At 37.2% G+C, this 144,179-nt stretch overlaps 4 protein-coding genes and 2 pseudogenes across 14 annotated transcripts; 1 reads left to right on the plus strand and 5 right to left on the minus strand.

The window, feature by feature from the left end:
* Positions 1 to 11,761: 11,761 nt before the first annotated feature.
* Positions 11,762 to 15,411, minus strand: LOC137003233 (dual specificity protein phosphatase 14). 2 transcript variants are annotated; one of them, XM_067363308.1, is made up of 3 exons: positions 14,791 to 14,821; positions 14,617 to 14,683; positions 11,762 to 13,543 (listed from the first exon to the last, which is right to left on the minus strand). In XM_067363308.1, the coding sequence occupies exon 3, from the start codon at positions 13,539 to 13,541 to the stop codon at positions 13,023 to 13,025; it is 519 nt and encodes a 172-aa protein (XP_067219409.1). In that variant the 5' UTR covers positions 13,542 to 13,543; positions 14,617 to 14,683; positions 14,791 to 14,821; the 3' UTR covers positions 11,762 to 13,022. The 2 variants fall into 2 exon arrangements, with proteins under 2 accessions (XP_067219409.1, XP_067219408.1); XM_067363307.1 differs by having other exon boundaries at positions 14,617 to 15,411.
* A 385-nt stretch (positions 15,412 to 15,796) lies between these two features.
* On the minus strand, positions 15,797 to 43,713 carry kif5ba (kinesin family member 5B, a). 2 transcript variants are annotated; one of them, XM_067362463.1, is made up of 26 exons: positions 43,384 to 43,713; positions 31,842 to 31,929; positions 31,678 to 31,751; positions 30,781 to 30,885; positions 30,616 to 30,664; positions 29,830 to 29,885; positions 29,280 to 29,367; positions 28,961 to 29,085; positions 28,777 to 28,881; positions 27,018 to 27,163; positions 26,724 to 26,872; positions 26,218 to 26,426; positions 24,662 to 24,730; positions 24,354 to 24,560; positions 24,125 to 24,268; positions 22,089 to 22,274; positions 21,833 to 21,950; positions 21,667 to 21,722; positions 21,475 to 21,584; positions 20,789 to 20,890; positions 20,486 to 20,546; positions 20,307 to 20,378; positions 20,026 to 20,130; positions 19,601 to 19,817; positions 19,322 to 19,454; positions 15,797 to 17,380 (listed from the first exon to the last, which is right to left on the minus strand). In XM_067362463.1, exons 1-26 carry the CDS (start codon positions 43,507 to 43,509, stop codon positions 17,377 to 17,379), a joined length of 2,904 nt encoding a protein of 967 aa, XP_067218564.1. In that variant the 5' UTR covers positions 43,510 to 43,713; the 3' UTR covers positions 15,797 to 17,376. The 2 variants fall into 2 exon arrangements, with proteins under 2 accessions (XP_067218564.1, XP_067218563.1); XM_067362462.1 differs by having other exon boundaries at positions 22,089 to 22,277; positions 43,384 to 43,712.
* Positions 43,714 to 47,093: 3,380 nt separating this feature from the next.
* LOC137003112 (uncharacterized) lies at positions 47,094 to 66,115 on the minus strand (annotated as a pseudogene).
* Positions 66,116 to 67,152: 1,037 nt separating this feature from the next.
* Positions 67,153 to 77,587, minus strand: LOC137003893 (E3 ubiquitin/ISG15 ligase TRIM25-like; annotated as a pseudogene).
* Positions 77,588 to 79,801: 2,214 nt separating this feature from the next.
* On the plus strand, positions 79,802 to 110,314 carry arhgap12a (Rho GTPase activating protein 12a). 5 transcript variants are annotated; one of them, XM_067362253.1, is made up of 19 exons: positions 79,802 to 79,944; positions 84,557 to 85,176; positions 97,638 to 97,895; positions 98,409 to 98,540; positions 101,115 to 101,213; positions 101,458 to 101,580; positions 101,912 to 101,995; positions 102,997 to 103,062; positions 103,706 to 103,767; positions 103,881 to 103,962; positions 104,058 to 104,156; positions 104,976 to 105,074; positions 105,170 to 105,272; positions 106,394 to 106,510; positions 106,607 to 106,705; positions 108,077 to 108,154; positions 108,259 to 108,393; positions 108,484 to 108,589; positions 108,778 to 110,314. In XM_067362253.1, the coding sequence occupies exons 2-19, from the start codon at positions 84,631 to 84,633 to the stop codon at positions 108,950 to 108,952; spliced, it is 2,463 nt and encodes an 820-aa protein (XP_067218354.1). In that variant the 5' UTR covers positions 79,802 to 79,944; positions 84,557 to 84,630; the 3' UTR covers positions 108,953 to 110,314. The 5 variants fall into 5 exon arrangements, with proteins under 5 accessions (XP_067218354.1, XP_067218355.1, XP_067218356.1 ...); XM_067362254.1 differs by lacking the exon at positions 101,912 to 101,995; XM_067362255.1 differs by lacking the exons at positions 101,912 to 101,995; positions 102,997 to 103,062.
* Positions 110,315 to 111,441: 1,127 nt separating this feature from the next.
* Positions 111,442 to 138,160, minus strand: zeb1a (zinc finger E-box binding homeobox 1a). Of its 5 annotated transcripts, none has more exons than XM_067362235.1 (10): positions 138,083 to 138,160; positions 130,457 to 130,618; positions 128,809 to 128,856; positions 126,771 to 126,911; positions 126,482 to 126,684; positions 126,245 to 126,350; positions 122,787 to 124,414; positions 120,430 to 120,987; positions 120,179 to 120,350; positions 111,442 to 114,988 (listed from the first exon to the last, which is right to left on the minus strand). In XM_067362235.1, the coding sequence occupies exons 1-10, from the start codon at positions 138,138 to 138,140 to the stop codon at positions 114,396 to 114,398; spliced, it is 3,669 nt and encodes a 1,222-aa protein (XP_067218336.1). In that variant the 5' UTR covers positions 138,141 to 138,160; the 3' UTR covers positions 111,442 to 114,395. The 5 variants fall into 5 exon arrangements, with proteins under 5 accessions (XP_067218336.1, XP_067218335.1, XP_067218337.1 ...); XM_067362234.1 differs by having other exon boundaries at positions 120,179 to 120,353; XM_067362236.1 differs by lacking the exon at positions 138,083 to 138,160 and adding an exon at positions 136,748 to 137,026 and having other exon boundaries at positions 120,179 to 120,353.
* Positions 138,161 to 144,179: the final 6,019 nt, after the last annotated feature.

A 144,179-nucleotide genomic window follows, 5' to 3' on the forward strand; every position in this document is an offset into this window, starting at 1 on the left:
AAGCTCACAGAAACGTGAAAATGGTCTAATTTGAAAGACAATATCCTAAGCTAAAAGGTGATATAGTGTGACTGAAGCAGCCCTTATCAAAAGTGCGGGGGTCGACTTCTATCTTTTCAAAACTGCGGGGGTCCTGACCCCCCTGTCCCCCGTGCCAACGGCGCCCCTGCCCAAAAGCATCGTAGTAGAGTAGAACCACTGCCACTCACGATGCTTTTAGGAAACGCTGCTCACAATATAATTCTTATTACTATTTATGTAGCTAATAGACATGAAATACAGTACAGTCCAAAAGTTTGGAACCACTAAGATTTTTAATGTTTTTAAAAGAAGTTTCGTCTGCTCACCAAGGCTACATTTATTTAATTAAAAATACAGTAAAAAACAGTAATATTGTGAAATATTATTACAACTTAAAATAACTGTGTACTATTTAAATATATTTGACAAAGTAATTTATTCCTGTGATGCAAAGCTGAATTTTCAGCATCGTTACTCCAGTCTTCCGTGTCACATGATCCTTCAGATATCATTCTAATATGCTGATTTGCTGCTTTTTTCAGGATTCCTTGATGAATAGAAAGTTCAAAAGAACAGCATTTCATGTTTTGTTTTTAGTCTTCGTACTGAGAAATCATATACATACGTTCTAATATGACTCTTCTAAAAGACACCGACAGTCAAGTCCCTAAAATAAAGTTTTCATTCCTTCCCACAGTCACCTTTGGCTTGCACACTAGGGGACTGAAGATATTTTGTATCATGCCTTTCGTTAAACTATGATCGAAATCTTAACCCTGTTGTTATGTGTCATTTAAGAGTGGCAGTGATGAACATCATCAAATAGTAAATAGGCTTGTCAGTACACCAAACTATTAAAAAATTGTACAAAACCTTACAGATTCATAATTCTCCACGTCGATGCATAAATTAAAATGCCAACTACTATATACAATATATATTCCATAAAGCAAATCTCAAATGCTTGAGAGTTTATATTGTCTTTACATATAAACTTTACTATCATTCAGCTCTAAGCTGTTAAATCATAAATCTTTATAAAGCTGTTTTGAAACAATATGTGAAACACAATAATAAACTGACACATGACTATTAATATTGCATCGCACCTAAATGATTTTAGATATACTTGGTTGATGTCTTTATTCGCATCAATTGCTCTCAGTAAGGATGCTGCTTGTGTAGTTTTCTCCTAGTTATCAAACTGTACCATTAGTTCCAAAACAAGGGCCTAAGAAATGGAGATACAAGAGATAAAACACATTAAAACATGTAGATATATGCCACAGTATACACTATGATCATATGCTTTTGCACTGAAAGCTTGTACATATAATATTCAATATTCAAAAGGAATTGTATAAATGATACAATAAAATCTTTTCACCAGTTGGTGTCATATTACAGTTCTCATTGTTACTGATGCATTCTTAGTTAATCTTAACTTACTTTCGCAAAGTCTCCATTGAAAAGCCCTGGGAATTCAGATGAATCTTCACCTCCTGGTTGCATCTGAGTTGACGGTCATCATAACGTGTGCATTTTTTGAGACTGTTTATTGCATATTAACCTTTATCAGAAAGCACAAAGTACAGCATCACTACAGAGTCTTTAACAAACTTGACATTTGCTTTCAATAAAGTATAATTACAGTTATAACAATGATTTGTGTGAGAAACAGACCAAAATTGATGTTGTTAATGATTGCTAATTAAGTAGATTAGCAGGCAATTCTCACACTTTTTTCCACCTCATATAAAGGTATTATGTGTCTTTAGAGGATATGGAATATGCTGCACAATTTTAAGGTGTTTTGTGCCCTTTTTAAAGACTGAAAGCTTTATGTATGAAGATAAACCAGTAATACTTTACAATAAAGTCTCATTTGTTAATGTATTACCGATCACCAACGTGCTCATATTCCTAAATGACAATGATTTGCCAGTGTCTATTAAAACTTTGACAAAATCACTGAAAGTTCTGGAACATTTAAATCTGCGTTTGCGCTGCCACTAACCCAGAGAGAGATCAGTTGTCATGTTTAGGTATGAAACAGCTTCACAAACAGTCCTTTCAACCACACACACACGATATCGTTATGTCTTACAATAATTCAAATTATCACAGAAGTACTGGGAAAAAAGTTTATAGTTATAAACACTGATGTCTATAGCAGCGATCAAAATAGAGCAAATCACCTTTTGAAAGTAACATGGTGCTTCAAATAACGATTGATTACATTACTGTTACAGCATAGGTGGCGACAAGTGTTAAAAATGTATTTGTCACTGAACCATTAAATCAAGAGATTCTTTCAAAAATGCTAATTCATTCAGTAATGATGTAACTAATGTCATGTTAGTTCACACTGCATTAACTGTTAACAAATAAAATTTTTGATTTTAATAATATATTAGTAAATGTTGAAATTAACATTAATAAAGATTAATAAATACTGTACAAGTATTGTTCAGTCTTGTTAACTAAAGTATTTAGTTAACAAGACTGAACACTTATTGTAAAGTACCAATAAACCAATACAAACCCATGAAAAATCATAATGCAGGCTGGTCTTGTGTGTGACCTCTGCAAGATCTTGATTCCATCCTCCAGCAAAAAGTCAGCATCCACCCTAGATACACATTATACAGATAAAATGATTTAGATTTTAGGGCCTGCTTATGCCATACTTTATACTTATGCTTTTCACACATTCATTTGATCAATTGCATAACTATTTAAATGGATAAGGGTAAGGGATACTAGATAGTTGTTAGTTGAGGTTATCTACTAGCAAGAGCATTGCAAAATAAAATTACAATAGTTCTTTTGATCTAGATGCGTATCTAAGTTTTTCATTACCTCAGGAGGGAGAATTTGTGATCATTGTGTAATCTCGCATTAAATCTCACTGAATGAAATGGGGTAATGTTTTAAAATGATAGTTCACTCAAATAAATGTTATGTCATTGCCATGTCATTCCAAACCTGTATGACTGACTTTCATTTGCACAACACAAAAGATCATTTGAATAAGGTCGGTAAGAAAATAGTTTTGTTCCCATTGAATTATGTTGTATTTTTTGTTCATACAATGAAAGTGAAAACTGTTTTGAAACTGTTTTGGGACACCACCATTCTTTAAAATAACTTCTTTTGTGTTCCTCAGAAGAAAGAAAGTCATACAGGTTTGGTGAGTAAAATAAATTACTTCTTTTTTGGGTGGACTATCCCTTTAAATATAGGCTAAACAGTTCCTAACAACAGACAAATTCATATAGGAAGAAGACAGAAAGTGATGTCAGATCTTTTTCTTACTCGAGTTTTGTCAGACTGGAGCAGTTCTGGATGATTTGGAGGGCCCAAACAGACCACATCTTACTTAGACAGTCCACTTTCATCTTCATCTTTTTCAGTTTAGAGATAGAATAGAGAAAATGCAATAATGCTTCTGAATCCTTTTGGTGAATTAGCTGAAAAAGTTTGGTCCAATCGATGTTGATTAGCGTTGCGTGTGGAAAGGTGAGACGGAGTGATCGCAAAGATGCGGCTGGGGCGTGACAACATGGAGTTCCAATGCAGATACTATTATAAAAGAGAGAGAGAGATTTGGCATCAGTGTTGTTGTTGTATCTATAAACCAACAAGTTTTTTCTTAGAAGATCTGCTATTTTTGTTTTTATTATTATGATTAATTCGTGGTTTGTTGGGTACCATTCATTATTTGCATCATCAGCAGTAATCAAAGAAGCTGAAAGTGTGATACTTTATTTTGATCTGCTTTAAGTCACCAATTTAGCTGCATTATTACTACCACAATTATAATTTGAAGCTATTAGATTGTGGAGAACAAACAAGCCAGATAAATGTGAGATGTTTGCCAGGCATACATTTGTATGGGTAAGGGTAATTATGTTGTAAAGGTTATTACGCTATTAAGGCTTTTGAACAAGGTGATGATATAACTGGTTATCCAAAGTATTATCATCATTATATTATATATTATGATAGTAGTATTATCATGAGAAACAGCTATTTGATGAAAAGAAAAAAAGGAGTTCACTTTTTCTTCACCTGGATAGCGATACCATGAATCGACAGAAGAATTCTCAAAATTTGTTCTTCTGGGGTTGACATCAACACTGCAAACCAGAGAGAAATATATCTATGAACTAAAAGTAAAACGAAAGCACACTCAAATAATAGCTCATGTGTGCATAAAAACATTAAATGTTTAAAAGGTATTTTGAGACATTACCAGGGGCGTAGGAACCACTTTGACATTGGGGGGGACATTTTGGCCATTATGAATCAACGTCCATCTCGCCACCATAATAGTAACATACAGTATGGTGACGTCACGTGGTACGACATATATGAAATAACAGCAAAATAAATAAACAAAATCATCTGTTTATCATCTGTTCATCTGTTTAATTTATCTATTTATTATTACACAAATATTGAAGTTGGGAAACATAAAAGTGTACAAGCCCCCCTGCAATTGCGGGCAGAAAGGAAAGGGGCACTTTACAAGGCAAATATTTGATGAAATGAAGGTTATGATGTCGCCCTGTCCTTGTGTAAAATGTGTTGTATTATAACTATTTACACTAACCTTACTCTTTGTAAAAAACTTCAGCAACGTTATTTCCTTTGGTTTTATTTTTTTCTGTGGTGGCATTATGCTGAAAAGAGATGACAGAACGTTTTACTTTTGCTAAGGTATGGAAGTCAATTAATGCCAAATGTTTTTGAAATAAAAAGCTTGTTGAATTGCTCTAACTGAAAAAAAAATATGCATTACATTAGCCGTACTTGCATTTAGATGCACTGTATTTTTAAGGCTTGCATTTTTATGGGATGAAATTCAACACAGTCGTATATTTAAGCTGTGAATATTTCAATTAAAAATATTTCACACACATTTTCATTATTAAAAATTCAATAATTCATATTCACATTTCAAATTTCACTTCCAAGATATTTATTCTGTTTAAAAATACAACCTATAAAATTCGACTAGCAATTTTCAGTCCATTTTATTTCACTTTACAAATTCGCTTCCACAAATTCAGTGGCTCAAATTCGGCAGAAAATTCAACATTTCACATCCGGGAACTGCAGGAAGAGCAGTAGAGTGCCGATGCATCATCTCTATCTGCTGTTAGTCTTCTTCACCAGCAGGTGCCGCTAGCGGCTGTTTAGGAAGACCAAAGCAACGCTAGTAAGTCATTCATTCATAAAAACGGATTTACAGAATTAGAGCAAGCGGTAAGTGAATGTGTGATGATTATCAGGGCCAGTATAAATGCAGAAAAGCTGATAAAGACACAAAAGCTGCATTTATGTTTAATTCAGTGTATTTACGCTTACTTTCCCTGTGTAGCTACAGCTTTCTCTACAGTGAACAAGATAACGTTATTGCCCGATGCTGGTGTATAGATCAAACGTTAAATCTGAGATAGACATATATTTCTCTCTGTTGTTTAGTTTCCTTAACTTTGTATCGCAGCGCTGTGTTGTAATACTAGGGCTTCCCTCATCCGTCATAGCTGCCATCAGGACATATAAACTCTTAACACAGCTTAATGGACTCGTACAGTGATATAAAAGACCAAACTCGCACCTCATTTGTGATGTAGGTTAGACTATATAGGCTCCAAGAAAGCAGATACTGGCATAAAGTTGATTTGACGCTGAACGTTTGATTATGATATTCGCAAATTTAGGGACCGTCTCTAAAGTTACGACATTCTGTATTCACGTTTCTACCTTCTACCAAACTCTTGTAGACACACATGCACATATACATATTCAAACACACCCCACTCAAAGTACATGCATATATACTATTTCTTTTTTTTTTTCTTTTTTACACGTTCATCACACAATTTTTTTTTTACTTTGTTCATTTTTTATTTTACCTGATCATAGATTATCCTGCTTATACAAATTTTAAATTAAATTTAGAAATAAAATTAACTAAGTAGAACTAATTGTGTGATGAATGTGTAAAAAAAGAAAAAGTATATGTGCATGTACTTTGAGTTGAGTGTGTTTGAATATGTGTGTGTGTGTGTGTGTGTGTGTGTGTGTGTGTGTGTGTGTGTGTGTGTGTGTGTGTGTGTGTGTGAGAGAGAGAGAGAGAGAGAAGGGTGCATCACTCTTCGACCTGGCACCTATAGATGAACACTTCACAGGTAGTTTTGGTGATTGTAAATCATTCTCATCAAATGCTATTGAGCTTTAAATTATGGCATTTTTTTGTATGATCCAATACAGTAGTGAAATACATAGCAATCTTTACATATTACTTGACAGATTATTTGGAAACACTTTACAGTAAGGTTCATAATGTATTAACTAATGTGAACTATCCATGAGCAACACATTTGTTGTTGTATTTGTTAATCTTTGTTAACGTTAATAAAAATACAGCAGTTCATTGTTCATGTTACTTCACTGTGTATTAACTAAAGTTGACAAATACAACTCTTGATTTTAATAATGTATTAGTAAATGCTGGAATTAACATTAACAAAGATTAGTAAGTGCTGTAGAAGTGCAGTTCATTGTTCGTTCATATCAACTATTTAATATAAAGTGTTACCTTTTATTTTAATAAACATCAAAAATCTAAAAGGTTTGCATTATACCTGACACCTAGATGAACAATTTACAGTTGGTTTTGTGACTAAGTCATTCTCTTTAAATGCTATTGAAGGTAGAAACGTGAATATATAATGTTGTAACTTTAGAGACAGTCCCTAAATTTGCGAATATCATAATCAAACGTTCAGCGTCAAATCAACTTAATGCCAGTATCTGCTTTCTTGGAGCCTATATAGTCTAACCTACATCACAAATGAGGTGCGAGTTTGGTCTTTTATATCACTGTACGAGTCCATTAAGCTGTGTTAAGAGTTTATATGTCCTGATGGCAGCTATGACGGATGAGGGAAGCCCTAGTATTACAACACAGCGCTGCGATACAAAGTTAAGGAAACTAAACAACAGAGAGAAATATATGTCTATCTCAGATTTAACGTTTGATCTGTACACCAGCATCGGGCAATAACGTTATCTTGTTCACTGGAGAGAAAGCTGTAGCTACACTGGGAAAGTAAGCGTAAATACACTGAATTAAACATAAATGCAGCTTTTGTGTCTTTATCAGCTTTTCTGCATTTATACTGGCCCTGATAATCATCACACATTCACTTACCGCTTGCTCCATTTCTGTAAATCTGTTTTTATGAATGAATGATGACTTACTAGCCGTGATCTCGTCTTAAACAGCCGCTAGCGGCACCTGCTGGTGAAGAAGACCAACAGCAGATAGAGATGATGCATCGGCACTCTACTGCTCTTCCTGCAGTTCCCGGATGTGAAATGTTGAATTTTCTGCCGAATTTGAGCCACTGAATTTGTGGAAGCGAATTTGTAAAGCGAAATAAAATGGACTGAAAATTGCTAGTTGAATTTTATAGGTTGTATTTTTAAACAGAATGAATATTTTGGAAGTGAAATCTAAAATGTGAATATGAATTATTGAATTTTTAATAATGAAAATGTGTGTGAAATATTTTTAATTGAAATATTCACAGCCTAAATATACGACCATGTTGAATTTCAGCCCATAAAAATGCAAGCCTTAAAAATACAGTGCATCTAAATGCAAGTACAGCTAATGTAATGCATATTTTTTTCAAATAGTGCAATTCAACAAGCTTTTTATTTCAAAAACATTTGGCATTATTTTACTTCCATACTAAGGTTAACACAGAGAAATCGATTGCCCGCTATATGGCTATCTACCTAACGTAACGTTAACCTCCTCTCGCAAAGCATAACATACGTGCCATACAAAATTCCACTGTTGATTTAATGTCATGCCTCGTATCCATAATTCAGTTTTAAAAAGCTTGTTAATTTAAACCGCTTGACTGAGACTAATTTACCTCATACAAAGTCGAGTCGTTCAAAGCTGGTGCGCACCAATACCGTATTTGAATGTTCGTAGTGTAATGTTGACTTCTCTCTACCAATCAGATGCTCCGAGTCCGACTATAGGTGAAAAGTGAAGAATATGAAGCTGGTGATTGGCGAATGGTGATTATTCAAACATGAATGAAATCACTCTGGGTTTGACTGACAAAACCGAATATCTTCTTCGTCGCGTATTCAAAATAAAAGTTCAAAATGTACAGTTTTTGTTCCTGCGGTGTATAGGCTAATTTTTGGGTGGGACACATGCAGCATTTTCCAATATTGAGGGGGACACGGCTGTGTGCTGAGGGTCTGTCCTCTTGTGAGAGCACACATCAGTTCAACAAGATCAGAGTCAGATGGATCTTCTGGAGTTAACCTTCAAAGTCAAATCCAGAACTTTAGTCACACTTTACATTAAGTATTTTGAATTATGTACTTACAAAAATAATTGTTAGGTATAATGTACTTGGGTTCATGTTCATGTTGCATTTCAAATCACTTTTGCTGCTACTGAGGTGGGATATGGGTAAGGTTTGGTGGTTATGTTTAAGACTGGGTTAAGGGGTAATGGAAGTGTCAACAGTGTATTTTTGTGGGACCAACAAAAATAATCAAGTTAAACTTCCAATAACAAACCACAAAAACAATGACATTTAAAAACATGTATAAAATATGTATTAGTAAAGAAATATTTAAATATAAGATTTGAGTGAAAAATGTACCTTCAGAGATGTTATGCAAAAAAACAAATAAGTTTAAATGTTTATTTTAATATTATTCTGTTATTAGATTGAAAGTTGTAAGACTTGCGTATTAGGGATTACATTAGGAATCCTTCGGCAAGTTAACTAACCAGTCTAGTGGTGGTGGTGTAAACGGACAGCACCTTACCATAATTTCTTAGACTTGTGGAGTGCAGGTAGAATCATAAACAACTTTTCAGATGTTAATTTGCAATCAACGAGAAGCAGTTCTTTGATGCACTGACAGCACTTAGAGCAGTACAGCAGGGCCCAGCAGTCTGCTCTTCTTAGCACTGCACCATATGCATTAATCGACTTCCAGGCTTTCATAGCTTCTCTCACAAAGTCATCGTCATGAAGTTCATAGTGACAATGTAGATAAAAGGTCACTCTATTCGAACTTGGAAAAACATGTCGAATCTCTTTCAAAATCCAGTTTTTCAGATAGGCCTGTGTGTTTGGATGAACAATCAGACCATGTTTCTTCCTAAGAGTGCGCCTCACGTACTTATTCAACAGACCAAAAGCAAACTGCACCACAGCTGCAAAACGTGGAGGACTATAAGCAAAATCTGCATGAATGGAAAATAACTGTCTAAATTTCCTCTTAGGCTGTGCTTCATCCAGAAGGACATAGTACAGAGCAGTGAAGAACTCCTGAAAACTGAGATGTATGAAACTGAACATCGTCTCCTGGTGGATTCTTCTCTTAAAAAGGAACTTGCACAGGAATGGACTGCAAGCAGGATCTGAAACCATTCCATAAAGAGTTTTCTCATCCAACAAAACTTGCTGTTCCAGAATCCCTCTCTCTGCCAGCTGACCCAGACTCCTCAGCAGTTTCGGGACAGACTGACTCAAACCCTGGCAGTGATGCTCCAGTAGAGTGAACACAATTTTGGGTTCTATACTCTTTGACCAGACTATAAAAAAATATGGACGTAGTGTCCGTGACGTCACCCGTAGATTTCTGAAGAGCATTTTTGAAGCGAAAATGAGGCCGCGTCAACGCACGTGACTCCCGGATAACTGAAATGGGCAAAGAGACGGGACGTTAGCAGGCAAAGGAGCCATCTATCTAACTTAGATACTAAAATAGTAATATTCTAATGATTTAACTTATCTTTATTGGTTAGTTAATAAAGATATTTGTTCTTTTCTTTTCATTTATATCTCTTCTTCTTTTCCTTTTTGATATTGTTTCTTGACATGCTGTAGCCTATATCAGCATTTTTTGTTCAGTTCAGTTGTTGGATGCTGCTGAAACAGCACAGAGACAGCAAAGACAAGTGTGAAAGTGTGAAATATTTCCCTATTTGATGCAAAAATTTCCTTACAAATTATATTATCAGCATAACAATTTGAGTAAATGTAGCTGCGTAAAAGGTAGGGGATGATGCCTCAGTTTTCTAGAACAATGCACATTAAGTTTAAATTGTAACATGGAATGAAATGGAATTAGTGTAATTAGTGTTAGCTCACTATCTTATCCTTTTTCAGTACATTAGGTGAGGTAAACTGTTTGATAATATTCTCATTTTATTCATTCTCATTCACAAAACACTAAAACTTGCACTGTTTTAGAAATAAATTGCCTTTTTAATCTCTCTATTTACCTCATCTCATGGTGTGTGATGCTGAACTCTGATATGAATTTTTGTATTCTTTTGCATGTTTTTTTTTTCAACAATAGTATGCTCACACTCAGTGACCTTACACCTGATTTTACATATTTTCATATTTTTCATATTTCAATGGGGATGAGTGTACTGAGAACTCTTTCATCTTTTCATCTCTGTACTAGTCTTTCCGTGTTGTTTTCATGCATTTTAAAAAGATGGATAGATATTCTTCATTCTTTATGACAAACAACAAAAGAAAATGTGAATTATAGTATGTACAATGTTTTCTAAATGTTAAAATTGCAATGTACAGGGTTTAGAATCCACAGCTCAGTACTCATTACTCATGAGTACTTTTAAATAAGCTACTTTTTTACTCTTACTCATGTAGTTTTTTGGACAAGTACTTTTTTACTATACTCATACTACATTTTTTTGTAATGTAATGGTACTTTTACTTAAGTATATTTTTTGAGTACTCTTTCCACCACTGTAAGCATATTGTTGTCATGTAAACATACCCTAGATCAAACAATGACAACATGACCCATTCACAAGGGGAGTACATGACAAACAGGAAGCAGGTGTTCCAGGAAAAACTTACAGTATTTACAAAATAAAAGACATGAAAACATACATGAAACAAAACCATGACACATGGAAAATGTCTTGAATTAAGTGCTTTAAAACAACCTTTATTGGACATTAATTGCATTAGTAATGTGTTCCTTAAAATGTTTACAAATACATTAAAGGTTTAGTTCACCCAAAAATGAAAATAATATCATTTATTACTTACCCTCATGCCGTTCCACAGTTGTAAGACCTTCATTCATCTTCAGAACACAAATTAAGATATTTTAGTTGAAATCCGATGGCTCAGCGAGGCCTGCATTCACAGCAATGACATTTCCTCTCTCAGGATCCATAAAGGAACTAAAAACATATTTAAAATGGTTAACGCGAGTTCAGTGGTTCTAATATTATAAAGCAACGAGAATACTTTTTGTGTGCCAAAAAAACAAAATAACGACTTTTCAACAATATGATGGGCCGATTTCAAAACACTGCTTCAGAGCTTTGCGAACGAATTCAGTGATTTGGAGCCATTTGATAGAAGATCACTGATTCGATTTGTAAAGCTCTGAAGCAGTGTTTTGAAATCAGCCATCACTATATTGTTGAAAAGTTGTATTTTGTTTTTTTGGCGCACAAAAGTATTCTCGTCGCTTTATAATATTAAGGTAGAACTACTGAACTCGCATGAACCCTTTTAAATATGTTTTTAGTACTTTTATGGATCTCGAGAGAGGAAATGTCATTGCTTTGAATGCAGGTCTCACTGAGCCATCGGATTTAATCAAAAATATCTTAATTTGTGTTCCGAAGATGAACGAAGGTCTTACGGGTGTAGAACGACATGAGGGTGAGTAATAAATGACATATTTTCATTTTAGGGTGAACTAACCCTTTAAGCATATCCCAGCATAACCACTGTCATAATGTTCAATATGTCAATTTCATGTATATGCAAATGTAAGTAGGTGTGAAAAAAAAAAAAACATTATAAATACTCATCACATTGTTAAAATACATGAGTTAGGGTTAGGGGAAATATTTCCTCCTAAAAACAATTATTTTACTACTGGCTTAAAAAATATTGTACATCACATAGGTCTAAGGTTAATAAGATGTTTACAAAGCATAAAAACATCTATTTTTATGAGCTAATTAAACAATAATAATTTTGTTATTTACAGTGACATTGAATGAAGAACTCACTATTTTTATGTAGTCTATTAATATAATAACAATGTAGAGACTTTTCAACGCAAATGTAAATTTATATGTGTAGTGAGGTTCGGGACTTGTCCGAAACGTCATCATCATTAAATGCATTATTCCAATTGGCTCACGTTAATATTAAACATTCGCCCAGGAACACTCAGGTACATGAGGTAAAATTAGAACAGCCTTCTGTCTGTACTGTGTTGACTTGTTTCATTCACTAATCTTAACAGCCAATCAGAGTTCTCTCTCTCGCCCGACGCCGATTCTGCACAAGTACAGGTCTCTGCAGGACAATAATGATCAGTGGGTGAGGCCATAATGTTACCTGATTTGTGGGTAGGATTTAGGGGTACGGTCAGGTGAAGGGGATCATTTTCATTGCATGATATATAAACACCCACCAGATTGTAAACACCTATAAATATGGAAATGCCCACTTTTGTTCCACAGAGACCTCATACTCATTCTACATGCTGAATGACGGTGTCCGACTAGAGCCAATGGTGCAGATCACAGCGGGAAAACTCAAGTCAGCCGATGCTTAAATACGGTCCGTCGGCTTGGTGTGTCCCCGGGCTTTAAGCCTAGTCCCAGATGTTTGAGCTGTTTTAACTGAAAGCAACTTGCACTGACATCACACAATATGTCAGTGCCATTGTTTTGTCACAAGATGCACACCAGCAATGTTTTTTCAAAGGCACGCTTATAAAAGCTACTTAAATGTCCTAATTAAACTAAGGCCTTATCCTGGTTTAATCTGATCCCTGTCTGTGAAACCAGGCCCAAACACACACACACACACACACACACACACCATATAAATATATCCAGTTCAAAACATCCTCGTGAATTATAAATTAAGGCAGTATGATGACGAGTCCTGTGTGAGCTGGACGGCCTCAGGTAGGACGCCCTGTGAGGTGGCCACCATCCTGATGCTGTTGCAGTGGGTCAGTTTCCTCTCGTACTGAAGCAGTTGCCTCCAGAAGCCTGCGTTTGGCCGGATGAAGGGCCGTGCAGCCAGAACCCGCTGATGAGCCTGAAGCAGTGAGACTCCCTCAAACCTCATGAGATACGCCATGATAAGAGACGGAGACCTGCTTCTACCGGCCGAGCAGAACACCAGCGAGCTTCCAGTGTGGTTCTGCTGGATCCGCTCAGCCACGCTGTCAAAGTGCTGGTCAAGAGGGGCGTGAGGACGGTCCTCCACTGGCACGCAAATGCATTTCACCCCCTCATACTCAGGGCAGGGATATTCAGCGCAGGCGTTCACCAGCAAAGTAACGCCTCTGTGGTCCAGCGCCGACTGATTCAGGGCCTCCACTCCACTCAGGTACAGAGTGGGAGTGATCTGAGAGATCATTGCCATGACTGCAATAAGGGATAAATAATGAGGGATATGAAATATTATATATTAAATACTATATTTGAATGCCCCTCATGAGATATTATAAATATTATGTATTATATAATTTCTAGAACTAATCTGAAATACATATAAGAATATTTCTCATACAAACTACTGTGATTATTCATATGATATACACAGAAAATGTTATCATGTACTCTTCCTAAAAAGAAAGCATTTGACATACAACAAATTTTTTTAACAACTAACTTTTGGGTTAAATTAATTAGGAATGCATTGATATTAAAATTTTGATTATCATAGACCAATAACTATTTTCTATGATAGTTGATAAATCCTATAATACTTTAATTTAATTTAATTAAAAATAAAACATAAAAAACTACAAACTAATAGTTTGACTGTAGATGTTGTAACTGTTTTTTCACAAATTTTAACTAATCTTCTAATCTATTTTTTTGCAATTATATAAACATTTTTCATTAAATATTCCATATCTCTAAATAAATATAAGCTTATACAAAAGCATGTCATTTAAAAAATTAGAAAAGTGAAGCATGTCCCAGGACTCATTCACATTAACCAATCTTTATCCTAAAATCATAATCATAAAAGAAAACATATGTTTAAAGCCTTGTTAAAATAAATGCTTGCGTTAATCAGAAAGTGTTAATCAGATATGCTGTTAATTTATTAAAAAGTAATGTCTCCACATAATATTTGATACATTTGCTTTAGTTACAACAACAATATAAAACCAATTATTTAATTTTGGAAACAAGTTTATAAATATTAACACTATAAATGGGTTTTTATCAAATATTTAGTTGCCTTTATATTTTAGGAAGGTGGTCCCTCACAAGGGGGTCATGTTTTGGAGCTCCTTAGCATTTAAAAAAAAAAAACAAAAGTACACAGGCCTACTATAGCATGTCACATTGACGGACACTGCTGTCTGTCAGTACTGTAAAATCATATCCAACAGACTGCTACTGTAGCGAGCAACAAGAGCCAGCATTTATTGACGTGCATAAGTGACAGCTGATAACTTTAACCATGGAAAAACGTAGTTTACCTCAGAGCTTCGAGGACTATGATTGCACTTCCACTCTGTCTTTCACTTGGCTTTGGAGTATGTTTGTCTATGGATCAACACAGCAGCTTTATTTTGCTGTAGCATTATAAACTGAACAGAAGCACAGGCACGTAACAATATCAGTTAAACCAAAAACGATTTTAGTAGCCTTACGACGCCTTGAATTGCTACCATAGAAATATTTCCCATAGGATAATACTGTGCATGACCTTCGCCATTATTTGCCACCACGGTATTTGTTTGTTGACGGACCTTAGCGCAGGAGCGCCCCCAGTGGACACATAGTAGAAACTTAAAGGGATAGTTCAACCCAAAAAACCCAGCAGTCACCATTTACTCATCGAGTCTCTTCAAACCTTAGTGATTTTTTTTTTTTTTTGTAAAAGAATATTTGTACTGTTATGCTCCGAAAAGGAAAGAGCAACATAATCTTTTTGTTTTAAATCAATCTTTTCCCCCCTTTTTTTACGTTTGGGTTACTGGGTTAACACAAGAAACTCAAAATCAACAGATTTTGTCAGTTTCACTTACACTGCAAGGGAAAGTGACAATGAAACAGTTTATGCAATGCAAAAGTCAACAAGTTTTTACTGAACACTCATGAAAAAAAAAAACTTAATGCTTCTTGCATGTTTAATAATATATAGTGAGCTGCCTTTATATTAAGTGAAAGGATAAAATAATTGGTAAAAAAATAAAAAAATAATCTGACTGGAAAGAAACAAGATTTTCATTGTCATTTACACAATGAGTGTGATACATTTTTTCACAGGCTTAAAGGGATAGTTCACTCAAAAATACAATTTCTGTTATCATTTACCCAGCCTCAGGTTGTTCCAAACCTGTATACATTTCTTTGTACTGCTAAATGCAAAAGAAGATGTTTTGAAGAAAGTTTGTAACAGGCCGCTTTGGGCCAACATTGACTTCCATGGAAGAAGAAAAAAAATATATATATACTATGGAAGTCAATGGTGGCCCAAAGCGGCCTGTTACAAACTTTCTTCAAAACATCTTCTTTTGCGTTTAGCAGTACAAAGAAATGTATACAGGTTTGGAACAAACTGAGGCTGAGTAAATGATGACGATTTTCATTTTTGGGTGAACGATCCCTTTAATAACACATCAAGTCACAGGTAACAAAAAAGGAGAAAGGAAGTTAATTTTTCAGAATATTGATTTAATCACACATACATGTCATGCAGTCCATCCAGAAAAAAAAGTGTCATCAGTAATTTCATCCCCTCTCATGCTTTCCCCTTCAACCAGAATCTTCCAAAAACACCTTGTACTGTTGGAATGATCCAGTGCCTTTGTCCATTGGTGGAACTCTCTGTCAATCAGTCATGGAGTTACTATTACACAGTAATAAAAAATTAGCTATTTATTTAAAGTTTTCATTAAATGTGTGGCATTCCCCATGAACATCAATTAATTATCCTTCATGCACTGAAAAGGGGAGAATTTAGGGCTAATAACACAACTGCGCTCTTAATGGTCCTTGTGACGTCGCTTACAGGTATAAAACACCCAGAAAGCAATAATGATACTGAAGGTTGTCATGTCCTGTAATCCACAATTCATAAGCTTTCTTTTTACAATATCAGGAGTGTAAAGTCTAAACAAAAACATTTAAGGCTAGCTTGAATGATGATCCAAATTCCTTCCACATCCTTATAAGGAGATAGAGTTCAAAGCAAGCAACCCATTTCTGCAATGTCCTCTTGTAGATACAAGTTAAGGTTTGAAACAAGCAAGCCCATACCATCATTCTGCTAAACTGATTGGTTGATCAGTAACAGTGGCAGAGCAAACAAGCAATGATGTCTCATGAGGACTTTTACAGACATTAACTGACCACAACATTCAAATCCAAAACATTAAAATACATAGTTATGTATTGAGGATACAGGCAGAAAAAGTATGAATAATAATAATAATACACAGAGTAATCTTAAATATAGACATTAATAACTATTCAAATAAGAATTTCCATACGTGGGAAAAGTAGGACAGGACAACCTTCATTTGTTTTGTTAAAAAACAACACCAAAAGCAAACATTTGCCTTTGCAACCGCATGTTTAAATTGAGATGCTTACAGCATTAGCCTGCTGTGTAAGTCTACAATCCTCTCCACCTTCCCCTTTAGAACCATTAGTTACTACAGAAAGTAAAAACCATGCTTTTTCAGATCTGAATCTGTTCAGAGTACTTTCACACAGGAATATCTGAGTTTGTAGTGATACAGGTGATCTGCTGACGAGCACGCTTGCATATTCTCTATTCGGGTATTTTTCTATTCAAGCTTGCTGCAGTAGACGCTTGACCCGTATAAAGTGAAGCCAGGAGCGAGGGCTTTCGCAGTTATCAGGCAGTAGTTTTAACAGAGGTTACAGGTGTGCAGAGAGCAGCTGAGGCCTGCGGATGTTTGGACAGATTACAGCTGATAGCACAGGCTTCTGGGTCGTGGTCAATTGTTCACTTTGCTTACGTTTATTTCTTGATTTCCTTTTTTATATCATGTTTGGTGCATGTGTGAGTGCAATATTTATAAAATAATTTGCTTTGGAGTCGAAAAAAACAACAACAATGGGGAGTGGAACTGTACAGCCATGAATTTCGATTGGGATGTCCTCCCATGTGCACCTGCAGGAGGGATTATGTTAATGGAATGACATTTCCATGAAGACTTCTTGCATTCTCGCAGCTTCGGTAGTGAGGGAAAAAAAACTCATCTTCAGCTAAAAAGAGACAAGAAAAGAAGGCAGTGAGAAAGCTGGATGAAATATTTTTTTATACTCCAAAATCCCTCTGTGCCTATGAGGCCATCCAAACTGTACTTTATTTTAGTGTTAAAAGGTACCCTATGCAACTTTTACTTCAAAATTAACAAAATTTAAATGCGTCATCAATCCTTCTTCTAACACGTTTTTGTCTTAACCTGATTCACTATGGTTTATATTTTTAGGACGGTTTTCAAGGGAATTTGCATACAATTTCTTATCATATCCGTAAATAGAGAAACGTTGCTCTGACTACTTTGATCCATGTATGGTGTGGGAGTGTATAGATTTGTTAGTTGTGAGAGGTTCACATGGAATGTGCTAACTCTCCAACCTCTGGGGAATCACATGTTTAAATACAAAAAAAGGGAGTCTGCTGGGGAAAAGAGAATGCTACAGAGCTTGTAATAAAACAAGAACCAACATTGGCTTGGCCAAAGTCTCATTCAAGGAAAGTCTGTTCACTTTGTGGCCATATTTGACCAAATTCTATCTACCTGAATGGGGGAATCTTGAAATCTCAAAAACTGCTTGCCAAACTCACAATTAAATAACATATTTAAAAATCAACATCAAAGTCTGACAAGTTACATAGTGTAGGGCTGCAACGATTAATCGCGATTAATCGTTTGCAAAATAAAAGTCTGTGTTTACGTAATATATATGTGTGTGTTCTGTGTATAATAATTATTTATATATAAATACACACACATTCATGTATATATTTAAGAAAAATGTTATATTTATATATAAAATATTTATGTTTATATGTAATATAAAATATATATAAATATATATATTTATAATACATGCATATATTTATAAACTTTATACCTGTATGTGTGTGTATTTATATATACATAATTATTATACACAGAACACATACATATATATTACGTAAACACAGACTTTTATTTTGCAAACGATTAATCGTTGCAGCCCTAACATAGTGTACCTTCAACATTAGTAAATGCACTGTAAAACAAACATGAAAAACTATAGTGTTATCAACAAACATTAACAAACATTAATTAAATGCTGTAAAAATTATATTACTCGAATATGGTATTTTAGTGTATTGGCAAAAGTAAAAGTGGAAAAACTGTAGAATTAATTTTTTTATTTTTTTTTATTTTTCAATACTCATTAAGGCCGGAACACACCAAGCCGATGCAGACAAACTAGTGATGACGAAAGCAGACTGCGGGGTTGGCTCATGTCGACAGCTTCTTTGTCCAAAGTTGTCCTGACACACCGAGCCGACGCTCGACACCCGACAGTCAAGTAGCACGTCATTCTGCGTCTGCGCAAGTTGAAATGTCTTTCCATGCCAGCAGGTGGCAGTAGCTGAACGGCCAATCAGAATGATCAGAATGCCCGACGGACCAACGTGCTCCAACGCCGATTCAACATTTCGAATCGGCCAAAAAAATGCCGACGAGGACCAACTTCAGCCAACAGTGCGGAACACACTGGGAAAACTTATTCGGCCGACAAACAAAAACTGCCCGACGGCTGACCGTCGGCTTGGTGTGTTCTGGCCTTTATCTGGAGTGTTCTCTAGGTGGAATATTTGGCTAATAACCAAATCAAATCTGCTGGTTTTGAACCAGGAACCATTAACATCACTGGCTGTGGCAGGATAACATCATCACAAAATTATTATTAATAAATATAGTTATTATTGTAATTATATTTATATAATAAATAATCTATTGTTTTATTTATTAATTATTGTTAGACATTATTCTTAAGTGAATTAAACTGTCAAAATATGTTTCAAAACCTGCCTGTTACAATAGAGGTGGGTCAGAAAAGCATCAAATAAAATGCAAATGTGCTGCCATTATGGTCTTCCTACAAACAAAAGCTACAGAATCTCTTAAAAACTGTACGAACCTCTTCTCTTGTTTAGCGCCCCCTCTGATAGGCATAGGTTGGCTGTTCTGGTAGAGGACACCACCCCCTCCACGTAGCACGTTGGGGTGTGTGGGAGAAGCTACAGGTTGCTGTCCAGGCCTGATGGGTTTAGCTACAACCAAAGAATAGAGGGCAAATCGTGAAACAAAACATCACAGTTACTAAAATTAACTTTTTTTATTTTTATAAGCCCAAATTATAGACACCAGACATTAATTTTATTATTAAGGTAAATTGTGTGTTTAAGCGTGCAGTCACCTATCTGTGCGGAGTGTCCTCTACGGGCCATGTTTTTGGCTCTCACAGCCTCTTTAATGCGGTCCACCTCCTGTTGGTAGCGCTTGCGGTCACGGGCTGCGTTCTCTTTGGCCTCTTTGAGTGCCGACTCCAGAGCCTTCACACGCTCTGCTGTCGCCCGCAGACGCTTCTCCAGTTTAGGAAGCTCACAACGCAGGTCAGCATTATCACGCACCAGCTAAAGAATAAAGACAGACAACATTTCTTTGTCATTCTTTGTCATCTTTAGTAAATTATGTAAGTTGTTTTAAAAGCACAGTTGACTATATATAGAGTAAGATAATTATATTTATATAAAAAAAAAAAAAAGGAAATCTTTAAGTAAGAGTTTATACATTTCAACCCGTGAGAATCATATTAAGGGGAACTTTCTGGTTTGGATTTACCTGTTTGTGGACCTTAGTGAGTTGCTCTAGATTGTTCTCCAGGAAAGAGATCTTCTGCTTCTGAGCAGCACTGCCACCAGTTTCATCAGAGTCCATTTCTGCACTCTACACACAATAAACAAAAACCCTTCTATTAAACAGCCACCAAGTCCAAGTCAACTGCTTAGTAGAAAACTCAATATATGGATTTACAATCGACCCTAAATGGCAGAATTAAGTTAACTTTCAAAAAGATACACACAGCAGACATGAAAACTAAAGGATGACAGATCCACTCCCACCTTTTTAACACGAGTAGCCAGATCTTGAACAAACAATTTCCTGAGGTTGTGGAGAGTCTGCAGCTCCTTGGCCTTAAATAGGTGAAAAACAGCAATATTTAAATGTACATACTACATGATGTAATTAAAACAGTCTTCTGTTTTCTCCCTCTAGAGCTGAAATGTGGAATAGTACTCACCACAGTCTCCTCCAAGCCTTTCAGATCCTGTCTGGCCTGTTCCCTGCGGTCCTGCATCAAACTGTAATGCACACAAAACCATTAAAACAGCTGATCAATAAAGACATGCAATTCATGCACACCTCTAATTTAATATACACTTAATATAAATACACACCGCAAGTGTATTTATGCTTTGTGCAATATTCCGGCTTAGCTCTTCAGATGTACAACAGAAACGAGAAATTTGGCTCATATACAAGGTTTTATCAGCTCAACCTCTACAACGAGGAAGATGAACAGAACTGACTGTGCGTTACATACGTGAGCTCATGTAGTTTGCGGCTCTTCTCCTGGTCAGTGGATTTGAGTTTTTCATGTTCCACCCTCAAACGCTCCTGTTCCAGCATGATCTTCTGATTCAGACTAGAGAGAGGGAAAGAGAATTTATTAGCTACTGCTGTATTATTATCAGGGCTTGACATTAACTTTTTGACTTTGACATTAATTTTTTTGCTCACCAGCCACTGTGGCTAGTGGTTTTCCAAAGCGTTTTGAAATCACCCATCACTAGATATTGTCGAATAAAGTCGCTATTTTGTTATTTTTGGTGCACAAAAAGTATTCTCGTCGCTTTATAATATTAAAGTTGAACCACTGTAGTCACATGAACTGTTTTAAAAATGTTTTCAGTACCTTTCTGGGCATTGAAAAAAGTGTTATTACTGGCTATGCAGGCCTTACGGAGCCATCGGATTTGATCAAAAATAACTTAATTTTGTTTTCTGAAGATGAACGAAGGTCTTACAGGCATGGAATAACATGAGGGTGAGTAATTAATGACAGAATTTCATTTTTGGGTGAAGTAACCCTTTAACTTTGATGTGATGCTATAGATTAGTTCTGACGGTATCATAAATCTGGATATCAGTGAGTATATTTACATGCACTTTAAAAGTTTAATTTTGAACTTAAATTGCTTTATTTTGACTGAATTGTGTGCATCGTACTCTTGTAGATCAGTGATGAGTTTCTCTTTGGTTTCCAACTCGTCTCTCAGGCTGCTGATCTGTTTCTGATGGGCCTCCCGGTGACTCTGGATCTGCTTCTCAACCGCCTCCTAAACACACAAAAACACTCATATTAAAATAAAAATAAAAATCCAAACTAAACAAGCCCATTTGTATGTGTGCATTTCTTACCTTCACCTCATTGGCACTCTGAATCTCACTCTCTTTCTCCATTGCATGGACTTTTTCTGTTGCCACAAAGACACAATCACAAAACATTAGAAGCACAGAAAATTACAGCCAGTTTTGAAAAGCACATTTATATGCATAATCATTATCTGTATAAGTCTTTGTATACCCTGTGCACTGATTTTGACCAGCTCCTCATTAAGGGAGTCCACATTCTCTTCCAGCTGTCTCTTCTTCTGCTCTACGTTCTGCAGATACTCTGTCAGAGATTTAATTTTCGCCTCGTGCTGCAAAACAAACATCTATTTGTTAATATAAAGTGTTTATTTCTTCATATCTTTATTGTTTAGTAGATTATAGTGCAAATATAAGAAATAAGTGAGTTTTTAGTAGGCAGTACCCAGCAGAGGAGTGTGAAACCGTACCTGAGAGATGCGTAACTGGCATGCCGCAAGCTCCTTTTCCGTTTCATCCACCTTCTTGTTGCTCTCAGACTGTGTGTTTTCCAACTGCTTGCAACGTTTGACCATTGATTTGACTTCTGACTTCATCTTACTGATATAGAGTCTGGCTACAGTGAACTCTTCATCTATAAGACCACTGCCTTCATGCTGCTGTAAAGACAGAAAGATTCCTCAATATTGTTCTGCTTTGACTGTTTAAAGTTCAGTTTAGTCCAAAAATCAACTAATTATAGTTGAATTTAGTTAATTATAAAGCTACTAAAAGTGCTAAAAAAATAAGCTATTAAAAGGTGAAGTATATAATTCTTTGTTAAAATCTATAAACATGACAAAATATTTGGATAGGCACTTCATAAATACAGATACCTGGTTACAATACAATAATAAGCCATTCATAAGTTAACCCAAAAAGTGTAAATACTGTGGTGGAACCATTAAAGTGACCTTATTATTCTTTTTCAGATATTATCTATCATGTAGTGCAGTGTTACTCATTGCGCAGCTTAAGAGCCACCTGCAGCTCGCCAAGATTAATTTTTTTTCACATAAATAATATGTGAAAATGTGCTCTCTATGAGAGCGTGCTGCAGTTCCATTTTCCAACACAGATTTACGAAGGAAATTTGCAAGGCGCTGAAGAGCTAGGGAGGGCTCGACACACCCTCCGAGACCAGCTGCCTGCTTAGTATCATGAATACATGCCTACCGAATCCATGCGCTACATTTTAACACATCCTGCTCACTTTACGACTCTAGAAACCGAAAAAATCTCAACCATGAACACTATAAAGAGGAAACGGAGAAACTGCCTCATTAATGACCATCTTGCATACCTCACAAGGATTGCTAACAACAATCTACAAATACAACATATAAAAAGTCAAGGAAATGCATGCTTCCTCTCATCCCAGCATTAAGGTAATCTTGCTTTTTTGTCATTAAGGGAAATCATCTCGTCTCAATAACAAATTTTTCTGGTAAATGATAATGAATTTTTTCCCCCCGCCTTTTGTATTTATTGCATTGCATATTGTATGTTTAGGGATGACAGATTGATAAGCAGATTTTCTATTTATGAACATGACAAAATTCTATAGTCATTTATAAATACTATAGTGTTTTTGAACCATACTATAGTAAAGTACTTGAATTATTTGTTGTAGTAATTCTATAGGTTTCGTGGTAATATAACAACTATAGTAATATAAACAAATGACTTTACTCAATACTGTACCAAGTTTTCTACAACTATAGGGTACTATATTATACTACAATACACTACAGTTTACTGTAGAAAAAACTAAAGTATACTACAGTATTTATTAGTTTATTACAGTTTATCAGTTCACTATAGTTAATACTACAGTATGCTGTAGCATTGTTGTAAATACTATATGTACAGTATACTACAATTTACTATAGTATGATTCAAAAACACTATAGAATTTACTATATAAATTACTATAGTATTTTTTCATGTACTGGATGTAACTTTTGATACTTCATGGCAAAAGTGGCTCTCCTATTGACTTTGTTCTATCAGTGTGGCTCTCATGAAAAAAATAGTGAAGACCACTGATTTAGTGTGCAATATAGATGTTTGTGAATGTAAGTAGTAAAAATAAGTGCACAATAAATAGAGTTATTGTCTCCCAAAAGAAAGAATCGATTATGAACTGCCTTAAACAAGTTGGTAGTAATTCCAGTTACATGACTTTGGATGCATGTAAACATATTGTAGGAGACCTCCAAAACATAATTAGGAACCTTTAATATAGCCTAATAAAAAAGACACTTTATATGATTTCTGTTTAAGCATTAAAAACACAGCAACATTGGTTCAACCACTGCTTTGAGTTTTGGATGGGTCTATCGGTCTTTCTGACCAATAGCAGATGGGGGAGTGTTTAAAATTTTGTCTAGCGATTCTACTTTGGCAGATCTTACACACTTCACCTTTACCTTAAAAAAAAAAAACATTTATGTTTGTCATTTACCTTGATGTCATTGTTGCCCACAGCAATGCCAATCTCAGTCAAATCTTTGAGCAGTGACGACATCATCTCAGTTACCCTCTTCTTCTGGTGATTTGCCATTTCCTTCAGTTTCTGCAGTTCTGAGTCTATAGATGCCAGGGTGCTCTGAGACAGAGTGTTTTAAAGTCAAGTTTAGTGTCATTCATTGCAAGCAAAAGACTGATATATAATTAGCCCTTCTGGCACTTACAGATTTCTGACTAAGTTCCTCACTGAGCGCTTCAAACTCCTTGGTTTTGTCCTCAACCTCCTGACTCTTCTGATCATAATTGACAGCAAGCTCCTCTAGGGCCTGCAGCACCTCCTTCACCTCCTCTTTAGACGCATCGTTCTCCATCTGCAGACGAGTCAGCTCCGCCTGCAGGTTATCATGGTCTCGCCGTGACGAGGCCAGCAGCTGCAACGCACGTGAAAAAACATATGAGCATGAACATACAGTGTTTACCTACGGATAGTCATTTGCAACAGTTTCATATGTGCACATGAGAGCTCACTAACCTCCTCTTGGTCCAGCATCTGCTGCTTGAGCTTCTCCACCAGCTGAGACTGCTGATTAATCTCTTCATCCTGGAGAGAGATGAGATGGTACACTCAGGAAAAAAACAAGCTCTCATTCAAGTTGAATGTGATTGTGATAAGGAAAGTCAAACATCTTCTTCATGATAACTGGCTATGGTTTAACTATCTTTAACTATGAATAGTGCCTATAACGGTTTTAAAGAAATTTTGTAGATTCAGGATGCTTTCACACTAGGTTTGATTGCCTGATCTGAATCGATTGCTAACCCTTTTTTCCGGTTCAATTGCGTTCACATATTATTTGGGTCCAAAACACAGTGTGTTTAACCTCGTTCAGAATGTCCACCCAAATCCATCTTTTGTGCATATCCAATTGAAATCCAATCAGATTTATAAAAAAAAAAAGTCATATGTGGTTTGAAATCCTTTTCAAATTGTTTTTCTGGAAATCCGTTTCAGTCTGACCACTCGGATCAGATTGTGTGTGGTTTATGTAACTCTCACACCATTTAAAAAGTAAACATGTAATGGAAATATACTGAAAGTTGCAGCAGAAATAAAGTTGTTGTTTTTGCAAATGCCATTCGAGCAGAAAATTACAATAGCCTATAAATGGAGTCATGTTTTCAGGCCGGCGGAGATGACGGCATGGAATAAAGCCACGCATGCCAGAAGCCAGTAGTCCAGTGTGGCCGCTACATATTGTCATATTGTAAATAAGACAGAACATCCTGGCTGTATTGCAACAAGCCCCTCCAAATCGCTGTTGTTGCTGTTGTTTTTGGCATATGCCCACCAACGCAACGTCATTGCCGTAGAAACCAATGAAGATGCTCACAAATGTTGGAACACAAATCTGATAAGAACAGTTGCGATACTCCGGGTGGACAGGCAATAATTTAGATCAGATTCCAATTGGATACACAAATATTTGGATTTGGACTGACAGCGTGAACATAGCCTTTGTTCAAAATGCATCAAAGCAAAATGCATAGTTTTGCTCACCACAGTTTTATATTTTGGTTTTTGAACATTTTGTTTTCAAAACATCAGCACATAATGGCACTTGTGTCTATCTGACGCAAATGTACTGCAAACATTCTAAAGAACATGGAAGACCATTTCTGCTGAAGGTGAACAAAAATGAGTAATACATTCTTCTCTGCTTGCAGTATGCATGTCTGGAAAGTGAGTGAGAACTGAGAACACACAGTTTTATCGAATCATACTTCAACAGTAGCAGTTTACTTCCGTGATTTAGTACAATAGCATTCATATTAGCAGCAAACGGCACCAGAGTTCACATGAACTGTACACCCCAGACTACCCTTTTTAGGCAGACTCATTTCACGTGTGCTCACCTGGGTTAGGAAAACAGCGTTCATATCATTCAAGTGAATCAAACTCTGATGTCAGTGTCAATTGCACCAAAAGTGTGCGCACCAAAAGTGTTAGTGTGATAGCAACCTCTTATTACAATCATTAGAAATGTGATAAAAATTGGTTTCATTTTTATGTTATATGTATGTCTGTACCTTGTCGTCAAGCTGCTCATACAGTTTGGTGAGTTCAACCTCACATTTCTCCTTCTCAGCATCGGTGAGTCGGGTCCCGAGCATCCCTGGAACAGGTGGCATGCTTGGTGTGGATGCAAATTTATCGTTATTAATTGTGTTATCCAGTGCCAACACCTCAGCATTAACTTTCTCCTTATCGTACTGTTCCTCTGCAGGTACCGTTTCACCTGCAGGAAATACAGAGAAAACGTTCAAAGAAATGCAGATGTGCACTTTCAAAAGTTTAAACCTAAATATAATATTTTAAGACAGTTAAAAAAAATGTTAATGAAAAGTTATGATGTACAATGAATCATATCAATCATTTAAGATTCAAAAATGCCAAACAGAAGCATTTCACAAGTGGTTTTAGACTGAATGTCACTGCATAATAAACAAGAAACAAGAAATAACAAATGTAAATGTAAAATGTAAATTCACAAATGTAAAATAATAATAAAAAAAACAACAAATGGCCATCTCACCATTTCTCCAGCGGTTAAGTTCATTCTCCAGCCATGTGATGGTGTTTCGGAGGCTCTTGTTCCGTTCTTTCTCTCTCTCATATTTCTTCTTCCATTGCTCTGCTGTCAGCTCCACATTCAAACACACTGTGTTCTTAATAGTCTTGGCTCTGCAAACACACAAACACAATCACAACTGTAAAGCTCTGGTATTTATTCTTGCATAAATGCATAAACAAGTGAGAGCAGTGACAACTTTATTGGTGAGAAAAGACAAAGTGATAAAGTTGAACAAGTATGAATGCATCTCCTCACCTCTGTCCAAACATAAGAGTGGATTTGGTCTCAGCCTCATTGTATGCGGAAGGAGAACAGCAGATGACGATAGTGGTCCTGCAGTTCCCACCCAGAGAATCCTGCAAGATCCTTGTCATTTTACTGTCCCTGTATGGAACGTATGTCTGAAAAAGAAACAAAGAGATTCAGGATGGATTTAATTCAACAGACTTTGCTCAAAGGCATTCCCAGAGGACAATTTGCAAAATTGCACTCTTTATTGTTATAGAGAAATTGTTTAAATGACTATTTTTGATCAACTTATATAAATTAAAATGTTTAATATTACAATGTGTATAATATGTATTTAAGTGTAAATGTATGTTCCAGATTGATTCTGCCATCCGAATTGATATCAGATTGTGTTTATGATAATAAATGTTCTGTTTATAACAGGTAAAATGCATTGCTTTTTAAGTAGCTTCAATGTAGCAAGCAAATTTTGGTTATGCCGGGTTCAAACTACATGATATTAGCCCGATATTGGCAAGATCTGTTTGATGTATAAAGTCATTATGATTCGCAAATGACAACGTGCGTTAGGACGAAAGACTTGGTCATTGTGTCTCGTATGGTGCGTTGCGTCATAGTGGGCGACAACTGATGCCACATCTGTGGCGCTTTATGTCATCCTGACATTTTTTTTTGGTTCTACACGACAGGTTCCATCACATCTCTGACATTGACCAATAGGAGCACAGAAGCCATACACAGCTTTCAAACATAGTGAAACGAAAGAAACAATGGTATTGGTGCTGCTAATTGAAATTATGCTATGATGGAACCTGACGCTTTGGTAGCCTTTGTTTGTTTACGCTCTTGTTTCCAGAAGTCAGTCGCCTGTTCCGCCTTCTTGATGATATCACGCACACCATTAAAGACGGCAAGCAATGATTGGTTGGGAAGTCTTACATGTTTCTTGTACACGGCACAAGAATTTAGGATTTAAAATAAATAAATAAATAAATAAATCACAATCTGATCATAACAGACAAAAAATATTGTGTAGTCTGAATCCGGCATTAATTGCTTGTAGTTGTCCGGCATTAATGCTTGTAGTAAGCATTGTCAAAAGGACAGACTGACTGTAGTTTAACTACAATTAATTATTTGTAGCTGGGTGCATCAACTACAGCTTGAGTGTAGCTTCTCCAATATTGTCCAGACTAAAATAAGGCCTTGCAATACCAAGAATTAAGAGTTTGCTCAATCAGCTGGTCCTGAGCTTGACAGCTTTAAACTGTCCAGCCCATGAAGAGAACACAAGGACTGCTGTGTACCAACAGCACTGTACAGCTGTGCTGCCCATCACGTGAGGAACAGTATGTTTCCAGTCTGGTCTGGTCTCCTTCACAACAAATCTTCACATTCGGTGGCATTCTTTATGTTTTATTTGTTCTTGAATTCTTTATTGGATTTGTTAAAATAAATTAGTGGTCACTTCAAGGATGATTTTATCAAAAACGTTGACTTAGGTAGTAACAAGGACAATCCCTACAGAGCAATGTGAGAACTACACAACACCCCAAATAAAATTAATGATGACATTATTTTGTATTACTTAATATTATTTTTTTTTGCATTGGCCTTTCCCTTGGCCATACTGATAAAGATCAGAAAACTGAATTGAATCTCTGAACTCAGATTCACTGCTACAAAAGCCAAACACTAGAAACAACAACAGTGTACAGAACTGATCTAAAGCCTGTGAGAATGTGTGCGGAAGTATGTGACTCACCGAGCCCTCGGCTAAGGCTGATATCACGTTGCCTAGAGACGACAGAGACTTGTTGATGTTTTTGGCTTCATCCAGTACAGCGCCTTCAGCTCCTGTTTTACTGACCTGTGAGAGAGGGCGAGAGTTCAACACACTCAGCTCATGTTTTACTGAACTACAAGACTAAAGTTTAACACACACCCACCTTCTCACTGCCTGCCAAGTCGACCAGGTAGAGTTTCCCACTGAGCTTTTGTTCTGTCTGTGTGTTCTCCTGCTTCACATTGATCAGGAAGATACTGTGACTCCTGGAGCTGTGCTCATTCATGTCTGAGACACAGACAGAGAAATTATTACAACTAAAAATCACACATAACACTGTCTGTTTAAAAGCTTAAATGGTCAAGAGTAGGAAACAGATGTTACAGTTTCTGTAACAGTTTAGTGTCTTGTTCATGGAAGGATACTTGTATTTTATTCTCTTTATTGAATATATTCTTTGTTTTGTGTCTGTTTATTCATACTTGTCACAGCTACATGTCTGTTGGATTTGCCCTCGTCAATAGTGTCCATCACTTCATCTGGACTGCAAACAAATCGCTCAGTGCAACCCTAAAACGAGGAAGACACACAATTATTACAAACAACTTATATTCTCTAAAGATCAGTAGTATTTACCACTTTGTGTTAATACTTAAACTAGGGCTGGGCTATATATCGCATGCGATTGTCACATGCATTTCGTCAGTAAAGGCGGTTCCCTGATTACCGCTAAATCGCCATCACCTGCTTTCAAATGGAGCGGCTTTTAATAGACAGAGCCGTAGTTCACTGATAAGCCACGCAATATTGCGTTCATTATCGCAGATGAATCGCCTTCGATAATAAACGCAATATTGCGTGGCTTATCAATGAACTACGGCTCTGTCTATTAAATGCTGCTCCATTTGAAAGCAGGTGATGGCGATTTAGCTGTAATCAGGGAACCGGCTTTACTGACGAAATGCGCGTGACAATGGCATGCGATATATCGCCCATTAAACGGGACACTGGTACCAGGTTTCAGCAACTCACCTTGACATATGGAACCCTGTTTTTGTCTTCATGTACAGATAAATTAGTCTTTGAAACTACAAGACAAAAAGAGAGAAAGAAATGTATTATGGCACAATGAAAGCAGCTTTATAATTATCCTACTTTCGAATTTTAGATAATCTTTCAAGCATTTCTAATTATGTTTAGATCAAGTGGCTGGCAGATGTGAGGCTTAAAGGATTAGTTCACTTTCAAATAAAATTTTCCTGAATTTACTCACCCCCATGTCATCCAATATGTCCATGTCTTTCTTTCTTCGGTTGAAAAGAAATTAAGGTTTTTGATGAAAACATTCCAGGATTATTCTCCTTATAGTGGACTTCAATGGCCTCTAAACGGTTGAAGGTCAAAATTACAGTTTCAGTGCAGCTTCAAAGGGCTTTAAGCGATGCCAGACGAGGAATAAGGGTCTTATCTAGTGAAACGATCGGCCATGTAAATGTATATGCATTATATAAACAAATGATCTTCTTCTAAGTGATTTCGCCAAAACCGCATTTTCATATTCTTCAAAAAGCTTACACTGTATGTCCTACGCCTTCCCTATTCTACTTACGGAACAAACTTTTTCCTTAAGTAGAATAGGGAAGGCGTAGGACATACAGTGTAAGCTTTTTGAAGTCCACTATAAGTACAATAATCCTGGAATGTTTTCATCAAAAACCTTAATTTCTTTTCAACTGAGGAAAGAAGGACACGGACATCTTGGATGACATGATAGGGGTGAGTAAATTATCAAGAAAATTACTTCACTTCCACACTCACCATCCAATAGGTCCCGAATCTTATCCAGATAAATCTCAAAATATGACACCTGCCAAAGTAAAAGCATACCATCAAGAGAACAGATACAACTTGAAATGATGTAACAAGCATTCAATGAATGAGAAAGAAGACTAAATGAAAGATTGTGTGAAGGTAATAACTTACTTTAATGTGGAACTCCAGATTTTCATCCATAGAGTAAATGTAGTTAAAGATGTCTTGAACTATTCTGGGAATAATTCCCATTGCATCTGTGTCATGAAGATTTCCCTAGAGAACAACCACAATACATCAGTCATAAAAATATAATAAAATAAGCTTTTCTTCATAACACTACTTGTCTAAAACAGCCCGTTTGCTCCACTATTTTGTTCAAATATATAATTCTGTTCTAAAAGTTTGGGTTCAGCAAGATTTCTTTTTGTTTTTGAAAGAAAAGTCTTATGTTCACCAAGTCTGCATTTATATTATCAAAAATAGAGAGAAAAAAAGAACAATTGTGAAATATTATTGCAGTTGTTTTCTATTTTTTATTTTTTGTTGTAATGGCAAAGCTGAATTTTTAGCAGTCATTACTCCAGCCTTCACTATTACATGATCCTTCATAAATCATTCTAAATGCTTGCTTTTATAAACAAAGTTTGAAGAACAGCATTTAGTTAAAATGGAAATCTTTTGTGAGATCACAAAAGTAATTACTGTCATTTTTAATCAATCCGTGAAGAATATCTATTTAAAAAAAATTGTACAAGCCTTTTTATAACGGTATAGTATATACTGAACACCTTAAGCCTCCATCAGGTTGATGGTTTTCACTTACATTGATTTTCACTGTAAAGCAGCTTTGAAGCAATTTGTATTATGCAAAATGCCATATAAATAAACTGAACCTGATTATGAATCACTTCACTGCTATCAAACAAGCCTAAACATAAAAGTGCATTTGACCATGAACCTAAAAGATGTTCCACAGATAAGATATGAGGAAAAATAATATACAAGTATGTGAAAGTGATTTTTCATTTACACCGCAGCTGAAATATTTCCACATTTCTCGCTCACCTCCATTGTGTGCGTTTTGCCTGATGACGTCTGACCATAGGCGAAAATAGTTCCATTATATCCACCAAGTACATCTGTGGGAATACATTCATGATTAAACCTCACTGCATGTTCTTGCTTTTGCTTTGATTCAAAACGTCTATCAAGGGACATTTTGCTTTTACCTTTGACAATTTGTTGAGCGCAGGCTGTGTACACTTGCTCCTGAGTCGTGTTGGACTGGAAAACTCTGTCAAAAACATACGGCTTACCCTGTAGAGATGAGAAGAAGAAATATAAAATTAAATGCATTTAGAAAAAATTAGGACCAAGTACCATTAGACCATTGAAAACATGTTTACTGTCACAAAACTGACAGTAAAACTGACACAAAACAAAAATGTTTACTGCTTGAATTGATCAGCTGAGAAACAAAGGAATGAAAAAACATATAGCCCAAAAAATATGGCTTTTCTAATAAAATATTTAATTGTACGATTAATTAAAAACAGCATTAAAGGGTTAGTTCACACAAAAATGAAAATTCTGTCATCAATTACTCACCCTCATGTCATTCCAACATGTCAAGAGCTTTCTGTTCCATTGACAGTCCATGCAATTTTTTACCACTTTAATGCTTCAAAAAGTTAATAAAGAGATCATAAATAATCCATTTGAATTAAGCAGTTTAGTCCAAATTTTCTGAAGAGACACAATTACTTTATATGATGAACAGATTGAATTTAGGCTTTTATTCACATATAAACATTCATCAAATCACACATCAGTTGTGGTAAACGGAAGCACAAGCATGCTTGCTTAACGTGCAAGAACTTATGAGGTTCATTCTCATGTGTTATGCAGCATGTTTGAGCTTCCACAAGAGGTTTGTTCTTGCGCATCAAGCAGGTTTGGTTCATGCTTCTGTTCATGTTCGCTGATTAATGTTTATATGTGAATAAAAGCGTTAGTTATATCTGTTCATCATATAAAGCGATCGGTCTCTTCAGAAAATTCTAACTAAACCTCTCAATTTATATGGATTAGCCTAGTTTTACAATCTCTTTATGAACCTTTTGAAACGCCAAAGTTTTAGTTGCGTAGCTGTCTATGGAGGGACAGAAAGTGCTCAGATTTCATCAAAAAGATCTTCATTTGTTTTCTGAAGATGAATGAAAGTCTTACAGATTTAGAACGACATAAGGGTGAGTAATTAATGACAGAATAGTCATTTTTGGGTGAACTAAACCTTTAATGTAAATAACATATGCGGCTGTACCAGACGTCTCAAAGGAACGTGGTACTAATCAGGTGATAAAACTATTCATTTACTGGCTTCAAGTTCTGTGCCATAAGCATACTCATTAACCTTTGTGTTTTGTGCTACTCCATGAACTTACATTGACAATTTTGACAATTCTCAGCATAAACACATGCGTATATTGTGCCAGTGATGATTACATCAGCAGGCAGCAAAAACCACACGCCAACAAACAAATTCCTGATCACAACCTACAACTTAAAGCAAATCCTACTGCAACTAACATGATAGCATTAGTTTTTGCCATTAAAAGGGAAGTTGATAACAACTTAAGTGGCTGAACAAAGAATATATTTATTATTTTTTACAACTGGGGGGAAATTGTTAAAAAAAATGCATTCAAAAACACAGAGGGTGAACACCCTTTAACAAAACACAGATACTATCCAATTGTGGCAACGGTAGCCTAATGGTTAAAGCTCTGGACTGCCAACACAAAGACTGCAGATTCAGCTTCTGCTAAAGTGCAAAGTGACTAAGAAAGATTGCCAACTCTTTGGCTCCAAACTACAAGCTCTTCTATGGAGTTTGGGCTTGAGGGGAAGTCAATTAAGGCTTTTATAACATAAAACAGTTTCAGATATTTCTGGTAAATTTAGACACACATAAACAAACTTCATCACAAAAGTACAAACTTAAGACCCCGAGGGACAAAAAGAGCAGGCCAGGACCGGTAATGGAACAAACTACACAAACTACCACACCCTTCCAGCTATCATACTGTACAGACTGCCACTATGACAACAATTTACATGAATTCTCTCACCTGATCTATAAAGTTTAATCTTTGACTATTGTGCTACCTTGTTTTTATGCAGTCAGAGCAATGTCAAATGTTGCACTATTATTGCATCTGAAGGATTGGATCCCATATCTTTATTGTGACAAGTAGCCACCTACCTAATTGTTTAATTATCAGTTTATTGCTGATTAATTTAATCTCCCTTTTCTTTTTCTTTTTTCTTTTTTTTCTCTCGATGAGTTGATGAAAACAAAATTAAGCCTGCCCTAAACCAGATGCAAAATTTTGGTAAATAAATTTAAGACTACAAAATTCAACATTGTTATTATCAATCAACATGGCAATGCATGACAAAAAGACTGACTCATTTGAAATATCAGGGTGAATGACTGTCTTAAGATGTCCAAAGTCTAGAGGGAATGACAGGGGAAATAAAATGTTTAACAGCCTTTCATAAGCAGGCCACGGTTTACAGTCTGTAAAATGCTTTTGATGTAGCCGCAAGTCTCAAGCCAGTTAAAATATGCAGATTTTAAATATCGCAAAGGTGCATCTAACGCCAGAGGTGGAAGACTTAGTTGTGACTGCCAGTAAAAGCATGTTTAACTAATACATGTTCCTGTACACCATGGTTTACCAAACAATTGTTTGTAAGGGAACTGCAGGGGGTTGATAAAAAGCTAATAATTATATTGAATGTACTTTTTTCTTAATTAGTCCGCAGCATGATAATCGCGATATAGCATAGTGTAATTATCAAATCAAAAGCTGCAATTTAAAATATAGCTGCGAGCAGCGATGGCGGGCCCAAGCCCGGTGGCACCGCCACCCCGGTGGCTTCAGGGCAACTGTGCACAGCGGGCAATAGGCACTTAAAACGGTTAAACATCAAAGGACTATGTCAAATTCACTCCACATTTACTGTACTACAAGGTGCCGTTATAGAGCCCCTCCTCCCTGCCCATTTTCAAAGGATTACATGTGCCAAATTTTAACATTATTCTGATGAATTTTGAAGCAAATCAGGTAAAAATAAGAGGGTGATCTCAATGTATGCTGAAAGTGACACATTTTCTGCTTCCAGTTGGTGGCGCTATGACTTTGAATCACAATAGTCAAATCCATGTGATCAGCCTTGTACAACGAAGACTAAGCCAAAGTTTCATCAAAATCAATTAATGTATGCAGAAGTTATAACACTTTGTTTCCCTTTTCTTGCCATAAATTCGTTGCCTCGCCACGGCCAAACCGTTTGAGATATCCAAAATCCGTTTGCAATTAAACAACTTCAATGTGTTATCAACAAGTTAAAAAAAGCTTGGTGTAAATTGGATAAACCCTGTAGGAGTAGTAGTATAAAATTCATAGCCTGTTTTTTAAAAAAATTAACATTCAAACCAAAATAGCTGACTTCCTGTTGGTCGGAGCTAATGAATGTAAATTAGAAAATTGTCCGGCTTGATGAGAATAATATGTGTACCGAGTTTGGTGACTGTAGGAAAAACTAACCCCCCCACTTTTGTCAAAAGGTGGCGCTACTGAGCCCTCCACCACGCCCATTTCTATGGCTTTGTCCATGTCTACTGGTTGACAATATTGATGTGTGTGTCGAGTTTCATGCAATTTGAAGCATGTTAAGAGCCTCAAAAACACTCAAGAATATTATTACAGTTTGACCTGTTGCCATGGCAACAATATTTCAAATATCAAAAATCCTGTCATAGGTCTACATCTGCTGTGTATTGACATTACACTGATGAAGTTTGAAGCAAATCAGGTAAAAATAAGAGGGTGATCTCAAAGCATTTTAAAAGTGATACACTTCTTGCTGCCATTTGGTGGCGCTATAACTTTGACTCACAATAGTTACATCCATGTGATCAGACTACTACAACCAACACACTCCTGAAGTTTCATAAACATCAATCAATGTATGCAGAAGTTATAACACATTTCCTGTTTCCCTTTTCTCGCCATAAATTCGTTGCCTCGCCACGGCCAAACCGTTTGAGATATCCAAAATCCTTTTGCAATTAAACAACTTCAATGTGTTCGCAACAAGTTAAAAAAAGCTTGGTGTAAATTGTATAAACCCTGTAGGAGTAGTAGTATAAAATTCATAGCCTGTTTTTTCAAAAAATTAACATTCAAACCAAAATAGCTGACTTCCTGTTGGTCGGAGCTAATGAATGTAAATTAGAAAATTGTCCGGCTTGATGAGAATAATATGTGTACCGAGTTTGGTGACTGTAGGAAAAACTAACCCCCCCACTTTTGTCAAAAGGTGGCGCTACTGAGCCCCTCCACCACGCCCATTTCTATGGCTTTGTCCATGTCTACTGGTTGACAATATTGATGTGTGTGTCGAGTTTCATGCAATTTGAAGCATGTTAAGAGCCTCAAAAACACTCAAGAATATTATTACAGTTTGACCTGTTGCCATGGCAACAATATTTCAAATATCAAAAATCCTGTCATAGGTCTACATCTGCTGTGTATTGACATTACACTGATGAAGTTTGAAGCAAATCAGGTAAAAATAAGAGGGTGATCTCAAAACATTTCAAAAAGTGATACACTTCCTGCTGCCAGTTGGTGGCGCTATAACTTTGACTCACAATAGTCACATCCATGTGATCAGACACCTATAACGAACACACTCGTGAAGTTTCATAAAGATCAATATATGTATTAAGACGTTATAACACATTTCCTGTTTCCTTTTTCTCGCCATAAATTCGTTGCCTCGCCACGGCCAAACCGTTCGAGATATCAAAAATCCCCTGGCAATTTTTAATCATCAGTGTCTTGACTTCATGCTGACCGAGTTTGGTGGCGATCGGATTAATCGTCTAGGAGGAGTATATCAAATTCCAGAGCATGCGTTTTTCAAACAACCCTTAATAGCTGACTTCCTGTTGGCGTGGCGATTAACTTAGAGCGCGAAAGTTGTTCGGCCCGATGAGGTCTATATGTGTACCGAGTTTCATACTAATACGTGCAAGCATGTTTAATATATGGACCAAATTTTCAGACTTTTTTCAAGGGGGGCGCTGTCGAGCCCCCCTGCCACGCCCGGGTACCAGCCTCTCCGGCGTCCTAATGGCCGCGGATTCCAATGTGTGTGCCAATTTTCAAGAGTTTTTGAGCATGTTAAGGCCCCAAAAAGCCCCGGAAGACGAAAAAAAAAAAAAAAAAAAAAAAAAATATAGCTGCGAGCAGCGATGGCGGGCCCAAGCCCGGTGGCACCGCCACCCCGGTGGCTTCAGGGCAACTGTGCACAGCGGGCAATAGGCACTTAAAACGGTTAAACATCAAAGGACTATGTCAAATTCACTCCACATTTACTGCACTACAAGGTGCCGTTATAGAGCCCCTCCTCCCTGCCCATTTTCAAAGGATTACATGTGCCAAGTTTTAACATTATTCTGATGAATTTTGAAGCAAATCAGGTAAAAATAAGAGGGTGATCTCAATGTATGCTGAAAGTGACACATTTTCTGCTTCCAGTTGGTGGCGCTATGACTTTGAATCACAATAGTCAAATCCATGCGATCAGCCTTGTACAACGAAGACTAAGCCAAAGTTTCATCAAAATCAATTAATGTATGCAGAAGTTATAACACTTTGTTTCCCTTTTCTTGCCATAAATTCGTTGCCTCGCCACGGCCAAACCGTTTGAGATATCCAAAATCCGTTTGCAATTAAACAACTTCAATGTGTTAGCAACAAGTTAAAAAAAGCTTGGTGTAAATTGGATAAACCCTGTAGGAGTAGTAGTATAAAATTCATAGCCTGTTTTTTCAAAAAATTAACATTCAAACCAAAATAGCTGACTTCCTGTTGGTCGGAGCTAATGAATGTAAATTAGAAAATTGTCCGGCTTGATGAGAATAATATATGTACCGAGTTTGGTGACTGTAGGAAAAACTAACCCCCCACTTTTGTCAAAAGGTGGCGCTACTGAGCCCCTCCACCACGCCCATTTCTATGGCTTTGTCCATGTCTACTGGTTGACAATATTGATGTGTGTGTCGAGTTTCATGCAATTTGAAGCATGTTAAGAGCCTCAAAAAACACTCAAGAATATTATTACAGTTTGACCTGTTGGCATGGCAACAATATTTCAAATATCAAAAATCCTGTCATAGGTCTACATCTGCTGTGTATTGACATTACACTGATGAAGTTTGAAGCAAATCAGGTAAAAATAAGAGGGTGATCTCAAAGCATTTTAAAAGTGATACACTTCTTGCTGCCATTTGGTGGCGCTATAACTTTGACTCACAATAGTTACATCCATGTGATCAGACTACTACAACCAACACACTCCTGAAGTTTCATAAACATCAATCAATGTATGCAGAAGTTATAACACATTTCCTGTTTCCCTTTTCTCGCCATAAATTCGTTGCTTCGCCACGGCCAAACCGTTTGAGATATCCAAAATCCGTTTGCAATTAAACAACTTCAATGTGTTCGCAACAAGTTAAAAAAAGCTTGGTGTAAATTGGATAAACCCTGTAGGAGTAGTAGTATAAAATTCATAGCCTGTTTTTTCAAAAAATTAACATTCAAACCAAAATAGCTGACTTCCTGTTGGTCGAAGCTAATGAATGTAAATTAGAAAATTGTCCGGCTTGATGAGAATAATATGTGTACCGAGTTTGGTGACTGTAGGAAAAACTAACCCCCCCACTTTTGTCAAAAGGTGGCGCTACTGAGCCCCTCCACCACGCCCATTTCTATGGCTTTGTCCATGTCTACTGGTTGACAATATTGATGTGTGTGTCGAGTTTCATGCAATTTGAAGCATGTTAAGAGCCTCAAAAACACTCAAGAATATTATTACAGTTTGACCTGTTGCCATGGCAACAATATTTCAAATATCAAAAATCCTGTCATAGGTCTACATCTGCTGTGTATTGACATTACACTGATGAAGTTTGAAGCAAATCAGGTAAAAATAAGAGGGTGATCTCAAAACATTTCAAAAAGTGATACACTTCCTGCTGCCAGTTGGTGGCGCTATAACTTTGACTCACAATAGTCACATCCATGTGATCAGACTCCTATAACGAACACACTCGTGAAGTTTCATAAAGATCAATATATGTATTAAGACGTTATAACACATTTCCTGTTTCCTTTTTCTCGCCATAAATTCGTTGCCTCGCCACGGCCAAACCGTTCGAGATATCAAAAATCCCCTGGCAATTTTTAATCATCAGTGTCTTGACTTCATGCTGACCGAGTTTGGTGGCGATCGGATTAATCGTCTAGGAGGAGTATATCAAATTCCAGAGCATGCGTTTTTCAAACAACCCTTAATAGCTGACTTCCTGTTGGCGTGGCGATTAACTTAGAGCGCGAAAGTTGTTCGGCCCGATGAGGTCTATATGTGTACCGAGTTTCATACTAATACGTGCAAGCATGTTTAATATATGGACCAAATTTTCAGACTTTTTTCAAGGGGGCGCTGTCGAGCCCCCCTGCCACGCCCGGGTACCAGCCTCTCCGGCGTCCTAATGGCCGCGGATTCCAATGTGTGTGCCAATTTTCAAGAGTTTTTGAGCATGTTAAGGCCCCCAAAAAGCCCCGGAAGACGGAAAAAAAAAAAAATAAATAAATAAATAAATAAAAAAAAAAATAATAATAATCCTTAGAAGAACAAGAGGGCCCTGCGCGAATTTTCGCTTGGGCCCTAAAAAATAATAATAATCCTTAGAAGAACAAGAGGGCCCTGCGCGAATTTTCGCTTGGGCCCTAATAATCCTTAGAAGAACAAGAGGGCCCTGCGCGAATTTTCGCTTGGGCCCTAATAAATAACTGTAGTCAGTGTAAGTCTGATATGCATTTCATTATAATAAATATCAATATTATTATTTTTATTTTACAGTACAATTGTAGTTTATTGTAATATACATCTTTATATTTTATAATTAGAATTAAAACATACTACTAACAATAATTTGCCTTGATCTTTTGACAAGAATTGAAAATACTTTTTACACATATGTATTTGTTGTTTTTTTTGTGTGTATAACAAAATATTTTTTGTGTGTATACAAAAATTGTCATGACTCCTGACTTTGACACTGTAATAATTATTAATAATAAAACTAAAATTAAACATTAATAATAATAATAATAATAATAATAATAAACAAAATGAATCAATTCTATAATATTATAATTACCGTATTTATGAAAAGTTGCTTTATCTTCTAATAAAAAAAACATACTGTTGCAAATTTATTTTCATATTTGTTTTGAAAACTGATAAAGTAGAAAAGTGCCAATAGGGGCCAGACACAGTGCTGATGGGTCATTAACAAATAAGATTTTTAAAAGTGTAAAAAAAACAAAAAAAAACAAATGGAGATATAATTCATTTTGAAGTTTTATTAAATGTTAACAATGAGATTATGTGGTTTTTAATAATCAATTAACACTGCTTTTGTCATTTTTTTACAAGATAGACAAAATTTGTCACCAAAAAAGTCATTCGGTTTAATCAATATTTCGGTTTTACCGGATGATATTTTTGGTTATACCAAATGACGATATTTTCAAACAATGCTAACAGGCTGATATCTAGCTAGCTAAGGCCAATCAAACATTTTATATTTAGCTTTAGTTTTAAGTTTTTAAAATATTACATCATGTTCCATGTTTTACAGTGGTTGTACCAAATGACCTGATGTTTCGGAACATGCGTATGAGCAAGTGAAAACATGAATTTTTCAAATAGTTAAAAGAGAGTTATTTACTTTCTTTCATGACCATGTGGTCCTTTGCAGGTGTCTGAATGATGTCACACGATATTCACTACATGACTTAATTCATTTTTTCAGACATTCTTTCTCATAACAAAGCAATGACTTCTACACATAATTTTAATACCAGTTTGCATGGTTTATATATGATTTTATAAAATCATGTTAAAATAAAAAATATATACATTTATTACATTTTAAGATTTTTTAATCATAATTGAAATGGCTGTATTGGCCTTCGGATGGTTAAACCGAATGACCTTCTGACACCTCAAAATATTTTAAATACCTTTATATAGCAAAATATAGTTAAAATCTTTTGGATTCAATAAAAGAGATCTAGTTGTACTACCTTACATACTTTGGATGTCATATCTTGTTTTTTATTATTATTAAGGCCTATTATTAAACCCCGTCACATCATTGACCCTGATACAGAACTGAGGCCAGTCTCCAGTGAGAAGAGAATTTCCCAGAGTTCTAATCGAGCAATTTCTTACCCAACTACTTTCTCATCTCACTTACTCACACACACACACACACACACACAGTCCCAGGGGCTGCACAGGGTGGAGCGCTCTCTATTTCCAAAGCATTATCTCACCTTCCTCTAGTGCTAACACACACTCTTTTCACTAAAATTACTGTGGATAAGCCTGAAGGAGTCTCCAATTCCTGGGCATTCTCTCAAGTTGTCTTTACACACATAGAAGAGGACTATTAAGAGAGCGAGGACTGAACAAAAACAAACATATCCGTTTCAAAGCCGGTCTTTCTGGAAAGTGCACACTGTAACCAGACACAAATTCTCGATCCACCATATTATCACAAAAGATGTGTGAAATTGAACCGGATGTACAAGTAAAACTGAAATCATTATTATTTAGATTTAAAAGGGATAGTGGTCATCCATATGATTGAGACAGCTTGCCACATAGCATGTTTGCTTTCAAATGTAATTTGTCATGTTATAGCTTAGTCATGAAAACAAAAGCTTCAGAGTTTATGACAGATATAGTCTGTCGTGTTTGAACTGGGTTTAAAGATAATCAAAGCACAGTGACAATTATTAATCAATTCCCCACCCATGAATACAAGTAAATCCTAGTGCAATCATGTTTCTCACTGCACATACGGATCGTACCAGGAACATTTCTACTGGTCCTTTAAAAGGAACACTTTTTTTTGAAAATTGGCTCATTTTCCAACTCCCTTGGAGTTAAACAGTTGATTTTACAATTTTTCGAATCCATTCAGGCGATCTCTGGGTCTGGCGGTACCACTTTTAACATAGCTTAGCATAGTTCATTGAATCTGATTAGACCCTTAGCATCTTGCTCAAAAATGACCAAAGAGAAATTTTTCCTATTTAAAACTTGACTCTTCTGTAGTTACATTGTGTACTAAGACCAAAGGAAAATGTAATAATCAAAGAACTTTGCTGCCGTACCATGGGTGCAGCAGGTGCAATCATATTACGCAGCGCCTGGGTTAACGTTTGCACAGGGAGCGTGCGTTGCAACCATGGAGACATTTGTGAGAAATGCTGCGTAATATCATTGCACCTGCTGCACCCATGGTACATCAGCAAAGGTCCTTGATTATTACACTGGAATGAGAGTATAGTTCCTAGCCATATCAGCCTAGAAAACGCAACTTCATTTTCCGTCAGTCTTAGTACACAATATAACTACAGAAGAGTCAAGTTAGGAAAAATATCGAAACTCTTTGGTCATTTTTGAGTGAGATGCTAACGGTCTAATCAGATTCAATGAACTATGCTAAGCTACGATAAAAGTGATCAGGCCAGACCCGGAGATCGGCTGAATGGATTTGAAAACGGTAAAACGCAACTGTTTAACTCTTAGGAGAGTTGAAAATGAGCCCATTTTCAAAAAAGTGGAGTGTTCCTTTAAAAAGGGATGTCTCGATTTAGGTCTTTGGTTCAACAGAAACCCTTTAAAGTTATATGTTAATAGGTATGTTAAAAATGACAGTCAACTGAGCCTTTATTCTCATTTCACCCAATGAACAACCTTATGTCCAATTTCACCTGTCATTTAGATGCATATATGTAACTATATGTGCATATATGGGACTGCTGATTTTATATAGAGCAGGGGATTTCAAATTGGGGTCCTCAAACCTCCATGGGCCGTAAAAGGGGGTGTGGAATATTTTAGAATTTTTTTTTTTTTCCTAAATTTAACCAAAAAATGTTTTCTCAATATTATGTAGGAAAAAAAGTATCTACTAAAAGAAAATGTTTCCCAAGACAGTGTTTATGAATGACAATATATTGATTTATAATGCCTTTAGACATTTTTAGGGAGGGAGACATTGGCAATGGGATCATATTTGGTGGTTCTTATATTAAAAATATTTGAAAAATCAACGTTTCTGATATAAATTCTCATTATTTAAACACACAAATATGAACAGTTTCCTGCTCATGCAACAAATATCTACACCCAGCCATACAATTAGAGGTTTAAAATTATGATCAAAACCTACGATGTGCAACCAATCCGTATCATAAACTGAATAAATAAATAAAATAAGTTTATGCTTTTCTAAAAGCGTAAAACTGTCTGTGTTTCCGCGTTGAATGTAACATACAGGAGTGGCTAACACGGTTAGCATGAAGCGAATGAGGAAACGACACAGAAATGAACTAAATTAACACTTATGTTTGAATTAAACCGTCGGTTTCGGGCAGCACCGGACCGGAGGCAGTGGCTGGTGTTGGTGTCAATTATTCAGATTTACAGGTTGTGACAAATTCTGGTTGTACTGGGCTGCGGTCATTAGCATTAGCCGCTCGCGCGAATCCAGCCGAAAGATAAACTATAAAAATAATAACCCTGTACCAAAATAACACTCACCCCGATCACGACGCTGTCCTCTCCCTGAAATTTCGCGATGTATTTGTCCCCTCTTGTCACCTCCGAGCTGTTCAACGGCCTGAAACGGCACATGACTTTAATGGTGCACTCCGCCGGGTCCGCCATCTTCCCCCGGTTACCGAATTACAAGAGCACCGGCCAGAACACACGCACACAGACGGATGCAGACACGGACAGAGGGGTGGGGACACCGCCTCGCTCTAAAATTCCTGCCTGGGTTGTTGATTCCTGGCCCGTGTGACTGTCTGAACAGAAAGCGCCGCGTTGGAGGATCACCCGGCCTCCGGTCGGTGACGTCACATCACGCCCGTCACGACACCTAGAGCAAACAGAAAACAACAACCAAAATTATAAATTTCACAATTCAATCTACTTTGTTCTTGGATGGAATTGATCTTTTGGACAAGAAATTTACCAATGGATATGTACGCTAGATCCTTCAATTCAAGAAAAAAAAAATTCTCCAAGAGGAAAGTTCTATTGGAGATCTTTGGTATTAGATATAGACTGGAAAAATGCATGGCTTTTACCAGGAAAATACTGCATATCCAATAAAGCTAAAGAAATACATTTCAAAATTTGACATAAAATATATCCTGTCAACTCTAATATTTCTAAATATCTGGACATTGACAGCTCATGTGCTTTTTGTAAACCAGCAATGGAGACATCTGCACACCTTTTTTTATGATTGCCCTGTCCAAGCAGTTTTGGTCCGACCTTGGCTCCTATATATATAATTCTGCCAATGTTACTCATTCTTTCAGTCTAAAAGACATTATTTTTATTATATTGATGACAAAATAGACCCCTAGAGTACATTGTTAATTTCTTTATTTTATATGGCAAATTCTTTATTCATAATCAAAAGTATGCAAATAATATTCAATCCTCCCCATTTCAAAACTGAATTAATATCACTTCTCAAATCTCTTCGTTATACAAATGGGTCATTCTACAGAAACGTCCACTTTTCTGTCCCTAGACTTTACAGAAATATTACACTTGAAAAACACTTTAGTATTTCAATTTTTTTATATTTTAATATGAAACAATATGATGTTTGAACAATTAAACCTTCTTGAGCCATCAATGTGGCAATATTTGTTTTTTAATTAATTATAAAAATTCCAAACGCCACAGAAGTGCTCGTCCCCACAGTCATGTACAGAGAGAAAGTGCTTTATTTTGAGCTCAGAAACAGGTTTTTCTACCATTTCAAATACAATAATGTATACATAACTATCAAACATATGATGTAAATGACATAAAAAAAAAAACAAATGCCAAATAAATATTATAAAATATATAATGAATGTAGTGGTCACCTGGTGATGTGTCACTGATGTTACCTTTAACAAAAATCTCTTATTTTGAAATAAATAATCAAACTGATGACATCACTTGACTTCCTTCTTCCTATTTCCTGAAGATCCATGAAGAAAGGCCAATGGAAAGTCCACTCTCTCTTTTCAGTTATCAGAAATTTTAATTAGAAAATTATAATTTCATATGAAGCTTTTAGTTGAAGTCACTGGTGTGACCTACTTTATTGCTAGTTAATTAAAAAAAAAAAAAAACAGAGTACAAATGGATTAAATTACTTGATTTAGTGAATATATCATGATTGCCAACATGTGGATTGATACCTTGCAGCAGCCATTTTGTAAAATGCATTTTTCATTAAAAATGTCACTGGTGTTACCGTCACTGGTGTTACCCATTTATAGATAAACTTTATTTAAAGCTATTCATTTAGTTCTTTTGCATAAAATAGCACTAAGATTACATGATTATAACTTTTCTTTCTCATTGTTAATCCTCCTTTGGTTAGAAATGGAATTAAGGATATATGGCTAAATTAAGTGCAGCGCCTTTATGGACAGCATATTTTACAGACAGTTTTAAAATGTTTTTTTTTTATGATCTTTTACTGACTGCTTTCACTAAGTGTCAATGATAGTCTTTTATTGTACACCAAAAAAAATTTAGTAAAAATTTAGTCCAATCTACTTAATTATAGTTGAAAAATTAAGGATCATTGGTCCTATGTATACGTCACTGGTGATTCATTGTGTCACTGGTGTTACTGTTTTTTGTCTGTCACATTATATACAATATGTGTCATATGTGACATAATAATTTTAGATCCAATGAATTCTGCTAAACTCAAGAATTAAGATTTAAAGGATTGCATCATTACTTTTTTATAATTTTTCAAATATTTTCATTGTTATAACAAACACATGGTTGCGCAATTGAATTATCATCATTCAATCACACTTTTAACTATCCTGATTAAAATAAATAACACATAATCTCCTTATGTTTTGCATTATCATTATTATTCTGTAACTCTGACTGCATGTTCTGAAAAAATTGAAAAATAATATTTCATAAAAACATTTGAAAATGCCAGAGAAGTAAGGTAACACCAGTGACAAAAAAAGGGGACATGCAGTCTTTAAATAAATGTACAAAAAAAAAAAAAAAAAAATTGTTAAGGTGTCATTTATGTGTATTCATAAAGTCTAAGTGTAATATAATAATGTTGTCTAAAGTTTAAATGTTAAAAAAAGAAATACATTTTAAGACATTTTTTCAAAGTGGACGTTTCTGTAGAATGACCCAAATAACAAAAAATCCCTAAGATTTATAAAATATTATGAAGAAATGTTTAAAGAAAATACATGTATTTAAAAGCTTTCCCTATATATCAATGTATGTGTGTTATTGTACCAATAATGATAGTGTATGCATTCTTGTGTCTTGTCATCTTTTTTTTCATTGTTTTTTGTATAACCCTTGTTTTTTATATGTATTTGTATGCAACTCCTTGACGATGTTCTTTAGTTACTGAGCATTAATAAAAATAAATAAATAAATACAAATCAAAATGATATATTAATATGTAGCAAACTCATATATCCTCCATGACAAGCATTGTATACACAAATAATACATGATAATTGTCTTAATAACTTACAATTCACCCCAAAAATGGGTCTCTAAAACGAGTCTTTATCTGAATGACAATTAAAAATGGCATGAGGCTATTATATTGATAATTAATTTTTATTAACAACAGGCTACTCAAATGTAATGATTTCATGTTACAGTTTATGTGTGATTATTAATACTTTTCCAGTATAATTGTATTCGATATTGTACAAGTTTTTTGCATTATTTTTATTATTTGCATTTCTTCATTCAAACGTTTTACTTTTTACTACCTATCTTTAGTTATTTGCCATTATCTCTTTAGTAAAATTGTTGTAAAACGATCTTTTAAAGATAGCCTAAACTTTCTCTGCTTCTTTTTACTGAAGTAAAATCTGAGTTGTTTCATTGTAAATCACACTGCATGTTTTCACTCACGTTTACTATTTAAACAGAATGAACATCTTTGACTGCAAGGTTGTTAATTCATAACTATAATGTCATAAAGTTTAAATAAGTAAGCCAAAATAAATGACAAGAGGGTCTTTGGTTTTCTAATTGTTTTATTTACAGCATACAGTGACAGTATGAATATTATTTGTCCCCTTGGTTACAAGTAAGATTATTCATTGTCGTTATTCTTTCACACTTACATTACAGCATCTATTGGATTAATAAGATATTTAATTATATTTTTATTGATAATACCACATGCTGTAGTAGACTATATGACTGTATGAATGTATCATCTATTTAGTAATATCACACAGTTTCACTGATCCATAAACTCTAAAACCAGGATAGAGAGGTTGAGTGAATGTGGTGTGAACTCTGTGAATGAGGGTCATTGTGTCAGAGACGCTGTAGAAGGACAGAGTTCCTGCACTGTGATCCACATACACTCCTATTCTACAGGAGCTGGAGACTGATAAAGGGAGTTCAGTCTCTGTATAATTGTGACAGAATGAGTAACTGCAGTAACTGGAGGGAAAGCAATACAAACTCCAAGACTTATCATTATATCCAAATGCACATTCATCTCCCTGACCCTTCCTGCTGAGGCTCTTATATGACACTGATATACACACTCCTCTCCCACTCCACTCAACCTCCCAGTAACAGCGTCCACACACTCTCTCTCTACACAACACCTGATGACGACCATCAAATCTGTCTGGATGATCAGGATACCGCTGGTCTGTGTTAGTTTCAGTAATCATTCTGTTCTCCTCGGACAAACATAAGTATTTATGCACTGTGTTTGCATCCAGGGTGAACCGATGGGAATCTGAAAGAGATAAAACACATAATTGGTCTCTAAATCAGGAAATTATTGACATCAGATGGCAAGATTTTCACCCACTTGTGTGTGTGTGTTGTCATACTTACATTGTAGAAACTCCTCCCTTGTCTTGGGTTCAGGGGTGGATACAAACTCTATGTATTTTACTATGAAAACCAACAGACACATTTAATGTATTAAAGAAATTTTATATTTTATATTTTTCTGACATGATACGTCTTTCTGAAAGTAAAAAAAAACAATCCAGTATATTACCCATATATGATATCTTTTCTATCTCCTCTCTGCAGAAATGCTCCAGTTTCTCTCTCAGTTGAGACACAGATTTACCAACATCATCAAAAGAGAGACGAGAACTGACAGTGATGCTGGATGAGTCTGTAGATCCAGGAGGAACAGAGAGACACTGGAAACTCTACACAGACACAAAAACACAAGATAAACACCAGTTAAAGACACAGAAACATTTGATGGGAAACACAATCTCTTTCCTTCCTAAAGACCACTGTCCTGTTTGTCAGATCTCTGTTACCTGGAGGAAATGGATATGATGGTCTATGTGTGAAAACTGCTCCAGCTCAGCATCTCTCCTCCTCAGATCATCAATATCCTGCTCCAGTCGCTCCAGTATTTCTTCAACTCGACTTACTGCAGCCTTTTCCTGATCTCTGATCAGCTGTGTCACCTCAGAGCGGCTTCTCTCAATGGAGCGGATCAGCTCAGTAAAGATCCTCTCACTGTCCTCCACTGCTGCCTGTGCAGAGCGCTGTTAGGACACACAGAGAGAGACGCATTAGAATCAGCTCTTACTGGTCCCTCACACAGTCTGTTCCCCACAGTGGGATTCAGTGGGACTGGAAAGAGCTCCAGCACTGGCTCCTCACTGACTGCCCTATTGAAAAAACAGCACATGCTGGTTAGGTATGTTTTGAAGCATGGCAGCTGGTTTGAGCTGGTTTAAGCTGGTCAAGTGCTGGTCCTAAGCAACTAGCTCCAGCTCAGGACCAGCATATACCAGCTCAAACCAGCTGCCATGCTTCAAAACATACCTAACCAGCATGTGCTGTTTTTTTCAAAAGGGTGATTGTAGAAGAGTCCTAACTGAGTCTGAAACAGCTCTTCCAGCAGCCAGCAGTTGTTCTTCTGCTCAAAACTCACCTTGTGAGACTCCACAGCCTCTCTCAGATCCTCAAGCTCCTTTTGTCTCTCCTGGATTCTCTGGCGAAATTTTCCCTGGATTTCCTCCAACTGTCTCTGTTGAGAAAGTTTACTGTTATGTGTGTACTATATGTGGATCCATAATCTTAACCTTTCACTTGTATTTTCATAAACACTCATCTCATGTAATCAATAAATATCTTAGTATATTTGTTCACAAATGTATTATTTTAAGATGATTGAGTAATTGCAGTGCCATAATCTACTACTATCCAAATATGAACTTGCTGTTTGATCTCTTTCAACAATGATGATACTCAATTAAATTCACATGTCATTCACATGCATTTGAGATATAAGCATTTTCATCAGTCAGTTCACACCTGTTTCTCAGTCCTCTCTGCTGCAGCTGATACAGTTTCGTGGTTTCTGTGTTCATCCACCAAACAAAGCAAACAAATGCACTTCTTGTCACTACGGCAGTAAATCTCCAGTAGTTTCTCATGTTGAGGGCAGATCATCTCTTGTAGTCGTCCAGTGGCATCCATTAGATTGTGTCTCTTACCTCTGAAGAAAGTCTCATGTTGTTCAAGGTGATTTTGGCAATAAGAGTTCAGACACACCAGACAGGACTTGATGGCTTTGTTTTTGTCTCCAGTACAGATGTCACACTCCACATCTCCAGATTCAGTGTAACATTGAGCAGGACGAGCAGCTTGTAGTTTTGTCTGCTTGAGTTTCTCCACCACTTCAACCAGCATGGTGTTTTTACCTAAAACAGGTCTTGGAGTGAAGGTCTGTCTGCACTGAGGACAGCTGTAGACTCTCTTCTGATCATCCTGATCCCAGCAGTCTGTAATACAGCTCATACAGTAACTGTGTCCACAGGGAATGGTCACTGGATCCTTCAGTAGATCCAGACAGATTGAACAGCTGAACTGATCCTGAGCCAAAGAAAAACTGGATTCTGCCATTTTTACTGCGCAAACAGTGAACCACAGACAATCGAGTCTTCAGAAACAGAAACAAACAGAAAGAGAGAAAAGAACAAAACAAAACACAAAACCCATCACATGAATCCCACCGCCAGACTGAGCAGGAAGTAGTGATGAGTTTCACTTTCACTGAACTGAAGTGTAGGAGTGGCTAACAGAGGGAGAAAGAGAGAGAAAACACCAAAGCAGGAGAAAGAGCTGTTAAGATGAGAGGTTCCAGCTTTACATACATGTCTGTTACACACATATAAAATTATTGTGTTAATGTTTATGTGTTAATTGTTTATCTCTCATGTATTGTTGCAATCTAACGCTCTGCTGCCCTCTACTACTAATGTTGAATATCAAAATATTCCTATCACAGTCCCTACAAATGAGTCTACTGTAAATCATAATCATGTGATTACTTCGTTAAATAATGTCCATGATAAATTTGAAATTATTGTCTCATCACATTATTTTCTTAATTAAAAAGTGTTTACAAAATTAAGGATATTAGAGTGAACAAGTGAGAGTTATGGAAGAAGAATGGAACAGCAGTGACAAAAACTTACATTTAAATGTAAATAAAACAACTAAAAACTATGAACATTTAGCGTGTTTAGGGTAAAGTATCCTCATGTAAAACAGGGAACATGGGAAGTGTCTGACCATTGTGCTCTTAAGCAACACTCTTAATGGCAGGCCAATAGATCAGGACTGACCCTGTCTGTGATTGTTCTGTAAATCACTGAGGTTAAAATAAATGACTGCTTCATGGCTTACTGTAATCCTGTTGAGGCAAAGTGAGAAGATCCAGAGGTGCAGTGACAGAAGCAACAATACATGACTGAACTGTAACCATTATTTCTGAAAAACATCATACATGTTTGTATCTTTATTAAAAAGTGTCTCTAAAGTGTCACTGTTTAATCCCTATTTGATAGATACTGACCACTGCAGACCGGGAACACCCCGCAAGAGCTGCAGTTTTGAAAAAGCTTTGACCAAGTCGTCTAGCCACCACAATTTGGCCCTTGTCAAACTCACTCAAATCCTTACGCTTGCCTATTTTTCCTGCTTCTAACAGATCAACTTGGAGGACAAAATGTTCACTTGCTGCCTAATATATCCCACCCACTAACAGGTGCCGTGATGAGTGTTAGAAGCAAGAAAAATGGGCAAGCGTAAGGATTTGTACGAGTTTGACAAGGGCCAAATTATGATGGCTAGACGACTGGGTCAGAGCATCTCCAAAACTGCAGCTCTTTTGGGGTGTTCCTGGTCTGCAGTGGTCAGTATCTATCAAAAGTGTTCCAAGGAAGGAACAGCGGTGAACTGGTGACAGGATCATGGGCAGCCAAGGCTCACTGATGCACATGGGTATCAAAGGCTGGTCCGTGTGGTCCGATACAACAGACGAGCAACCGTAGCTCAAACTGCAAATAGTTCATTCTAGTTCTGATAGAAAGGTGTCAAAATCAGTGCATCGCAGTTTGTTGCGAATGGGGCTGCATAGCCGCAGACCAGTCAGGGTGCCCATGCTGACCCCTGTCCACTGCCAAAAGCGTCACCAGTGGGCACGTGAGTATCAGAACTGGACCACAGAGCAATGGAAGAATCCTTGGGTCCTGCCATCCATGTGGATGTTACTTTGACACGTACCACCTACCTAAGCTTTGTTGCAGACCATGTACACTCTTTCATGGAAACAGAAATTGTTCAGGAATGGTTTGAGGAGCACAACTACGAGTTTGAGGTGTTGGCCTCCATATTCCCCAGATCTCAATTCAATCGAGCATCTGTGGGATGTGCTGAACAAATAAGTCCAATCCATTGAGGCCCCACCTCGCAACTTACAGGACATAAAGGATCTGCTGCTAACATCTTGTGCCAGACACCACAGCACACTGGGGGTCTGGGGGGGTTCGTCCTCCCAAAACTTATTCTTCACTATGTGAACCACTTAGGTTAGGGGGGCAGGAAGTGGAACAGGTTGAATCCTTCACGTATTTGGGCACTATGATTGACAATCAACTATCTTTTGCACAACATGTGAATTGTGTCTGTAAGAAAGCTAATCAGCGTTTATTTCTTCTGAGACAGCTGAATAAATTTAGTGTTAGACAGGATATCATGACTACAGTGTATCGGTCACTTGTGGAATCTGTCATGATGTTTAATATTATTTCTTGGTATAGTCTACTTTCAGCTGGAAATAAGGAAGAAATATCAAGAATTATTAAGCAGGCATCAAAGATTATTGGGGTCTCACAGCTTCAGCTTTCAAATCTTTATTATGTGGCAGTTAAGAGGAAAGCAATTTATATTATCTCAGATTGTACACATCCTCTTTATGAGGCTTTTCAGCTACTTCCATCAGGATGTCGGTTTAGAATTCCTTTGGCTAGGAAGAAGGCTTATAGGAATTCTTTTGTGCCCAATGCAGTAACCATTTTTTTTTTTTTTTTTTTTTAAATGAACTGTGTGTTGTGGATTGTATGTATGTAGTATGTTGTATTGTATGAGAGCCTTTTAACCAAAGAAAAATTTCTATCATTGTTGATAGACAATAAAGATCAGTGGTGTATAAAGTACTCGAAAGCCATACTTGAGTAAAAGTATAGTTATCTTACCAGAAAATGACTTAGGTAGAAGTTAAAGTCACTGTTTAGAATGTTACTTTGAGTAAAAGTTGTAAAGTATGTGATATTTTTTGTACTTAAGTACAAAAAGTATTTTTATGATATTAAACATACTTAAGTATTGAAAGTAAAAGTACAAGTAAATGTGAAATACAAAAGGAGCAAAACATATTAAAAATTGTTTTATACACAGTTTGAGCAGCAAGATTGTGTTCAATTTTAACTCTTACATTTTGTTTCTTTGAATTAAAAAATGGCTAAATGTTTTTTTGTAAGTTTTAAATATGAAAAATACTTATATATTAATTATACATTGATCGTTCATGTTAATTCATAGTGCATTATAACTAATGTAAGAGACAACTTTAAAATGTTAAAACGTAAATATTGAAATTAAAAATGAACAATACTTTTATTAACCTTATTTAATGTTACAAATGGACTCTTATTGTAAAGTGTTTTCATTTCCTATAAATCCAAACAGTCATGCTTAGAAATTACCATCTTTACACACAAAGGCAGAGCATGGGTCTATTACATGTATACTTTCACACATTATTTGGCTCTATTTTAGAAAACTTGATGATTATCTAATCAAAATATGTGTTACAGTGCCGATAAAAAAAGAACTGAAATTGAATATATTTCTGATTTATGTTTCTGTCGCTGCATGATAAAGATACAGTTTAAATATGCAACTTCACTGGATAATGAATGCATAACAGCGAACAAATGGATGAACTAATGAAAATGAATGGTAACAATGATATTAACCAGTTTGTGTTTTTGTCACATTGTTTTAACCGCTTGAGGCACTACTAATGTTAGCCTCCTCTCAGCCTCGACGACAAACATACTGTTCAACACTAATGCAGCATCTAGTCAACAAACTAATTACTTTATAATGATATGAAAACATGTACTGTAGTGTTCACTGTATAACATACCGTTTTGTTGTCCGTTTTAAATCCGTTTTTGAAGTGTCCCGCTCTGTGCAGCGCAGCCTCACGTCACGTGTCAAAATAAACTAGGAGGCATCAGTGATAGTTTTTATTTCGCCTCTAGAGGCCGCTCTCGTAATGTCTCGTAATGACAGCATACTCTTCTCAGCCGATCCAGCAACGGACGCAACCCCGAAAATTAAATCAACCGCGGTTGTGCGAGCACTTGTTTGCACATGCTTGCTTGCACTCTGTGTTCTTCTTCCGACTTTATTTTGTAGTAAGTAACGAAAATGCTTTGGGAAAATGTATCGGAGTAAAAGTATACATTTTATTTAGGAAATGTAGTGGAGTAAAAGTAAAAGTTGACAGAAATATAAAAACTCAAGTAAAGTACAGATTCTCCCAAAAAATACTTAAGTACTGTAACGAAGTATTATTACTTCGTTACATTACACCACTGATAAAGATTCTCTGAACTCTCTGAACTGAACTCTAGTGGAGTCCATGTCATGATGGGTCAAGAGCTGTTTTGGCAGCAAAAAGGGGACCAACACAATATTAGAAAGGTGGTCCAAGTGAAAATATCCAAACTGGACCCAATTAGCCATTTTCTCTCCCCGGTGTCATGTGACTCGTTAGTGTTACAAGGTCTCAGGTGTGAATGGGGAGCATGAATGTTAAATTTGGTGTTATCGCTCTCACTCTCTCATTCTGGTCACTGGAAGTTCAACATGGCACCTCATGGCAAAGAACTCTCTGAAGATCTGTTGCTGATGGCATAGGCTATGAGAAGATTGCTAAGACCTTGAAACTGAGCTGCAGCACGGTGGCCAAGACCATACAGTGGTTTAACACTAGAAGTCCCAGAGAGCAGCCATTTGGCTTTTCTACCTATAAAACCCGCAGGACAGCCGATGGGCTGGAAGGCTTTAGGCTAATATCCTTAATCAGCTGTGAACAGTTGCTTTTGTTATGTAAACAATGTGGGGCCATGCTGAGCCACTTCAAGGAAACTTGTGTTTCACTTTGCCATCTTAGGGAGAAATCAACACACGTTTTTTTTCCCTTTGTTGCTGAGATCTATTGATAAAAATAGTACAAAATAAAATAAAGAAACCAACCATTTGTACACATATTTACAAATAATATTAAAAAGTGAGTGAGTACATTCCAGCAATCACTCACAATCCTGGTACTGCCTGGCAATATATTATAAATACATTTTGTACATATTCATTATATATTAATCTTATATTTGAAATACATCATAAGTCCATTTTTAAAAGTGTTTGAAAGATGGGTTCAAGTGTACTACAAGTGGTAACTAAATACATTTTTCTATACAGAGATAGTATGTTAAAAGCACATTTTAGTTCAAATTCATGGTGTCTCAAAATAGCACAGTTGAGTACACTTAGATGTTCTTAAGATTATCTTAAGAAGTACTAAAGAAGAGCTTTTAGTATATTAAGTACAAAATAAGTGCACGGAAATAGAGCACTGTACATTATGGAAGTGTAAAAGTGTACTAAAATAAAGTGTATTTTACTGCACTTTTTTTCACCTGGGTAGACACTCCAACACTTTCCGTTTGCATTAAGATTATTTTTATTACCACACTGGCAGATATTGATCATTTTACTTAAGTAAAATGCACTTAATTTAGATCCCCCAGGAAACAAGACTAAATATCATATAAAATTTTCTCATATAGAAAATCCATCTTGATTTAAGATTTTTTTTTAAATTTACTTGAAATAGGATAAAAAAATACTTAATATGAAAAGCATTTTTGCAGTGTGAATGAGTGAGTTAACTTTTTAAACATCACTTGCACTCCCTCATTTCAGGGTTAACATACTCGGAGTTTTCACTTAACCTCCTTTCTGAAACCGGCCCATGGTCAATCAAGTTCTCTGCTTTTAGCAGCCCTCCCTCCCCCACACATACAAACAAGCCACCAGCAACCATTCACACACACACCCCCAACCCCCCTGCAGATTGCCCAGGTAATGACCATATTTACACATGAATTGATGCTAATGATAGCTAAAAGACTAGCCAGTTAGCATCCACTTGGCTAAAGGAGGGTTACAAATCTCTGGGACTTCTAGTGTTAACAGGACAGGTTCCACTCAGAACAGGTCAACCAAAGAAGTTCAGTGCACGTGCTCAGCTTCATATCCAGAGGTTGTGTTTGGGAAATAGATGTATGAGTGCTGCCAGCATTGCTGAAGAGGTTGAAGGGGTGGGGGTCATCCTGTCAGTGCTCAGACCATACGCCGCACACTGCATCATATTGGTCTGCATGGCTGTCGTCCCAGAAGGAAGCCTCTTCAAAAGATGATGGACAAGAAAGCCCGCAAACAGTTTGCTGAAGACAAGCAGACTAAGGACATGTATTACTGGAACCATGTCCTGTGGTCTGATGAGACCAAGATAAACTTATTTGGTTCAGATGGTGTCAAGCATGTGTGGCGGCAACCAGGTGAGGGGTACAAAGACAAGTGTGTCTTGCCTTCAGTCAAGCATGGTGGTGGGAGTGTCATGGTCTGGGGCTGCATGAGTGCTGCCGGCACTGAGGAGCTACAGTTCATTGAAGGAACCATGAATGAGCAGAGCATGATCCCCTCCCTTTGGAGACTGGGCCGCAGGGCAGTATTCCAACATGATAACGACCCCAAACACACCTCCAAGGCGACCACTGCCATGCTAAAGAACCTGAGGGTAAAGGGGATGGACTGGCCAAGCATGTCTCCAGACATAAACCCTATTGAGCATCTGTGGGGCATCCTCAAACGGAGGTTGGAGGAGCGCAAGGTCTCTAACATCCACCAGCTCTGTGATGTCAGTAGTGGAAGAGGACTCCAGTGGCAACCTGTGAAGTTCTGGTGAACTCCATGCCTAAGAGGGTTAAGGCAGTGCTGGAAAAAAATGGTGGCCGCACAAAATATTGACACTTTGGGACCAATTTGGACATTTTCACTTTTGTGGTCAGCGGTTTAGACATTAATGGCTGTGTGTTGAGTTATTTTGAGGGGACAGCAAATTAACACTGTTATACAAGCTGTACACTCACTACTTTACATTGTATCAAAGTGTAATTTCTTTATGGAAAGATATAATAAAATATTTACAAAAATGTGAGGGGTGTACTCACTTCTGTGAGATACTGTGTGTATATATATATATATATATATATATATATATATATATATATATATATATATAATTTGTTTTATTTGCAAGTGAGTAAATTAAAGCACGTTACAATTCATCTGATTAATCTAAGATTTACACTAATAAGATCACATGTTATTTTACTGACAGGAGCTCAGTTATTAAGTATACTGATTTATTGATCTGGAAAAAAATAAAGAAAAGACTTTACTCAGAAGTTCACTGACACTGATTTACCATTGACCTCAAACATGATTCTCTGTATCATCAATACAGTTCAATACTCACAGTTTCACTTTTGAAACATGTAATCCAAATAAAAAGTAAACTCTAAACCCAGCATAGAGAGGCTGAGTGAATGTGGTGTGGACTCTGTGAATGAGGGTCATTGTGTCAGACGCTGTAGAAGGACAGAGTTCCTGCACTGTGATCCACATACACTCCTATTCTACAGGAGCTGGAGACTACAGGGAGTTCAGTCTTTTTGTTATTATGCCAGAATGAACAACTGGAGTCAGAGCAGGTCAAACTCCAGGACTGATCATTATGTCCAAACACACATTTATCTCCCCATCCCTTCCTGCTAATGCTCTTATATGACACTGATATATCCACCACACCACTCCACTCAACCTCCCAGTAACAGCGTCCACACACTCTCTCGCTACACAACAACTGAGTCAAACTATCAAATCTGTCTGGATGATCAGGATACTGCTGGTTTGTGTCGGTGTATTTAATCATTCTGTTCCCTTCAGGTAAATGGAGTTTTTTATTCACTGTGTTTGGATCCAAATGAAACTGACAGGAATCTAATAGAAACAAAACAAATAATCTACATCAGGAAATAATTTTAAAACATTAACAGTGGCACAAATTTTATTTTTATATCTTATTTTATTCAACTTTAAGATTTAACAGAAAAGAAATGTTTGACTTCATGTTAGTGTCAATCAGATTATAAGGGGGTAAATCAATGTAAATCAAGAGACTTACATTTTAAAAATTCCTCCCTGGTCGTGAGCTCAATGATCTCAAAGTATGTTACTGTGGAATATTAATAAAAGTTCAGAGAACAATAAAAGTACATCTACTGTATTTAATATTCATTTTGTACACCTTTTATTCCACATTATATTTCATGATGAATCACTTAAATCTGAAAGGACATAAATGATCCAGTACTTACATTTATCAGATATCTTTTCTATCTCCTCTCTGCAGAAATGCTCCAGTTTCTCTCTCAGATGAGACACAGATTTACCAACATCATCAAAAGACAGAGGAGAACTGATAATGATGCTGGGTGAGTCTGTAGATCCAGGAGGGACAGAGAGAGACTGGAAACTCTACACAGACACAAAGACACAGAAACATTTGATAGAAAACACAATCTCTCCTCTTCCTAAAGTCCATTGTTTGTCCAATCTCTGCCCTGCTAGAAATTCTACATTCCCGGAACATTCTCAGTACTTCCCCACTGGTGTCAAGGACATTGCCGCTAACGTTCCCAGTACATTCAGAGACAGACACGATGTGGAGTTCTTTTAAGGTTTTGGGGACATTATTTGGCGGACCTTCACAGAACATTCAGGACATTCTAATTTATTTGGAAATGTTCTCAGAACGTCCGTGCTGCCTTTGTGAAAAAATGTAATTGAAAATCTAAATTGATTAACAAAAGTGGCTGTTCAAACAAAAAAGATTTTTACTTTAATAAAGCACAAAAATAGCCCAATATGTTTGCAGATATTGAAGGAACATGCTAAGTTCACCTACTTGTTTCTCAGAAAAACAATGCTACAGCCAGATATTCTACATTGAAATGTGTGTTCCGTGTCAGAATGTCTGTCTTTGTTTTGGTCTGTGCGAAACCGTGTGCTGCCAGCTTATCCAATAGTATTTCAACATCACAGGTTTCCAGTTGGCGGAAAACACTGCACATTGCAGCCATGGAAACCAGAAAACAAACTGGGTCAGAGAATCACAGATTCTACCTGACCTAAAAAGCCTCTGCATCCATCTAAAATCTCTATGAATGACAGCATATTAAAACACAGATAAATCAGCTTACAGTGTGTAAGTCTCCTCGGCTTTCATTGTCAATTGCGCTCCCTCTTGCTACGTGTCCTTGGCCACCCTTGTCTTTGAACGAGGGGGCGGGGCAAACAATATTTTGAATTTGGACTGCAGTACCTATTTCGACTACTGGGTGTCATTCCTAGAGCCCCTTTAACATCTTACAAAAAATGCACTCTACAGGTATTTCCTGGATTATTATGAAACCTTTTCTGTAAATATAAATCTCTTGCAGTAAGTCATTAGCTGAAAACAGAACATGAATGAACTAATTTAACTACTGTATCACTGTATTAGCAGCTACACAGTTACTGCGGCCTTTAAATAAAGCAACATGCAACAGAACATCAGTGTTTCTGGATCATCACTGACTGAAGCACAGGTTCTACTCTTCAGCACAATGGTAACCTCACAAAACACATCTCTCTAGATCCTAGCATCTTCACTTATTACAAACCAGATTGACTTTATTTCTTTCATTCAAAACTTCTTAATGAGGTGTTGATGTTTTATTAAAAATTATCAAGTTTCAAGTCACCATTATGGAGGTAAGTGCTTGCTTTACTTACGTTCCTGACATTTTAACTTAATTTTTCTCCAATTCTTGTAACTGTGTGTTTTAAAAACATGTTTGTTACAAAGAAATTGTGAGAAAACGCTGGTTACAAATGTAAGTGGAAGAGCGCCAGAGGCAGTGCTGAAAGCACTAGTGGAAAACTCATGCTCACTCTTGATCGAGAATCGAAATGACAAAGTTGTTACCTCGTGACTTGTGACGTGTCTTGAACTATAATAACCCCTTAGCACGTCACCTCGATGTCTTAGATCATTCTCGCAATACTGAGTGCCCAGAGCCTCTGGCGGTCTTCCACTTAGTCATAGAACCAGCGTTCTATTTCCTTTCGCTCCAGACCACGAGAGGCAGTGCTGAAAGCACTAGTGGAAGACAAATACCTATGCAGTCATGAGGGATCCCCCTGAGAAGCATCCAAGCAGGCAAAAAAGCACTGCAGCACATACTGCTGGCAAGGGAGTCACATTCAATCTGTAAAAACGTGAAAATGTACATGATGAATCCCAGGTTGCTGCCGCACAAATCTCAGAGAGCAACACCCCTTTGAACACTATCCAAGATGTAGCCAAGGCACGTATAGAGTGACAATGAATAGATGAGGGAACAGACCTTCCTGCAGATTCATATGCATGTAGAATGACCTGCGTCACCCAGTGTGCCAGTCTCTATTTAGAAAGTGCAGTACCTCTGTGCATTTCACTAAAACAAACAATTGGTCCGTTTTACTCCAGACTGCTCTCCTATCAATGTAAGTCCTCAAGGACCTAACTGGACATAGCTCCGACCGTATGTCATCTCGATCTGACAGCAGTGCAGCCAACACGATGTGTTCATAAAATGTGGAGACAAAATCTTGGGTAGAAATGCTGGATTAGGCCACAATGAGACACTACTGTCAGCACTCCAGCGCAAACAGGGGACACTCACAGATAATGCATGGAGTTTGCTCACACGCTTTGCTATTGTAATTGCCAAGAGAAATGCAGTCTTGAATGATAGCCACTTAATGTCCAACTCCAAAATTGGCTCAAATGGGGGCTGACACAGGGAACTAAGCACCATACTCAAATCCCATGTCGGACTCCGGACTGCCCGTGGAGGGCAAAGACGATTAGCCCCTTTCAAGGAGGCAACAATCAGCCGGTCAGACCCAAGTGAAGAAGCAGCAAACTCGGACCGGTGAGCTGACAAAGCTGACACATACACCTTAAGTGTAGATGCAGAATGTCCAAGCTCCAAAAGATGTTGCAAGAAATCTAAACTGCATCCCACCGAGCACTGTAATGGGTTGATGTCATGGCTAGAACACCAATCACATAATACCTTCCATTTAGAAGAATACAACTTGCGCGGAGACACAGCACGGGCATTCAAAACAGTGTCCCTGGCCCTCTGTGAACACTCCAAGAGAGGGCACACCCACAGTTTCAACCATTCTGGATGTGGGTGCCAAACTCTCCCTCCTAACTGACTCCATAGATCCGGTCTATTCGGCAGATGACAAGGAGGCCCTATAAATAACGAAAGAAGTGTCTGAAACCACGGCCTTGCAGGCCATTGAGGAGCCACTAACAGTAGACGGTGCCCGCAGTCACATACCCGATACAGAGTCTTCCAAATCCGTGGTAACGGGGGGAAAGCATAAAAGCATCACGTCTGGCCAGTTGTGGGCTAACGCATCCAGACCCAGAGTCCCTAGTTCATCCATCAGGGAAAACCAACAAGGACAATGAGACGTGAGACTGTCTGCAAACACATCCATCACAGCGGTCCCATATGTTCTCCATATCATCTGCACTTCTTCTGAATGTAGACTCCAATCTCCCTGCGAAACCCTGCCATGAGAGAGAGAGCATCTGCAGCATTATTGAGTCAACCTGGTAGGTATGCTGCCCGGATGAAAAACAGATTGGTCTGCGCCCAAATGAGTAGATTGTGAGCTACCCGAAGCGCACTCTGTGACCTTGTGCCTCCCTGATGATTGATATAAAAAACGACCACTTTGTTGTCTGTGCGCACCAAGACATACTTTCCCCTAAGAACAGTCTGAAAATGCGATAGGGTAAGGAACACCGCTGTCAGTTCCAAAACATTTATGTGTGCTGTACGCATAGCCCCTCTCCAGGTGCCATTCACTCCCCTCCTGCGCCAGACTCCCCCCAGCTGAGAAGACTGGCATCTGTCCTTATGACTTCCCAGCGAGCAAGTTGAGGTACTTATGGAACTCGTGTGAGGAGAAACTGCTGCTGTGACCATGGTGCTAGAGCTTGCATGCAGCGATGTGTGACTTTGATCTTTGTGTATCTGTCTTTTATCGGACACAGTCGTTTTTGGATGAGCCAGCGCTGGAATGGCCTGAGCCACAATAATCCTAGTGGTACTACTGCTGTTGCTGAGCTTCCCCAAGAGCCTCAAGAGAATCACGTAGCGCAGAGTGTGACCCACCCGAAGCCTCTTTATATCTCTCAGAATCTACCCTATTCTCTCTGGAGTCGGGCAAGCTGACATTGTAAGAGAGTTTAAGGTAAGGCCTATGTAACTGGTTGACTGTGTCGGAACAAGCTTGCATTTGTCCCAGTTCACAGTGATCCCCAAAGCTGTGACGTGTTCCAGCAGGTGACAAGCTTGATCTATTACTTGCTGGGGTGATGCTGCACAGACAAGTCAGTCGTCCAGGTATGGTAACACCCTCATGCGAGTCCTCTGGAGTGGTTCCAGTGCTGCCTGGATAAACTTTGAAAAAACTCTTGGTGCCAAAGCCAGGCCAAACGGAAGAACCCTGAACCAGAATATTTGACCCCCTATGGCAAATCGAAGGAACTGCCTGTGCTCTAGTGCAATTAGAACATGAAAATTGGCGTCCTTCAAGTCTATTGTCACGAACCAATCTTGCGGCATGATGGCCTGCAACACATCTGTTGTGCGTAACATTCTGAACGGAAGGAACTTGAGAAAACGATTTAAGTTTCTTAAATCCAAAATGGGGCGAAACCCGCCGTCTTTCTTTGTGACCAAAAAAATAAATGGAAAAAAATCCCCCGAGATGAACTTGGGGATCGACATGTTCTATGGCACCTTTGCGCAACAACACTTTGTGCGCAAGTGCCTGTGCCTGACGTGGATCGTGAACTATTGTTTGTCTCACACCGGTATGAACAGGAGGTCGACAGCGAAACTGTATACAGTACCCTCTTGAAAGGTTTGTCAAGAGCCATTGATTTGTTGTTATTGATCTCCAATGTTTAAATTGACTTTCCGTGAAACAGCCCACTGTCGACATGTGTGTGACGCTGGGCACCTGGGGGGCAGATGTGAGACTGATGACCTTGTGGTTGAGTCCCGCCACGACGGGAAGGTGGAGGAGGTATTGTAGTAGTCTGAGAATTACGATAGTGGAAATGTTGAGATGATCTATAGTTGGGTCTTCCACCAACACTGTGAAAACGAGCACCAGAGGCTGCTAGAGGAGGCCTGGGACCTGGGGCAGTCCCCACATGACAGGAGCGAGTTTCAGACACTGACACATGCTGAACCAAGGCTTCCTGTGCAGCTGGTCCAAATATTCGACCAGGTACCAACGGCAATCTCCGCAAATTGTTCCTACATACCTCTGGCACACTCCGTTCCCATGGTCTGCAATGTAAGTTCAGTTAAGTCTGTCACTAATGGGTCAGACGAAGTTTCTATCAGAAAGGAGTGTAGAGTCACAAGTATGAACGCCAAGGTATTAGAAACATGGCCATGGCTCGCTGTAGCATTGTATGCACGAGACAGTAACTCATAAGTGCGCCTACACTCAACATTAGGGCAGCATACATTCTCACGAAGCACCTCATCAGGAGATACTATAAACGCTGACACACTAGATTCCATAGGTGGCATGTTACCAAGTCCTACTGTGTCTGGGTCATGCATTACAGCCAGTGTGCGGGCTAACTGATCTGGACGTGTCGCCTTCGTTGAATTTTGCAATGCAGACACCAATACAGACGTAAAGTCATTGCACTGAGGCATTGTAAATGATGTTCTCTGTGCACAATGCAGAAAAATATTCTCAGACCCCACTGCTGGTTGAGGGGGATCTAGATTGATGCGGGCAAGCATAGCTTTTAATGTTGCTTCCAGGGACGCAACAACTGAAGATGATCCACCTGACTGCACAGATTCGGTCTCACTGCCAGAGTGCTGTGATGGATCTTCAGGCCGATTTTCCTCAGTACCTGAAGTAACATCTGGAATGGTTTCAAAAAGTGAGTCAGTGGCAGCCAATGACATCACATCCAAATCCTGTCCTGTATGCATCATTGGTGAGGATGTCATACATAACTCAGGCTGAACTGTCTCTCGCACATCCGTTTTAGACTGAGCTTTAAACAGAAGTGGCAATAACAGCTCCACTGCAGAAGACAGATCAACTTTACATTCTAAATCAGAAGATCTAGTTTTCTTAGTCTTCTTCACACCCTGAGATGCTTGCTTACGCTTACGATATGCTGTGGTGATACTGTAGGAAAGTAACAAACTATCCGAAGCAGATTCTAGACCTGCTAGAAGAGCGTGACGCACGGCAAGCAGCATAATGAAGCATTCTGGACATGGGGCAGTCAGTGCCTCTCTAAGATGATCCATACCAAGACAAGCAGGACATTGGCGATGTCCATCTATTATATCCATTACATTGGGGCATGTAGAGCACTGAAGTGCATCCATGTCAAATCAATACTCACCGTAAAGTTGATAAATCCAGCACGTTAGTAATTCAATTTTTAATTCTAGGGCACCTTTAAAATGTCAAGAATCAAGAGCCCATCTAAAGCAAATGCTCACCTCCATAACAGTGACTTTAAACTTTACTATTTTCTATAAAACATCGACATCTAACCTGTCACCTGGTAACAATCTCAGAACGTTCAGAGACGGTGACGATGTGGAGTTCTTTTAAGGTTTGGGGGATGTTATTTGGTGGACCTTCAGGGAACATTCAGGACGTTCTGGGAATGTTTAGGGGACTTTTACTATAGGATGTTCTGATAACTTCCCAAATGTCCTCTTTGTAACGTTCTCGCACGACCATAAAATAACCAAAGTAGAACGTCCCCCTAAACTCATATCAGGAACGTTATTAAGTGACCAACACAGGACAGTGTGGGAATATTCTGTTAATGTCCCAAATGTCCTCTTTGTAACGTTCTTATGTGACCATAAAAATAACCAAAATGGAACGTCCCCCTAAAGTCATATAAGGAACCTTGAACTGCAGCACTTTCCTTACCAAAATAGGATGTTTTAGGAATGTCCCAAATGTTCTGTAAAGGTTCGGATTTTTCGTCACCTTTAGAGAACTTTTAGGGAATGTTGCGCAAGGCCCCGAGAATGTCGTCTTTTATGTGGGTGTTACCTGGAGGAAATGGATATGATTGTCTGTGTGTGAAAGCTGATCCAGTTCAGCGTCTCTACTCCTCAGATCATCAATCTCCTGCTCCAGTTGCTCCAGTCGTCCTTTAGCTTGACTTACTGCAGCCTTTTCCTGATCTCTGATCAGCTGTGTCACCTCAGAGCGGCTTCTCTCAATGGAGCGGATCAGTTGAGTAAAGATCCTCTCACTGTCCTTCACTGCTGCCTGTGCAGAGCGCTGTTAGGACACACAGAGAGAGATGCATTAGAATCAGCTCTTACTGGTCCCTCACACAGTCTGTTCCCCACAGTGGGCTTCAGTGGGACTGGAAAGAGCTCCAGCACTGGCTCTTCACTGACTAATTGAGGAGAGTCCTAACTGAGTCTGAAACAGCTCTTCCAGCAGCCAGCAGTTGTTCTTCTGCTCAAAACTCACCTTGTGAGACTCCATAGTTTCTTTCAGATCTTCAAGCTCCTTCAGTTTCTCCTTGATTCTCTTTTGGTTTGTTCTCTGTGTCTCCTCTAACTGTATCTGATGTGAAAGAGTATTGTTCAGTATACAGTTTGATAATAAAAAAGCATGTTAACATTCAAATATATCTAAATCAAAGTTTGTACATAGTACATTTCTGTTACCCTTACTAATTAAATTGTTCAAAACTTAGCATCTGACTGCTTTTCCTATACCACGGTCTATGATATAGCTTTCAGATTTTCTAGGAGACATTTGGAAAACACATGGAACAGCAGGTTAAATTGAAACCCTTTAGGAAACTATATTCAAATTGATCTCTTATACATATTTGCTTTATAGTCTCAATATCAGTTCATACAGTACCTGTTTCTCAGTCCTCTCTGCTGCAGCTGATGCAGTCTTGTGATTTTTGTGCACATCCATTGTACACAGATAACATATACAGTGTTGATCAGTATGGCAGTAAATCTCCAGTAGTTTCTCATGTTGAGGGCAGATCATCTCTTGCAGTCGTCCAGTGGCGTCTATTAGATTGTGTCTCTTACCTTTGAAGAAAGTCTCATGTTGTTCCAGATGATTTTGACAGTAAGAGTTCAGACACACCAGACAGGACTTGATGGCTTTGTTTTTGTCCCCAGTACAGATGTCACACTCCACAGCTCCAGATTCAGTGTTACATTGAAGAGGACGAGTAGCTTGTAGTTTTGTTTTCTCGAGCTTCTCCACCACTTCAACCAGCATGGTGTTTTTACCTAAAACAGGTCTTGGAGTGAAGGTCTGTCTGCACTGAGGACAGCTATAGACTCTCTTCTGATCATCCTGATCCCAGCAGTCTGTAATACAGTTCATACAGTAACTGTGTCCACAAGGAATGGTCACTGGATCCTTCAGTAGATCCAGACAAATTGAACAGCTGAACTGATCCTGAGCCAAAGAAACACTGGATTTTGCCATTTTACTGCACATACAGTAACTCACAGACAGTCTAGCCCTCAGAAACAGAAAAAGAAAACCCCAAAAAAAACAAAAACAAACACAAAACTGCTCAATCCTACACCCAGACTGAGCAGGAAGTAGTAATGAGTTTCACTTTTACTGAACTGAAGTGAAGGAGTGGCTACCAGAGGGAGAAAGAGAGGGAACGCGGAAAAGAGATGGTAAGATGAAGGCTCCAGCTTTCATATCAACTATGTCTGTTACACACATATAAAATTATTCGTGCATTCTGTTGAAAATGTGTTTGCCAATTGTTGATCTCTCATGTATTGTTGCAATCTGACGCTCTGCTGCCCTCTACTGACCACTAATACTAATTAGGGGCCAAGCCCCGAAGTGTGTTTTGATTCCTTTACTGCCTCTTGGATTAGAAATAAATGCTTTTTGTTTCATGCTGTGTTCATTTTCATCTAAGCTTATGTACATTCTGAGTTCATTCTTGCCCGTAATTCTGAACCAGCTGTTTCATGTTTGTTCATTTTCTGCTGTTTTTCCTCTTCCTGCTCTGTATTGCACTACAGCATGATGAGCTGCAGAATGATCTAAAGTGCAGCTTTATAAGAATTCTTCATTTTGAGTTCATTTTCACATGAACTAATAAACTTCGGCAGGTGTGGAAACATTCACTTGCACAGTGGTGCAATGAGATGAGAAATGGACCTTGGACCCGGAGGTCGTGGATTCGAATCTTGTGTGGGGTTCCTTTATACAATTGTGTGTAATGAGTCATTTTGATACCTTTTTTATCCAAATAAGGATTGTGCTAATCTTTATTCCTCTTCAATGAGATACAAGTGTTTTTAGTTCATTCCCTGTTCATTCTCTGAACTTCTATTGATTTTCATTTCATTTCCACCTGTCCTTCTGAACCAGATGTTTTGCATGTACATTCAATTTCTGCTGTTTTTGCTCTTCCTGCTCCGTATTGCGCTACTGCCCCTACTGGGGCTTGGCCCCGAATTGCTGCTTGCAGCTATATTGTTGAAGTATTCTTGTCAAAAAGAGAAAAGAGAAAAAGAGGAACATCTAAATCCACTCAGTGAATATATGCATGATTGAAGGAAACACAACAAAACTCTCATCTCATGCTTCTTATTTGTTTTATTTACATCAAGCAAGTAAATTAAGCTACATTACAGGTATTATTTCTACTGTTGGTGTCAATGATAATGTTTCTACATTCATCTTTTTTCTACAATTTCTTTATGAACATCATCTGATTCGTTTACACACTAATAAAATCACATGTTATTTCACTGCAGGAGTTCAGATAGTATTTATTTATTTATTTGGAAATAAATAAAGAAAAGACTCCACTCAGAATTTGAGCTCAAACTTGATTTTCTGTACCATCAAATCAGTTCAATTCCCACAGTTTTACTTTTGAAATATGTGATCCACATGAATCATAAACTCTAAACCCAGGATAGAGAGGTTGAGTGAATGTGGTGTGGACTCTGTGAATGAGGGTCATTGTGTCAGAGACTCTGTAGAAGGACAGAGTTCCTGCACTGTGATCCACATACACTCCTATTCTACAGGAGCTGGAGACTACAGGGAGTTTAGTCTGTTTGTTATTATGCCAGAATGAACATGCGGAGGGAGAGCAATATACTCTCCAAGACTGAATGTTGCATCCAAAAATACATTCATTTCCCCGTCCCTTCCTGCTGATGCTCTTATATGACACTGATATACCTACTTTACCACTCCACTCAACCTCCCAGTAACAGCGTCCACACACACTCTCTCTACACAACACCTGATGACGACCATCAAATCTGTCTGGATGATCAGGATACAGCTGGACTGTGTCAGTGTATCTGTGTCTGTTCCCCTCAGACAGACAAATTCTTGTATCCACTGTATTTATATCCACACACGGTGAACTTACGGAAATCTGATTGAAAAAAAAATATATAGACATCAGGAAATAATTATTTGAAATATTAACAGTTGCAAGAGTTTTATTTTCATTTTTATTCAACTAAGATTAGAACTAAGATTAACAAAAGAAATGTAGTACTACATGTTGGCAGGGGTTAAATTGGGATTTGTTATGTGGGGGGGCTCTGTGGTTTCAAGCTTTCGATAAAATGCTGATCAAAATCATTCTGTAGATGCTGGTGGTGCGAAAGCTACATCTGATGACAATAAAGTATTTCTGTAGGCCTGTGCCTTCTCCTTTGTGTCAGTATCAAATATAAGAGTGATGCTACCATTAAAGGACAGAACATAAATACAAAATACTGTGCTCGACATTAAGCCTGGTTTTGTGCTTGTCCTTTGGACAACTAAATTGGTCATTTACTTGTCAGAGTAAAAAAGTAGCTTGTCTGGAGAAAAAATAATAATAATAATAATAAATTTATATATATATATAATTCAAATCTTTTATTTCATATTCTTACATTTGATAGATTAAAATAGTAAGACACTATAGGGCTGTTACCAAATTAAAAAATGTACACTGAAAAAGTACAACTGCGTTCAATAATGTTATCAGATTCTTTAAATATTTTTGAATAAACAAATAAGAAATGCTGGTGGGAAATTTATACTTTTAAACATGAAATTAAACCGCCAGTATATGGCGGCAAGTGACCGTCTTAATGAGTGCGCCACTGAGTCATTAATTAAACGATTCACTCTGAATCAAGAATGAAGCAGTTGTTTATGAATGGGCGATTGAATCTTCACTCAACCGATTCGCTCAAAACGCCGAATCATTCAAAACGGCTGAGCGTAGCTGCGAGATGTGCGAGATGCGCTGGTTCTGCTTTGTTTGGAACTATTTTCGCTGCTACAATATAACAAAAAAACAGGCATATTGCATCTAAAACGTAAGTGATTTATATTAACTACTTGTTTATTGACCTGTTGTATGAAATTAGTGTAAATTTCAATCGAGGTGATATTCAGGAATTCAGCACTTTCGGTCGTGTGATGATGCTTAACATTATCATATGTCGTAGATAGCAAGCTAAACCCCATTTAATTGAATGCATGTTGGTATCAATTAGATTATAAGGGGGTTAACCAATGTAGTAGAAGTAGTAATGTGTATGTGTGTGGTTCAGGTCAACCCTTTGTTATGGGGACAAATGTCCCCCACAATGATAAGTGAAAAAAGTGTAGGTCAAGTATGGTAACCCTAATTTTTTCCTCTGTTAACACATCCAAGTTAGTGAACACACAGTATTGAACACACACACACACACACACACATATATATATATATATATGAGCAATATCCAAGGGCGTAGATTTGGTTTCAACATTGGGGGGGTTGAGCGTTGGTATGCTGCCTGTTATTATTTTTTTTTATTTAAAAAAAAAATGTTTTATGTGTAGCGTTATTGGATAATTTATTTCTTCTCTATCTATCTATCTATCTATCTATCTATCTATCTATCTATCTATCTATCTATCTATCTATCTATCTATCTATCTATCTATCTATCTATCTATCTATCTATCTATCTATCATAACTTTATGGAATTTATGTATAACCATTGATCAAATTCTAACACAACGGAGTGATTCTAAAAAGAAATAAATTATGTTATATATTGAAACCGCCAGTAGGTGGCAGCGATTTGACATTTTAATGAGTGAGCTACTTAAATCGTTCATTCAGCCAATTCGTTCAAAAGTCACCGATGTGAATACTTTTGTCATTGATAATTACAGACGCTATTGAAAACTGAAGTAACAAAATAGATGGCTGTTTTAGTAACTGGTTACAGTTACACTGGTAGTTATGGCTAAATTGCAATGGATTAGCTTGCTAAAATATATGTGGAGTGTACCTAGCTATTACAATGTTTTCATACCTCCTTCTCAGTTTAAGCTTTATTCTTTTTAACGTCCCTCTTTGAACAGAAGTTTAATATTGTTGGCTGGGCAACGGTTCTCTTCATTTTTTGGTGCTTCCCGTGCTCTCCATTCAAACATTAGAGCTCCACTCGCGTTGTGTTGGTGAAAGTGTGACGTTGGGCGTTACCAATCGGTTCAATGGAAGGCGGGTATTTTTTTGACTAATTTATTATGACAAACATATTTGATTAGAAACAAAATTATTGTTACAAAACAAATGAATTATACATATTTTAGTATAGATCTATTGTGATTTTCATGTTGAAATATTGGGGGGGTTGTAATTGATGGATTTGAATATTGGGGGGGTTACCTCCCTACCACATCCCCCCCCCCCCCCCCCCCCGCAAACTACGCCCCTGGCAATATCACACGAGTATCAGCACGCTGTGATTCGTCCGTAGGCACGAGGCCGCAGGTAATCACAGCGTGCTGATATACAGCCATATCGCACGGCTACGAGTGTGATATTGCGTTTATACAACAGTTCGACGGCACGAGTGTGTAAATAAATAAGAACAACGGAGTGTCTTGAAAACCCTCTTCTGTGCAGCACGACTTCCTTCCGCCACGGATTCAAATCTCAAATTCACAGTTGGACAAAGCCTCCGTTGCTAACTCTAAAATGTCACTTTAGAACTATAACGAAGGAACGTTGAGTCGCTTCATTGAAACACATTGAATTTTCTACAGTATTAGAGAGAGAGAGAGAGGGAGAGAGAGAGAGAGGGAGTAGGCTATTACCTGTGTCTGGTATATATCTGGCATTACATTCATTCATCAAGTCGATGTCCATAATATTACATCCTTTATACAAGTCCGTTTGAATGTCCGCTGAGGAAAGCGATCTTTTTTTACAGCTTTGGGAATTTCAGCTTCCTTTTGCAAAAGTTCCTTTCAATTTAAAAGTCTGTTGTGACTCACTGACTAATTCTCCTGTAAAGTGTTGCCGCCATCTAATGGCGTATTAATGTAATGTTCACTCAATCCATATTACTTAATGGACATATTTATATAAAATAATATTTATTGAACAACAACATATAAGCACAATTGTACAGTTCAGTCAAACATAAAGCACTAGTTATTAAAAAAAAATATATATATAGGTCACCATTTACGCTTGTATGTGGGTTTTACAAATATTTAACGAATGAAAAGGATTTTAAAGAGCTTGTGACAAAACCTCCTAACTCCATTGGATCCTCAAACTGTCAATCAAGCCTCATTAATCCGCCTCACCTCTGAATGAAGTGCGCACACAGTTTGGACATCTCCTCTGTGCAATGCAAAGGTAAATAAAGATCTGATGTTTGAAAAAAAAAAAAGTAAAGCGTTTTGTTTACTCAAAAAAACATATGTTTATAAAGTTTAATGTTTTACGTATTTGAAGCGGAGAAGAGTCTGATATGTCCCGTCTAGTTGTAGCCAATGTGCTATAGAAGGATGTAACGTAACGTTTATTATTATCAAATTTAATATAGCACAATTCGACTTGCTCTGGAACAAATAATAGATCAATAAGACCAAAGACTGCCCGTTCTATGTACTCAAATTGAATTATGTCTTGTGTTTAACCACTATAAGAGCCAGCGGCAAATCCCCGAGGCACTGGCCGAGATGAAGCTGATCTCGGCGGTACAGAAGCACTGAACGGCCGCTGATGCACTCGAGCTCGCATCTCCGAAAACGTCAAAACAAATTGTAAAATAGGCGCTGTTATTAAATATGAGTCACATATTTCAGGTCTAAACAACTACATTCTCGCCTAAAAAACTATTAAAACTACAGTTCGTGGTACAAGTAGTATTTGTAAAAATTACGGTTGATTTGATCGGCCGCCATGATGGTCACTTCAAGCTGAGTGATACAAACGGTGAAAAGGCAGTAGGAGTGCTGTTATCACTGAAATATCGCATGGCTATCAGCCAATCAGATTCGAAAACCAGACAGAACTGTTGTATAAATATATATATATATATAAAATATACTATATTGCCAAAAGTATTGGGACACCCCTCCAAATCATTGAATTCAGGTGTTCCAATCACTCCAATGGCCACAGGTGTATAAAATCAAGCACCTAGGCATGCAGACTGCTTCTACAAACATTTGTGAAAGAATGGGTCGCTCTCAGGAGCTCAATGAATTCAAGGATGGTACCGTGATAAGTTGTCACCTGTGTAATAAAGGCCCCGGTATACTTCAAGTGAAATCGAAGAAAGAACTGATGTGACGTAATTTCGAACAAAATCAGGCCAAATTCGTTTTGTGTTCTTTTTGGAAGTTCGAAACTAGCCTGGTAATACCAGACTCTGCTACTTCACTTTGCTTCGTAGACAGAGTCTGGAATGGCATAATAGAGAAGTGTTTTCTCTCTCGCCAGGGGGCGCTTGTCTGAAGATTAAAATCATTGGTTACCCGTAAGCCAATCAGATACGTTTAGTTATTACGTATGTTATATGCCTGTACAGCCGCATCGAAGCACAGACATCATGCATCGAACTCAAATCTATGATTGAACTTCCACTGTAAACCTGTTGTAAACACATGATAAAACAAATGTTTATCAAACACTCTTCTTGTTCTGGCTTCAGTTTGAAAAGAGTTGAATGTTCTCCATAACAGAGCGAATTGCATCCCGTGTCTCGTTTCCCATTTCCGCGGTCGTTTCGGTTTTCGATTTCTCTAACCTACAATGTAAAACTCGGCGCTTAGCATCTACGTCACGGCTCTCAGCCCGCCCTCTGTTCATTGATTGGCCCGGCTGTTTCCAGACCGGTGGTAAACAGAAAGCTCTGACGCTGTCTCAGACTGAGTACAGAAGCGAAATGAAATTGAGCGGAAGTAGGAAGTCTGACGTAGTCAGGCTAGTTCGAAACGGCTTGCCAAAGCGAACTTTCAGGAAAAGTTCACTCCACCTGCAAAACACCTTCGTACTACCATTGGTCAGTGACGATAACGTAACAGGAGGTGTGCGCTGAGGCTCCGCCTTCATTCGCGTGGGCGCGTCTCTGACTCATTTCGTCTGTAGATTTTGTTGAGGTAACGTTAAGAGCTCCGCGTGTGAAAACATGAACACACTAGATAGTTGCTTTATAGTACAAAATGAAGTTTTGCTTGTAAAAAAATGAGGCACTAGCACTGTTTTTCGTGTTTGATACTGTAAAGCTGCTTGATTTTAAGCAATCCATTGAATAAAGTGCTATATGAAGACGTGACGTGACTGGAGTGCTACTTTGCAGAGCTCGTGCTAACATACCCATGTTGTTATGATCAGACGCTTTTCTTATGCTTTCTATAATAAATGCTTGCCGTTTTCTCATTTTTGTTGTGTTTATTTTGTTACTGAGAAGAAAGTGCACGGCACATATTTACATATTCTTCTAAACGTCGCTCTCAGCAGTGTGGGCGGCGTCAGATGTTAGTTTACAGTATATGGCTGCTGGTCATGTATTTCGAACTTCGTTTTACCCCTAAACGAAGAACGAAAAAAAAGTTCGTTTGAAGTATACCGGAGCCTTTAGTCCATTGGTGCAATTTCCTCAAGACTAAATATTTCATGGTCAACTGTTAGTGGTATCATAACAAAGTGGAAGCAATTGGGAACAACAGCAACTCAGCCAAGAAGTTGTAGGCCATGTAAAATCACAGAGCGCACAGTGTGCAGAAGTCGCCAATTTTCTGTAGAGTCAATAGCTACAGACCTCCTTCGTGTGGGCTTCAGATTAGCTCAAGAACAGTGCGTAGAGAACTTCATGGAATGGGTTTCCATGGCCGAGCAGCTCCATCCAAGCCTTACATCAAGTGCAATGCAAAGCATCGGAAGCCTTGGGTTTTAGGCATGCTGCCACAGTACTCTAGAGCAGTGGAGACGTGTTCTCTGGAGTGACGAATCACGCTTCTCTGTCTGGCAATTCGATGGACGAGTCTGAGTTTGGCAGTTGCCAGGAGAACGGTACTTCCCTGACTGAATTGTGCCGAGTGTAAAGTTTGGTGGAGGGGGGTTTATGGTGTGGGGTTGTTTTTCAGGGGTTGGGCTTGGCCCCGGCCCCTTAGTTCCAGTGAAAGGAACTCTTAATGCTTCAGCATCCTGTTCCAACATGACTGCGCACCAGTGCACAAAGCAAGGTCCATAAAGACATGGATGAGTGAGTTTGGTGTGGAGGAACTTGACAAGCCTGCACAGAGTCCTGACCTCAACCCGATAGAACACCTTTGGGATGAATTAGCCAGGCCTTCTCGTCTAACATCAGTGCCTGACCTCACAAATGCGCTTCTAGAAGAATGGTCAAAAATTCCCATAAACAAAACTTGTGGAAAGCCTGAGTTGAGGCTGTAGCAGCAAAGTGTGGGCCAACTCTATATTAAACCCTACGTATTAAGAATGGGATGTCATTAAATTTCATGTGCACATAAAGGCAGGCGTCCCAAAACTTTTGGCAATATAGTGTATGTATGTGTATATATATAAGATATTAATGGGGTCATATGTACCCCACAAAGTAGTATAAACAAGGATGTGTGTGTGTGGAGACTTACATTGTAAGAATTCCTCCCTGAAATTGTGCTCAGGTGTGGGAATGATCTCAATGTATATTACTGTGGAATGTTAATAAAAGTACAGAGAACATTAAATATACATTGATTTTGTATTCATTTTTTTGTACACTTTGCACATTATATTTCATGATGAATCACTTAAATGTGAGAGTACATAAATGATCCAGTACTTACATTTATCAGATATCTTTTCTATCTCCTCTCTGCAGAAATGCTCCAGTTTCTCTCTCAGATGAGACACAGATTTACCAACATCATCAAAAGAGAGACGAGAACTGACAGTGATGCTGGATGAGTCTGTAGATCCAGGAGGAACAGAGAGAGACTGGAAACTCTACACAGACACAAAGACACAAGAGAAACACCAGCTAAAGACACAGAAACATTTGATGGAAACACAATCTGTTCCCTTCCTAAAGATCACTGTCCTGTTTGTCAGATCTGTTACCTGGAGGAAATGAATGTGATGGTCTGTGTGTGAAAGCTGCTCCAGCTGCTCCAGCTCAGCATCTCTCCTCCTCAGGTCATCAATCTCCTGCTCCAGTTGCTCCAGTTGTTCTTCAGCTCGACTCACTGCAGCCTTTTCCTGATCTCTGATCAGCTGTGTCACCTCAGAGCGGCTTCTCTCAATGGAGCGGATCAGCTCAGTAAAGATCCTCTCACTGTCCTCCACTGCTGCCTGTGCAGAGCGCTGTTAGGACACACAGAGAGAGACGCATTAGAATCAGCTCTTACTGGTCCCTCACACAGCCTGTTCCCACAGTGGGCTTCAGTGGGACTGGAAAGAGCTCCAGCACTGGCTCCTCACTGACTGATTGAGGAGAGTCCTAACTGAGTCTGAAACAGCTCTTCCAGCAGCCAGCAGTTGTTCTTCTGCTCAAAACTCACCTTGTGAGACTCCACAGCTTCTCTCAGCTCCTCAAGCTCCTTCAGTTTCTCCTGGATTCTCTTCTGATTTGTTCTCTGTGTCTCCTCTAACTGTATCTGTTTTGAAAGAATATTGTTCAGTGTACAGTATGTGTTCGATTAAAAAAAAACATGTTAATATTTAAATATATCTAAATCAATGTTTGTACATAGTACATTTGTGTTAACCTTACAAATCAAATTGTTCAAAACTTAGTATCTGACTGCTATTCCTACACCTGCTATGATTTAGTTGTTAATTAAATCATATCACAGGATCTATTTTGAGTCCTATACTCTTTAGCATGTATATTTTTCCCCTTGGTCATCTTTTGCAATCACTGGGTCTTAAGTATCATTTTTATGCAGATGACACTCAAATTTACATTCACTCAAAACCTGAAGATCACACTGCAGTGGCGTTTCTCGAACATTGCAAATCGGAGATTAAAATTTGGATGTCAAAGAATTTTCTCTGCCTTAACAGCGATAAGACAGAGGTCATGCTGCTTGGCTCTATCCACCAAATAGGCAACGCTGGTTCTCCTTCACTCAATGTTGATGGCACTGTTCTCGAGTTTCAAACAAAAATAAAAAACCTGGGGGTGATATTTGATTCTCATCTTACATTTGATCCACATGTACAGAATACCGTTAAAACATACTTTTTTCACCTCCGAAACATCGCAAGGCTTAAGCTTTCTTTTAATGTTGCAGAAAAACTGATCAATACCTTTGTTTTTTCGCGCATTGATTATTGCAACGCCCTGCTCGCGGGAGTATCGAAAAATACCCTCAACAAACTCCAATATGTTCAAAACTCAGCTGCCAGAATCCTAACAAGGACAAGAACCCGAGAGCATATCACCCCTATCTTGGAGTCCCTACATTGGCTTCCCGTCAGGTTTCGTGTAGATTTTAAAATTCTCATGTTGACTTATAAGGCCTTACACGACTTAGCCCCACATTATCTATCTGAGCTTTTAACAGTTTATACTCCCAGGCGTGAGCTCCGTTCTTCGGAGTTAGGCCTCCTGACCATTCCCACGACTCGTATGCGCACGATGGGTGACAGGGCTTTCTCTTCCTATGCTCCAAAACTTTGGAACTCTCTCCCCTGTGATATTAGACATACAAACTCTCTTAGTGTTTTTAAAGTTTCTCTTAAAACTTATTTTTTTAGACTTGCTTATATGTAATTTGTATTTTTACTATTTCGTATCTATTTATCTATTTACTATTTTTACTACTTATCTATCTTCTTTATTGAGTATTGACTGTTTATTTCTTTGTACTATGTGTAAAGCGCTTTGAGAATACCCTTTTAAAGGCGCTGTATAAAATAAAGTTTATTATTATTATTATTATTATTATATAACAATTTTCAGATTTTCCATGAGATATTTAGAAAACACATGGCACAGTGTGATAAAAGCAAAACCCTTAATGACAATATGTTCAAATTAATCACATTGCAATTGATATTACTTATTCTCAGTATAAATTCATACCTGTTTCTCAGTCCTCTCTGCTGCAGCTGATACAGTCTTGTGATCTTTGTGCACATCCATTGTACACAGATAACATATACATTGTTGATCATTACGACAAAAAATCTCCAATAGTTTCTCATGTAGAGGGCAGATCATCTCCTGCAGTCGTCCAGTGGCATCCATTAGATTGTGTCTCTTACCACTGAATAAAGTCTCATGTTGTTCCAGATGATTTTGACAGTAAGAGTTCAGACACACCAGACAGGACTTGATGGCTTTGTTTTTGTCTCCAGTACAGATGTCACACTCCACATCTCCAGATCCAGTGTAACATTGAGCAGGACGAGCAACTTGTAGTTTTGTCTGCTTGAGTGTCTCCACCACTTCAGCCAGCATGGTGTTTTTACCTAAAACAGGTCTTGGAGTGAAGGTCTGTCTGCACTGAGGACAGCTGTAGACTCTCTTCTGATCATCCTGATCCCAGCAGTCTGTAATACAGCTCATACAGTAACTGTGTCCACAGGGAATGGCCACTGGATCCTTCAGTAGATCCAGACAGATTGAACAGTTGAACTGATCCTGAGTCAAAGAAACACTGGATTCTGCCATTTTTCTGCACAAATAGTAACTCACAGTCTTACCATTAGAAACAATAGCACAAAACTGCTGAATCACACACCCAGACTGAGCAGGAAGTGATGAGTTTCACTTTTACTGAACTGATAGTGGGCGGGTGCTAACAGAGGGAGAAAGAAGGGAAAGAGAGAACTGGTAGATGTCTCCATAATGTCTATGTATGTCTCAACTATGTTACAATCTAACGCTCTGCTGCCCTCTATTGGACACAAATAATAATTTTGCACCATCAACACTGTTATTGAACTGAACTGAATCTACACTGAACCGACTGCAGCTGAATAACGACACTATTCTCTTTTTAACAGCTCATTTACAGCAGAATTTGAAATTGTCCCATATATGAAGTTTGCATTATTGATCATTATTTCCCTGTTTATCAATGTAAAGCTGCTATGAAACAATCTGTATTGCATAAAGTGCTGTAAAAATAAAGGTGACTTGACTGTTCACTAACTGTCCCTACAATAATCTGATAATTATTTTATCAGATCCATCACATGACAATTTATACAATTATATTTATGCAAATCATATATAATTTTAAACTTATTTGTTGCTTTTATAATTGCTGCGTGATTGCCATCTGATTATTTTACCGTGTATAGACTTTGATTACTTGTCAAGGTCTAGAAAAAGTTTAAAACAACATTTAGGACCTTTGTAAGCGTGAAATGGTGAGAGTAATGGAAAAATGGAACAGCAGGGACACAAACTTAAACGTTCGGTCATTTTAGGCCGAAACAAAAAAGTTTTGAAATTTTAAAAATCACAAGGCTACTTAATTGAAATGGTGCAAAACTCAATTACTTTTATGGCAGTCGTTAATGTGATCACAATCAATCAGTCAGTCAATCAATCAATCAATCAATCAATCAATCAATCATGGACTTGATTAGAAAAAGCTAAATGGTCATAAAAATAGTCAAACTTGTGTTGTTCGAGGTGGGAATGAATGGGATATATGCAAAAAAATATGCTACAGAGAATTTTTTTGTGTATAGCCTACAATCTACAAATTATCTACAAAAGAAGGGGTGACACTAGGCCTATAAAATATCAACAGTGCAAAATAGACACACCAGTCTTATCTTAGACTATATATTGTTCATTAATTATATACATTGTACAATGATGAATAAAGCTTAGTTTGAACATAAAAAATAAGTCTCAGTAAATTAATAAAACAATTTAGTTGGACCAAAATAAAAAAGAGACGACAACAAAAACAAAAAACATTTGACTAAGTTTGACATAGGCCTACTGGAGTAAATTAATTTAGGTAACACTGTACAATAAGGTCTTATTTGTTAACATTAAATAATATATTAACTAACATGAACAAACAATTAGCAATACATTTATTACAGTATTTATTAATCTTTGTTTATGTTAGTTAATAAAAATACAGAAATTAAATAAAAATAAAACATTGTTAGTTCACAGTGCATTTACTAATGCTAACATGTAACCTTATTGCAAAGTGTTACCTTAATTTGACCTATACCAACTAAATTGTGTTGACACAGCTAAACTGATCTATTTTGAATTAACTCAATGAAATTGAAAATTAAGTAAAGGTAATGAATACATTTTTCAGTGCAGAATGAAAGTCTGGGGGTTTAGGGAGAAGTATCTTCATGTAACACAGGGTAGTGTCTGATCATTGTGCTGGAAAGCCTGACTGTGTCTGTGATTGATTTGTCACTGTGGTTAAAATAAATGACTGCAGGAGTTACAATATGAGACTCAATTGTAAATATTATTTATGGAAAATATCATATATACATTCATAACACATACTTTACTATTTATTTGTATCTTTATTCAAATATCCTAAAAGTCGTGTTGAAAAGTCACTGTTGAATCCACTTGGTTTTAATAATATTTAATATTTTAAGAGAAAGAAGATCCCCTAAATCCACTGAATGTTTGATCTGTTTTGAGTTAGAAACGCCAATGAAAAATAAAAATGCAACGAAACCATTTAAATGAGCAACTCAGTGAATACATAAAGGCTATTGAAGGAAACACAACAAAATGTCTGTCATGTGTCTAATTTGTTTTTATTTTACATTTATTTTACAATTTTAGAATTACAATACTGTGAGTTTTCGAGAATTCTGTCTATTGCCTCACGGTGGCATCAGTGTGCCGTCGAAGGTCCCTACAGAGTCCAAGTGATGTTCACCGGCACCGGCCTGCCAGGAGTGCGTGGGAGCGGAGAGGCGGGAGTGCGCTTGTGGCGAAAGTGGGCGCGAGCGTGCCGGAGGAGTTCGCTCGCGCCGCGGCTCAGGAACAAGGAACTTCGACGCTCAACTCCCCAGCAAGTCCAATGAGCCGTCAATTTAGCCTGTTTCTTTGGCTATAGCCCCCGAAACACCTGGAATATCTCTACAGGTACGTTAATCTGTCGGTAATCTGTGAAAATAGGTACAATGATGGGTGTTTCATCTTGTTTTACTGATTTTTTAAACGTGTTAGCAGGTTAGCAGGTAGGAATGAGAGCGAACCTGTTTCCTCAGGTCAGCTGAACTCCTCTCTTCTGAACTCTTCTTTTCTGAGTAAACTGATTTATACAGACATGAACACTGAATTAAATGAGAAAATTTAATTTTATTTTATTTGAGAGGTTAGTCTGTCACATAGGTGAGATTTAAAGTGTGTCTGTCACCTGAGAGAAGGAATTTCACCTGACCTCAGCTCAGATTATTTAAGATCTTCACTTTAGCGTCTATTTTTTTCTAACTATTTTTTATTAAAATAAATTTTTCACGTTCATATATTTTTTTTCGTCATTTAGTTATATTTGATTGGAAAAGTTGATTGCGTGAAATTTGACATTGATGTGTCATTGTTTGAAGTGTGTACATGACATAATGCTACATTTATGTCATACACCGAGGAAAATGACAAGGAAATTGCAAATTGTGTGTCATATATTGGGGGAAATTATATTTGGCAAACGTTAAACGCTAGTTTACATATTCTGCCATGTAGTTTAACACTTAGTTTAAACGGCCTTTCCCGTAAATCCCGGATTAAAATCTGTATGACAGCACTTTAGATTGTTGTCATGTTGACAGCAGGGCAGTATGTGTGGAAGATTGTGTTTGAGATATGAGGTTTCTGTGTGTGGGCGGAGCTTCTGTCACATGCATTGCTCGTACATTGTCTTGTTAAACTTTTTGTGCATTATTTATTTATTCAATTAACTGACACATTTGCTGTTTTTGCTGCTTACTGGCATTTCTGTCTTTCATTCACTGCAGTTTCCCACGACAGATGTTTCTGTGTTTAATGCGAGAAAAGGCCCTGTGAATGAAACTTTTTGGTCTTCTAGTCCAAAAAGATGAAAGAAAGCTTTGATCTTTCTCTAGGATTCCAAGGTCATGGAAATCTTGGAAAGTCATGTGTAAATTAGCAAAACCATCAAAAGTGTCTCATATAGGGATTATATATATTTTCTAGCTATGCTTGGTTCAAAAATATTTTATGGCTTGAAATTGCTTTGTTTTAGCACTATTATTATAATTATTAAATACAAAAAAAATCCGTATTCAATAATCATGAATTACTGGGAAGTCATGGAAAAAGTTATATTTATTTTGGTCAAAAGAATTAGGAATTTTTTTAATTTTTTTTTTTTATCTCTTTTATTTATCTCTGTGCAACCCAACAAAATCCCATTCTCAGACACTTCACCGCAGGATTTACTCTTCCTGATGTCATCATCACTCATTGGATCAGGCTTGTGTTCAGTAAGCCAGTGTTTAGCTGCTGTATTCAGCGGTCTCTGGTAAAGGGTTAGTTCACAAAAAAAAAAAAAAAATCTGTCATAAACACATAAACACAATGAAGTGCTTTGTTTCCGCTAAAAACACAATTTACCACTTTATTTACAAAATATTACTCTCTAATGCGTGTTCACGAGAGCACCATGATGCACGTGTGTTGTGTTGACACGAGAATGTCTCATATTTTGTACATTTCTATAATATTAGAGGTTAAAATTAACAACAGAGCCTAAACTATTATATTCAACCGCTATTTATATTCAAATAATTACACAAAAAGGTGAAAGCAAGGTTAAGTGAAATTGTTAATAAATTGTTCACAAATTGTTTTTTCGACGTCTTTTAATGGTTGAAATACTGAGCGAAAACTTAAAACATAAGTTGTACTGTATGTTTTAACATACCTTCTGATGTTCATGCATTTTTTTTTTTTTTTGTAACTTGTATGAAGTGTTTGTTTTGGGGAAAAACTGCAGATGTGTCAACCTTGGCTTGATTGGTGATTTAAATATAGCCTGCTTTAACATAGCTATTTTTTAAACTATTAATGCGTTATTATCGTCTTAAATTCGCCAACCCTAAATTCAGCAAGGTTCTTCACACACAGTATGAGACATGTTTTTTTCCACACCCTTTTGATTGACAGGAAATAAAATAGTGAAAATAATTGCTTTTATCGGCCGATACATTATTGCCCGATACATTGGTGCAGCTGAAGTTGAAAACACTATCAAGCATTAAGCACATGTAGATACTTTAAACATCATATCAGTACTGTGAGTCCTTGCTAAAGATGTTGTGTGTGGTAAAAATCACTACATTTGTGCAACTACTAAGTCACCTAGATGTTTAAGTTCATACATAAAAAACTTTTAGGCTTTAAGACATGAATAGTGCTTTTAGTGTGATATTAATATGTGTAATATTGTCATGTTTAGCATAGGTGAATGTATATTTGTTGTGTGTTTGGTGTCATCTGTAGAAAATCACTGAAAAAGTACAATTATTATGTGACTTTATAATCGTGTCTCAGTAGTCAGGATGAGTTGCACAAGTCAGTCACTTGAGTCAGGATGTTTGCTGTGTGCTGAAGTTCAAATGCCCTGAAGCAAATTCCTCTTTGTTTCAAAATCCTGGTTTCTCTGCTTTCTCCATGATGGTAGTTTTCACTGTAGTGTTGCTATGAACTCTTTGGAGTTTATTTGATTCACTGTAAAGTGCACAAATAAAGACATGAACATAATACTGTGCATTACAGTGTTACTGGATGAGAAATTACAGGTTAAATTTGCTGGTCTATATAGAAAGGTGGTAATGGAGGCGGTCATGTGATTGGCTGTTGAAGAGAAAGATGTCTTAAGAATATACTGAATATTTAAATACATTGGCCAAAATATTGAACTCACAATTTTTTTTTAAATGGTTTTTTAATTATTGGTTTGTTTGCTTACATCATTTGGTTATCAGCTTAACTATTATTATGCATCCTAAATATTATACATCCTAAATGTGACCCGTGCTGGCATAATGAGCCGGAATGTGCACAGGCTAATTTCAAGATACAGGTAACCCAGGTGAAAAAAAAGTACACTTCTATAATATACCTAAAGTGCTCTATTTTCGTGCACTAATTTTGTACTTAATATACTAAAAATTCTTCTTTAGTGCTAATTGAGATAATCTTAAGAACATCTAAGTGTACTCAACTGTGCTATTTTGAGACACCATGAAATATGAACTTAAATGTGCTTTTATTATAATATCTGTATTAAAAAATGTGTTTAGATACCACTTATAGTAGATTTGAACCCATAGTGTACTACAAGTGGTAACTAAATATATTTATTAAATACAGAGATATTATATTAAAAGCACATTTTAGTTCATATTTCATGGTGTCTCAAAATAGCACAGTTAAGTACACTTAGATGTTCTTAAGATTATCTTAATTAGTACTAAAGAAGAATTTTTAGTATATGAAGTACAAAATTAGTGTGCGAAAATAGAGCACTTTAAGTACATTATTGAAATTACTTATTGAAAACATTACTTTTTTTCACCTAGGAAAACAAGTGAAAAAAATCAATTTTGGTCAAATTAGAGGTTTTCACAAAAATGGGTTCATTAAGCCCTCGTCTAGCGATCTCAATGCTCAAAATAGCAATTAAACATCTAAAAGTATCTTTATTTGTACGTTTTCTGATGATGTAAACCGATCTTACTTACGCTGACTGACAGATTTGAAGTGTGTGCACAAAGACGCCATGATCCTACACATATACACAGAATTACAGTATTACAGTTGGTAAAATCTGTCTTGGCGAGTATTCATGCAAATATTATCTGTTATGTCTTAAGTGAACGTTTGGTTAAATGTTGGTGGAAAAACTAAAAACTATTAGATCTGTGTGATACAGTAGGCCTTAATAGATAGGCTGTCTGTTTCATTAATGTCCATCAAACAATTGTGGAATCATAGAAAAAAAGTTGAATATTCCTATAAGATATGGGTTTTGACTTGGTTTGTGACAAATTTGGTGGTATTATCAGGGATTTTCAGCTATGTTTGCTAGGTGATTTTGTTTGGAAGCTTCAGAAAACTTTAACTCGATTTTTCAAATGGACTTTGCTGACTCTATCAACTTCAAACAGGTGTAGATCAGTAATTTTTAGTCAGATTACAACAAGTAATTAATTTTAAAGATTTTTTACTCATTATTGAAAATTTGCTCATTGTGACTCATTTTACCAGCACGGGTCGCAAATGTTTCGTATTTCCTTTCTTTAATCCAAATGTTTCAAATTATGTCTTAGTAATGCTGTTTTAATTGTTAATCATTTTTTTCTCCTTAGTTTTGTTTACCACCCTGTTAGTATTCTGTAATATCAATTGAATTAACAAAACAAAGCCAGTTCTTTAATGACATATTTAAGGAAGTTAGACATTATCAGTAAGACATTATTTTCTGTGGGAAAACCAACAGCACAAACTTTTTAAATTCATTTTTATTTCATTTTTATTTATAAAAATGTTTATCATCAAAGATGAAACTGAATGACAGTAGCCTGATCAAGTATTTATTTGTCATTCTTCAGTCATTTACCATACCAATGACTTGACTTAGCTATTGCAAAACATTTCACATACTTATACAGACATCAGTCACTGATATTTCTGATAAAATGTTGTCTGTCTCTCTCCCTTTCTCCTGCAGCTGATTCCACATCAACCCACCGCACCCCACCATGCTCCTCTCCTCCTGCTATTGACCTTTGACCTCTGGCAGTGATGGCAGAACGCTCCGTGGCTCCAGGTCAGACGTACATAGAGGTGGAGTACGACTATGAGTACAAATCCAAGGACCGTTTGATCACCATTAAACAGGGGGAAAGTTACCTTCTTGTTAAGAAGACCAATGATGACTGGTGGCAGGTGCGCAAGGACGAGGCCAGTAAACCCTTCTATGTCCCAGCACAGTATGTGCGAGAGGTGCGACGGGCTCTCATGCCCCCTCCTAAACCCCTCCTAAACAGCCGAGGGGGGACTGGACCCATTCGACCATCAGGCCTGGAAATCCAGCGGCCAGATGAGAACAAAAAGAGCCCTTCTCCCTCTTCCTCCAGCAGTGCTTTAATGCCCCCCAGGGATGATAGAAGTAGCCCCGGCAGCCCGACGGGACAAATAAACACTTTATCTGGCTCGCTTCCTCATTCCAGAGCAGAGTCCCCAAGTCGAATAGTGGATGGAGAGCGGGATAGAGGCAGCTCGGATAAGAACCGGAATGATTCAGAATCAGGGGATGAACTCAGCAGCGGTTCCACTGATAACCTACAGGTGAGAATCACTTGTATACCCACCCATCTTTCCAAAAAGTCAACATTCCTATCTCTTAAAGGGATAGTTCACCCAAAAATGAAAATTTGATGTTTATCAGCTTACCCCCAGTCATCATTTGTGATCGACTGAAGAAAAAATGTCACCTACATCTTGGATGACCTGGGGGTAAGCAGATAAACATCAAATTTAGATTTTTGGGTGAAGTATCCCTTTAAGCCCCTTTAAACAATTTAGATTAATCAAGTTAACAAAATTTCTGTTTTTTGAACGTCGATTTAATAAAATTTGTCACATTTTTAAAATCAGTTTCATGCACACAAACCATGTTCATTCCTAAACACATTCCTGTATGACATGGTGTTGGACTGCTGTTTAGCCTGTTTACTCATCAGGGGTTTTTTTTCATGTGGTTATGTGAAGTCATCTCTCTCACAGTCACACTCCCTCCTTTCTCTGAAGTTTTTTTTCATTGTCTCCTCCCACTGTTTTTCCGTCTTTCCCTCCTGCTGTGTCATCACAGCATTTCTGCTAAACAGCAAATGTTTGATGTTGTGTCATCATGGCATGTGTAGGATGGCATGAATGCTTCATTTTGAGTGCTTTCCTTTATTCACACACCTACCGTTTAAAGGGTCAGTAAGATTTTGTTTGTGTAATTTAGTACTTTCATTCAGCATGGATGTGTTATTGATCACACCCCAACCCCATTATACATTAGCCTATCATTAACCTCTACAAACTTTCATTTCGTCCCACACACTTAACACATAAATATAAATAAGGCATTGGATCACTTGCACAGCCGCGTCTCTCTCATGCATTCTGGAACAGGTTGAAAAGATAATAGACAAGTGTAGGTTGTGAATGAATGATTTTCTTTTAAAACACTTATATATCTGGATGTCCTGGTGCTCTGCAATGCATCAGCAGGACACCTCTGATTAATTTGTTTGAACTCTGAAATATAGATTTTTATTACCTAATATTGCTTTCCCACTCTCTTTTTTGGAAAGAATTATGGAAAGAAGACAAAAATGCGAGCTCCCACAAAATATGTGGAGTTTACTTGATTTTGCATTAAATTCTGCGATTGCAGAAACACAAAATCCTGGAGGGACTGTTTGGGATATGACCCTCTCTGTATTTATTCCAACCTTGCTTCCATAATCCACTGTCTGTACACATCAGAAATCGTCAAACCAAAATAATGGTCTTGGCATCATCATTACAGTAGTTTACAAACGAGGGCCACAAGGGAGTGACAATCATCCTGTGAAAGATGTAGAGAAAAACTGTACATAATAAGAAAATAATTAAATTAGATTAAAATAAATAAATGAATAAAATAAAAAAATAATATAGATTTTTTTAGTTATTAATCTAATAAATAGATTAAATTAGTTCAAAGTACATACATATATTTTTGATGAATATAAATAAATAAAAATTAGATTACAGTTAAATAAAGTGAGCAGAACATACATACATACATACATAAAATGTTACTTAATGGTAATTAATTTTGGATTTATAATATCAATTTTTCAGTGTATAAATTGGATTTTTATAAAGATAGCTGTCTTTTATATTTTAAAATGGGGATCCCTCACATGAGGATGATCATATTCGGGGGTCCGTGGCATCTAAAAAATTGAAAACCACTGGTCTACAGTATATTATAGGTAAAGATTCTGAAACTCAGCAAGGTGTGTTCTGTGCAAATGTGTCTGTTAATGTATGTGACCAAAGGTCACTTGCAGGGACGTGGAGAATTTTTTGAACTACTGTACATACAGTACTACATAGAGAGAGAGAGAGAGAGAGAGAGAAAGACGGAGATGAGAATGCTCAGTCTGTAGTTCCTTGTATTATCTGTGCGTGTGAACAGAACAGTTGTCTTTATTATGTTCATATGAAGATTTGCTTAATCTCTGAGAACAGAGGGGAGAGTGAGAGAGTGTTTGGGTCGGGATGTTCAGCATGATGTGACTGTGTTGAATGGGAGGGGGTGAGGAGAGTGTTTCTCTGTGTTTGTGTGCGTGCTTTTGTGTATTAGCGCACTGCACTAGCATCCTGCATCCAGCCCAGTTCAGAGCTGCTTGCTGCCGCGTCTCCCATTATAGGATATTCTGCACTGAGCAGCACTGCAGAGAGACATCATGTACCCAGAGGAACCGGTAAGGCTTGGACGCGCACACACACATGCACACACACCTCCATTTACAATATGCATGAATGCACATACACTGACACATGCACGAATGCTGAATTTACCACAACTACACAACTTAAAATTAGTTAGAAAGTGCACTCTCTCTGCTTTTCTGTTTTATTGTTTCTTTCTTTTCTGAATCACATATGTGACCCTGGACCACAAAACTAGTCATAAGGGTCATTTTTTTAAAAATTGAGATTTATACATCATCGGAATTAAATAAACTTTCCATTGATGTATGGTTTGTTAGGATAGAACAATATTTGGCCGAGATACAACTATTTGAAAATGTGGAATCTGAGGGTGCAAAATCGCCTTTAAAGTTGTCCTTAGCAAATAGCAATACATTTTTAATATATATATATTTGCGGTAGGAAATTTACAAAATATCTTCATGGAACATGATCTTTACTTAATATCCTAATGATTTTTGGCATAAAAGAAAAATCAATAATTTTGACCCATAAAATGTATTATTGAATATTGCTACAAATATACCTGTGTGGCTTATGACTGGTTTTGTGGTCCGGGGTCAAATATAAATAAAGGGATAATTCATCCAAAAAAATGACCGTTCTGTCATTGTTTACTCACTCTTGTGTGTTTTACACCTGTATTTATGTCTTCTATGGAAGATATTTTGAAAAATGTCTTGGTTTATTTTTGCTGTGACAGTGAAAGATCCTGACTATTATAATTCTTCAAAATTTCTTCTTTTGTGTTCCACAGAAGAAAGTTGTACAGGTGTGGGATTTTTATTTCTGAGTGAATTTTCTCTTTGGTTAATGGCACATCAGCAATTTATGTTCTTTGATACACTAGCCAATAAAATGAATTTGAGCTTGCATGTGCAACACAGACGTTCACACAGGTTGTTCTGTACACATCCACACACAAACAGCAGTTGTTTTCAGAGAAAAAAAAATGGAGCTGGAACATGATGTGCTTATTGTCTTGAGTTACTGTAACATGCTGATGTGACCAGGATGTGCATGTGTGTGATGTGTATTGCTGTATTACATAAGCTCTGCTACATAACAGTTTAGTGGACAGCTGGCCTGAGAAGCACACACAAACTCTACATCAAGAATACACAATTTAAGAAAGCAAACGCTCAGCATATACATCTCTGCACAAGCAGGCTAACACACACAATAGCAGGCTTTGGCACTTTTGTGTGTGTGTGTGTGTGTGTGTGTGTTTTAATTTGTCTTTGCATTTTACACAACTGTAATTGATTGTAAAAAAAAAAAAAAAAAATTCCTGATTCCTCTGCCCTGATGCAGATGAAACGCATAAGCTGTTTTAATCTGTTTCCTCTGTCGACCGAATCTCAGTGTTCAACTGTTCCATGGGCCTATTGCTCTGTAGCTTACATAATACTATAATGCTAATACTGCAGGGTAGCTACTGTTAATACACTTCACTGTAAACATGGATCACTTATCACTGCTGCAACAGCTTTATTTAACCTCAATGTGCTGGTTGTAAAAAAATTATTTTAATATAATTCCCTGACATAATCATACAAATAAATGGCATTCTAATGCTAATTTCTCTTCTCCTTTTAGAAAGCTGCTATGAGCTTATGGTTTAATCTTATGTATCCCTCCACTGGTTTGTACTTAAACCTTCTTATGACTCAGTTGATTGGATTCAGTGCTTGATGTGAATGCTGAGTTTGAGAGTGTTTCTAATAACTGGTGTTGTATTATGTTTTAACATCGGATTTTTGTAGTCTCAGCCACAGACTCTGTCTCAGCTGATGAATATTGGAGACAAAAAATGGCAAGAACCACAAGCTTCATTGGCATTACAATTGAATGAGATGTTGAAATAGCCAATATGGCTGGTCTAGTAAAGTATATCTCACCATCCGAATAAAAGAATCAATCTGCAAAGTCAGTGCCTGATCTTTTATGTGAAACTTGCACTTAGCTTTTGTACTTGTACATTGGCTGGGCCAGAAAATATAGCTGGGATATCTTTTGTGTGTGTGTTATTTGAGGGTAAGAAGCATAATTTATTATACTATTCATGTCAGATTTTATTGCTGATTTGAAATATGTTCTTGAAATGTGAGTTTGGCTAGTAGTTTGAGATTTCAGTGTTTCCCCATTCAGTTATATAGGAGATATACTAGCTGCCCTGAAAATTACTGATTTTGTTCTTGATAGCCGTTAAGTGAACTGAGTGACTTGCCTTAAAAGGGACTTTGTTAGTACTTGGATGAAAAGAAATTCTGACAACAAAGTCTGCACTTTTTCCATTGATTACTTTAGTGTTGTCTGTGCAAGCCATTCACTTAGATTGCTCCAACCATTTTCAACAAGCACTTTATTTTACATGGCCAGTTTAGTTTTAGCTTTCCAATACTCTGCTTTGTACTCATTCTTTGTGGCAACGGGGCATTTTACGACATTATTGAGTATTATGCAACATCTTTTTACTAAGTGAAGGATTTCACATAGTAGTCTACTCCTTGGGCTATATTTTCAGTACATTCTCTCTGATTTTAACCTGTCATCAAATCTTGCTGCTTCTAAGGCAACAGTACTTATACTCGTATTCAGAACAAACTTGTGACACACTTGCATAGACAGTACTGTTTAGGTTCAAAGGTCACTTTCTCTTTCTCGGAGTACTGTTTAGCTTCAAGGGTCACTCTAAGGAGGATTGCACTGCATAATCTGTCCTATCATCCTAAGCACAGAGGACACATACTTGCAGGATTATTCTGAATAAACTGAGGAGCTCTCTAGGACTAGTCAGACTTGTGTGTGTGTGTCCGTGGGGTGTATAAATTGCCACAGAGGGTCTATTTACACAACAAACACAGAAGAAAACTCTGTGTTAATTACCCAATGATGACTCTTACGTGATTGAATGAGTGGAGCAACTCAAAAATGATTCACTCAGACATTATTAGATTACCAGATTAATATGTCTCTCTCTCTCTTCCTGATGCATCCTGGGATGCTTTGGTCCTGGTGTGTGGTATGGAGCTGGACTGGCTGTAGATATTTCACTGTGATTTAGACTGGTTTACTGTATTTCTAAGGTGTTATTCAAATGCTTTTCTTCCATCCTTGCCCTCTCTCTCTCTCTTGCTCTGTCTCGCTCCCTTATAATTGCTTTTTCTTCTTTTGAAGTCTCTTTCTTCGATTCCCTCGTTCTTTTGTGTTTTTGGTTGCGTGCCTATTAGACAGCGGCACAGAAATGCACTCATCTGTGTCTTTAGGGCATGTTTGCACAGTGTTCTGCTGATTTGTGGTGTGAAGTCGTCTCATGTCAGAAACAGAGTGGTGGAGTGGAATGAGGGTGAAATTACGACAATATGAAGTTAAAAACAATGGAAGAAATTTATTTGTAAAGAGAGAGGGAGAAAGGAAGTCTCAAGTTTCAAAATGCTCTTCCTTATTTTAGTATGTTTCATGTTTCCTTTTATATGTTAATTTCTAACTTGTTTTAGTTAGTCAACCCTTTACCATTTACCATATTTGTCAGTTACTCCATTGATCACTCAATTTAATATTATTTTCTTTTCAATTTTTTTTCAGCGTAGCTGTGAATACTTTAGCAGTACAAATGTGCAAATATTTGCCATGGCAATAAGAATTAAAATAGGGATAGAAAGGCTAAGAGAGGGAGCTATAGAGGTATTGAAAGAGAAACAGGGATATATAAAGGAGAATGGAATGAGGGCTGCAAGAGGTAGAGGCAAAGAGAGGGAGAAATGGAGGTAGCTTTGTGCTCTTTATTCCAGGGATTCTGTTCTGACATGCTACAAGAACACTTACACTTCCTCATTCCAGCACTCACAATGTCTTGTTCACAGTCCTGCTTGAACACCCTCATGCTCACATACTCATAAAGGCACATTAAAGGTGCAATAGGTGATTCTCTACAGAAACATTTTTTTGTTGTACTGGTTGAATTTCTCCTCATATCCTGATAGCAATTACGATGTTAAATGGTCTAAATGTATTTTTATAAATATATATAATCTGTGGAAGGCGTAGGACCATAAAATGTTTACCCAATCATTATATTCGGTCCGAATGAAATGATACAATATCCTACCTGCCTGTCAACATATGTTTTTAAATACCCTCTAAATACCCTGTTAGGGCAGACATGCGTCATCAGCACGTTTCATGCTATGCAGAGTTTATGTAGACAGACGTCCGTCACGGAGCACCGCAAACAAACAACAGCCACCTTTTACAGTTCCTAGCAAATCAAAACAACAAGCTTATTCACTCCATAACTACCATAATTTAGAGATGTGCTGCAACCCAATTCACCTACTTAGACTATACAAACTTTAAAGTTTTATACCGTTTGTGTGAAGAAAAAGTACATACTTTTGAGTGTGTAGCAGAAGAGTATGCAAGCTTTGGGACATACTACTTTGTCATAATTGCATCTTTAACGGACGCTCTGTCACTTGGTTATGTGCATCCTGCCACCTTTTAATCTGCCCTTTCTATCATCTTGTCACAGTTAAAATTCTCCACATTCAATTAAATTTAATTTCCTACCATTTCAGAAAGAAATGTAGTCGCACTAATGTAGTTGATCTGCCAGTCATGGTTCTTTCCAGCAGAGAACTCCTCATTTATGCACAATGATGCATTTAAAAGTAAATGACCGAATGCATCATTATAAAAGTTCACAATGTTGTTGCAAATGGAATATAATGAGAATAACATTTAATAAATATCTTTTCGTCAGGTTAGATAATGATTATTAATCACTCAAATCCACTCTGCTTAACTATCGATCTCGCATATCCGTCATCCGGGTATCCTTGGAATATTTATTTCAACATACTACAATTTGGGGGACACTAATTCTAATTTCAAATAATATTTAGAACAGATAGTATGCAAATTGGGAAACAGCATTGGAAACTTGTGTTCTGATCAGAGCTGTTCACATCCTCAGACTCGGAATTATGTGTATCCATGTCAATAGTATCAACACCAAAATGAATCTGCAGCAGTCAGGTACAAGATCTCTAAGTTGTTTACATTCATTATTATTGCAATGTTTTTTGCTTTGAGACATGAGGTAGTTTAACGCCATCTATTGTGACGCTTTGCTGAGAGCAGTTGTGTGTGTGCCTTCATGTGTTTTGGTGGAGGCGTGGCTCTGAAGGGAGGGTGGGATGTTATGATTTGAAAGCTAGCTCGCTATTGCTAGCCTCTCTGAAAATGTCCTATCGCACCTTTAAGGTACATGCTTATACCGTGTTGTCTATAACCAAGATTTTGCCAACTGTACAATTCTCATTGCTGTACCCAGTTCTTATTTTGGCTCTAATTGTAGATAAATCACAAAATGTTCACTTGGAGTTTGTCGTCATACCAGCGTTTCCTATGCTGCTACTAAATGTAAGAAATTATAACATGGTTAGTTTGCAGTATGAATTTAATGTTTAAAGACTGGGTATATTAAATTACTACAGAGATAATACTTCTTTATTTTGTTATTTCTTCTCTGGTTTCATGCAAAAACAAACCTACAGCCCCATTTTTTTTTTTACTTCAATGAGTGACCAAATAAAAGATGCATTCATGCACTAGAAGTGCTTCACGATGATGACTACGCCTTACAATGATGAAACTTCAGCCAATCAGGCAAAAGCACAGATCAGCAGTTCAGCAGGGGTGTGAATATCAGTCAATCAGAGATGGGCACGTTTTAGGAAGACATAATCAAATAATTTTGTAATGTAAGGCCCATTGATTATCATGAGAGGTGTCATGTTTGATATGTCATCTGAAAGCCAAGGCCCCTGCCCCAAATCAAGAGGATCCACAGACATACAGGGTGAGCATTACGCCCCCTGCTGGTTGTTTCTACAAGTCTCTTATCATCCAGCTGGTTTCTTGGGTACTCACCCGTCTAATATATAATAGTGCTTTGAATTATCAAGAGCAGGCTTGTTGTTTGAAGTTTAAACAACACTTTGCTTCTCTGTTGATATGCTTTTTATTGAATAGCCTTTGTGTTTGCGATCATTTGTGTTTATATATTGCTTGTTTTGTTTTTTTATTAGATTCAGTTGTTGTCATTGTGATGCATGTTTTTGTCTACTGATCTTTATTCTGTGAATTTGAAATACTTTATTGGTGAGTTTCCATAGTGGAAACTAGTTGTATGTTTTTATTTTTTTGCCCTAGGCTTTACATGTACTGTCATTCATCTTTTGTTCATACGCATTCAGTGGTTTGTTTCCACAACAAATACATTTTGTTTGTTTTTTTTGTTTTTTTACATTTCACACTTTAGGCAATTACATAATCCCACCCCCAGCACATGAGAGACTACGTAATTGGTTCTAGTTTCATTAAGGGATTTGCTGCTAGCAGTATTAGCATCAGTTCTGAGTTCATAATTCATAATTTTTTTATGCTGCTTATATTCCCATAACTACTTTGTTTATCCCATGATTATACTTTATGATCAAAATATTTGGTACAATTTTCATTAACTGTTCTGTTCACAAAAAAAAACAAACTTGGATTTTGTGATGTCGTCTTGGCCAATATGTCATCACTACTATGAGCCTGTTGGCCCCAGCAGGCTGAAATGAGTGTTTATGGTTGTTAATTATGATTTAATTATAATTAATAATAATTCCTTACATTTATATAGCGCTTTTCTGGGCACTCAAAGCGCTTTACATATTGAAGGGGGAATCTCCTCAACCACCAACAATGTGCAGCATCCACCTGGATGATGCGACGGCAGCCATATTGCGCCAGAATGCCCACCACACACCAGCTTATTGGTGGAGAGGAGACAGAGTGATGAAGCCAATCAGTATATGGGGATGATTAGGAGGTCATGATGGACAGAGGCCAGTGGGCAAATTGGGCCAGGATGTCGGGGTTACACCCCTACACTTTTCGAAGGACATCCTGGGATTTTTAACGACCACAGAGAGTCAGGACCTCGGTTTAACGTCTCATCTGAAGGACGGTGCTTTTTGACAGTATAGTGTCCCCATCAGTATACTGGGGCATTAGGACCCACACAGACCACAGGGTGAGCTCCCCCTGCTGGCCTAACTAACACCTCTTCCAGCAGCAACCTAGTTTTCCCAGGAGGTCTCCCATCTAGGTACTAACCAAGCTCAGCCCTGCTTATCTTCAGTGGGCAACCATTCTTGGGCTACAGGGTGATATGGCTGCTGAGTAGCCTTTTTAACTCTTGTACATACACACACTATGCACAACTCTTTTTCTATGACACGGATTTGCATTAATTTTTATTGTTTTTGGGAATGTTGTTAAGAAGTTTTACATTATCGTTGTGATCACATGATCATTTTTGGGGTATTGTGTGTAGGTTCTCAATGCTGCTTTGAGTTTTGACCTTAAAAATCTGACTTGGTTTAATCATACCACACCATTAGCGTGTGTTTGTGCGCTTTAGGCCAACTCTTTAATCTGAGGACATTATCCTCTGTGTGGCTTAAACTGTTAAGTGCCATCCTGGTTCACTATGCACACGTTCATGTGAGCTCATTACCTTATTTCAGACAGTGCAGTGATGCATGATTTGGCTCTGGAAGGTAGAATCTGACTGGACTGGTTCACTTCACATGCATTATAATTTGCATTAAAAACTGCCAATAGCTTTGCAAAATAATCAAAAGATCTTTCTCTCTCTTTCACACACACTTTCTCTAATGTGCTTAGTCATAATTAAATTACCCATGAAGCTGTTGTATAACAGATTTGATTGAATGACAAGCCATGGAGTTCGGACACAATTGTTCACCGCCTCTCTCACTCCATCTGTCTCTGTTTCAGTATTTTGTAAGGATAGAGGTTTGTCATAAATTCTCACCTTTTATTCAGTGCTTTTTGCTCGATGGCGTTCCTCATTATCCAGATTATTTTGTTTAAACAACCTTTTATCCATTGCAAATCTAATCTTGTTAAGAGGCCTGGTGGTAAAGTAAGCGAACATTCAGATGTGTGTTTTAAGGGTCTGGAATGTCGTTGTGCAGGTTCTTCTATAAATAGTTTCAGGTATGAATGACAGTCTTTCCCTCTCTCTCTAATCTATCTCCTCTGTTTCCCTCTTTGACTTTGACTCTATTGTTCTAGTCTCATAATATCCGTCATGTAGCAATAGAAAAAAGAATTCTATTCTAATCAGTTTCTGTGAGCATTAGGGATACACAGAAATTTCGGCTGCTGCAGATACCATTTTCATTTCTGTTCAAGAGAAAAAATGTGGCAAAAATATGAAAACTTTAACAGGCTGGATAACAGGAACTATGGCACGGTGAAAAATCTGTGTGCCTATGATGTATGTCATGTAATACATTGTTTTTCTATACAGTTGCCATTTTTTATTAACAATATTTAAAAACTTGTTGGAGCCAATGTGAAAATGTGATGTCACACTAATTTAATTAGAGGCCTTTCACAGTTTTATTTATATATGTATATAATATACAGTATATATTAGGGCTGCTTGGTTATAGGAAAAATCATAATGATTATTTTGGTCAATAATGAAATTATGCTTATTTAACACGATTATTGGCAGGTTATATGATCAAAGTTTTATATATCATAATTTATATATCAGTGAAATTTCACAGTTATTGGTACTTCAGCAAAAACTAATGCTAGGTTAACTAATGTAAGAAAAAGGTCCTTAAATAGTTACAGAAAATAACTAAACAGTCAGCAATACAATAAGAACAAAGAAACTTATTACAAACAAAACCATCAAATAAATACAACAGAACAAAAATACAAATTAAATAAACAGTGCTTTTTCAGGTAGGTGTACTAACAGTGGTATTCAGATAAGTAACAGACAACAGAAATTAATGATAAGAATTAATAATCTTTATTAAAACTACAAAATGTATTCATTCAAGAGCAGTGAGTGATTTTATCTTTGTCTTTTGTTGTTTGATTAACATTAATGACTGCAGCAGATTTATTAGGCTGCTGTCACTTTAAAAGCTGCACAGATCCAATATACTGTTCTACATGCATTTTTTTCTCAAATGTTTATATTCATTTAAGATATAACCAGCTGTGTTAATGAGGATATTCGGCAAAATGGCATTTCAACCTTTTTGTGTGTAGGCGCATATCCGAAGCCCACAGTATACCACAGCACACTTTGCTTCTGGCATTCTGCCCCATCTCAGAGCATGTGCACAGATAGCCACCTAAGGAAAAAAAGTATCTTGCAGTTTAATGCGCTTTTAATAACACTGTTTAATATCAGGCACATGCTGCAGTTTACCAACAGTAGACTGCATTTTACAACACACTTATTCGGCTGATTTGGATGTAAAGTTTGGCTTTGGAAGGAATAAAAGCGCACCGCTGTAAAGGAAAGGATGTTGTGCTGGGTGGAATGCGGCAGTGGCACAATAATCATTTTACCTTGATTTATCTTGTTTTCATAATTGATGGAAGCCAAAATCAAAATTGAAAAATCAATTGATTAATCGCACAGCCCTAGTTTAATTTAGGGCACAGTGATTCGTATAGGATTTTTGCTTCACTGTGAACCGAGGTGTTTAAAACACTGGATCATAAGCTGCTCGCATGAACCCAGAGCTGTTTTTAGGCATGGGCAAACTAGGTGGTTGCGGCAGTGTTCAGGGGTGCTGTAACTCTGAGGATTGAGTTACTCTAGGGCTTTTTACACTGTGCTTAACCCCGGGTTATCATTCTAAACACCTCGGGTAAAGGAGCGTTTCACACTTGTACTTTAGATGCGGGGTTATGAAACCCTGCTCTGGAGCAGGGTTAGCACCACTTTCGCGGTGTTAACTCCGCACCGTGGTGTGAAACGATGCAGTGTTAGAATGTTACAACTACATGCTTAGCAACCGATAACCAATCGTGTGCCTTATATTCACGCGTTTTGTGCAGTCACGGAAACACAGCGTGATGTTTAAACAATCGTTTCTGCATATGAGAGGAAAAAGTCAAACGGAGATGGAAAACGTTATAATTTGAATGAAGAAGAAACTGGCAATCTTTTTATAGTTCAAAAAGTTTGAAAAAATTTTTTTGATATTACAGTCAGCAATGTGTAATATGAGGACGCGCAATGCCTTTATATAAACAGGTCACGTGCTGCGTTTGTCCAGTCAGTGACACTGACACCGCAGATATGAATGACCCAGGGTTAAATATTTAAAGTGTGAAAAGCCCTTTTGTCTCTCTCTCTTATTATGCAGACTTTAGGTTCAGGGCAGGGCAGGCCTGACTCTCCTGTCTACACAAACTTGCAGGAGCTGAAGATCACTCAGTCATCTACCCCTCCACTGCCGTCTTCCTCTCCACTCCACACCATTGGTGACTGGGAGACTCACAAAGACCAGAATGGCAGACACTTCTACTACAACCGCAGCACGCAGGAGAGGACCTGGAAACCACCACGGGCACGGGATAGTCTCACTAGGAAAGAGGGGAAACAAGACATGACTGACACTGAGGTACACACCCTTAGATTAGACACTTTACAACAGTTGGTGATGCATGCACGCACACACACACACACACACACACACACACACACACACACACACACACACACACACACACACACACACACACACACACACACACACACACACACACACACACACACACACACACACACACACACACATATATGCATTGTCACTTTTATCATTTTATATCATATCATCATATGTGGCTTGCAAAAGGTGAAGAACAACTCCATCAGGGACAAAATATCCTCTGTGGCCTTGGGAAATGCATGATGGGCTAGCTAAACTCTTTCTTTACCTTCTGTATGTTTATACGCATGCAAAGCATTCTGGGTAACTGAGTTTCTCTTATCTGGTGGGCGAAGGGTTGATAGACTGATTTATTTCTCGTCTCTCTATTCCTTGTCTGCATCTCTGAAATAACTCTTTCACTTTCTTTTTCTCTCTCATCTTCATTTCTACTCGTTTTGCTTTTTTGTAATTGGCTGGGTGAAGGTTCTGTCATCGGAGGAAAACTGTCTGAGCAGCCAATCAGACAGCCAGTACGGTTCGCCCCCTAGAGGCTGGTCTGAAGAAATGGATGAGCATGGACACACTCTGTATGTGTCTGACTATACTAATGAGAAGGTACAGACAAACTCGGTGTTTGTGTGCTTGCGTGACCATTTTTTTCTTACAAATCTCACTAATGTAGAATCTACTAACTTCTTTCATCAATAACTGGCTTGTTTAATGCCTTTTTTTTTTTTTAGATGGCCACACTTGTTTTTCCTCATTTGTATGGTTTAACATACTGTATGACGGGTTATAACTAGGGCTGGGCGGTATGACGAGATATATCGTTACCACAATTTTCTATATCGAGTACATTGCGGTATATAAATATATAGCACTATTGACACTTCAGAGTGTTGAAATGCATAAATGAGAATATAAAGAGTGGGACAAGTGTTAAAAGCAGAATATATCTTGAAAAGGATATAAATATTTTTCTATTAATCTTTTAGTCTGAGTTTACATTGCTCATATCTATTTTGACATGCCATATTTGTCCCATGCTATTTATCACTAGACCTATGTCAACTGCAATTTTGAGAGTGAATCCCGCATTTATATGTATATGTCACTTCTGAAATTTAGCAGCGTTTAACTGGCCATCGGTCCTCTTAGCAGAGCGAGTGACGAGGCCGCACACTGCATGCGTAACATCAAGCAAAGTTCCTTGGTAGCGTTCTTAACATTTCTCACAGCGCATTTCCTGTGCAATGTAAATTGCTTCAACCTCTCCAAAGTTTATGAAATGTGTGAGGAATTGGAATCGGGTGTTTCTAAAACACACAGCGTCATCATGCATCTGCGGTTAAAAACGAAGCTCAGAATCGACTGTGAAATTCTCAGAAATTACCCTGAATCGCAATGTATCTTTTTTTCCCTCTCCCACCCCTAGCTGACACCAGGACTCAGTTGTTTAAAAAATAAAAAGACATGAAATTTCATGTATAGCTAAAAACAATAGGATTATTTTCACTTGTCAATCATCATTTTTTTTTAGTTTTACAATTTAACCAAACTTTGTATAAAGATGATTCTCAGCTATGTGAAAGATATAACGGAGTGAAGTGATTTACCATTTTACTTAACATGTAAAATGGTAAATCAATGGGTAGTCCCATTCTATACAATGTATCTATACACTGTATTTAATTTGCATAATAATGTGTTCGGTCCCACTTTATATTAAGTGGCCTTAACTACTATGTACTTACATCAAAAAATAAGTACAATGTACTTATTGGGTTCATATTGAATTGCAAAACAATATTGGGAAACAATATTGGGAAACAGGTAAGATTAGGGAAAGCTTTGTTGGTATGGGTAGGATTAAGGGTAGGGGTAAGATGTAAGGGATGGGTCAACAAATGTAATTACAGAAAATAATTACAGATGTAATTACATGCAGGTGTTTTTAAAAGATAAGTACAATGTAAAAACATGTATGTACACAATAAGTGCATTGTATCAAATGATTAATTTAAATGTAAGTACATAGTAGTTAAGGCCACTTAATATAAAGTGGGACCATGTGTTTTTGTAATGAAAAAAGAAGTGTATAATGGGAGTAATAATTGGCAACATTTTCACAATATCATATATTTTATACTGAATATTGATATATAATTTATTTTCCAATTCACTTGTTGTGTCTCCCAAAATGCCTGATAAACATGCTTTAAGTCCTGGTGTCCTACAGTGAAATCAATGCCCTGTTTTGTAACAGAAAGTCATATTTTGATTAGAAACCTCATAACATTTTCCTGAGATGTTGATTTTGAAAAAAATTTAAAATTTGTCAGATTTAAATAATTACAAAATTTTATCATATTTCCACAAGTGTGCTAAATGTGATCACTAAATTAATGTCAGTCATTTTATAGAACATGGAGGAGTTGTCGTAGTGAAACCTCCAAACATTTGATATCTCTGAAAAGTCCTGAATGTGCTCTTTACAGGGCATCCAGACTTAAAATTGTGCCATGTATGATTTCAGAGAAATTCACTAAAATATAATGTCCACTACAGAGGACAAAAGTCTATTCCTGGGTCCCAGGAGGATATGCTATTATTACAGTATCACCTGAGGGTGTTCTTGCTTTCGTTTGAGGGTGCTTATATTTAAATTTGACAGATTTTTTTTTTTTTTTTTTACCTTTGTTTTAATTAAAAAATTATTTGTGATCAAACATTAATTGGCAGACCCCCTGCAGTACCACTGTGGACCCTCAGTTTATGAACCATGTTCTAGCTGTTTTTGAACATAAGCCGAACATAAGAATTTTTAGATCTAATTTGAGCTTTGGTTGTGCTGAAATATTTGAACTTTTGCAACTTGACTATATGCAATGACCCATACTGGATGTGATGTATTCCAATCAAAACTATGAGCGAAAGGTGAGGAGTAGCAATAATTTTTTGCACTAAACTTTAATCTTTAAACGCTGTTCTATAAAATGGGTGATTATGAATAATTATCTCCTACGCAAGAAACGTGTCTGATTAGGGTTAGATGAACCCAAAACTAGCCTTACATGGCTTTCTCAAGACCGATTAGTCAACTGGTTGTTCAGGCAACTGAATGACTAGTTGCTTTTGAAGATGTTATTTTGCACATCATGCCTCTGTGTGTTTTGTATATGTATATAGTGGTTGAGACACACAGACGAACGAGGCCGGCTGTATTACTACAGTGCAGGTGACTCCAGATCTGAATGGGAGCTTCCTAAAATTGGTCTTAAATCACAGGTGAGACTAACAACAGATTCCGGTGCTTATCAGCATTAAAAATATTTAGTCAGGAAGTCCCATATATCCCTTTCAATTTGATTTAAATCAAATAATCCCGGTTTCAATTCCCTGCATGGTGCTTAGTTGAAAGTGTGCGTCTGTGTGTGCATGTACACATTGCATGTATATCAAGATTTGTTTGCCTAACAGACATCATTGCCAGTCCTAATAATTTTGCATCTTCTCGTCCCATCTATTTTAGTCTAACCACACACCTCTGCTGCCAGGAGATGCACACAAAACTCGTAGTCTTGATCGGAGACTGCCAGATCCCATTCCTATCATCAGGACGAGACACAGCATATATTCAGAGTCCACTGACAAGGTACACATACATATACATACAAACTAAGAGGAAAAAAAGGGATATCGTAACATTTTACCAGGGATAAAACTATTCCAATTCAGTAAAAATGGCAGGCTTGATTAATCCAACATGTTGTTTTAAGGTGGTTTTATCTTCATTTAGTGGTTAAACTCTTATTTTTTAGTCTTTTATGAAGATTGACAAAGTCACAGTGTAACTGCTTATAGGTTATTTTAGTTATTAGTGCTGGCTTGGTTGAAATGAACGCATTTCTTTTGGTTTTTAGTGACGTAAAAGTCTCCCATCCTGATTTGGGTGATGTTCACATGTGCTTTATGTTTGACTGAAGTTAAAACAGAAATCTATCAAGGACCGGCGAGCCTTCCCCCTGCACCGCAAAAGCACCTTCCGCTCTCACCCTTATAGGCCACAAGTCAGTGTTGTCCCACCCCTATATCCCACCAAGCAATCACGTCAAATGAGATGATGCATGCCCACTTTTGCCTATTGCAACTCATTTCAGTACACACAGTGATTTCTGAACAAATGTGTTCAAACTGCATGAGAAATTGCTAGGGATGCTCCGATCAGGATTTTTGCAGCATGATTTTTTTCGTCATGATCAACTGAAATTAAGACCTGTCAATCCCAGCACTCTCTAGCTTTAAAGCAGTGTCCGATTGGTCTCAACACATCGTCCCTACCCACCATACTTGATATCCAGTTTTCATAGGTTGAACTTTCAAATTACGTTGGCAAACACTGCGTCATAATCACAACACGCAATCGTATCCCAGAAGATTTAGCCAGGCAGCATGTCATGTCACACCATGAGGATGTTCTCAAGATCTATGCATCATGTTATGTTGTTTTTGGGCTTGTTTGAACTGCTCTAAATAAAGATGTGTAATTTACTATGGTTTACTAATGTTTTGTGACTCCCGATCGAATTATAGAATGTGATGATCAGCCGATACTGATCTGCAGCCAATCGATCTGAGCATCCCTAGAAATTGCACTTGAATATATCCTGCTTAAAGTAATCGTTTCAGCTCTGTGATCATGTACACAAACTTATGTTGCTCACATCCTCTAGAATGTTTATTTTTGCTTCAATTGATAGTTTTGAGTGGCGTAAATTTAAGGAGATGATGTCAGAATTTATATTTTTCAATAAACTGTCTCTTTAATGATTTGAGAAATGCTTTGCAATTGTGATTAATCACATACTTTGATTAAAAGATCAGTAATAGAAAAAGCATGTCCTGTCTGGCTTTGGAAACTGATGCTGTCTTCAAACAATCTGTTTTAACCTAATAAATGATATTGACTTCAAGCAAAGACAGAATATCTTGACTGATCCTATCTCATTAACGTATTATTACAGGTGTTGACACAAGTTTGAATTATGTGGTTTGTTGTTTTCTTGTCTAGGACACTAAAACTGGCTCCCCCGACTCTGACTCGTCCTGTCCCTCCTCTCCTAAGCCCCCCCAGTCTGTTAGTATCAGCATCATCCATTCTTTCTCTTCCTGGTCCTCGTTTTTTCCCCTTTGTCTTAACTCCTCTTTATGCTGAGCTCTGATATGTTGTGTGCTTGTGGTGTGGGTTTATAATAAATCAATAACCAAGAGAGCCTAAGCGTTAAGGGCTGATTATAGGCTTTATGTGAAGTGAACCCTCTTGGTCATTGGAAAATCACTGGACGGCCTCTCATGGATCACTGCCTTTAGTAAGCACCTGCAATATGTCCAGACTGTCAAGTGATTACATTCATTAGCAGTGATATTAATAAAAAATAAAGTAATTCTAAGTCACTGTGGTGCATTGATACCGAATAGAATTGATATGTGATCACAGGTGTCTACATCAGCTATTTTACATTTGCTTTGTTTTGCTGCTTCTTTAGTAAAACACTGACTGTAAGGTAGGTCAGTACAAACAGGTCTAAACCACTGTTCTTTTGTAATTTCTCTTTTGGTGGTTCAGTATTTGCTGCCACTGGGCAAAATCAGGTTGCTTGTCTTTTCTCGCTCTCTTCTGGATTGATTCTATGGCCGCTATCACTCTTAACTGGAGTTTGTTTATTTAGGTTTGTCCTCCTTTTCTCTTTTCACATCTGTTTGTCTATTCTTCCTTTCAGCCGTCAGAGAAATGTGGCAATTTAAACATGACTAAAATCACTGAAAATGGAAAAAAGGTCCGGTAAGTAAAAACAAACATGGAGGGTTTGCTCATATTTATCTGACAGATTGAACAAATGACTACTGCCGTGCTGATATTGTAATTGGTTTCTTTGTCTAATTTCATGCCTACAGGAAGAACTGGACCTCCTATTGGACAGTTTTGCAGGGTTCATTACTGCTATTTAATAAAGGCCAAGGGAGCGGGACTGGTTGGGTGAGTGACAGTTCAGTGCTGAGAGAAAATCATTAGTAGCCCATGTGATGTACTCTGTTTTATATGTCTGGTGTGTATGTTAATGTGCTGTTTAGTTTGGAAGAGACCAGAAGCTGGAGTTCAGTGTGGATCTCAAAGGGGGGTCAGTGGACTGGGCGTCTAAAGACAAATCCAGCAAGAAACATGTTCTAGAGGTAAACAGACTGTTGGAGACTGATCTCACATTTCTTGTTGACTGATTAGAAATTAAGGTGTTTGAGGGTGTGTGTGTGTGTGTCTAATCATTTAGCAGGAAGGCTAAATTTACAAAAGATTTAATTAAAGTTTGATAAGCAGAATCACTTATTACAGCTATATTCTCAGAGGAAGTCATGAATGGGGAAAAAATTGGAAGTTAATGAGTTTGCAGCATGTTCAGCTGTTCAGGCATGAGTTTGCAACAAGTTGGCCACAAATGTTTTACACAATGCTAGTAAATAACAATGCAAGAATGACTCTCACTGATTAAGGTCGGAGACTGTGACGTTTTCTGCCAACTTTTATCTCAATGGAAAGTTTGCCATCAGAAGTTTAATTAGGAAGCCAAAAGATTTTTTTCCTTTTATTGTCGTATCTCCAGAACAAAACAAAGGTAGATTCTTACATTCTCTCATGAAAATGTGAGTGGTGCTTTAACACCCATACACCCCCCCACCACCACCCCTGCTATTTTGCAATTAATACAGTCAGTAGGTAATACAACATATTTTAAATGGGTGAATGTTTTCATTTCATCAGCCATTGGCAGATGAAGCAGGATTTATTGACCTAATTGGCTCTCTGTGCTTGATTTGGTTAAATGAGGTCTGAATATTTATCCATTTAAAGAGGTCTGAATGTTGAACTGCTATTAAGACCATTCAGTGGATTAACCTGTCCTTTTTTTATGGTGCCTGAATAAAGCTTTGCTAAACACAGCTTAATGTTTGAACATGGTTCATGTGTAACAAATATTGATTTAATTTCATTTGTAGCTGAAGACCCGGCAGGGCATGGAGCTCCTCTTGCAGTCAGACAATGACAGCTTCATTAGCGATTGGCACAAAGCTTTGACTGATGCCATACACACATATGTAAGATTACTCTTCTATATGCATACACTTACTTTATGTCTCCACTCTAATTGTTCTGAATCCTTGTACTGACATTAATGTGTTTCATGTTGCAGATGTGGGAGTCTGATGAGGCCATTGAAGAAGACTTGTCAGAATCTCCTGACATGGAGAAACATGACAAAGAAAAAGAGCAAAGAAACTCCAAGAAGAACAGAGGTGTGTGTGTATGTATGTGTGTATATATATATATATATATATATATATATATATATATATATATATATATATATATATATATATATATATATATATATAATTTTTTTTTTTTTTTTTTTTTTTTTTTTTTTGTAGTCTTTTAAAAAGGAATCTAAAAACTAAATGCAATGTAGTGTTGTGAAAAATTTTGATTTTTCTATACAGATTGATGCTGAAATATCTGAAATGCTTCCAATACTCATTTTCCGCAGAATAGATACATGATACCAGCTGCGCTTTCTCACTCTCTTATCTCTCCAACCAACATCAAGTTGATAAACCTAAAGCTGTCATGAAAATTAAACAGTCAAATACACACAAAATAATGTCAAAATGCTAGTCTTGGCAAGTATTCATGTAAACAGTCAGTTATGTTTTAAGTGAACGTAAACAGTTGAGAAAGAAAACAGTGTCAACATGTGTAACAGTATAATGGATCTGTGTGTCAGGTCTTAAAGTGACAGCAGCCTAATATACCTGCTGCCAATTTATAAGATAATTCTAAAAATATATATTTGGCAGTTTTTCCCCATGGTATCGATGTCAAAATTATGGCCAGTAAAAATGCTGTGTGGCTAGTAACTTTGGAAAACTACTAGCCACAGTGGCTGGCTGGTGAGCAAAAAAGTTAATGTCAAGCCCTGAAAATGAAGTCAACAAATTCTAGAAAAAAAATTAAGCTCCAAATAAACATCAAGAAATTTCAAAAAGTAGTAAATGTTAAATAAAGTAAAAAAATGTTAAATACTGCTACTGAAGTTGCAAGCAGTTTCATCTTTGGTTTAATTTTCATGACAGCTGCAGGTGTATTTACATGAATACTCACCAATACAGCCATTTTGACCAAATTTGAGGTGTATTTGACTGTTCAGGCATGGCACATGTTCACATGGCACATGTACATTCTGTATCGGCTGAATCAGTAACAGTAGTCCAGTAGATCTTTAAATGTTGTTAATATAGGCAGCTCATTAGGTTTTTTTTTTGTTTTTGTTTTTTGTTACCAATCACTGTATTCAGCCCAGTGCACCTGGAGTGTTGTACCCTTCCTTAAATAGATTTCTCCACCCTTGATTCTTTAGATATTAAGAAGTCTGTAAGCATGGATAATGCAGAACAGAAGAAGAAGACCAAGCTGATGAAGCTTCTCACAGGCAGACCCACTTTACAGGCTGTCAAAGACAAGGGCTACATTAAAGGTACCACATGCATCTACAAACAGAACTTGGTGATCTCAGGGTTATCTGTAAAATTCACAGGCAGTTTATATTGTTTGATTTTCTCTCTTTTTGTAGATCAGGTGTTTGGCTCCAGTTTGAGCAGTCTTTGTCAGAGAGAGAACTCCACCGTCCCTCGCTTCGTCTGGATTTGCATCGAGCATGTGGAGAGGACCGGTAATGTTCTGTTTAACCTATGTGAAGCTGAATATTAACTCTCAAAATCCTAAATTTACCCATGAATAATTATGCTTAAAACTTTTTAAATTACTATTTTCACTCCTTGTCACTGACTGCCTTTTCATGCACAACATAAGTATTGTAATATTCCTGTGTATGTGGTTGTTTTAAAGGCACAATATGCAAGATTTTTGGATTAAAATCTAAAAACACTAGAACAATGTTATATATTTTGTAGACATGTGTACTTATATTATCCCAATTGTTTCCAAGAATGTCTAAATGCAGACAAATAAGCAATTTTAACCAGGACACGGACCGTGTCCATGCGTCACCAATCAATGACATCATATCCGCGTTACCCTCGATTTCTTTTGCAACAAGTCTCTCATAGTAGCCACCGAGTGAACACAGAGTAGTATTATAACAACTTTCAACACACAAATGTATCTAATATGATAAAACAGCGCTGCGTTACCCCATATACGCATGACCGGAAGAAGCGAAAGCGGCATAATAAAAGCTCCATTGCTATCTTGAGCCGTGTGTTGCACTTGTCTCTCGTTATCAATCGCTCCAGCGACACCGATCCGCTCCAATGTCTTTCAGCCACACCCTGCTTCATACTACAGTAATGTTAATAAATCTTTAATACATTAACTCATCCATGAATATGATTTCTGCCTGCGTCCCATCAGATTCTTTTCCACCGGCTTGCGACGTGAAGACAACACCTCCCACGCTTCAGCGAAATCAAGGCGTCATCAAGCTACACCTTTGTTTTGAATAAGCGACTTCTAGCAGCGAAATTTACATATTGTGCCTTTAAGTATGCCAAACTACACATGCACACATGCATGTTTCCTTTCCCCCAGTTATTTACCAGGAGATTTAGTGCTGCCATTGATTATATAGTATACTCAGCTATTATTAGTTTTATTACTACTTTTTCACAATAATTTAATTAAGACCTGAACACAACACCATCACAAAATTGAAAAGGGCGGGCAAGCATTGATGTTAATTTCTTTTAATAGTCATATAAAAACAAGTCAGTCTTATTATCACTCCAGAAATGTGTCCATTTAGCTTGAGTTGCTATACCTGAATACTTAGCTAAGCATCTGTTAGCACACACAATTCCTTGCATGTCTTCTTACAGTGGATTTTCTGAATGAGGTGTTTTCTTTGCAATTACGACACTAACATGACTCAATACTAAGAATATTGCCAAATTCTGATAAATATTACAATTTGCGTGTGCATGTAAACGGATGAGTTGATGTGCTGCTGCAAACTGCATCTTAATATGCATTCTAATGCTTTGTAATGATTATCATTTCTTTGTCTCTTTCTCCCTTCATCCAGGTTTAGGAGTGGATGGTTTGTACAGAGTCAGTGGAAATTTGGCCATCATACAAAAACTGAGATTTGCTGTTAATCATGGTACGCACTTCCACCATTTTACAGCCTTACTGATGTGTGTATATATAACCAATTACTGGGGAAAAAACTGATAGTTTGTGTTACTATAATCCACATAAATGCAGATGAGAAAGTGGATTTAGGGGACAGTAAATGGGAGGACATTCACGTGACCACTGGAGCTCTGAAGATGTTTTTCCGCGAGCTACCAGAACCTTTATTCACTTATGCTTTCTTCAACGACTTCATCGCCGCTATCAGTGAGTGGAGAAGAATATTTGAAAGACGACTGTTTAAAGAGAGATGTTTCTTGCACATTTTTACCACTTTTGTGTGTGTTCTTCATGTAGAAATGCCAGATTATAAGCACAAAGTTCAGACGGTTAAGGATCTGATGAAGCAACTGCCACGGCCCAACCACGACACCATACAGGTGCTCTTCAAACACCTGAAGAAGTGAGTATTAAAGGGAAAGGAGACCAAACAATTTTTTTTTATTTATTTTTTTTTTACTGTAGAAAGTGCATAATCATAAATGGAAATGATTAGGTCGTTTATAATTAGAAAAATGCTAAAATAGTTTTTGATGAAGTGTATGTCATGTCAACTGCCCCCGTGTTTATAACCTTTTTCTCTGTTTGTAGAGTGATCCAGCATGTCGACGAGAACAGGATGACCACCCAGAGTGTAGCCATCGTGTTCGGCCCGACACTTCTGCGCCCGGAGACAGAGACGGCAAATATGGCCGTGCACATGGTCTACCAGAACCAGATTGTTGAGCTTGTTCTTATGGAATATGAGACCATATTCGGCAGGTAGGTCACATACATCGGACCCTTTGACCAAATTCAACGGGCCAGTCACTGCTGAGGACCGGACAGCCCATTGACTGCCAGTCTGAACACTGAACATGTTTTGGTATGTTTACATGAGAGGACCGCCCATATTAGAAAACCATTCTGGCTTCAACATAAACAGTCTAATCCTTGCTCATATCTTTATTGGACTAACTTATAGTCATGTTTTTCTTGCCTGGATGTTGTATTTTTTATATATATACCCAAATCCATTGGACTATGTGATTTTTGGACCATTTACGGCTTTGGTTGAAGCAACGAGGGCTTGAAATATGAATTTTTCTGTCCGACTGAAAACCATGTTGCTTATGGAAGAAATCTAATGCATCATTTTAGATTTCCATTCACTACTAGTATTACATTTTACATCACGTCTTTCCGTGGTAATACTGTAACACATTTTGGAACAACACGTCAAACTGATTGACTGACATGATAGACATAGATTTTATCTTGTATTAAAATTCAAATCTCTGCGGGGATGGATTTCATTCTGTTCTGGCCTGCTGGAAGTGACCTCTGAGATGACCACTGCTGGGAAACACTGGAATTATTGTGTAGACTCCATAGATTCGGACACACAATCTTTTGTTTGAGTCTCGGCAGTATGCAAGTATATGTCTGGTATATTTCATGCTGTGTGAGCGCATCTGTCCATCTTGGCCCTTAGAGAGACTGGAGTAAAATGTGTGCACAACAAATTTAATCCTGTGAAGACATTAGATTCGCAATTGTTCCTGACCAGACCCCAGTCATGCAAGTCTCACATCCTATTTAATATGAGTACAGTATGCTGTAGACAAAATAGCATGTGAAGATCTTGTATTAGAGAGAGAAATTGTGAGTGGGTTAAACCGGATTTCTCTTTGTAAAGATATCTGATGGACATACTATATGTGTGTGTGTGTGAGGAGTAAAGCAGGAGAGCACATGGAGGTAAAGGCACCACAATTGTATTAGAGACTTTATTAAAATGTTTTCATAAGAATTATTTCAGATATGGTTATTTGGTAAATGGCTGTTGAATGTAATTCATCAAATGTTCTGCTTTATGTTGCAGAGCTTTGTCTTGATCAAAATAAAGTTGACAAGGCAAATCTGTCACCTTGTTGAGTGTCATTACTCCCGAAGTTTCTCCACCAGGGGGCAGCAAACATCAAAGTAACACTGGTTGTTGTTTTGTTTTTCATGTGTCCGCATGAACTTTTTCACATAAAATTTAACTACTGGTATATGAACCTACTCTTTAATTTCACCTGATGATTATTATGAATTAGATCAAAGCATTTTGTAGGGCAGCTGTATAAAGAAATGTTCTGGTTCAGATATCTGTTGCAAGTTTGTTACTGTAAATGCTATTTTGGTTTGCTTTTGAGGGGAGAATCTAAATGACTGGTCCCAGAACATTCCTTTAATGCTGCTGATATATTATGACAGATTATATTGTTAGATAAAGATGCAGACTAACCACACAAGGAAGAAAAAAAGAGGAATTAGATGCAGTTTGTTCATCGCATCTCTTATTTCTTTTTCTAATACTCCCTTATTTCACTCTCAACTAAGTGAAATGCTATTTTACTTAAATAACCTCACAAACAGTGGATGCTGTGTTACTTAACAGCGCTCTGACAGGTTTTTATCACTTTTCTGCTTTTTAAGGTTTTATGTATTATAGGCTTGTCTAAGTTTTATATCAAATTCTAAACATCTTCCTGGATAACAACTATTGAGGAAAAATTAGAAATAACAAAGGGTTAGTTCACCCAAAAATGAAAATTGTCATTTATTACTCACCCTCATGTTCTTCGTTCATCTTCAGAACACAAATTAAGATATTTTTGATGAAATCCGATGGCTCAGTGAGGCCTCTATTGCCAGTAATGTCACTGAACCTCTCAAGATCCAGAAAGCTACTAAAGATATATTTAAAACAGTTGAGTTCAGTGGTTCTACCTTAATATTATTAGTGACAAGACTACTTTTTGTGCGATTTTTCAACAATATCTAGTGACGGCCGATTTCAAAACACTGCTTCGAAGCTTTACAAATCTTTTGTTTCGAATCAGTGGTTTGGATTGTGTAAACGAAGCCTTGCTTACTAAAATCACATGACTTTGGCGCTCCGAACCACTGATTCGAAACGAAAGATTCGTAAAGCTTCGAAGCATTTTTTTTAAATTGGCCGTCACTAGATATTGTTGAAAAGTCGTTTAGTTTTTTTTTTTTTGTCGCACAAAAAGTATTCTCGTCGCTTTATAATATTAAGGTAGAACCACTGTAGTCACATGAACTGTTTTAAATATGTCTTTAATCCCTTTCTGGATCTTGAGAGGTTTAATGTTATTGCTGGCAAAAGAGGCCTCACTGAGTCATCTGATTTCATCATAAATATCTTAATTTGTGTTCAGAAGATGAACGGTCTTACGGGTGTAGAACGACATGAGGGTGAGTAATAAATTGTTTTATTTTCATTTTTGGGTGAACTAACCCTTTAAATATTAGTGTGCTTTCATCAGAATGAATAAGTAATAACCTGGTGCTTCACTTCATTTTATTTTATGGGTCATCATAAAAGGAAACAAAGGAAGAAAAATCTTACAAGTAGGTTCATCACCTCGTGAAAAATGTGACATTTACACACACAATGCAAGGTTGGCACAAATGAAAACACATGTAGATGAAATGGGTTGACTTATTTTGGTTCCAAAATGGCAATTTCAACACCAGTATAACACGAATCCATGCTCTTCATCACAGGTTTAAGGGTCATTTACTATTAATTACTGTGAAGCTGTAGGGTTTAAGAAAAAAACAAAAACAAAACTATGGGTGCAAATGTCTGCCTGACTGACTTTCTATGGTAGTATTACAAAATAACTTGAAGTTATAAAACTAATACTGTGAGGTTGGATTTATATACTGTATATCAGGGTTTATCCTCCTTCGTGGCACTGAAATTCAATCTAAAATACATTGTTAAACTACAACATTGTGTATTACACACGCAATAAATAAAGCAATACAAAAATAAGACGTATATAAAAAGGTTCTACAAATGAAACATTTGTCAATGACAATAATACTGATGGTATTACACAATATACACATGCATAAACACAAAGAATAAACATTTTGAAATACATTGAAATTAATAATACTGTAAGGTCTGCTCAGACACAATCAACTAAAACATTAATCCTATGCGCCTCTTCCAAAGTGCTGCTTTCATCGTGCACTTCACAGTCATATTACATGCGGTCCGTATTTTCCTGTTGTACGATAGATTTTGTTTAGTCTATAGAGCCATGCACCTTGGAAATCTTAATAACAGAGAGAACACGTCGATGATGAATATGGGTTTCCTTATCCGTACAATCCTATGGTTCATACATTTCAAGTACATTTCTTTAATCATCATTCATCAAATTATTCTTTAGCTTACTACTAATTGGCTTGTGTGTATTACTTGGTTTAAGCTATTGTAATTTCAAACCGAATAATAAAAGAAGAATAAAGCTGTGTAAAGCGGACAATTTAGGATTTCTGAATTAAAGTGTCTGAAATATGCCCATACTTGCCTAATTTAAAAGCGCTGTGTTCAAAATTTGACTTGGTTTAGTACATTGTAGCATTTTTTTTCTTCTTGTTTTAATACCAAAATTAAATAGGCAATACTTCACCAAAGTGGGCTAGGAGAGAGAAAACAACTTTTCTAAATACTAAAAACCTTTAGGAGCGCAAAGTGAAAAGTTGTAAAGTCGCCATTTTGATTATCACAGGTAGAGGGCAGTGTTACAAACTTTAATCTTTTTGTAAATTCATCAAATCTGTTGGGTTGGGTTTTTGACCAATGTTGACATATATTATTTGCCTTTAAAATCTCTAAAGTCTAGATTGTCCAGTGTGACTGTGGAGCACTATGTTAACATTTGTAAATGGCACTTACAGCTTGGCGGTCTTGCATAAGGCTGTGGGTGTGCAGTTCCTTAGAGCATGTCCTATACACACAGACTGACACGTTACAACATAAAGCCACACAAAGATAAATGAACAGGTGAAACTGCCTTTGAGGTTAAAATGACAATCAATTTTCCTGACTGTTTTTTTGTTTTGTTTTCATATGGTGTCATGATTGTGAAAAGTATCTTTACATTTTTTTTAGCAGTTACCAACAAATATTTTGGAGTGCTTAATACAAAACGTTTTCTCTAAATAGAATTACAATATAATTTGAATTATTGATTAGTCGAGTAGTTCATTACAAGTGAACAGTTTAAATTATATTCAATTGTTAAATGACAATAAGCATTCCTATGAATATTTCCATAATTAATGACTCATATGAAATTGAATCATTAATTCTTAATAATGAAGTGCAATCTAATTTCCTTCATAAGGCAGACAAACAATCAGATGGGAAAATGAGGCAATGCTAACCAACAGATTGCCTGTTTAACAAGACAAAAATACTGAATGGTATTTTAAACTTGAGGCATTAAGTATCTGGTAAGTCTCACAAAGAAATACCCAGGTCATATTTCACATAAAAAAAAAATCAAGAGGTGAAATAAATTTATATTTTGCATGAAGAAAATAAAGTATTATTTAAAGACTGAGTTTTTTTTGCATCAGATAATAAGCATTTTTTGCCCGAGTTCTCTCATTACTGTAATATAGTAATGAAAACCATCCTTTTTTGCTTTTTTGTTTATTAAAATCATCATGAATTAAAATTTATGGCATAAATTAAAATCAATGTATACTTACAAATGATATAGACAATTGAAGGGAGTGTGTTAAATTATCAATAAAATAATGCCTGTGATGGTCCTAAAAATAGGCTGAATTTTCTTCAAGCGAAATACAATTTCTTCATTTTTTTTTCTCTTTTGATTATTGGAGTGAAATATGAGCCTCCTTGACAGTTTTTGTGAGAATCACCCCAGTTAGTAAACCAGTTATACCTGCAGTGCAGAATTTAGTTTTGTTTTTCAAAACTTTAAAATACTGATTTTCGTAAACTTCATTGGCAAATATAAAGGTATAGAAATCTGGCTGTACAGAGCAACAAAAACACATGAACACTGAAAATTTGACATACCGGGGGCGGATCAGTAACAGAACCAAGCGAAACAACTGAAACTTTGAAGTCCTGTGAAGTCTAGTTGAGTTGGAGTTTTTGTTTCTCCTTTTTTCCTTGTTATACTCAAATACTTTTTTAAAAAAACAAAAAAACAAAAAAAAAAAACAAGGAAATATTGTTTTGTAAATCAGGCACACCTGGGTTTTATACACAGTAAAGAGCTGAGACAGTTTCCATAGCAACCGACGATTAGTTTGATGAAGAGCTCATCGCCTCTTTCATTAGTCCCACTTGAGTGAAAGAAAAAAGGAGCGTTCGTTCTTCAGTTCTCGGGTGCCATCTCTGTGTTTTCTTCATTATGAGTGAGAACTGTTTCCTCTGCACTGCCTGACACCTCCCTCGATTCCTCCATCTCCATAGCATCCTCCGTTTCCACAGTTTCCCCGACTTCCTCCTCCAGAGTGTCTGTATCTCCAAGCTCCACCTCCATAACCATTCCTCCTTCCTCAGTCTCTTGCTCCTCATGTCCTCGATCCTGCTCTTCCTCTCCCCCGCTGTCCTCGTCATCCTCGTAGTCCTCTCCTACTCGCACCACTCTGATATCGCTCATGTCCAGAGCGGACAAATCCTCTTCCTCTTCCTCCTCGTCTTCTGCGTCGCTCTCTCTCTCGTCTGAGTCGAGGTGAGAGGGAGGAGTGGATGTGCTGATCTGTTCTGGCAGTTCATGAGTGTCTCTCTTGCAGTAAGAGTATCGGTGGTTCATGTGCTGAGAATAAGAGCCCGAGTGAGAGAAGCGTTTCCCACACTTGTCACACTGGTAGGGCTTCTCTCCGGAGTGTAGCCGCGTATGCTCGATCAGGTGGTGCTTGTGTTTGAAAGCCTTATTACAGATCGCGCACTCGTGGGGTCGCTTACCTGGGAATGACGCAATACGGTGAGGTTACCATTAAGAAAGTATAAATTAACAGGTATAGTGGCTGCAAAATGCATGAATGACACTGTATTAGATTATTGTGTGTGTGTTTTTATTTTTATATATATATATATATATATATATATATATATATATATATACCTGTTATATTATATATATATATATATATATATACCTGTTATATTATATATATATATATATATATATATACCTGTTATATTATATATATATATATATATATATATATATACCTGTTATATTATATATATATATATATATATATATATATATATACCTGTTATATTATATATATATATATATATATATATACCTGTTATATTATATATATATATATATATATATATATATATATATACCTGTTATATTATATATATATATATATATATATATATATATATATATATATATATATATATATATATATATATATAATATAACAGGTATATATATATATATATATACCTGTTATATTATATATATATATATATATATACCTGTTATATTATATATATATATATATATATATATATAAAATATATATTATATATATATATATATATATATATATATATATAAAATATATATTATATATATATATATATATATATAAAATATATATTATATATATATATATATATATATATATATATATATATAAAATATATATTATATATATACACTGTGTGTGTGTATGTATATATATCCCACACACACACCGCCCGGCCCAAAAAAAGTTTGTTTAAAATTGAAATAGGCAAATACTTAAGATGGATGGATCATTATTACAGTGATTATTATGTTTCTAGCATGTTATTTATCAGGGCAAATTTCTTTTAACCCTAATTGATGGGATGTGTAGCTTTTCACTTCCTAAACAACCATGTAAGAAGACACATCATGGCTATATTCCAGGATGACGATGTCAAAATTCATCATGCTCAAAAAGAATGGTTGGGAGGGAGCATGAAGAATCATTTTCACACATTAACTGGCACCTTAAATTCATTGAAAGTCTTTGGGATGTGCTGGAGTAGACTTTATAGAGTGCTTGACTCTTGCATTGTCAATTCAATATCTTGACCAAAAAAATTGATGCACATAAATGTGATATTATTTCCATCAAGAGGTGCATCAATTTCTGGTCAAATCACAGTAATAAGGGCTTTCACACCAGAGGAACCTTTTTATAGTTCATAGTGTTCTTTTCTCAGCCTCGATGATATGTAACACTGCAAGTTTTCATAGGAGATTTTGTCTCTTGGCCCTACTTATTGCCCTTTCAATCGTGTAACATATGGGTCTACATTCCATCTCTGTTATCATGAATCCCACAACAAACACAGCTCAGATCACGCCGCCCTCCATTCTCCAGTTGTTGACGTTCGTAAATGCAGCACTTATATGGCGCCACGGGCGGCCGCTTCAGAGTTCCAATTGCTGGTGCGATTCTCAGAGAACCACCCTAGTGGCTACTAGTTCCTATATCTGAGTTCCGAGAACTATGTGGTGCGAAAGGGGCTAATAATGATCAAGTCATTGACTCTTAAAGGGTTAGTTCACCCAAAAATGAAAATTCTGTCATTAATTACTCACCCTCATGTCGTTCCAAACCCGCTAGACCTTCGTTCATCTTCGGAACACAAATTAAGATATTTTTGATGAAATACTGAAATGAGTTTGTTTTTTTTTTTTATCCCCCATAGAAAGCAACACAAGTACCACATTTAAAGGTACAATTTGAGATATTTTTTTCCGCTAGAGGTCGCTAGAAGCCTATTCAAAACAAAGGCGTAGTTTGATGAAGCGGAAACTTGGGACATGTGGTCTCCATCTCAACGGACGGTGCAAAAGAATAGGGATTGGAGTCTGGAAGAACTCATGTTCGTGGATGCGATTATTAACGTTACTGTAGTATGAAGCAGAGCAGGACCGAGTGTTGCGGGAGCTGAACGAGGAGCTGGAACGATTGATCAACACACGCCTCACGAACAGCGGGACTTTTATTATGACACAGTTGCCGGCGCCGCTTCCGCTTTTCCGGTCATGAGTTTACGGGTTTACGAGTTTACAGATGGTAAACAGTAATTATGTTCCATAAATAAGTAACACAATCCACCATAAAACGTGCAAGAAGTAAATAAGGAACTGCTTGAAGCAAGCTAGTGCAAGCTAGATACTACTTCCGCATTTGTCCACGGCACTGTTATCATGTGGTTTCTACGTCAGTAAAGGCGGTAACAAAGGGTTACTGACGTCATTGACAGGCGACTGCATTGCCCCGTGTCACTGTTTAGAATGGGAATTTTCTCATGATTTACAAGTAGTTGAAAACATTAGAGATATTAAGTTAGTAATCAGCTGGACAAAATATATAACACTAGCCTAGTGGTTTTTGGATATTTTACTGCAAAAATTTTACATATTGTACCTTTAAGGTCCAGAAAAGTAGTAAAGACATTGTTGAAATAGTCATTGTGACTACAAAACAAAAAACAAAACAAAAATAACTTCTCTCCCCTTTCATTCTCTTATGCTATTACGTTGCAGTGCTTCCGTAATCTATGTCAGAACGCAGACTCATTATTGGCCGGCTCCTGCGTCAACATGACACACGAGTCGTGCTGCTCATGTGTACAACATTGGCCAATACTGAGTCTTCGTTCTGACGTAGAACATGGAAGCACTGAATGTAAACAGTGTATGAGAATGACACAGAATACAAGATATTGTTGAATAAAGTCGTTATTTTTGTTTTAATTTTGTGCACAAAAAGTATTCTCGTCACTTCATAACATTAGGTTGAACCACTGTAGTCACATTTTATTATGATTATTTGTGACTATTTTAATGATAGTTTTACTGCTTTTCTGAACTTTGAATGTGGTAATTAGGTTGCTTTCTACGGAGGATAAAAACCTCTCAGATTTCAGTCCCTCCAGAAAAAAAGCGGATTTTTTTTGTGATTGTTGCGGGCAAAAATCCTTGATTTTGCGGCACGTTTTCTTAAAAAATGCGATGGAATATGCGGGATATTTTTGCAATTTTATGTGATGAAATTGCGGGAACTTTCAAAAACTGCGGTTTGATGAAAAAGAGAAAAAAAGGTGATTCCCCAACACCCTGTTCTCACTAGGCTACTACCTTAATTTAAAGAGTCATTTCTTATTACTTTCTATGATAAGCAAGCATACTAAATCACAGAATATTTAAGTTCTCATTCTGTTTTATTCCAGACCTTAATTAACACATGGCTCAAACTACCGTCTGTGGTCCAACACGCAGCTGCACGGAGTGGAAAATAATTTGCCCCCACTGTCATGTAACACACCGGGAAACTGCTTCGCGCGGTCTTTTACGCTTATTTTTGTTGGCAAATGAGAATGATTTGCGTGCTTCGTCATGGTATCACTGGTTTCACAACGGGGTTTGCAGATGATGTGCACATCGCGTAATTACGTCACTTCATAAGGTTCCCATTAGTCTGGGTAAATCCTGCCTGATCTGCCAGCGATTTGATTTCGCTCAGCAAGTCTGGAAACCTGTGCATTCATTTCTGCTGCGCTGTTACACTTTTGTGGGAACCAATCACAGACTGGCTTATCCACCTTGCTCGCTATTGGCGGGTATAACACGATGACGATAGAGAAGCGACGGCAAGCAGCTTTCAAACTCTATCTGATCTACCCGTCTCTCGCACGACCGTCACTCCAAAATAACAATGCACAATCACAGTGACGCCGATTGTGTTAAGCATTTACCTTATCTGAGAGAAATGTAGCAGAGCGTTGATCCGACAGTCTCTTCATAGGAAGATTACAAACGGCAACTGATGACACACAACTGACTGGAATTCTTTTTGGTTGTCATGACAATGACGTAGTTTAGGGCGGCTATATTCCGCGTTCATTTACACTGAACCAGAACAGTATCAGAGTCGCCTTTTAAACTCTCGACGATGCTGAATGACTTCTTTAGTTTAGCAAACAAATTGCTTGAGTGGGTGTAAATACTGATCACTTTCATGTTTCACTTTCACAACCTGCTGCTTCTGCAAACTGCGGATCGATGCTACAAACCAATACAAACTAAACCTGCGTCTCAATCAGCTCCCTAGTTATATCATGCAAGTGAATGTGGCTGATTCCCTGATCAGTGCCCTGACTACTGAACTAGGGAGCTGATTGAGACACAGTAAACCTGTCTGGAGTTTTCGCATCGCTCTGCAAAGTACGTCACCTGGATCGTTGATCTGATTGGTTGAAGGACTATCCAATTGCGTAACTAATGCTCGTTGACCATGCCTCTTGTGCAGTAGGAAATACATAGCAAACTCCCCAGACCAATGTTCAATTTTAAATTGAGCTTGGTCTGTTGATAGCCAGACTAGGTTCCCATGGCAATAGGGGGGAAATAATGGCGCTTTACTTGTGTGAAGTAAATGCGACATTTTTCAACTTTCTGCTAAGATATATGTGACTTTTTTGCAACGAAAATACAGGGATTATGAAATCATGCTAGCCCCGCATATTTTGCTTGCTGAAATCGGCAATTTGTGCGGCGTATTTGAAAAAATGCGACCCCTGCATCAATAACTTTGGCTGATTATGCTTTAAATCATGCAATCACATAAACACGTTTTTCTGGAGGGACTGAGATTTCATCAAAAATATCTTAATTTGCGTTTCGAAGATGAATGGGTATGGAATGACATTAGGGTGAGTAATAAATTACACAAATTTCATTTTTGGGTGAACTAACCCTTAAAGTATTTGCCGTTTAAAATCCCAACAACGTTTTTTTGTTTTGTTTTTTTGGCTGAGCAGGTTTTTTTGTTTTTTTTTAGATTGGCAGGATACAATTGTCCCTGATCAGCGGCTGTTTTTAAAAAATCAGCAAATGTCTGATACTTTATACATTTTGCAGACAATTGCATCCAAAGCGACTTAAAGCGAGCAATAAAGGTATACATTTATTTTTAGTGGTAGTAGTATTATTTAATATCAGCATTGTTTTACCTGTAAATCAAACCCAAGACTTGAGTTGCTAGTGCCACCAGTTGAGCTACAGGTATATTTTGTATTTTAATAATATATTAGTAATTTTAAATAAATAAAGTGTCCAAATGCTGTAAATCATGTGGTTTTACGTACCTGTGTGTTCATACTTGTGTCGCAGCAGTGAGCTGCTCTTCTGAAAGATTTTGTCACACAGATCACAAGCGTACAGGCCACCAACAGTCTTCCTCCTTTTCTTCATGAGAGGTGAATCTTCATCGTTCTGGTCCTCTACCCCTGACACGGAGTCGGAAGTGATGTCCGGAACCTTCTGAGGGAGAGAAACACAGAGCGAATAAGAAAGGTACGTGCAGATCTTAATGTTTGTGTGTGTTTGTTGTGCTTACCGGACATTTGTTAAGTATCACTGTCCCCTTTGTGTCTGTCGAGACACTGTCAGGCGTCTTGATGCTAGAGTTGGTGGTGTAGGTGTAGGTGAGCTGAGGAATGAGGATGGTTCGTTTGTTGCCGGTTATTGCAGTGCCGATGCACGGAACACCACCTGGCTCTGCTATGGCAACCAGAGTTGGCAATGACGCTGACACGATGTTTAATGGACCCGTGCTGCCCTGCGTCACGTAGATGGTGTTTCCTGGCAACGGTTGCTTTTTGAGGCAGGTGAGGTTGAGCGGTTCCTTTTGGGTGGAGACCGACAGCTTAGTGGTGGTGTTGGGTTGAGTGGGGCTGGACTTAGGGAGTGAGAGGTCCAGCGGTTCAGACTGCAGCTCCTCCTCTACGTCTTCTGTCTTTACAATGACGAGATCATCAGTGGAGAGACTGGCTGGAGGGGAGGCGGGTGAAGTTTCATTTTGGGTGTCCGCTGAGGTGTCATCAAGGGGTTGAGTGGGAGTGCAGGTGGCTTGAGTTGACTTCGTTTCTTGAGTCACAGCAGATGGTGTATTTTTCTTGGTCAGACAAGAAAGCATGAAATTATCAACATGTTTAGGAACAACTCATTCATTTTAAAAAGCATCATTGATGACCACCTTAGAATTTTTTGTTTTTTAAACCTTGATACATTACATAACTGCTTTGTGCATTAAGTGAAAGCATTAACATGTCTGATATTAATAATTATTTTAATGAACTATAATTAAGAAATATTATATTAAGCATCAAATATCTGTAAATATATGTATTATATATACACTACTTTTCAAAACTATCTTATTCTCACCAACGCTGCATTAACTTAATCAAAATACAGTAAAAACAATGTTTTAGATACACTGCATCACTTCCAGGTTCTACGTCAGAACGCCAACTCATTATTGTCCAATACTGAGTCAGCATTCTGACAGAGAACATGGAAGCTCTGCACTGTGTCTACAATGTAAACAGCATAGGAGACTATAGTATGGGAAGTTGTTGAATGAAGTCGTTATTTTTGTTTTGTTTTTGTGTATAAAAATTATTCTTGTCGCTTTATAACATTTAGGTTGAACCACAGCAGTCATGTGGACTATTTTAATGTCTTTACTAATATTCCAGACCTTGAATGTAGTAATTACGTTGCTTTCTCTTGGGGATAAGAAACCCATGGGATTTCATCAAAAAATATCTTAATTTGTGTTCTGAAGATGAACGAAGGTTTTACTGGTGTGGAACAACATTAATATATATAGTTATATATATATAACTTTTTTAAAATATAAAATGTATGTTGTTTATTTGCAACAGTTAGGAAAAAAAAAGGAAAAAAAAAAAATTATGCCGTTAAAACAGCAACATCTGCTGCATTGTCATGGGAATATCCCAGCTGAAGATAATGATAAAATTACACCGCTCCCTTTGAAAAGTGCATTCCAAATGGCTACATATGGCACGTGCGTGCCATGCTCACTTCAAAGTCCCCACTTTAAAGGCAGGAACACACCAAGCGGACAGTTGGCTGTCGGGCAGATTTCGTTCTTCGGCCGACTAAGTTTTCTCAGTGTGTTCCACACCGTCAGCTGAAATTGGTCCTCGTCTGCTTTTTTTTGGCCAATTACACATGTTGAATCGGCATCGGAGCTCGTAGGGCCATCTGATCATTCCGATTGGCCGTTCAGCTACTGCCACCTGTGGGTATGGAAAGGCATTTCATCTTGCACAGGCGCAGAACGGACATGCTACTTGGCTGTCGAGCGTCGGTTTGGTGTGTCAGGCCAACTTTGGACCCAGACACTGCCAACGTGAGCTAACATCGCAGTCTACTTTCGTCGCCACTAGTTTGTCTACGTCGGCTTGGTGTGTTCCTGCCTTAAGGGCTTTGCCCTTCAGAGGGAGTAGGGTATAGGGATAATCACTTCCATTTGGAATATGCCCCATGAACCGTTCCGTACGAATACGTGCACCGTTGCACCCCTAGTGTTCACAACAATTCATTATTTCAATTTAAATATCTTCGCTACTGACTGACACACTCATAAAGACAGTCTTTGCCGCAATCTAATGGCATAATAATGTAACTTCTGTTACTGTTCATGGTCAGGGACTATTTTTTCAGGGGGAAGGAAGACTTTTAGGGAAAGTTTACTTCATGAAAGTTGCATTGATACATATTTTTGGCTTTAATATTTGTATTGTGTGGTAACCATCTTATAAAAGCAATAAGGTACTTGAGGCTAGTGCTGACTTTTACTTAATTACAATTATTTGTATTCATAACAGCCCTAATTGTGACAACTCTATTTTACAGTTAAATAAAATGATTTGTACTTACTTCTTGGTGGTTTTTCGGGTTGCTCGCAGCCTGTAGCAATATCCTTTTAGAGCGCATCTTCTGGTACCACTTGCTGACCGCCTCTAGAGGAAGCTTGACTGTCTTGGCAACCTGTGACAGCTGCTCGTCCGTAGGCTCTGGGTTCTGACTGTAGGCCTTCAAAAGAGGAAGGAGGCGTTCTGCTGCTCCACTCTTATCCTTATCCAGTAAAGAGGTGAGAGAGATAGTTGTAGGAGACGCTTTGGCGTCACTGTCTTGAGAGTCTGCAAGCTTCCGTTTATTTGGGGAGTTGTCACAAAGCAGACATGACGCATAGTTATGGAAGTTATCTCCGCAGGCGACGCCACTGTGAACTGTTCCAGAGTGAGTGACTGCATCAGTTGTTGCTGTTGTTTTTTTCCCTTCCTCTTTATTTCCATCTGTCTTCATCTCTTCTTTCTCTCCTTCATTCTGCATATCGGTCTCGACCTTGGATGGAGAGTCTGGTTCGGTTTTGATTTTGATTTCTGGTGGTGCAGTCAGTTTTTGTTGTTCACAATTATCCTCCAGGGAACTGGTATTTTCAGTTGTCTCCTTTCTGTCTTCTGGTGGTGTGTTTGTGGTCTTGTCTGGGCTTGATTTCATCTCGGTGTCCTGCGTGTTGGGATTGGCGACAGGTATTTGTCGAACCACGAGGCTCTGCGACCCATCTGCCCTCCTTACTAGTAGTAAGGTTTGTTGGGTGAGCTTAGGTTGTGCCGCCCGAGCTTGGACCAACCTGGCGGCCTGTGCAGGGGTTATCTTGATGATAGAAGGCGGTTTGCTTTGGACTGGTTTAATAATGTTTACCTGTGTAGGTTTTGGTGTACCTGATGTTTGGGTTTCAGTCGAGTTGGACTGTACTGAATTAACCTGGACCACGTTTTGCTGTATGATGTTAGAAGCTGTAGATTTTGCTTGCGCCGTACTGGTTTGCGTCACGGTGGGCTGCACTGTGTTCACTTTTACCCCCTTGAGTTGTGAGTCTAGCTGGGGGTTGTAGTTGATGATAATTTTGGTATTTCCATCTTGTCCCACGACTGGCAGAGAGATGGCGGAGATCACTTGGGGCTGTGCCTGCTGTGGCTGCAACATGACAGCTTGTGCCTGCGTCTGCGCTGGCACTTGGCCTACGATTTTAGCATTGGTTCCGTTTGCATTGCCACTAGTCAACAGCTGCCTTCCATCCATCGCAGCGTTCAACGCATTCTGTAAGTCACTAAGGTTGATGCTGATTGGCTGGACCAGCCCAACAGTGGGCAGGACCAAGGTTTGGACGACACCTTGCGGAGGCACGACTCCATTGGTATTTGTGGTGGCTATTGTAGGTGTTGCTGGCGCAGATTTGGGTTGGTGTTCAACAGGCTCCTGTTTGATCTGTTTCAGGGGGAGCTGCTCTTGCAGAGGCTTGTTGGTAATTTCCACCTTCTCCCTCAGAAGGATGCGTGTTGGGCGAGAAATGGTAAGAGTCGTTGTCACTCCAGGTGTGCGAGGCAGGCCGTTGACCGCTTTATTCACGCTCGCACACTTCTTACTGCTGATGTGAGAGCTGTAGGACCCCGAGTGAGAGAAACGCTTCCGACAATTAGAGCATTCATACGGCTTCTCACCTGTATAAACACAGAGATAAAGAAGCTTATGGATTAGAAAAGTATATGTAGTCAATTTAAAAGTAAGTTTGAACTTTCTCTTCCTCAAGGAACTGAAAAAGATGTACCATGGTTTCCACAAAAATATTAAGCAGCACAACTGTCTTCAATATTGATGATAGTAAAAAAAATATTTCTTAAAGGTGCTCTAGAATCAAAAATTGAATTTACCTTGGCATAGTTGAATAACAAGAGTTCAGTACATGGAAATGACATACAGTGAGTCTCAAACACCATTGTTTCCTCCTTCTTATGTAAATCTCATTTGTTTAAAAGACCTCCGAAAAACAGGCGAATCTCAACGTAACACTGACTGTTACGTAACAGTTGAGGATCATTAATATGTATGACCCCAATATTTCCATATGTCAGCTCATGTTCAAGGCATTAGACAAGGGCAGCCAGTATTAACGTCTGGATCTGTGCACAGCTGAATCATCAGACTAGGTAAGCAAGCAAGAACAATAGCGAAAAATGGCAGATGGAGCGATAATAACTGACATGATCCATGATAACATGATATTTTTAGTGATATTTGTAAATTGTCTTTCTAAATGTTTCGTTAGCATGTTGCTAATGTACTGTTAAATGTGGTTAAAGTTACCATCGTTTCTTACTGTATTCACTGAGACAAGAGCCGTCGCTATTTTCATTTTTAAACACTTGCAGTCTGTATAATTCATAAACACATCTTCATTCTTTATAAATGTCTCCAACAGTGTGTAATGTTAGCTCTTAGCCATGGAGCTCTATCAAACTCATTCAGAATCAAATGTAAACATCCAAATAAATACTAAACTCACATGATCCAACGCATGCATGCAGCATGCATGACGAACATCTTGTAAAGATCCATTTGAGGGTTATATTAGCTGTTAGCTGAACTTTTTATGCACTGTATTATAGTCGAGAGCTTGGGGGTCAGAGAAAGCGAGATTTAAAGGGGCCGCAGCCTGAATCGGCGCATAGTTAAGGATGCCCCAAAATAGGCAGTTAAAAAAATTAATTACAAAAAATCTATGGGGTATTTTGAGCTGAAACTTCAGACACATTCAGGGGACACCTTAGACTTATATTAAATCTTGTGAAAGAACGTTCTAGGGCACCTTTAAGGAACAAATCAGCATATTAGAATGATTTCTGAAGGATCATGTGACACTGAAGACTGGAGTAATGAAGGAAAATTCAGCTTTGTGCATTGCTTTTTAAAATATATTAAAATAGGAAATAAATGAACTATGTTTTAATTTGCATATTTCAGAATTATTAACTTTATTAAAGGTATTATGGAAGCCCTCAGAGAAAAACAAACACACAATTGCAACTTTATCTCACAATGTAACTTAAATTATTTATTTCTTTACTTTTTTATTACTTTATTTCATAATTACCTCTTATTTTTTTACAGGCTTCCTTTTTTTCTAGAAGCATACAAAAAAAAAGTCTCTGCACTTGTAAATATATCTCTTGTCACTGTTCAATATTTTTAGTTGTTTCCCTTTGAAACTAAACTGTGTGAAAGTGTCTGCGACTGTACAAAGATAATAAATATTAAATAAATTAAATATCACAATTGGTGATTCAATTCTATATAACAATCGCTTACTGTATAAAATCTGCTAAAAAAGGTTAACCCTTCTCTGGAACAGGGTTTCAAAACCAAGGTTTAAAACTGGTGTTGAAAATGAGCCCTTATCCTAACGTGGGTTTAACCTGGATTTACAAAGACATTAACTAGGGTTATATCAGAATCATTTCTGTACTTAAGTTGTGCCGTGGCTGGCAACTGACCGCTGTGGATGCGCAGGTGCTCCTTCAGGTGATGTTTGTATTTGAAGGCCTTGGAGCATTCTGTACACTTAAACTTTCTGTTTCCGCCTGACTGAGAAATAGTCCGCTGAGAAAAGAGACAGGAAAAAGTTTGTTTCTTCAAAGTAGTTTGAGTCAACATGTGACTGTGAACAAAAGTCTGTGCCATTTCCTCCAGAGAGGTGTGAACATCATGAAGGTGTGAGTTCTCTGCTGTACCTGCTCTCGAACGTGTCTGTGTGCGGTCATGTGACGGACGAGCTGCGTGCGGTAGGTGAAGGTGTAGCTACAGAGGGAGCAGCAGTAGTTGTCCTCGCTCTTTTCATGCCGTAGTTTAATGTGCTCCTTCAGCGACGTGTGACGCTTGTAACCACGGGAACAGTGAGGACAGGTGTGCAGTTGGGAGAATGCATCAGGAGTACCTGACAGAGAGTCATAATCAATCTATGCATTCAGCTGTAGAGGAAAAGCTGATTTAAAAAAAAAAAATGACAAACTGGATTTGTACCATTCTCATCATGGACCCCTCGCTCTGGTGTTCTCTGATGCTCCTCCTGGGCATCTGAGTAAATATGCTCCGTTTCCGTCTGCTTTTCCTCACCGGCCACTTCATTATCAGCTCCGTCCTCCTCATCAGTGACACACTCCTCTTTCAAACACACACAGGCAGATTAGATCAACTACAATACACACAAATACCCTCTTCTCAGCTTCTGCTTCAACATTAAATATATTTGCATTTTTTGTTTAAAACATACACAAATTGTGATGTACAAAAACAAGGTATCTTCAGGGTTTTTAAAATCACATTTAAGGCATTTTAAGACCTTTTTCAAGACATGCATAAATAAAATGCCATTTATGTACAATAGAGCAATCAAACCATAAAATGACTAACAGTGAGAATCTAAACAACTTTACAGTGAGTGTATATATAGATTTTTAGAAGGCATATTAGCTTCTTTTTGATCCACTAACTGAATGAAAATGAAATTTCACTCTCTGACAGTAGGTGGTGCTTATAGAGGTACAGCAGAAATATAGAGGTTACCCTGGTATCTCCTATATACAACACAGCTGTGCTCTTTACAAATGCTATGATTTTGCAGGTATGATATAATCACCATAAGGTACACATTGTCATAAATCATTAACGGTATGAGTGGATTCGTAAACACCGCTGACTGGCCATTGTGTTGATGTGCACATTGGATATGTCTGTGATTGGCTACAATGATCAACGCATGGCAGTGCTTGAAAGCACACGAAAGTGTTTGAATTTAAAAGCAGGAGCTGAAACGTTTGAAAGCAGGCGTCATCAGCGGAATGGTCCGCGATAGACGCCTGCTTTCAAACACTCCCGTGTATATCTCTGTAAGCGCTTGGTGAAAAGCATCATTGATGACTATTTACAACTTTTTACAGCGTTGATCATTGAAGCCAATAACAGACATATCCGATGAGACGTGAAAATAATGGCCAATCAGAGGTGTTTACGAATCTGCTCAAAGTGTCACATTTCTACAATTTCAGTACCAAAAAGGTACTACTTTTGACAACTCATAGCCTTTTGAGATTTAATATTCACATTAAGCAAAATTAGGGTTAGGGCTAACCATTTCTCTAAAATTAAGTCCTCGTGAAATGATTATTAAGAATTTTCTTATACCATTTAGGATATTTAAGGCTTTTTATGGCCTTAAATTTAATACAACCGAATTTAAGACAAAAAACAACCTTTGGCCTCAAGTGAAACACACATTGGATTAAATGAAACAGAATGACATACAGTGATACTGAATTTGTATGTTGAATAGTAACATAGCAGTTTTATAATACTACAGTGTATTAATATTTGACCGGGAAGTGGGCCAGTAAGGCCCACGCCTATGTGCTATGGAGGCCCGTAAGGACCAGGTGACACATTACGAATGAATAACGGCCTGAGAGAGAGAAATGAGCTCACACACACCTGATCCAGCCATTCTAGCCTAACACACTCTCACAGTCCAACTATTTTTCCCTTTACCACAATAATTTCAAGATCTTTCCATGACAAGCATGGCAACCGGAGTTTGAAACTTTAAACTTGTGTGGTATATCCTGATCCCATCACCTGTTTCTTCCTGTTGTTTCTGTTTTATGTCTTGCTGTCCTGCCTTACGACTGGAATACACTTTCGGACTTTACATGGCTACAGAGAAAAACTTGTTCTGAACACAACAAACTCATGTGGAAATGTGCCTCGTTTCTAAGAGATGTGTGACGAATGAAAACAATATGTGTTCTAAAATTGGCTCAAAATATCAAACCTGTTTGGTTATCCTCTGACCAGATGGAATCACAGTCTGAAGCTTAAACAATTGGAGTCTGTGCCCATCATGCACTACACAATTTTGTGTGAAATCTGTCAACTCCACCTGCCCAAAATTTTTAGACTTGCTCAACTAGTGTCAACTCATCCAGATTGCAAATTAGGGCAAAAGTCGTGTAGTGTAAAAGCCTATGACATTAATTTAAAAATAAATGTGTTGCACTAAACTGACCTTTGACCCTTATTTCTTGTATTAAAGCATCTGGCCCCAGGCTGCCATCTGTTGAAAGAAAAAAAACAAATCTATTACTTCATTGTTTTGTTCAAATTCTTTTTTACAATGAACTTTCAGAAAGGTCACTTCCTGTTGCCTGAACCCATACTCCTATAAGGGGAAGAGTTTACCTTTGCAATAATGACTGCAGTGACTACAAGATCTGTACCAATAAAGGCAAGTCGATGTCAAAGAACTAGCGGTGACAAAAGCAGACTGTGTTGTTGCCTCGTGTTGGCTGCATCTGGGCCAAAAAGCTGCACTTGAACATGCAACTGTCGACTAGCATGTGTGTTCTGCACCTGCATTTATCAATAGTCAATATTTGTCATTTAAAATGGGAAACCGAAACTAAGACTGCAGATATTCAAAAGCATAAGCAAAGCAGAGCCTGCTTACCATCAATCATGCTGATAACTTTCTTCATTCTAGGCGACTCTTGTTATAAAAATATTTGCTTATAGGAATGCTTTGGTAAGATGAAGTAAAATTAGAACAGCCTTCTGTCTGTGCCACTCACTTAACTGAACAGCCAATCAGAGCGATTTCTCTCACCCTGATGCCGATTCAACATGCTGAATTGGGCAAACTCCCGCTGAAGTGAAAAACAGCAAAATCTAGCCTGACAGACACTAACCGATGGCTGACCGACGGCTTTGTGTGTCACGGCACTAAGGCCATGCTGAGTGATCACATGACTGGAAGCCAGCATAACGGAGGTAGCATGGTTGGGGCTAGAAAAGGGATACAGCCAAGGCCAGATTGTCCTACCAGGGCTTACTCGGCATGTTCACATCAATATTGCGTCATTTTTGTCACGCTGAACAACAATTAATTACTGTATTATAAGGGTAGGTTTAGGGTTGGGGTAGGTGTAGACATTAATAAAACACAATCTGACAAGTAGCTAATGTAATTTATTGTTTTATGGCAACATTTCACGTCACTTCCAGCCGTAGCTGTATCCCTTCTAGCCACAACCAGGCAGCATGGCAGTCAAACAGGAGTCTCAAACACAACGACCAACTGGTTATCACCAACTTGCTAGACTGTGGAGTCTAAGGTACTTACCTTTCCAGAAAGCCTCATCGTGCTTTATTGGACTGTCACTTGTGTTTATTGTATATACACTGGTGGACATTTTCACATTGGGACTGACAACACTCTAGGCTTCTTATGGATTGTTTTATGGTATGGTGCAAATGGACTCCACGCTTTAGAAAGTTTTTTTAACTTAAAGTTTTAAAGTTATTTTTTTTATTGTGTTGTTCTAAGTTTTATGTGAATATTTAAAAAAAACTTAATTTATTCACTTTAATCCTGTTGTTTGTGAGGTTGGGAGTTTTTAAAGATGAGACAGTTTAATCTGACCTCACTTTCAACTCGTGTAACTCAACCGACAGACTGATTGTTACACTGTGGTAAGATGTTATCTGTCAAACATCAGTCATCCTTATTCTTAGTCTATTACATAAATACTTCAAATATTTAGGTTACAACTGCATCTGTTTCTGAAAACTTGGTGTTTCATTTCAAAGCTTAATTGAACTAACCAAAATAAATGCATTAAGTTTCTAATCTCTTAATTTTTTGTTTGTTTACTCACCGTCCTGTATGCATGTGTCAGAGAGCTGCCGTGCTGCTTTGAGCTGGAATACTGAGGACTTTTGGTCAGGATCGTCAGCAATACTGTCCTCCTCTACAATGTGCAGTTTGTCTTCATCATCTGAATCTGAGGTCGCCTCCGGCACACTGCTAAAACTCCTCACTATGTGAGAGAGAGAGAATAGCCTATTCAGTTTAGGATCACAGATGTTTCCAAAGGCAAATTAACAGTGATATTTATACTCTCTTTGAACTATTAGCCATATTTGATGCTGTTAAAACACGTGGACATGTTTGCAAACAGGACTTATTTGTTCTGTTCAAGTGGTGATGTCTCTGTAATCAGTAACATCTGTGATTTATTTATTATTTTTTTAAATGACTGTAAACCTGAAAGTATGTATTCTTGGGAAAATAAAGAGTTCACACAGTCAAACATGCACACACACACATCCCTGATGCACTAATATGTGCACGCATACAATAAAGGCAGAATTTGTGCCCTAAAGACAGGAAGTGAGATTCGTCTAATTTTAGATCAGTTTCCTGCAGCCCAGAAAAGCTTTTTACCTGCTGTGTGACATCATCAGAGGCACGATGGAGAAAGGAAAGACAAGCAGGCGTTTTTAATAGTATGTTTGCGCAGATGCACAGATTTTTACATATGGATCCTTTTGCTAAATCCAAGAGCTGTAGTTTTAAAAATATGAGGTACTGGAAAACTCATCTCTGATGTGTGTGTGCGCTTGTACAAAGAACATTTCCAGATGTGCATGTGTCAAATTTGTGTTTTTGAATACACAGATTTAAACGTGCTTGGTTTCTAGGGAGCTGGTTTCTTCTACTGGCAGAATTTGAGGATGTCAACAGGAAGTGATGTAAAAGTGATCTGAATGTGCAAAAAAAAAAAAAAAAAAGTTCCCGTTTACAGTTTCTGTTCTCTGAAATGACCTGTACGTAGTCATTTCACATACCTGTGCATGCCAGAAATGGAAATTATGAATTTCTGCCATACAGATGGAAAATTCCTTCAAAAAAACTTCTGTGTTCTCACAGCAGATTCTGATCACTGCTGAATATCTGTCCCATCCCTTGGAGAGCTGAAATCAGTCTTGCCTCTAATAAAAATAAATTTGAAATTACTTTATTGTTGCAGTGAGAGGAGCTTGTTATCGTCTCTGAATCAGTATGGAGGCTCTCATCATTAAAAAAAAAAAAAAAAAAAAAAAAAAAGATTGATGCTTCCTAGACCTGTCCTTTCATGGTCAACTTAACAGTAACATTTCAGTTATTTATACCATAGTATCATAAAGTACCAAATTGACATAAAAAAACTGGTCCATACAAGCCATACTACAGCTTTGCGTGGCAATAGAGAGACTCGTACTGACAAAACTGTAAATTTCTGTCTGTTCTTTACACAAAGCTACAGACCTACAGTCAGGATAGCACTTGCGCGATTGTAAAGACTGTCCCTCATAGCCTTGTTTTCATCGACATAAAATTCAATATGGCATCTAACCTGACTAAGGTCCATTGTATCAGAAGACTTTTAATGTAGAAAATGACATGAGTTAATTATATGGAAGCAAGCAGCATGAACATTCTTCAGAATATCTGCTTTTGTGTTCCATAGGATAATGTCATACAGGTTTGCAGCGTGAGTAAATTATGTTTTCATTTTTGGGTGCGTGTTAAAGGACACACACACTTGTGCTTTATGGGTGGGGTTATAATGCACCACCTGAGCGACAGTGTTGGCAGGTAGAACTGATCCAGTGTGACCTCATAATCAACACAATCAGGTCACCATGGCAACCTCCATTTCATGTGACATTTCCTGGGATGTGGTGATCTGGCTCGATATAGAGTGCACCTGCCACCATATGTGTACGCACACACACATACACACATACAGACGCTCTGACTTCACACAAGAGAATACAGTTTAGGATCACCCTGATATCCTAAAGGACAAGCAACTAAAAACAAACAAACCAAAAAGTGCATTAATTATAAGCAAGCACCTGAATTTCTGTGTTTCTATGTGTATATGTCTTTAGCAACAGTAGTTAAGAGGATCTATTTGATCTGCCGATAAAAAAAAAACTGATGTCAGCAATAAACTTACATGTATTGTGTGTGTGTAAATATATCATGAAGAAATTAATAAAGTTAGCAAAGGCCATTAAATTGATCAAAAGTATCACTAAAGACATTTAATTTTACAAAAGATTTATTTTTGAATAAATGCAGTTCAACTGAACTTTCTATTACCAAAGAATCCTGAAAAAAATCAGTTTCTACAAAAATATGAAGCAGCACACTTTTTTTTCCAACACTGTAATAATACTCTAATAATACAATAATAATACTTTGGAATGATAGTTTATTACTGATATCTGATAAAAATATTTTTAGATCTATGTACAGTATGAGTTTATATATAGCTGTGTGCTGCACATGAGTTTGCACCCTCTTGTCTAAATTTATAAATTCCATTAATACAAATATACAAAATAATTTTTTTTTTAAAGGTGCCGTAGAACGTGTTTTCAAAAGATGTAATATAAGTCTAAGGTGTCCCCTGAATGTGTCTGTGAAGTTTCAGCTCAAAATACCCCATACATTTTTTTAAATTCATTTTTTAACTGCCTATTTTGGGGCATCATTAAATATGAGCCGATTTAGGCTGTGGCCCCTTTAAATTCTCGTGCTCCCCACCCCCAGAGCTCGTGTTCGCCTTAAACAGCATAAACAAAGTTCACACAGCTAATATAACCCTCAAAATGAATCCTTACAAAGTGTTCATCATGCAACATGTCTAATCCCGTAAGTATTTATTTGGATGTTTACATTTGATTGTGAATGAGTTTGATTGTGCTCCGTGGCTAAAGCTAACATTATACACTGTTGGAGAGATTTATAAAGAATGAAGTTGTGTTTATGAATTATACAGACTGCAAGTGTTTAAAAAATGAAAATAACGACGGCTCTTGTCTCCGTGAATACAGTAAGAAACGATGGTAACTTTAACCACATTTAGTACATTAGCAACATGTTAACGAAACATTTAGAAAGACAAATATCACTAAAAATATCATGATATCATGGATCATGTCAGTTATTATCACTCCATCTGCCATTTTTCACTATTGTTCTTGCTTGCTTACCTAGTCTGATGATTCAGCTGTGCACAGATCCAGACGTCCTGTCCTTGTGTAATGCCTTGAACATGAGCTGGCATATGCAAATATTGGGGGCGTACATATTAATGATCCCGACTGTTACGTAACAGTCGGTGTTATGTTGAGATTCGCCTGTTTTCCGGAGGTCTTTTAAACAAATGAGATTTATATAAGAAGGTGTTTATGTACACAATGTACACATAAACATTGTACACAATGGTGTTTGAGAGTCACTGTATGTCATGTACTGAACTCTTGTTATTCAACTATGCCAAGGTAAATTCAATTATTAAATCTAGGGCACCTTTAAATATAGTACTGGCCTTCAGAAAGTCACAAAAAAGTCATAAAGGAAGTTACAAACCAAAAGATAACAGAATGAGTTCTGTCATTTCAGTTAATATTTTGATAAAAATCTTGCGGATTCATGCAAACTTATGAACTCAATTGTATAAATGTATTTGTGTGTGTGTGTGTGTGTGTGTGTGTGTGTGTGTGTGTGTGTATGTATAGAGAGCAACAGACTTAGGCATGTAATGCAGTAAGTGTAGTGTGTGTGTTGGGACATAATCAATTTAGATTCACTTAGGAGCAATGGTCACCTGAGATTTGTTTCTCCCAGGTCTTTAGGTTAATAAGAGCCCTCTTGTACACACTGTACAAGCCATGTGAGACTAATTAAACAACTTTCCTTTTTCATATCCATGTAAACTTATTCACCAACATATTTCTGTTTCTTTCGATCACACAAACACAAGTCCCTCCCAACCCTCCCCCACCCTAAAAAAAGAAAGAGAAAAGACCTCCTCTTCACCCTGAGAAACTTTCCCCCACCGTACAAAGCGGCGGCAAACCACTAGGAGAGATTAGCATGCAAAAAGAGATGCCCAGCAGTCACAAGCCCCCCACAAACATGGAGTGAAATGTGAAAAGCTCTTTAATGCCCATATCCCTTTTCCATCAACAGGGAAGTGTGAGAAGAGCTCAGTGCTACAGGTGTTTGTATTGTTTTTGCTTGTTCCACGCATACATACATTAACACCATACCTTTACAACACATACTGTGCATTACAATATACTCTATTGTTATAAATGTAAGTTGACATTTAGGGCTTTTTTGGTATTGTTTTGAACATTGAATTAATCTCACCTCTTCATAATTAGATATATTAAATATTCTAATCTTTCTGAAATATAGTAATAATATTGACAAGACAATATTGAGTTGAGTATTATTATGTTTAAATTTTGTCTTGTTTATTATGTTGATTTATTTTTTTCAATATATATTTTGTTATTTTTGTCTTTTTTCTTTTAATAACTCAAGTTTGAAATAAAAAGACTACTACTTCTAACCAAATTACCATAAAACTATTTCATATATATATATATATATATATATATATATATATATATATATATATATATATATATATATATATATATATATATAATATTATGTGTGTGTGTGTGTGTGTGTACATGTATATATTTCATTTATATAAAATGATATAATGATATCCATTTAAAATGTAAAGATACACTACATATATAGCTATTAAGAATATGAAACAGACGGTCAGTTCTACAAACAAGAATCCAGAAAGAACAGATAAATGATAACATGTGTGGCTTCAGAGGTCAAAGGTTGACTGAAAGGGCCAGGAGGAATAAGCACGGGGAAAAATGTGCTCTATTTCAAAGCACAACCTTCATGTTTTCTGAAATATACCTTGGGTTACTAAAACTCAGTTACACTTTATTTTAAGATGATGTAGTTACATTGTAATTACTCAAATAAGTACTGTGTAATATTAATTAACTACATGTACTTACTATAGAGTTTGGTTAGGGTTTGGTTTAGGCTTAGTTGCTTGTAAGTATGCATAATTTACTGTTATTACTATAATAAGTACATGTAGTACCATGTAACTCTGTTACCTTAAAATAAAGTGTTACCAAAATCTCAAAGCAACTACTATCTGACTGTCATTTACTGTCTTTCTGTATCTCACTTGAGATGTGCAAGCAAGTGTAATATGTAAAACGCACACTTGTAATCTCATGTGCTTCTTACCAACATTAACTCTCACATTCTGCAAGCAGGCAGACTGACATTCCCCACAAATCAGCAAACAAACACAAGCAGACAGACACATACATGACAGCTGATGCAACAGAGACATTTCTCTAAAAAACATGATGAGGCTGAGTTACTGGACCAATAAAAACCACAGTGTGACCTCATTTCCGTGCAGTTAACGCCCTTAAGGTTGTAAGGCCTCGTGAACATGTCAAGCGCGAGAACCAGCGGCACGAAGAACGAAAATAAAAGTCAGAGCAGCATCAGTGCGCGCCGCGCGCTCCTCCTAGTGCTTACGTCACACCACCCGTTCCTCACACAATACATCCGCCCGCGCCAAAAAAAAAAAAAAAAACCGTATTCGCTGTGTATTCTTATAATATTTAATAATTTACTATCGCACATACCAACCGGACCATACCGAAACATGTTTGATAGGGATAAAACAGTGTAAATTCGCCCTGTAACAACGGACACAGTGAATCAGCGACTCTCTGGACCTGAAAAGACTACCTTTGTTTCCTTACAAAGAAACTGTAAATGGCTAATGTCATAAAACAGCTTAAAACGCGTTTATATATTATGTTAAAATAGTACAATTACTAAAAAATGCCAATGAAAGCACCTATGTAGGTGTTTCGTCACCTATCCTACCTGGCTAGTCTCCGACATACGAGAGCAGCCGCCCCGCCCTCACTGCAGCAAATAACGGTCCACACCGCCATTACATAAATACCTTACGGAAAAAACGACCTGTTTGACTTCTGGCCGGTAATACGACTGGCAGCACCTCTAACAACCACCTTATGCACGAAATCCTTCTTTCCCAACCACTCTACAGCCGCTAAAACTAAACTCCTGCGCGGAAATAAAAACATAAACAAAACAATCTGTGTTCTAGCAACGAGCATACAGCGAAATAACACTCCATAGTGGATGAAAGCGAGATAAAAGAGGTCATCGGTCTGTGCGATGCGCTCGACATATGCACGACTGCAATCAAACACCATCTTCTCTCTACCTGCACAAGTTGCCATTTGCCGTGGAGTGTGCTGGCCGCCTCTCTCGCGCTTCTGTCGGGCAGATCGCGTTTCACACACCGATTCCCTTCCAGCGTCTGTGCAATCACTGCTCTGGACACGCGAGGAGTGTGATGAACGGTAGAAGAGGACATTGGCTCGCTCCGTTGTCTTCTCACCGTTCAGGTAAACACGTTGACGGCTCCTGAGCGTGTTACGTCGCGAGCGGATCCGCGCTCGTTGTCGCACGCACGCACAGGAAAAGGTAGCACGGTGCTCATAACTGAACGGCGGACTGTACTATTACCGGATTACAAGAAAGGTTATTTAAAGAGAAAGCGACGCCGAACCAGAAGTCAACATCCAGTCAGTGCGATATTGGACGTGGATGTTTAGATAAGAGTAAAGTGGATTTAAGCAATATATAGCTACATTAAAATTAATAAATAAGACGATATTCTTACTGATTAAGTTATAGCATTTTTATGCAGACTGTAACACTTTTTACTCTTATGAGGTAATGGTGAAAGCATTTAACGATTTTTTTTTTTTTTAATAATGCGGTATATTGCTATTTGATATTAATTAAATAAAAAAAAAATATTCACTTGTAAAATCTAGAAATAACATTCAGCTAAAGAGATGGCAAGCAAACCATCGATTTTAAGATTCAGTACTGGACGCTCTTAAAGAGACAGTTCACCCAAAAATTTATATTCTGTCATTATTTCTAAGAGATGTTAGGATGAATGTTAGGGACTGACAGGCTTGGTCACCAGTCACTTTTATTACATCTTTTACAATAAAAGTGAATGAGACTGTCATTCTGCTGAACCGGTCGTAAACATACGTTTAAAACAACATGTTAGTTAAATGATAAAGATATTGGGATGAACTGTGCCTTTAAGTGTTTTATTAGATTTGTGAGCAAATTAGGATGGAGTTACAGTACCGAAAACTGTCAAGAAGCCCTCTAGGGATAAGTCATTTAAATGTAAATAAAGGTTTCTGCTTTAAAAACAGCAAATACTCTGGTTTTGATTGAGTACAGCACTATTTGATTAACTCAATGCCACAAGTTTCTGATCAGGACGAACGCTTAGATACTCAGTTGTGTTTAATGTAGTTTAATGCACACGCAGCTAGTGCACGAGACGCGCGTCCTTCCGTATAACGGTCTGGGCAGACTCAGGTATAACGGTGCCCAGTCCACTCCCATACTCCACAACTTCAGAAGTCGTCATTAAACTACTCTAAAGGTGGAAAAACAAATTCAAAACAACTTTTCTGCCTTTCGTTCTAGTGCACGCGATCTGATTTCAGCCTGTGGGACTCACCGTTGTTGCGTCGTGGTTGTGTCTGTTTTCTGCGCTGGCACCTGGGGCCATCCGCCATGATTTTTGCACTGTGTCTAAACGCTGCCTCGCGGAGTGAGCCCCCTCTCCCCCCTCTATAACCCCCTCCCCATACCAGGCCCCTCTCCGCACCTGGTTTACGACATTCTGCTTTACGACATAACCTTTTTGTGCAGTGAGAACACCTCTCCTCGGACACCCCACCCTCTATTGGCAGCTCTCCATTACTTTCAGATCTGGGGGGAACATTCTGCATATGTATTAAGCGTTTATAACATTAAGTAGGTACGGGGGGAAAGAGTTTTTAAGTGACATTTACGGAAAAAAGGGACGTTGTAATATCGGGAGCGCCCCCGACAGGCTGGGAAGTCTGATGACGTAGTAATGCAAGTTAAACATCAGCGTAAATAAAAGATAAAACTGATCTTTCTGAATCTTGTGTATTTTGTAAAATGGATACTGAAACAGTTACATCTTTTTCTTCTTTTTTTTGTATGTATGTTAAATTCCTTTGGGTTGATGTCGAATATTTATTTAATACGTTAATTGGAATTAAAATTAAAGAAAATATGTCATTTTTTTACTATGACAAAAAAAGATATAGACAAGTCACATTTTTATGTTAAATCTTATATTACTTGGTAAGTTTTACATAAATGGTCTGAAAGGGTACCCAATACCACTTCCAATGTTTTTGTAATAAATGTTATCCTTAACCTTTATCATGTAGCTACTTGATATTAAAATGTTAGTATTGTTTTATGATGCTACGTAATTCTTTAGAGTAGCCTGTTACGTGAATCATTTTGTATTTTTCGAAATGTTGTTTTGTTGGAAATTATTTATATTTAATTTATATATATATATATATATATATATATATATATATATATATATATATATATATATATATATATATATATATATATATTTAAAATCAATTTTACTGGTAGTCCACTGTATGAAGAATTGTTGGGTACACTCTAAAAAATGCTGGGTTAAAAACAACCCAAGTTGGGTTGAAAATGGACAAACCCAGCAATTGGGTTGTTTTAACCCAGCGGTAGGGTTAAATGTTTGCCCAACCTGCTGGGTAGTTTTATTTAACTCAACTATTGTTTAAAAATTACTGTATTGCTTAATTAAAATGAACCCAAAGTATGTTGGAAATGAACATTTATTAATGTTCAATGAATAATTATTAAACAATAAACATTTATTAAATTGCTTATTGATAAATTTATATTAATAAACTATTAAATTTATATTAATAAAATATTAAAGCTTATTAATAAACATTCACCTTTTGTCTATTATTGTTGTCTCTAATTGCATCTGGTTTTTAATTTACCAACTATTTTGGGTTAATTTTAAGCTAGCCATATAGCAATTTTTAAACAATAGTTGGTTTAAATAAAACAACCCAGCAGGTTAGGCAAACATTTAACCAAACCGCTGGGTTTGTCCATTTTCAACCCAACTTGGGTTGTTTTTAACCCATCATTTTTTAGAGTGTATAATATGCCACAGATTACTTTATTTTGCTATCTTCACTTACATAAATTAATTAGTGTCCTGCACCCACTAGTAAAAATATACCAAAAATATAAAAAATGTCTGAATAATTTTTTGGTTTGACTGTATATATACTATATCTATTGAAAACTATATTTATACTATATATATATATATATATATATATATATATATATATATATATATATATATACTTTATATATTTTCAATATATAGTTTTCAGTATGTATAGTATATATATATAGTTGTTTTCTTTGTTTCACTTTCAGCATAGAGATTGGGGTTGGTTATTTGTTTCATTCAGAATTGAACACTGGAATGTGTTGATCCACACTCATATCAACAGATTAAGATTAAAACCTGTATGAGGTCAACCTATTGTTTGTCAAATTATTTTCCCAGTATTATTAGTCAAACAGTATATACAGTACAGTCCAAAAGTTTGGAACCACTAAGATTTTTAATGTTTTTAAAAGAAGTTTCGTCTGCTCACCAAGGCTACATTTATTTAATTAAAAATACAGTAAAAAACAGTAATATTGTGAAATATTATTACAATTTAAAATAACTGTGTACTATTTAAATATATTTGACAAAGTAATTTATTCCTGTGATGCAAAGCTGAATTTTGAGCATCGTGACTCCAGTCTTCAGTGTCACATGATCCTTCAGAAATCATTCCAATATGCTGATCTGCTGCTCAAGAAACATTTATGATTATTTTCAATGTTGAAAACAGTTGTGTACTTTTTTTTTTCAGGATTCCTTGATGAATAGAAAGTTTAAAAGAACAGCACTGTACTGTATATATATATATATATATATATATATATATATATATATATATATATATATATATATATATATATATATATATTAAATAGCTGAATCTTAAAATACTTAAAATACATTTGGTCCACTTAAATCCTGTTTAAAATATGTGGTTGCTGCAACAAAACATTAAAAAATAAAAAAAGTGTTTCATAAAAAAGATTATAATTGTTAGGGTTAATTATATAACATAAATTATATTAATCATAAAATATATCAGGAAAATGTGTTTCAAATGAATGTTTTCATCTTTTCTCTTTGTTACCACAATAGTCTTTGAACACCAAACTACAATAAAACTTTAGTCATGAGTTTAAAGGGGAAATATACAACTAGTCCATTGAAAGCCTATAGTTTAATCGTAAAGTGGACTCTGCTGTCCTCTGCTGGTGGAACTAATCTAGTGCATCTATTAATATTACCCATGTAATATTACAAGTAGTGCTCGCTGCAGCGCATAATAACCTCCAGCTCCACCTCTCTGGAGCTAAAGGGTGGAACTTAACCTGTTTAATGGGTGGAGAGATAGGGTTATTGTGGGTAAGGTTAGGGTGTGGTTGGGGATGCAGCTCCACCCATCATGTCCACAGTAGGTCAAGAGAGGGGGAGCTGGAGGTTACGGCTCTGCAGTGAGTAGCCTCTCTAATTTGTCACCACTTTCAACAGACAGGCGAAAAAAAACCTCTCAGCTCTCAAAATCGAAACTTACAGGCCGAAATTAATTTTTCCAAATCCATCATAATAGATTTGTGTAGTAGGCTACATACCTGAACTTTGCCTCCCATTTAAACCGTTGTATCACATTTCATACAAACGTTAAAGTAATAATACCCGTAGCGAAATTATTAACAGGAAATTAATTGGACCGCCTTTCTGACATTCTCATTGATCGCATTGAGACCGTAGACTGTAAATTTTTTTTTTTTTTTTTTTTTTTAAATTGATTGATTGAGACACGTCATACAGGGTTGCCATGTCCGCCGAAGCCCAGCAGAGTTTGTTTACTTTCAATCTGTATACGCAGTTTGAGGATTCTACAGAAAATGCATCGGAAAATTACAGTACTACAGTTAAAAGTGTACCTATATTTGTAACATTTAACTCATAAATAGGCTACCATTATTTGGAGGGTAAAGTAGCATGGACTCCTGGAATTGGACACAAAAGGCTGAATAATGCACGCAAGTATCAAACCATATGTTTTATATAAGGAAACATGATGCATTAAGAGTCGTGGGGTGAAAACTTTGGAACAGGATGATGTCACAATTTTTCTTATTTTGTTTAAATATCTTTTTTTTTTTTTTTTTTTTTTAGTACTGCCCTTCGGAAGCAACAGAAGATACTTGCATCATGTTTCCCAGAAGAAAAATTAAGTACAATTTACCTTGATATTTGAATTCAAAAGTTTTCACACCCCGGCTCTAATGCATCGTGTTTCCTTCTGGAGCATCAGTGAATGTTTGAACCTTTTTTAATAGTTGTGTTTGAGTCCCTCAGTTGTCCTCAGTGTGAAAAGATGAATCTCAAAATCATACAGTCACTGCTGGAAAGGGTTTGAATATGCAAAAATGCTTGAAAACTGATGAATCTGCAGGAGCTGGAGGATTTTCCTGAAGAACAGAGTTCAGTTTAACTGCTCAGGACAAACAAGAGACTCATGAACAACCATCACAAAACACAAAAACAGTCATAGATCATCAGGTAACCACACACAGTATTGAGAATCAATGATTCACATAGGCTACTTTTGAATTGGACCATTTTAATAAATTCAGCTTTTTTTTTGTCTTTTCTTTTTTTTTTTGTCTTGTGAACTAAATGCAAACATATTTTATGTAAAATATCTTACTCAGGACAGTACTAAATAAAAAATAATAACATCCATTTTGTATGATCTCTCTTATTTTATTAAAATTATTCACATTTTCACAGATTCTGCAAGTACTTTTTCTTGCAACTGTACATAGCTTCTTCAAGGTTGAAGTTGGTCAATTTTGGTCATATTTCCCCCCCAAAAAATAAGTTGTACTTTTCTTTCAGTGAGATACAGACAATATTCATCATTATTCTCTAGTGTTTGAAGATGAAAAGGAAAATAAAAGTAATTAAAAATCATGTAATGTGTAGAAGGATAAATATTGATTATTTATTAATACCTTGATTATAAATCATCGTAACTGATACTTAATTTGTTTTATCTTTCTTTTATTGCATTTATTTGTGCTGTTGCTTGTAATTTGTTTATTTGTTCTTATTCTGTTACTGACTTTACTTTTCTTTAATAATGTTTGAACTATGTTTGATATATATATATATATATATATATATTTTGGCTAAGTTTGAAGGTTTTCTATGGAATATAGGCTATATTTAATAATCTATAATGACTTTTTTTACTGTTGTGTTTTGTGTGTGTGTGTGTGTGTGTTTAGGTTTTGAGTAATAGAATAAAATTCAAGAACAGATTGTTTTACAAATATCTGTCTGTTCTTGCTGAAATCTGTTGTAGGGTATACAAACACTGTGAATATCTCTTCTAATGCAAGTTTAAACTCATCTGTGCACATTCACATGATCTGACATTAAAATATATAATTTACGATATATATATATATATATATATATATATATATATATATATATATATATATATATATATATATATATATATATAAAACATGTCTGTATATGTCAAGGCTCGCAGATGCATTGTTTCCTTTCTGTCGCGTGTTCTGTGTTGTGACAGCAGTGGGCGTGGATGTGTGTGTGTGTGTGTGTGTGTTCCAGGCCACGTGGCTCATCATAACGTCACCTGCAAGTCATCACCTCACCAGCTGCTACTCATTATCTCCCCTATATCTGCTCACCTCATTCTCTCCTTCTCCGTCAGATCGTTGTTTGGTTGTTTGTGCTGTGTTGTCTCGTCCTGTTCCTGCTCGGAGTTACAGTCGTGTCTTCTCCTGTTCCAGTTCGGTGTTCTTCGTGTTCTTTGTCTGGACCTTGGATTATCATCATCTTCACTTCTCTGCACAACCATCAACCGATCATCTCAATCCCTGCGTCACCAGAGATCCGCCATTACTGTGACTGTGTTTACCTCATTTTCTGACCATTGTTAATAAATCTGTAAACTCGCATTTGCTTCCTGTGATCAATCATGACAGAACGATCTGACCAAGGGATGGAAGCAGCGAGCAACCCTCAGACAGCATTGGAGGAGTTTATCAACCGCAGTATTCGCAGAATGGATTCTCAAGAGCAGAATTTGAACGAGACCGGGCGGACGGTTCAAGCTTTGGTGACGCAGGTGTCCGAGCTCACCCAGCAGTTCCAGCTTCTTCGGAGTCCCGCTGCGCCACCCACACCGGCCGTCCTTCCCCCGACATCCGAGAACGCCGCCAGTCCTGAACCTCGTCTTCCTGTGCCAGAGTCTTATGGAGGTGAACCAAACTTTTGCAGAGCCTTTCTAACTCGATGTGCTATGCATTTTGCATTACAGCCTCGTACTTTCAGTTCGGAGCGAAGCAAGTAGGCGTTCGTTCTCACTCTTCTCACTGGGAAGGCTTCTCTGTGGGGGACGGCGGTGTGGGAGAATCAAGATCCATGCTGCGCCTCGTTCCAGGCACTCGCCGCTGAAATGAAGCGTGTTTTCGACCGGTCGGTCGCTGGGAGAGAAGCGGCCAGGTTACTGACTGAGCTACGCCAAGGA

The sequence above is a fragment of the Chanodichthys erythropterus genome, chromosome 16 (assembly GCF_024489055.1).
Source record: "Chanodichthys erythropterus isolate Z2021 chromosome 16, ASM2448905v1, whole genome shotgun sequence".
Lineage (NCBI taxonomy): Eukaryota > Metazoa > Chordata > Actinopteri > Cypriniformes > Xenocyprididae > Chanodichthys > Chanodichthys erythropterus.

What these genes read in the sequence shown, in the direction of transcription:
- LOC137003233 (XM_067363307.1), bottom strand. Translation starts at nt 13,541, where the DNA reads ATGGCAATGATCTCTCAGATCACTCCCACTCTGTACCTGAGTGGAGTG.
- kif5ba (XM_067362462.1), bottom strand. Translation starts at nt 43,509, where the DNA reads ATGGCGGACCCGGCGGAGTGCACCATTAAAGTCATGTGCCGTTTCAGG. An exon ending in CAGACATGTAGCTGTGACAA is followed by an intron (nt 29,086 to 29,279) that starts GTATGAATAAAC and finishes TCTGTGTCTCAG; the next exon opens with ACATGAATGAGCACAGCTCC. An exon ending in AGGACACTCCGCACAGATAG is followed by an intron (nt 19,455 to 19,600) that starts GTGACTGCACGC and finishes CTTTGGTTGTAG; the next exon opens with CTAAACCCATCAGGCCTGGA.
- arhgap12a (XM_067362253.1), top strand. Translation starts at nt 84,631, where the DNA reads ATGGCAGAACGCTCCGTGGCTCCAGGTCAGACGTACATAGAGGTGGAG. An exon ending in CTGATGCCATACACACATAT is followed by an intron (nt 105,075 to 105,169) that starts GTAAGATTACTC and finishes TTCATGTTGCAG; the next exon opens with ATGTGGGAGTCTGATGAGGC. An exon ending in CGAGCATGTGGAGAGGACCG is followed by an intron (nt 106,706 to 108,076) that starts GTAATGTTCTGT and finishes CCCTTCATCCAG; the next exon opens with GTTTAGGAGTGGATGGTTTG.
- zeb1a (XM_067362234.1), bottom strand. Translation starts at nt 138,140, where the DNA reads ATGGCGGATGGCCCCAGGTGCCAGCGCAGAAAACAGACACAACCACGA. An exon ending in GCACCTGCGCATCCACAGCG is followed by an intron (nt 124,415 to 126,244) that starts GTCAGTTGCCAG and finishes GTGTTTATACAG; the next exon opens with GTGAGAAGCCGTATGAATGC. An exon ending in ACCCGAAAAACCACCAAGAA is followed by an intron (nt 120,988 to 122,786) that starts GTAAGTACAAAT and finishes TGTCTGACCAAG; the next exon opens with AAAAATACACCATCTGCTGT.